General features: G+C 35.3%; 1 pseudogene; it reads right to left on the bottom strand.

Annotated features, from left to right (window-relative positions):
* Positions 1-16,929: 16,929 nt before the first annotated feature.
* On the bottom strand, positions 16,930-96,326 carry LOC114507329 (annotated as a pseudogene).
* Positions 96,327-144,179: the final 47,853 nt, after the last annotated feature.

Consider the following 144,179-nt stretch of genomic DNA (forward strand, 5'->3'; position numbering starts at 1 on the left):
AAATTTTGTTGTAGGGCAAAATTTTTGCACTAAGATGTTTGGTTAGGTACTATATCATACAGAATTTTCCAGAGAAATAGAATTAAAAGGATATTAATGTGTATGTGTATATATACTCATAATATATGATACATATGCATGTAAACATTAATACCCTATGCATATAGAATACATATGTAATATCCTACATATGTAGGATACTACATATATATGTATACACATTAATTTCCTTTTGTGCCTGAGTATAAATAATTATATGCATATCTCTTCATATTTTATAGGTATAGATATACATGTGACTATAGATATGAATATAAATGAACGTTTATTTTAAAGAATTATTTTATACAAAGTGGTAGCTGGCATGTCTGAAATTCATAGGGTTAGAAACTCAGGCAGGAATTGATGTTTTAGTTTTGGGAAAAAATTTCTTCTTCTAGAAACCTCAGTTTTTGCTCTTGAGGCCTTCAATCGATTAGAAGAGGATCATCCACTTATTGAGGGTAATAATCCTTACCAAAATAAACTAATTTCCTTAACATATAATTATATGTTAACCATAGCAACAAATAATCTTCACAACAACGCCTAAATGCATTTGATTAAATCCCTGGATAGTATAGTACAGCCAATTTGATACATAACACTAACTACCACATGCACATGTCTACGAATGTAACTTATCAGGGTCTAATTACATTAGGCATAGATATGTTTGTAATCTCAATACTTTACCTTCATTAGATGCTAATATCTTTTTTCTGCAAGAACACCAATGAAGTACATAGAAGAAAACTTTACACTAGTGGTTAGTGAGTGGCTACTAGCTTTATCAGATGTCAGAACATATTGCATATAAAGAATAGTATTAAAAGCTTGGGATCAGACATGAGTTCAAAGCTCAGGGCTGCCACTTATTAGGTAACTTCGAACAATTTTTATGGTCTCTCTGGACTCAGTATTTTCCGCTGGAAAATAGATACCGTGTCTGGCACATTATTCACACAGCATATTATGAGCACTTCCTGGACAATGTTTTTGATGGGGCAGGAAAGTGTTTCTTTTTTCCAATTGCACTTAAGATAAACAAAAAGATGTTTTTGTTATTTATAATTCATGACCATCAACCTCCTACTTTGTCTTTTCTAAATCAGGTAGGTTTTAATTATCAGAACATCTGTTTCCTAAGCACAAATTATTGGCTTTGAAAGAGCCAGGGCAGAGCTAAGTAAATTTACATGCAAATGAAGGACCGAGGATAAAGAGTTTAAGGAGGCTGCAGGCTAGAGCCAGAGGCTGCAGGCTGGGAAAACTGAAAATCCAAAGGAGAGAGAAGTAGAAGAAAACAATTTTGGTAGAGGAAAAAGTGTTTTATTCAATTTGTGAACCACATTGCCTGACATTTTCCCTTCCTCTGAAACATTCTCAGTAAAATTTATGCTTTTCACTTTGTCTCCTTGAATATATTTTATTTCAGAGTAATAAAGATACTTGTTGAAGTAAGCTCCAGAATTGGCACCATTGTGATAGTGGTGGCTCCTGGAGAATAGCCACGTCGGAATTTTTATGATAATCATTTGGCCCTGGGATGAAAAGGATAAGAATAACTGATAAAAAAAGCTAGTGTCTAGATAAAAACCTGACTGTGTATATAGAAATAGCATGTGAAGGGAGGTATTTCAGATAAGTGGAGGATTGTCTGATACTGTCAGATGAAATAGTGATCTCTCTGAGGTTGGGGAAGGCATTACACTAAATAATTTCAAAATGGATTATAATTTTCAATATTTCTTAAAAGCCATAATTATTACTAGGAAACAATTCAAACACTATAAGGGCACAGGAGGTTTTTTTCTGGTCATATTTACTTATCTACCCCTCATCCCTAGAAAATATCAGGCATATGTTAGTTATTTAGCCAAAATTTATTAAATTAATAAATAAATTAATTTATTAAATTAGTGATAGAAATCTTAAAGTACACTTTTTTAGTTTCTTAGATTATTTATTATAAAACAGATCAAGTCAAAACTAGCCAAAATTTCCTGCAGCAATCTCTTAATAGTTCCAGAAGTAAAGAAAGTGAGTTAAACCATTTCAATAGAGTCTACTTCTACCCCATGTCATACAGAAAAAAAAATGCTTTTCTACTTTTATGGTCAATCTCTAAATAATACTGAAAAAAACCTATAGTCTTTAGTAGAATCTAAAGAAAATTTCCCAAATTTATGGAGTACAGAGGGAAATTTCTGTTAACCCATAGACAATCTGGAAATTTAATGGATATCATACTCCATTACTAGACAATTAGGCTAGCTTTTAGTGTAGAATTAACAAATGTGGTTAAAATTAAAAGATGGACTTGAATGGATGCAAATTTTCAAGGTATATTTCATGGAAGGAGTAAATTGGAGGTCTCAAAGAAAATGATACAGTCATTGGTATAAAGTAGAGAATAGAGCTTTTTCAATAGTGGCAGTGACATAAGAAATAGCTAATGAAAAGATGTATTAACATTACAGTTCGGAGCCATCACTGGGGGCTTCAGGGAAAGTAAATGCGGAGACTTCAAGGCATGACATCACTTCCCAGGAGCCTCAGGGAACCCAGCCAGCACAGAGCAGCAGCAGCGGCAGCGGCCGCAGCAGCGGGCCGCAGGAGTTTGTCCCCTGTCACTGTGAGGTGAAACGGTTTTTGGAGTGTGCCCAGAACCAGGGTAACCTTAGGCTTTGTGAGCATTTCAGGGAGGTGCCGAAACAGTGCAGATTTACAAATGGATTAGCCTAATCAAGAAGTTCAAATTGAAGAAGTGAAAAATCGTCACTCATGGCCAAGTTAATTTACATTAAAATATGATTGGTAGTGAAATTTTAAAGTGTAAAACCATCACTTAAAACTCTGGTCTACCATTACTAGCTTCCTTCCTTAAGAATTACAATGGAAAAAGGTGTTCTTACTGTACAGAAGTTCAATGACATCATATGGAGTTTGGGGTTGGGCTAATGTCTGGGTGGCCTCCTTACAGCACCTTTTGTAATATTATTGCTTGCAATTTAATTAGAATAGGGTGATTTTGTTTAAAACACACACACACACACACACACACACACACAAAGGTGAGTTGGTTTGCTTATCTTAGTGTATGTATATGAGGGATTCTTTTTGTTAATCATGTGAGATATATTATTTATAAATGATTTATACTTATATATTATAAATTAGATATATTCTTAATCATATGTAGTTATGACTTAATTTAATGAAAATTTTGAATATTAAGATAAACTATAATATACCATGGATAGTACATAAGACCCAAAACAACAACTAAAATTCTTCAGATAATTTAAGAGAGTGTTCTGTGTGGTAGGGAGTTGCTCTCCACCACACCAGAGCAGAAGAAATTGCTGGCACATTGCAACAAATAAGCCTAACAATGTTTGTGGTTTTTAATTTACTCATTTGCTGATAGGTAAAAAAGGCTGTAGGACATTTACACAGTGGACTACTACATGATCATAAAAAAAGAAGAAAATCTTACTATTGGAATAGTATGGATGGACCTGGAGAGTATTATGCTAATTGAAATAAGCCAGGCAGAGAAAAATAAATACCATATGATTTCACTTATATGTAGAACCTAATAAACAAAATAAACTAACAAACAAAATAGAAACAGACTCATAAGCAGAGAAAAGACTGACTTCTGTCAGAGCGAGGCAGGACAGGAAGAAGCTAGGAAAATCCCTGGGCCAATGGAAAGGGGAAACTGAAACAAGAAAATTAAACAAGGCCAAACAGTTTGAGCAACGTGCAGCCAGCTGATGAATTACAAGAGTTTATCTCCCCTAACCAAGGTGAATGAGAGTGAACAGTTTATACCTCTCCTCCATGACCAAAGAATACATAGCTTAAATTTCCCTGATCTGGGAAATAGAGAACAGAGACCCAACAATGCCATTTGTGCCAGCTAGCCTAAGGACAGATAGTTGGGAGAATAAATAACAAAAACCCTATTGAAAGCCAGACAAACACAAGATAAAACTAAAATCATATAGCAGACCAAAGAATATACCCAAACCCCACCATGTGATCATTTTGACACATCAGCATATTAAAAATGCACCTACAAAGCTGATGAGTATTCTGCTGAAGCCCTTCACTTAAGATTCTCACCCACAAAAAAGAAATTAAAAGCCCTCAAGATAAAGATGCAGCTCAGTCTTCTCTAGAGCACGCCTGTGCTTAAGCTTTTGCATAAACCTCTTGTGCATAAACTTCTTATGCATAAACTTTTCATTCCATCCTAAATTCTACAAGTCCCCATGAGACTTGCGGCCAGAGGAGCAGTGGGCAGTGGCAGCTTGACCCAGGCTTACCCCCTGCACCTGTCTCCAGGGCCTGCCTTTTTCTTTGACTTCCAGGTGAGTGAGCTAACAGCAGCCCCACCTGAGCTCACTCCTGTCTTATAACTTTCCTAGAGAACCAAAGCAGCCCCGCCTAGGCTCTGTCCTACTATTTCTTCTGCCCTAAGTCTTTCCCCTTTTTCATTGTCCCCAGCTTTAATGAACATACTCTCAAAGGCACCTGGACTTGTGTTGTGAAATTTTTTCTGCAGGCCAGGTAACAAAAGGAGAAGGTAGTTGGAGGGCTGGGTAAAAAAGGTGAAGGAATTAAGAAGAGAAACCTCATAGACATAGACAACAGTATAATGATTACCAGAGGGGAAAAGGAGGTAAAGACAGGTAGAAGAATAAATGGTAATAGAAGGAGACTGAACTTTGGGTAGTAAACACAAAATATAATATACAGATGATGTAGTATAGAATTGTACATTTGAAACCTATATAATTTCACCATCTAAATAAATAATATTTGTGCTACTTCATAAGAAATACATGTATAATGCTTAAAGATATTTATATCATTTTAATAATATAAAATGCCATTTTAAAAATCACTTAAAGAATTATAAAACATTTTGAATTTCAATTTGCATTATTTTCTAAAACCAAAACAGATTTAGATTGCCATATATTCTTTTTAGCCTTCTCTGTTGTACATACACATTTCACACATTTTTATACTAAATTTCTTTGCCTACTCATTCAAGAAACCAAAACTAATCTTTTGTGTCCTCCTGTTTCTGGAAATTATCATCCTATATAAATTAATTATATTGCCTCTAATATCAGTTGATTTACTTCTCTATTGAATTACTTCTCTCATCCCAAGGTAGCATGCTTATTACTGATTTTATTTTCACTTCCCATTATCATATTAAATCCAATAGTTTAGGAGAAATGAGGTAATTTCTAAAATCAAATACTTTTATTCCCATGCAATTGTATACTAGTCATAGTTTTGCCAAGAATATACAGAAATTATAGTAATTAACTCTTTAAATTTTTTGTTTTTATTATAAAAAAGTTTATGAATACAAAAGAAAACACAACATATGTGCTAGCTGTAAATGTTAACAAAGACCCAAACACCAAGTTACCCAATAGCAAGCTTGAGAAATAGAAGATTTCTCATAATTTGAAGGCCCCAGGAGTTATGCTGGGACACCGTTGACCGCCCCCCCAGGGATAAATAATATCTCTGATTTTGAATTTATGGCCCCATTACTTATGTATATTCTCACAATATAGTATCAGCTTTGTCTATGTTTGAATTTTATATTCATGAACACTACTGTGTATGGGTATGGGAAGATATTAAATTAATGTTTGTCTTACTTCTTAACAAATCTGTGTTTTTTATGGAAAATATTTTCTGACAACTTCAGCATTGATCTTAGTTAATGCCAGTGTTTGGAGAAAATATTCCCGTCAGTCCACACAAGCGTCTGCCAAAATACAACTCAACACTTGGTGGTGTGGAGCAGTATCCTGCGTCTATAGTTTAAAAATGTATTGAGTCTTACAGAATTAAATTATTTGGAGTTATACTTTTTAAAAGCACAAGAAAAAGATTCAGTTAATTTAGATGTAAACTGTTACCCACTCTGAGGGGTGAGGGAAAGTAAGAGGTAATGAGAAATATTTGTGCTCAAGTAGAATGAATTGGATTGTGATTGTATATTTTCTAAAATATAAATAAATTAGGTAAAATAAGTTAAATTCTGTGAATATTATCTGACCTAATGTGAAAATTTTTACTACCATTTATTTTATTCTAACATTTAATTTAATTTGAATTTTTATTAAGTATTTTTAATACTTTTGAGTATCTCATCTTCTAGGTCAAACATGAATGTAAGCCAAAAACAGGATTTCATCATAGATCTTGCAACCTAGTATCAGAGAAAGAAATCAGTCAAGCAATTATGTAAATAATTATATGCATGTATGATTGGGTTCTCAAAATCTGATTTGAGGTAGTAATGTAGCATTATAAAGTATATCACTAAAGATGAACACTGAGAGGAGAAAACAAAAATTTATATTCTTTCACTTATAAAATAAAATATAGAAAAGTAAGTTTAGCCTTTGATTCTAATCAGCAGTTTCCTTAGTCACAAAAACAAAAACAAAGCAAAAGACAAATAAAACTCAAACTAGCTATATAGTCTGTAATTTCCTAGTCTTCAAAAACCAAATTAAAGGACATTTAGTAATTATCTAAATAATCCAAAGAAAGAAAGAAAGGAAAACAGTTCTCAAGTGTTTTTTAGCAATTATTATATCACTGAAGATGTAACTAGTTATTCAAATCCTCACTCCTAATAAACTTCCATCTAATAAATTTCTGTTTATGTCTAAGCACTATGTAGTATGCAAAATCAAATAGAAATCTGTACTTTGGAAATAGTGATGATAATAAATAAATTGTGCTTAGTAAGACAGTGTTAATTATAGACTTGCTAGATGCAACTATTTCTTAATATCAGTTGTAAGCTGGACTATAACACTGACATAAACTGAAAACACACTTAATGTACTTATCATGCTGTGATCAACATTCCAGGAATTCTCTTTTCTCCTGATTTCCCATTATTTTCCTGTCCACCCCCTCATTGTTCAAGAATATTCTCTAAGAATTGAACTACACAGGCATCTTTTATAATGATCATAGAATGATTTACACATGAACTATTTCCATTTTTATTACAGTGATTATGAAATCAATAGAACCATGTTCTCTTGGAGATTAAAATGATAATTGGTCAGATGACTTTGGCATCAATGTTACATTTCATCTACTTTCAGAAGGATAAATATAAGATTTCATTTATTTTAACATCCTCCTATTAGATTCACAGTCAAGTCTCATTTTCTATGTTGTACAGCAGCAGTAATATTGCAAAAATATAAATGAAGACAACCACAATTCAAGATTCTGAGGATTTTGAAGTGTATACTTCTGAATATATTAAGTACTGATAAAAATGATACATTAATTCTAGGATGCAAATGAACTGTCTGATTATACTTATGCTAATCAGAACAAGAAAGTTGTCTATGTACTTAATCCTTGCCTTGAAAATGAAAAAGAGGGTTCCTTCAAGATCCATCAGTTGATAATATTCTAAACACACGTACAATATTACAACATAGGAAAACTTGCTTTTGTGTAAACCAATTCAAGAAAAGGTGGTTCTGGGAGTTCTGCATTTTTAAAATTTGAATTTAGTTGACAAAGCATTTACTAACTATCTACTATGTGAACAATACCAAGCCATGAGGGATAAAAAGGAAACCATAAAAATTGAGTGTTTTCCCCTAAATAGCCTGAAACCAGATACATTATACAGAATAAATGAAATTTGGATCTTTGGGTTAAATATAGACAAGATGATCAGAATAAGTGGGTAAAAATTTATCACTGATCAAGATTTTATTCCATGAAGTCAAGTAAAGTTGTCATTACAATGCACTGTATTTATTATCTACATATTTTCTGATTTTATAAACATTAACTACAAATATATAAAATTTTAATATTAAAGAAGTGAAAGAAATGTGATATGATCATATCATGTAATGATAAAAAACAACACTTGGAATAAAAATATTTATTAACTCCTATTATTCATTATTACAAATAATTTTATTATCCAACAAAAGCTATTTTTAAGAAAGGATAAGTATAAACAGCACAATATAGATCTGATAAACTATTCTATGTATGTGAAATTGGGAACAGAGTGTATAGAAGAGGTAAAAACAAATTAACAGCAAGAAATAGAATTGAATTGCTCACACTGGTTGTACTGTATTCAACAAAATTATCCCTAACGATAAATGGATGACAGAATAAGAAACAAAATTAGACAAGAATGGAGATGCAAAGATAAAAGAAATAAATAAATTTAACTAGATAAGTTTTTTAAATGTTTGTTACTTCGACCAATGTCACCCAGTAAATTCAAAAAATCAAACAAAAAGTTTCTTCAAGTTTCAGCTCTGACACATAAAGGGATTGTAAATGATCAACCTCATTCTTTCAATAATAAAAATCTGAACAAACGGAAAATCAATGACTTTCAGTGAGATCACAGGCAAAAATACCATACAAAAATCTGAAACAGATATGTGCACCTAGAGAGATATAGCTAAGATCTGTTTATAGGGTGCAGACACTCCAGAGACATACGTTTGTAAGAACACCTGATGGGTGATTTTAATGAATTCCAGGAGACTAAGGGTTGACTACCATGAGTGTGAAAAAACCCTGGGGGCTATAGTCTAAAAGGAATTCCCACAATTTCATGGATTTTCCTTGCAGGAATTTGACCAAGTTCTCACACTGAAGATCTTAGAAAAATCCTTTCATGGCTCTGATAAGAGTAGGGAGAGAATGAAAAACATAGTAAATTAGTAGTAAAACTTCAAGGAAATAGACTGGGGAAACTTCAGCGGGGAAGGAAAGAAAGGCGTTGATGAAGGTAGTACTAGAGAAACACCTGTGAAAGTTACAGCCTGTGACAAGCATTAAGCCAGCATTAATCTCAAGCCCTAGCCAGATTAAAATACTTCCTCACATCAATGAACTATTTACCTTAGTTCTAGTCCAATAAAACATGCCTGGTTTTCAACAAAAAATTTACAAGGCAGACAAAAAAGACAAGATAAAACACAGTCTAAAGAGACAAAGCAAGCATCAGAACCAGACTCAGATGTTAGAATTATGAGGCAAAAAATTATTGTGTTTTAATGGAAAAATGTATACGGCACACAAAAGCAGATAAACAATGTAAACAGAGAGATGGAAACTCTAAGAAAGAATCAAAAGGAAATGCTAAAAATCAAACACACTAACAGAAAGGAAGAATGCCTTTGATGGATTCATCAATAAACTAGACATGCTTGATGACAGCTCAATAGAAACTTCCCAAGTTGAAATGCAAAGAGAAAAGGAAATTTTTAAAAAGGCAAGAACTCTGGGTCGATATCAAAGGAGTAACATACCCATAATTGAAATACTGTAAGGAGAAGAAAAGAAAATTGAACAGAAGAAATAATGATGTAAAAAGTAGCTGAAAACTTTTCAAAATTAAAAATAATGAACATACCCTGGGAGCTCAGAGAATACCAAGTACAAATGCCCAAAAATAAATAAGTAAATTAATAACGCCTAGGCATATAATATTTAAATTGCAGAAAGGTAAAACCAAAGAGAAAATCTTGGAAGACAAAAAATATATAGAGATATGCTAATTCCATAAAAAATAGATAAGAACATTTATAAGTAATAAGGAAACCCAGTAGAATGATAAAGGTGTTAACTCTCAAAAAAAATCTTAAATGTGTATGTACATAACAAATGACTGTTAAAATATGTAAGGCATAACAGACAAGGAGAAACAGACAAATCTGCTGTTATGGTTGGGGATGTGAACGCCTCTCTGTCAGTAATTGATAGATTGAGTAGGCAGAAAATGTGTAAGGGCATAGATGACTCGAACAGCCCTATCAATCAACGTAATCTAATTGACACCAATACAATACTCATCTAACAATAGGAGAATACATATTTTTCTCAAGCTCACAAGTAGTATTTTCTAAGATACAGAATATTCTTGGCTATAAAGTAAACCTTAACAGATTTAAAATAATAGAATTCTACAAAGTACGTTCTTAAGTGACACTGGAATTAAACTAGAAATCAATCACGAAAGAGCTAGAAAATCCCCAAATATTTGAAAATTAAACAACATCAAAGATGCAGAAAAATGTTACACAATCCAACACCCACTCATGATAAAAACTCATAGTGGATTAAGAATAGACAGGAGCTTGCTCAACTTGCTAAAGAATATCTACGAAAACCCTATTGCTAACAACATGCTTAGTGCTGAGAAATTGGACACTCTCCCTCTCAGATTTAGATTACAAAAATATTTTGAATATAGAGCCAATAATGATTTCCTGATGAATAGAGTACAGAATATGAGAGGAGTCAAAAAAAGAATAATTGATTTTAATTTTAATTAGGTACCATAGCATAGGTACCTCTATAGTAAGGGACACCTCTCCCTGAAACCATCAACAGTCATAACCGTGACCTTCTCTGCCTGCTCCTCCTCTTATCAGGCTCCTCATCTGTGAGTGGCCACCCCTTTCTATTATTTCCTCATTTTAAAATTTATCTTTTGCCCTGGCTGGCGTAGCTCAGTGGATTGAGTGCGGGCTGCGAACCAAAGTGTCGCAGGTTCGATTCCCAGTCAGGGTACATGCCTGGGTTGCAGCCCATAACCCCCAGCAACCGCACATTGATGTTTCTCTCTCTCTTTCTCCCTCCCTTCCCTCTCTAAAAATAAATAAATAAAATCTTTAAAAAGAAAAGACAGAAATTTTAAAAAAATTATCTTTTACGGTTGTGTTAATTTATTGGGGATTCCTAAGAGATGCCAAGTTAATATTCCTACTTATTTTCCATTTTGAATTGGAAACTCAATTGTTTGTTTTTATTGTAATTGTGTTCATAGATAACACAAATATATGAACTTGTCAAAACTCATAAAATTAAATACTTAAGTGGATGCACTTTTTGTAGTTTATTCTTTTTTTTATTACTATGTAGTATTCCATTATTTAAATGTACCACAGTTTATCTATTCTCCTGATGATGGACCTGAGTGCTATTCCTGATTTGAAGCTATTAAATGATGCTGCTATGAACATTTTAAAAAAGTCCTCACCCAAAAACATTTTATAGTATGTGGTTATACTTCAATATGTTTCATTAAAATAATCTGCTAAAATAGAAAACAAACTTAGTAGGATAATTGGTTTCAGCTCTTAAAATAATTCATTAGTATGAATAAACTGGTTGGGAAGTGTTTGATAAAATAATTACCTTTTTCAAATTTCTCAAAAGGATCAGAGTGATGGGTAAAACTGAGCTCTCTCCTTCTCTCGGAATTAATAATTTTCTCCGATTTCTGCACGAGAGTGGTCACTGGCAGTGGAGACGATGTGTGGTCACTCATCTGTCACCAAACTCAACTTTCAAGGCTCTGCCAACATAACTCAGTAGAGCAGCAGTAAAAGCAGTCAACCAGTTTGATTTATTAAAGAAATATAATCCGGCATGCAATGCTCTAACTTCAGATTGCTTATGAGGGTAACTTTGAAATGCTTATCATGAAGCATATTTTATTAAATTAAAAATGGCCACAACATATCAATAGAAAAAAGTGTTTCCTCTTCAAAATGTACCATCTTTTCACAAAAACTGTAAAATCTTTTTTGAGTTTATTTTATAACAGAAACCACTTTTCATTTCATCTGATAACAGAACCTTTCTTTCTAATGTATAACACGTTCAGTACGGTTTGATTGGAGCTGATGCTTTCACCCACCAGGAAGGTACATGACTCAGACCTAACCAGTTATAATGCAGCATCTAAATAACCACCTTTGCCAACAATTGGAAGATATCAGACTGAAGAGCAGACAAAAAGATTTGAAAAAAGAAAAGAGAACAATTTCTTAGGATGTGATTTGAACTTCTCAACCATCAGCACCTGAAAGCCTCCAGAATTTCCAATATGAAAGAGTTAATGCATCTTTGCCTCTTTAACCTGACTTTGACTTGGGTTTCTTCCCATTACCAACATAGTATGTTAGATACAAATGGCTCCTTTGTCTAATAACATTTGATGGCCATGCTAATTGGAACAGTCAGAGAAAACAAGTTAGAACCTGTGTGAGCAATCCAGCTTCATTTTGTTTTATCCTAATATCTTGGACAAAAATGAACCTACCTCTTTTTTTTCCCAAAACACAGCTATTTATATTTTACAGGGATAGTTTTCTACATGACTTCTTTTATATATGATAGCTTTTAAGTGATATTTAAAAATTTGTCCAGTGGTAAGGAAAATATACATAGTAAAAGTAAAGGAAAATATTACTAGTACTTTATTCTAACAGTAATTAATTAATACACTGGAAGGAAAAGTGAGGTGCTCTATCCCACATGTACAACATGGAAGTATTTATGCCTAGAAACTTTAACTACTAAAGACCACATATCAAAGAGAATTAGTCATCCTTTGCAGTAATCCTGAAGGCTACCACAAAATGAGAGGCTAAAATCTGGGGATCATCTGAATCTCCATCCAAGATAACCTGTACATCCTTATGAAAGTAGGACCAAAATAGTTTTTAGTTCAATGTGCTAATATTTTGTTAGGATTTCTCTGTTTATTATCATGAGGGATATTTGTCTGTAGTTTCCTTTTACTTTAATCTTTTCTAAATATTTTGTTTTCTTTTGCATTAAATTACTTTCAATTACATTATACATTCAATATTATTTTGTATTAGTTCAGGAATAATTTTTGTTGTAATCTTTATCTTTTTGGCTCTGTAAGTTAAGTTTGGAAATACCCCCTCTATTTTCTGAAAAAGATATAGCAATTATATTATCTCTTTAAATCTTCTGTACAGTTTTTTTCTTAAACCATGTAAGGACTGGAGATTTCACTTTCAGGAAGTTTTTAACAATGAATTCAATTTCTGTAATAGGTATAAAATTAACCAGGTATTTCTTCCTGACTGGTTTTGGTAGTTTTTCTCAAAGGGCTGGTCCATTTCATCTCACTTGTCAAAGTATTTGACAATAGAATTGTTTACTGCATTCTCTTACTTTCCTTTTCCTGTCTGTGGTGTCTGAAATGATGTCCTGTTTCAATACTGCTACTAGCCATTTTTGTCTAATTCTCTTCTTCACTGGGTCACCTCTTTAGAAGTTTATCAATGTCCATGATCTTTTTTAAGTATCATGGTTTGGTTTTCAGTATCATGTTCCTGTTTTTAAACTTGTTGACTTCTCCTGTTTGGTATTTCTTTAATTTTGATTTTATTGGATTACACTTACTCTTAATATTCTAGCTTCTTAAGGTGAAGCTTAGATTATTGATTTGAGAGTTTTGTACTCTTATAAGAATTTAAAGCTATAAATTTACCTATAAGCACTTGCTTAATTATATCATTGCTTGATCTTCATTCAGTTCAAAAATATTTTAATTTCTCTTGAGAATTCCCCTTTGACCCTTGTGTATTCCAAATTTATTTATTGATTTTAGAAAGAGAGAGAGACACTGATTTGTTGTTTTTGTTGTTTCAGTTATTTATGCATCATTGGTGAATTCTCATATTTGTCCTGACCTGGAGTTGAACCCACAACCTTGGCATATCAGGATGAAGCTCTAATCAGCTGAGCTGCCTGTCTTGAGTCTCTCTGACCCATTTGTTATTTATAAGTATATGATTTAATTTCCCATTATATGCTGATTTTCCAGAGTTTTTCTTATTGATATTTAATTCTATTCTGACATGAGAACATATTTTATATGATTTCTACTCTTAACCTTTTTTTAAAGATTTTATTCATTTATTTTTAGAGAGGGAAGGGAGGGAGAAAGAGAGAGAGAGAGAAACATCAATGTGCGGTTGCTGGGGGCTGTGGCCTGTGGCCTGCAACCCAGGCATGTGCCCTGACTGGGAATCGAACCTGCGGTACTTTGGTTTGCAGCCCGCGCTCAATCCACTGAGCTACACCAGCCAGGGCACTACTCTCAAACTTTTTAAGATTTATTTTATGGCTCAAAATATTTTGGTGAATCTTGTACCTGCACTGAAGAAAAATATTTATTCTCTTGTTTGTGTAGTTTTCTATAAATGCCAATTACATCTAACTGAATGATAATGCTGTTCAAATCATCTGTATACTTAGTGATTTCATGCTTACTTGTTCTATCAGTTATTGAGAGATGATTGTTAAAGTCTCCAAATGTAATTGTAGATGTGTGTATCTGTGCAAAACCATTTTTGTTTCATGTCTGTAAATATTCTATTGTAATATACATACATATTTTACTATTATATCTTGTTAAATAATCGATCTCTTTAATGTTATGTAATGTTCCTCATTCTCTGACAACCTTCCATGATCTGAAGGCTGCTTTGTCTGAACTTAAAATAGCTACTCCAGTTTTGTTTTGATATATTTTTCTCGAGCCCTTTACTTTTACTGGTTATCTATTTGTGTCTTTACATTTCTTTCTTGTAGGCAGCACATACTAGAATCTTGTGTGTATGGGTGTATGACATATATATGTCTATGACTAATTCTGTCATATGATTGGTATACAGGGACTTTTTATTTAAAGTGATTATGTAACAATTGAATTAAAATCAAGCATTTTGCTAGCTACTTTCTGTATGTTCTATTTCTTTTTTTCTATTATTCTTTTCTTCTACATTTTCTTGGGTTAATTTACTATTTTTAAAATTACATTTTATCTTCTATTTTGATTTATTATTGCTACCTTTACATTTTTAAATGTTTGTTCTAAGATTACAGGTAAACACCTTTAATTAATCAGGTGTACATTCAATTACTGTTATACTGATTTGATTCACATGTAGTGTGTTTCTCAAAACTGGATATCCTCAATTCCTTCCCATCCTTTATGCTATTATTGCTATATATTTTAATTGATCGATGCAATAAACCATAATACATTGCTGCTATTTTATTTTAGATAGTTAATTTTAGAGCAAGTAAATAAGAAAATAAATGTTATCTTACCTTCAGTTTTTAAATTTTTATTGTTTTTCATGTGTATGTATGTCTGTGTAGACTCAAGGTTTTATATATATGTTGCAGCCTGTCAAAGCCTGGCAGGTCCACTCTAGAGTCGGGCTGATGGAGGAAAATGTGTGGAGTCGTGGGGATGCTTGACATGCCTTTATTCACATGCAGACAAGCCACCAACACTGCAAGCTGCCTGTGTCCAGTGGGGAGCCCCTTCCCCCTAAAGTACTAGAGACAAACAAAGCTGGCAGACAGCCAACATATTGTTTAACATAGCATGATTCTGTGCATGCCAGCCCACTTCGTGTTATGGGAACCGTTTATCAGACCCAGTCTCAAGGCTATGAGAACACTACTTATCAGGCCCACTCTCAAGCTTATGGGAAACTGCTTCCCTTAGTTACCCAGACACCTGGGTGAGGAAGCCAGACTGCCTCCATTTACCCTACAATGTAGCATATATTTTTTCTGACCTAAAAGTCTTGCTGGCCCTGGCCAGTATGGCTCAGTTGGTTGGAGTGTCATTGCATGCACTGAAGGCTTGCAGTTTCTTTTTTTTTCTAAATATGTAAACAGTTTACTTACTCTAAACGGCAACACAGACAAAATGTCATATAAATGCTAATGGAGATCGGCTCTTCTCACTGAGGCAGTAAAGAATTACATACAGATCAGTGAGACAAAAGCGGATGAGTAAGATATTTATTAGTATGACCTTAAGGGAGAGAATGGGCCTACAGAGAGTGGCAAGAAAGGCTTAGCATAGAAGAACAACAGGAGAGCCTGTACTGGGCTGCCTTAGCTCACTGGGAGGTCAGAGAAAAGGGGCCTTAGGGACAGGGTCAGAGGGTCGCCTGGGACACACTGCCCCCCCCAGGGGAAGAGCACAAGTGCACTGGGTCCTTTGACCCAGGCTTTCTTGAAGATGGACATTTTAGGGCAGGTCTCAGGGGAGGGTTTCGGTAGAGCATTCCTCAGTTCAGTAGAACACCAATTCTTGGATGTGCTCTTTTAGGGTCCTAGTCTCCAGTGATTGGTCAATGACAGGGCAGGTGGTCTATAGTCATTGCAGTTGGTTCTGACACCCCCCACCTGGTTGTGCTGCTTTTCTAGGCCTGGGGCTAAAACACAGCCAAGGCCTACATGTAATCTCCAGGAAGGGAAGGCCAGGGGAGGGGATGCTGGGCCTGGAGCTAAAACACAACTGAGGTCTACGTGTAATCTCCACGGAGGAAAGGCCAGGGGAGGGGATGTTACCCTGAGGGTGAGGTCCTTGTTTACCCTGGGGGTGAAGTCCTTGTCTTCCCTGCCAAGCACCAGGGGACTTTAGGCCTGGTGACCATCTGTACAGCTGTAAATTGCTTGGCCACTGCATTCAGCAATCTGCCTCAGTTTCACTATTCTACTTGCAAAGGAGTTTTCCTAGCTTCTTATTATTTTGTCTCATAAACACAAAGGAAGTGATATGGAAAGAAGAGGATGGCTGACTTTGGATCTGAGGCTTGAAACAACACAACCCGGATCTGCAGAGAGAAGGACAGAGGCTCGAAGGCAGAGAACAGGCAGATTTCATTCTCATACAGCCAGCTGGAGGCTGTGTGTAGCTCTGACAGTGGGCAGCAAGGCTGCACCTGTGAGCAAAGGAAACTAGTTCCTCAGGGACTTGTAGAAGTATAAAAGTTTTTAACTTTACAACAGTGGAAATACTGACATCAATATTAAATTAAAGCAAGTATTTTATTATATAACAATCGAAAATACAAAAGACTGAAAGAAGGGACCCTGTATGAAAAACTGGGCAATTCAACAAGTGCAGAACCAGGTACCTGTGGCAGAAATGGACAGTGGCACCTGCCTGCATCCCATATGTGACTAAACATTATACAGAGCAATGCTGGATCTGCAAACATTGTCAACAAATCCCTGCCAAACCAATCCCTTCATTTCCATGTTGACACAGGTCACTGCTTGTGAGGGTGCAAACTTCTTGGCTTGTGCTAGAGCCCTTTTCTAATATTCCACTCTGTTTTGCAGGTAAATCATGTAGGCCTTTGCCTGAGCTAGATCTTGGATATTTGGTTCATTTAGATGGTCCTGGATTCCTAATAAGATCTGCTTAATGTGATGGCTGGCCTCCAGTCCTCATCTTCCTTGAGGGCAGGCAGGCACACAGGGCCTGAAGGGTACACATTCAAGAGAAATAACAGTGGTTCCAAGTTGCACTTCAGGGTGAGGATGATGGATAGTCATCTCTGAAGAGCACCCGTAGTTTAAACAAGCCTCCTTCCTACAGTTTCTATTCTTTCCCAGAATGGTGCCTCCCACTTCATGAGGTTCATCATGCCCTTGGACTTTTTCTTGGGACAGCCACAAAACCAAAAGAGTGGTCTTTTCTCCAAACTTTCCTCCCCTCCGCAAGTCTGCTGAGGGCAATCCTTGACACATTCAAAGGCCTACAGCACACTTGGCCCAAAAGTAAGGCAGCAGGGAGCTTCCTTTGTCTCCAGACTTACCTCCAGAGCCTGCTCCCCACAGCCCCCCAAATTTCACAGTTTGCTCCTGGTCAGGGCACATAAATGGGTTGCAGTTTCAATCCCTAGTCCCCGGGTGGGGGGCACATATGGGAGGAAATGGGTCAATGTTTCCTTCTCACATCTCTCTCTCTCTCTCAAATTAATAAACATTTTTAAAAGGTCTTTTTTAAAGTTTTATAGGGCAAACCTACTGGAAATTAATTATCTCAATTTTTATTTAGGAAAGTTTATCTTAAAAGTTTATTTTAATATCATAATTTCACTGGGTGGGTAAAGCTCTCTGGTTTAGCAACATTTGAATTCCATCCAGCACTTCAAGTTGTCACTCTAAAGTCTTCTGGCTTGCACGCTTTGTGACAAGAAGTCAGAGCTCTCACCACTTCGCTTTCTGTGAGCACCTGGTAGTCTCTACAGCAAAGCTGGTAGATTGTACAAATTCTGCTTTATCTTGGCCTTCTAAGCCTTCCTTTGTGTTTCCTCAGTTCACAGCTGGCCTCCACCATTTTGTTAACTGTTGTAGCAGAATTTTTCTTCTCAGTGCCCAACTGTGCCTCCTAGTCACGGGTCACATCCTGCCTCTCCCGGCAGGTGACTGTCTAGTATTTTGAGTCAGTTCATTACCCTGCATGTTCTGCTCTCATAAAGTATATACCACCTTGTATTTTATAATGTGGAAAATCTATATAAACATAAGTGGCTTAGTAGTCCATTAAACGTGTTACTAATAGAATTCTCTAACTCTTGTTATGACTAAATCATTGGGATGTGTCATTTAGCTGTAAAATTTTTAGCAAGAAAATCATTAGTTTGATATATACGCCTGAATGAATGGGGGAAGGTGTTTTCTTGTTAGCCAATTAGAAGTATGAATTTTATTTGTCTGGTTTTTCTTGTTGTTATCATGTCATCAAAAATTATTTTGGCATTCTTGTACATTCTAAAGTTAAAGTCCAAATTCCTTTAAAAGGAGGAAACAGGGCTCAAGCCCTGAATTCATTTTTCCTGATTCCTTGAGAAGTATTTTTTTAAATCAATACCACTGGTAAATTTAAAATGAAATAGCTAAAGGACTTGAAGAACCACAGTCACATTCGCAACTAAAATAGCAATTTGATGAATTAATACTAAACAAAATTATCTGAATGCTATATATTTTTAGAATTTTACTTCTTGCGTTTAGAGAGTGTGTTTAGAGAGCCTAACACTCTAAGTGAGGACTTCAACGGTTCTCAGGTATCTGAAGGCTCTGACAGGCTTAGTTCGCTGTCACCTCAGCTTCACAATGAGTAATGTCAGTCAAAACAGAAATTGTTTCTTAAAATTACACATTGCTAATAAAAGGAAAAATTGTAGAAAATGAAGCTTTAGGTAAGAGATATCTTTATTCTTCCTGAAAGAAAGAAATCTTTCCAAATACCTTTTGAAAGAACATTAGGTGTACAGTATCTCTGTTATACATCCCTTTATAGTCTGGGGAAGTTCAAGACAGAAGAACACAACCCGATGGAATGAATCCTTTCAAGACTGCTCAATTAAAACACAATGTATGATACAATGTTATTGTTGAAATTAATTGATCTTTCACATCCAGGGGAAAAATAAGTGAATCACTGGTTAATATTGCATTAGCCTCCTTTGTACTGTTTAGAGACAATGGCCCTCATTTACTTACTGAATTCACAGAGTTTAATGGAGATATGCTCAGTGCTAACCACTACATAAAAAGAATTAAATGATCACAAAAATGAAATACAGTGTTTTAGAAATGGATCTTTTGTCTCTTACATTCCCAAATGAAACAAAAAGTCTTGCTTTAAGTAATTATCCAGATTAAATATGCCAGGAGTGGAGAATTGAAAACAATAAGTGGAGTATTCTCATTAGTTTATTTTTATTCTAATATTTTAAAAGAAATCATATTTGATTATTCTGGATACTGTTCTAGAGTTTAGCATTTTGGAAAAGAAATTAAGCAGTCAAAGTATGGGTAGAATTTTATAATTGTTATCATTTATTAGTTTTTACTTTGCGCTGGGCACTGTTTGAGAGGTTTTGTATGTATTGTTTCATTTATGTAAAAAATGATACATTTTACTTCTCAGTGTGGCCACTAGGGTTCTGGTAAAGGAAACATTCCTATGGCAGTAAGGAGCCAACGTCAATAATAAGTACATTTGAAGACAGATGTTGGAAAGGTCAGCATTCTTTGAAATTTAAATGATGTGATTTTTTTTTCTTTTTATGTAAAAGAGTGATTGTTAGGGGAAATTATCAGCATATAAAAAGAAAAAAGTTCTTCTTTAAAAACAATTGCATAAATGACCTAAGGTAAAACCAATTCTCAAGTATTTTTGAAAAAAAATTAAATGCCTTATTTTAAATAACTACAAACTTAATTTCTAAGCTAGCAGTTTTTTTATAAAAAAGTGAAACAAATCAGGTAGAGAAAATGTTATTTTGCAGTATGTGAAAATATGAAAGTACTATACTCTGAGACAGTATTACTGATACCTTTTTGAGAAGAATTTTGATGAGTTCTGGAGGGTTACAAGTAGTGATCTCAAGAAGTCTGTATTTTAAAAAAGCATACATGCTCAAATAAATGACATCTTGAGAATTTGAAAGGCAAAAAAAATGTGTCTCAATTGAGAGGGTGGAACTTAGAGTTCATGAAGCATCCTATAGCTCTCTAGATATGCCACCAATGAGACTACAAGACACTACTGATTGCAAATGTCTGAGTGGAAAATGCTGTAGGTTCTGTACAGCTAGTGGCTACTTCACAATACAAGGAATGAAAGTAAATTTCAAGGATAGATAAGAGTAGAAAGAAAAAGATTATTCTATTGCAGGGGACTTGGCAAGCACATAGGGTTATAGCCTTGCATTGTGTCTTTCTTAAGGATCTTGTTTGCTGTAAACATATCTAAAAATTTATAACTTAATAAGTGTATTTGAAAATTAAATTGAGTTCCATAAATTTACTGTACATATCAGTTGATTTTAAATAAAATGTTGGAATATTCTCATTATTATATCTGGTAGATTATTTTGTTTTGTAAAAATAATTAGGGAAGAGCTCAATTTAAATTAAAACACTTTTCTTTTTAAAAAGAAATGTGATATTTATATAGAGGGTACAGAGTTTTTCAGTTTGCTTCAGGTTTAATATTTATGATACTTCATGAAATTTCACCTACCATTTTTATTCTATGATTTAATTTGTAAGATTTTCAGCTCTTAACTCTTTTTGCTATTTCCATTTAGTATTCTAGACCTACATAAAGCCCAAAGTTTGAAATAGTGTCTAAAGTATGAAAATTCCTTTAACTATAAACTATACGTATAAAGTGAATAAAACAAAAAGACCTTATTAAGAACATACTCATATTGCTTTATGGGCACAGTGGGCTTATGAGTTCTGTTCAATTAGGAGAGGAAATTGTATATACACTTTTTCTTTTCTCTTTCACAGTCCCTTGGACATCAGAACCAATCTATGTAGTACAAACTACTTTTCTACCTCTTTTCCCCTTTTTCTAATGGAGAATTAATTCACTGAGATTGAGAAAAATGCCTGCATAGTCCATGTCAGCAAAGAGAGAAAGCAAATATATAAAATTATAATTTCCTAGTAAAATGAATCAAATCATATTGGAATGTCAAACAAAATTTCATATTTCTCGATTAGCCAGTAAAATTAAAAAAGTAAAAAAAAGTGAAAATACACAATTTGATTTTAACTTAGTAGAGCTAGAAGCCAGTGCTAATATAATGAAAGAATGTTAGACTTGAAGTCATAACACAGAGTTGAAGACTGGTTTTCTTTTGTCGTTGAATGGCTCTGAGTTTGTTTTCTCATTTGCATTATTTCACAGCTCATCATTTGATACCTTCTTAGTAATTTCATTGTAGACATCACATAATATGTGTAAAGTTAAAACATAAGGAACCCAAATGGAAAGATGCTTCTTGAAAGCATTTGTGTAGATAAGTGAACATTGTCTCCTTCTGAACACCTCCTATTATTAAAATTCATCTTGGATTCCAACGTTCTTCTTATCTCAGCCTTCAGAAATGGCATTATAATATTTCATTGTGTTCATTTTTTCCTCTTATGTTTTATGATATTTATTCATGACTTTGTTCTGCTCTAAGAAAAGTTATAATCTCTGCTAGTAAAAGTTCAGTACAAGTGATACATCTGTAACAATTAATTTTTATACTGAACTGATAAGAAGATGTAACTTAGCGCCTCCTCTAGACAATGATTTAGTATACTTGCACTACTTTCATATTAATTATGGAACTGCTTAGGAAATGAAATAAAAGTAGAGTGGTTAAAAAAACTATATCTGGGATTGGGCTTGAGGATGGGAAGAGATGAGCATGCATTGCTTTAAATTATACAGGATTTTTTATGTTTTTAGAAATATGTTTCCATCTGCATGTGTTGTTACTCTGGCAAAAATAAAATTTAAAAATAATATAAAAAAGAAAAAATGTATTTCTTAATATAAAATATGACACCAATGATCAAGTGACTTACACTCAGCACTTCAAATATTATGTTTGAAGGGGTCAGTACTCCAAGAAACTTGGTGTTTTTATGTGGAGAAGGAAAGCAGTTTTGTTTAGGGCATTTAATTACACAAATACAAAAATTATTGTGAAGCTTCACTATTTGGTCTTACCTGTTCTTATCCTCACCTATTTAGAAGTAGGTAAAGGTGGAAGGATAACTCAGTTCAATTATTTATCTATTACCTACTATACGTTATAAGTTGCATTGAACTAGGCATTAGGGATACAAAGGTGGAGAGTCATGGTCCACGCCCCCGAGAACTTAATAGAGAATATATGGGGAGCTATACATTTGCCATTTCATCCTCTGTATTTCATGCTCTCTTCAGAAACATTTATCTGCTGAATGATAGAAAGAGTAGGCGGAGGGAAACCGTAATAGATGAAGTGGTCACAGAAAGGAGATAACTGACCTCAGGGAGCTGAGTAATACCTGAAAACTGGGAAGCTGAGATTCATGTAAAGGACTAAGAGAAGTATTAAGGGCAGGAAAGCCAGAGGCCCTCCCTGATTCAGTAACAATTTCCCCTTTCAGGGAAAATAGAAAGACCGGAATAGCAAGTAGAGAACCAATGGGCAGTGGTGTGAGAGGAAGTCTGAAACACAGGCAGGCGCCAGGCTTTGCATGGCCATAGAGGTCAGCAAAAGGAGTTTGGATATTTTTTTAGTTGCAATGGCAAGTCAATGGGGAAGGAAGGGCTAAAGTTTAGCATTCTTTCAAATGATGACACTAACTGTAGTGAGGAGAATGGAGTGGTGAGAAGTGTAAAAGCACAGATATCAGTTGAAGACGTGTTGCCTTTGGTCTCATATATTGGTCAGGACAGCACAGCTGATCCTGTGAGGACAAACACCACCAATGTATCAGTGACTCACAGTAACAAAGGCTTATTTTTCACTTACACTTCATTTCTATTGCAGGTTGCTGAGGTCTCTGCTATATGTCCTCACAATCCTCAAGCTAGGATCCAGGCTGATAAAGCATACATTCCCTGGAATATTATCAATGACTACTTCAGAAGTAGAAAAGACTTGCCAAAACATAGTTATCTCTTAAAGCTTCTGCTAGGAAGCTGCAAGTCTCACTCCACTCACATTGCATTTGCTGGAGCAACCATGTGGTCAAACCTGATGTCAGTGGGACAGGGATGTATAATTCTTGCCCAGCCTGGACATAGATATTGGTTAAAAGTAGTACTGGCTATTGCACAACACAAGTAATGGCAGTGACTTTGATTAAGGTATTGGCAATGTGGTGGAAAGAAATAAGTAAACATATTCAATATTTGTTTATTTATTTCAAGGTACATTTGGGGCTAGAGCTAAATAGGACTTGACAATGAATTGAATATGAGAGTGGAAGGGATGAGCTGTCACAAGCATGAGAATTTTGGCTTGAAAACCCATGGAGATGGTAGTAGGTCCATTAAATGGAATGAGGAAATTGAGGGCACCAAGAATCAAGGGAATGCAGAAAGTATGAGTTAGGCTCTAGTACATCCATAAAATATATACCTGAAAAGATATGTAGATGACTATAGATGATATAGATATAGATATAGATAGATGTATCTCCAGTTCTGATCTCTTCCTTAGCTCTACACTTAAGAGAAATGTGTGTCAAAAATAAAGAATAAGCCCACTGAGAGAGAACTCTGCTGTGAGACCCAGGGAGATAAGAACAGAAAATGAGCAGCTGTATTTGGCCACATAGTAGTTGTAGCAACCAGGACAAAGCAACGTCAGTGGTTTGGAGAGAAAGATCTAGGTAATGTGGACATATTAGATGTTAGAGGACATAAGACAACAGGTGACATCTGAATCTACGAGACTGGACTGACTCATCCACAAAAAGTAGTGAGGTCAAATGAAGCCGAGTTTAGAAAGCTAAGAGACACCAATATTACACAGGAAGGAAGAAGCAAATCAAGAAACAAAATGGAAACAGAAGATAGAGAAGAATTAACAAAAATAAAATACTATCAGAAACCAAAAGAGTAGAAAGTTTCAACAAAAAATAAAAGAGAACAAATGAAAGTCAGAAGTGGAGCTCAGATAATCGACGGACCTGATTGTGAGTGAAATCTCACCACAATTGTTAGAGTGGTTTCACTATGAGGCATACGTCTACTTCAGCTGTATCAGAGGGTACAATGAGAGCAAGGTCTCCATAGAGACAAACCAGAAGAAGGAGGCCTGCAATGACTAGGTTAATATTAATGGGTGCTAAGATACCGGGTAGGACTGAGGCTGACTAGTATCAGATGCCAAAACAAGTTCTAAACAAAAACCCACAGCACAGGTAGCAACATTAAATTGAATGTGGGTGGTGACAGATGAGTTTGCTCTGATGCAAGGTTATGGCAAGGCAACTGTGAGATCAGAGCACTTCTTACATACTGATTTACCCTACAAATATGGCCCGGCTACTGCTAAAAACTGACCCCTCTCATAGTACTTCATTCCCTGCTGCATAGTGCTCCCTCTACCACACATCTTTGTATGTTCTAAGATAAATTTTATGTATCTGGCAGATCACTGAATTCCATCTGTACTAGAGCATAGGATTACAAAGGTTGAATTGTAATTACAAATAGTAAATTGAGGCCATATTGTAAAAATCATTGAAGAAATAAGCAAAAAGGCATTCATTTGAGTAATGAGCATGTCTTAGGTAGGTAGGTGAAGGTGTTTCGGGTGCCTCAGGAAAGATTTTAAAATAGAAGTAACAGAGAAATCATTAAATAAAGATAAATATAAGGAGACATAAATGTAAAAGGCATGGATAGAATCTAAAGATTAAAATTTAATCAAAATTTTAATCAATTGAAATTGTGTTTAAATGTCAAGGGTAGATCTTGAAAGATGTACATGTGTGATAGACAAAAAAGCTATATGAAGAAAGGAGAATATAATTACAGAAATACAACAATTACAATAAAAAGATTAACACACATTATGGTATAATTTATAACTAGTATAAAATGTATTAAGACTTTCACAAGCAGAACGATGAGAAAAGTAGCAGAAAAGCAAGCCTCCCCATTAGTTAAAACCCCATACAGTGTATTTGTTTTATCAAATTCACCAAATGGTTATCAAATGGGAAATGATTATGTATAAATGTCTATGTAATAAGTAATATAATATGTTTAAACTGTGATCAAAATACATTCTTAAATTTCAGAAAAATTACAATTTTCTGGCCAGAAATACTTTTCTGATCATAAGACATATCTTAAACACTAAATATGATACAGCATTTTGTTAGTTCCTTCCCCTCTGGGTTCTACCTTGACATTGTATCCCATGTGCTAAAATTCCCTGGTATCAGAATAAAATTAAGCTGACACCAAAACAATATTGAAGTCTTCAGCTAACTTTTCCTGAGATATACATTGCTTTTTGTTGCTGAAGTATTGCTATTTGTGGTACAATATGATCCAATTCCAATTCCAGTACAAGAGGTAGAACTTGACTACATTATCACTGCTACTGTCTACCTTCAGCTGTTTATTATGAAAAATAATTACTTTCAATGGCTAGCTTGTGAACAGTTAAAGACCAGGAAACATAACCAAACAAATTAGCTTCATAGGATGAAACACATTTTTACTTCTCTCTTGGAATATTCTGAGTCACATAATTAAAACCCATCATAAATTATTTAATTAAGTTCTACAGTTAGCTCAGGTTCAAAAACATGAAGCATAACTATGGAAGGGCAATTGATTTGGAATAATTTTTGACCCACTTACATAAAATGCCACAGAAATAATGACAATCTCATGAGTCACTGGAGTATATTAGTTGAGCACACTGGAAAGTCATTAAAGAAGTTATTATATTCTGAAATTTGGTGCACTAAGTTCTGTTAAGGAGAAAGGGGCATATAGTTTCTCAGACCAAATTATTTAATGACTGCAGTATTTTGTTTATATATAAAATTGGTAATTAATACAATTAAAATAGCTTCTATTTAAAAGTAATATATAGGAAAAAGGAAATAGTGAAGAACAAGCACATTTGTTAAACAATAGTAGAATATAAACTTTCAATTGGAAATATTTTATTGGCATTTAGTAGTCAGTCAATAAATATTAGCATATTGAACTCTGCACCCAATTCCAGTTGACAGCGGGCGGGGGTGGGGGGGTTCCCTCTACACCCACCATTAAGAACTGCTCAGGACAGGTATTTCTTGGTGTCCTAAGATTCAGCTCAGTTGTGACACTGCTACCCAGATTTTACAGATAAAGGGCTCAGTCCAGTAAGACCTCCCTTCACTTCAGATGCCCATCAAAAAGCCCAGCTTTTTAGTTTGGCCTCTGACCAGCTGGCCATAAATCAAAGGTTCCCATGACCCCCTTCTTAGGTTCAATTAACTTGTTAGAGGTGTTCACAGAACTTAGGAAACCAGTTTACTCACTAGGTTACAGATACAAATCACTAGCCAGATGAGGAGATACTTAAGTGTAGGTCTTGAACAAAATAGCTTCAGTTCTCCTGGAATTTGAGGCCCAACATGGTGGCACCTAAAAGCTTTCTGGACCCCAACCTGGAGCTCTCAGAAACCCCACCTTTTGGGTTTTTACAGAGGCTTCATTACATAGACACGATTGATTAAATCATTTTCATTGGCGATTGATTCAACCTCTCACCCCTCACCTTTCCCTAAGTACCAGCAGGTAAGACTGAAAAATGTCAAGTCTCTATTCTTGATTGGTTTCCCTGGCAGCCAGCCCCCATCCTGAGGTGCTTTCCAAAAGTAACCTCACTAATATATACCCTGTTGTAGCGAAAAGGGGCTTATTATGAAACAAGAAACCCATTTCACTTTTAGGATCTGAAGTATTTTTAGGAACTGAGGACAAGAGACCCAATATTATTGTTACGGAAAAGACAACTCAGACGGCCCCGAAGTTTGTGAAGTGGGGTTTATTCATGCATGCAGACCCAGAGGAGATAAAAATCCAAATTCTGGGCATTGAGCTTAAGCTGGAGTTTCCTTATATGCTTGTTCCACAGGCAGAAGGAGGAGGGGAAGGAGTGCAGCTTCTAAAGCGGGGATTAGCGGACAACCTTGAGATAACTGCTTTTCTGGGAATGGCTGCTCTGCTGTCTGGGAATGGCTGCTGATCAGCTCCTACCTAAGAATGGATACTGCTCAGCTATGTCCTGTCACATTATAACAAAAGATGCTTCCTTTGGATAACACTGAGTAAATTCCAATGGTTTGGGGAAGTGTGAGCCAGGAACTGTGGCTAAAGGCCAAACATATATGAGAAACATATATGAGAAACATGTATTTTTTAAAATCATAATATTGCACTTAGTAAATAGTTGATTCTTTGTGTTGAATTTAGTTGTATTATATAGAAATACAGTATATACAATATATATGATATATTTATAACATTCCTCAATTAGATTCAGAAGTTAAAGGAGATTCTCATTAAAGTTAAACTATGTTCTCAAATGTTCAATTAATCTATTTATTGCAGATGCACACAACTTCCAGAGCACAGTTTTGGTATTGGATAGGTAACCTGGACTTGGATTTAGGAGACTCCTTGAGCCCCTAAGAGGCAGGCCCTGAGACCTGACCTCTCCTGACACTTGCCTTGTTTCTTGTCCCCAGTTACCCTGACCTGTATGGCCTACACATGTGTTCTAACCTGTGGAGCTTATCTGATACAACTAGGAAAAAAAACCTGATCACATATCTGAAAAATTCTATGATCTCTGCCCATTTGTTTCAGCTATTGTGCTTTATCCGAAGTGGATCCTTAGCCTTCATTATTTTTATACACCTATGGTGCAGAGATAGCTCAGAAGTATAGACTATGATGCTAATAATTAAGCAAAGCTTGTAATATTATTTTGGTGGGACCATGACTTGGGTGTATGGGTTCTAGATTTCAAAATAAATTGATTTCCATATAACACAATACTATTCTCGTGTTATTATTTCATGTGGTCTCCTGTGTTGAAACTGCTGCAATAAAAAATGAGTGCATTATCTGCACAAAAATTCTAATTTTCAAAGAAAGCAAGCTTCACCTAGCTAAAACAAATCCCTTTATTTACCAAAAAAAGGTCAGAGAATAAAAAAATATATATGGAAGGGATGATTTGATATTTTTTAATTGTTTTATTGTTGTTCAAGTACAGTTGTCTGCATTTACCCCCCCACCACTCCCTCCCCATCCTAATTTGATATTTTGACATTCTATTTAAGATCCAACATGACTAAAGATGTAACAGTTAATAAAACAATTTTGAAAAGTTAGATAGGGAAGCAAAATTGAATGAGATGATAACATTTAGAGAAAGGAGCAACTTTTGTGAAAGGCCATTCATCACAATGGATTGACTAAGTTTAGTGAGCAAGTAAAAAAAAATAAAACACCAAAATAGTAAAAATGCACATAAATATAAATCTTATGAGGAAAATAGAGTATGATTACTGAAAATATTTTCCTTTTTAATATAATCTGTATTGTATTTCATTTCCATTACCATTTAGTTCCCTTATATACACCTCCCCCAGTGGTCACCACACTATTTTCCAGGTCCATGAGTCCTTTTTCCTTTTGTGCTCAATCCCTCCACCCCTAACCTCCCTCTCACAGCTATCATCCTGCTCTCCATCTATGAGTCTGTCCCCCTTTTCCTTGTTAGTTCGGTTTGTTCATTAGGTTCCACATATGAGTGAAATCATGTGGTATTTGTCTTTCTCTGACTGGCTCATTTCACTTAGCATGATGTTCTCCAGGTCCACCCATGCTGTCACAAAGAGTACAATTTTCTTCTTTCTTATGGTCCAGTAGTATCATCAACAAAATAAAAATACAACCCAGAGAATGGCAGAACATATTTTCTGATACATCTGATAAGGGGTCAATATCCAATATTTATAAAGAACTTACAAAATTCAACACTAAAAAATAAACAACCCAATTAAAAATGGGCAAAAGATCTGAATAGACACTTCTCCAAAGAGGACATACAGATGGCCAATAGACGTATAAAAAGATGCTCAACATCACTAATCATCAGAGAATGCAAATTGAAACCATAATGAGATATCGTCTCACATCTGTCAGAATGGCTATCATCAATAAATCAATAAACAGCAAGTGTTGGTGAGGATGTAGAGAAAGGGAAACCTTTTGCACTGTTGGTGAGAAGCAGATTGGGGAAGCCACTGTGGAAGCAGTATGGAGGCACCTCGAAATGTTAGAAATGTATCTGCCTTTCAACCCAGTGATCCCACTTCTGGGAATATGTCCAAAGTAATCCAAAACACTAATTTAAAAAAACTTAAGCACCTCCATGTTCATTCAAACATTATTTAAAATTGCCAGATTTGGAAGCAGCCCAAGTGTCCATCAGTAGATGAGTGGATAAAACAACTATGGGACAGTTACACAATATAAATATGTTTCAATACAATTGTCCATTCAGCATTTTGGGATAGGACTACATCAAGAACAAATATCAATGTCAAATAATCAGTGATTATTTTTTTTCTTTTGCTTGCCAGAATCTGAAGATCTTAGAATATATATTATTTTAATTTTAATCTCTACTGTTGGAAATGTAGCCACCTATTCCAAGTTTATAAAACTCACATCTTTAGTCAACAAGTCCTTGTTATACTTGTATAAGCACTGTGTGCCTAACACTGGAGAAACACACACACAAATAATAAAACCTCAGTTAACTAGGATTTTTGTTTCTTCCTTAATAAAAAGATAAGCAATATTTAATTTCTAATAAATGATATTTCTGTGTCACTAAAGGGTGATATCTGGTAATATCAACTTTTACAATTCTAGGAATGTAACTATGTAAGTTGATTTAATAGAACTTACAGTTTTATACTGCTTCTTTCTTTGTTACAAATCAGGAAAAACATACAATAAAATTTGTTAATCCTTGTCCAAATGAAGTTAAGAAAATTAGGGCAGTTACTCAAGAAATGTCTGATTTGTACAGATTTTTAAAAATTCACTGACAGTGGAAAGCTTATATAGAAACAGAAATGGTTTCACAGAAACATGCATGGTGGTTGTTATCCTTGGCTCACTGGGACCTGCTGCAACAGCATCCACTTCCTTTTTCTTGACACGCTTCTCTTTTTTAACCAATTTGGGTTGCTCATATTTTATTCTAAATCACTTTCAGTTGACTATCATATAATGACAACAAAAGGTAAGATGCCTCTAAGTGTGTTTTTATTCAATAAAAAGGCTTCAAAAAGATTGAAAAACTTCAGGAATTGCCAGAATGAAACAAAACTGATGAATGAAAGGAAAGGATAGAAATTTGGAAACAGGGGGTCCTGCTCATGATCTCTTCAAATTACACTTGCATTATGTGTGCTGGTAAGACACATTTCGTTAGGAAGTATTCAGTAGCAAGCTAGAAATAATGTAATAGTTAAATGTGAGGAAAATTTAGAGAATAAATCACTCATGTGTTTACAGTATATAGGAAACACTTTGTAAATACTTGGAATATAAAGAAGGTTCAGGGGTGTCTTCTCAAAAAATCAAAATGATGGCATCCTTGGCTTCTGCTCTGGTGGAGAGTTTGACCTATGACCAAGGCCATGCAGGAGCTTTTTGACAAACTCTATGAGATCTTCTGTGGCATTGGCCTTCACAAGGATCTGATGGGATCTCAATATGCAGACTATTTGCACACCTCTGGTATTAGTGGCAGAAGGCAGAGGCAACTCAACGTGTTAGATAGAACAGAGAACAAGCCCATAAACAGGCTTCACTCTCAAAGCTCTGTTAACCTGAGTCTGCCCCCTCTCCAAATAATTCTGCAGTCTAATAAGCAAGCTATAGAAAAGACTTGGCTCAGGGTCCACAAAAGGCAACGCAAATAAGTTGATACCTTCCACTGTTGTCTTCTGAATCTGTTCACTTTAGGAGCCTTATTTATTTTTAATTATTTTTGTATCAAAGCTATGTCACTAGGTGAAGTCTGGTCCCCACATCTCATCCTTATCTAAGCCAGGATAGTGTTAAGGAATTAAGCAGAAAGAACGTATGTTCACAACCCAGAAGCTTACTATAAAACAAGGGTGTCAAACTAATTTTCACCGGGGGCCACATCATCCTTGCGGTTGCCTTCAAAGGCCCCAAATAATTTTAGGACTGTGTAAATGTAACTACTGTTTAACCGTTGAGGAGGTGAAATTACATTCAGCCATTTGAAAGCAACCGCAAGGTTTATGTGGCCCTCGGTGAAAATGAGTTTGACGTCCCTGCTGTAAAGCAAGAGGCACAGGACAATAAACGAGTAGCAGAACTTCATTACCTATGAAGTACTGCCAACAGATTACAAAGGCTGTGTTCATGCATTTCAAGAATAAGAAGAGCAGAAGGAGGAGAAGGAGAAGAGGAAAGTGCAAAGGATTAGAAACACGAGAGAAAAGAGGAGAAAGAGAAGAAGGGAGACAGGAAGAGAAAGGAGAAGGAGGTAAGAGCTGAGCTGTCAGTGAAATACAAGCATGAGCCATAGAGCACTGTACTGCATACATGGGATCTTAATGATTTTCATAACTGAGAAAGGCAACTCAGGTTGTGAGCAAGTCAAAGGCTATGGCATCCATTCCATTAATGAAGCTGTTCTTTACGATTCCTTAAGTAGGAAGCTATGTGATAAGTGCAAGGAAAAGTCATAAGATACTAGGTTCTTAATGTGAATTGAGAACTGGGAAGTCAACAAATTTAACTTCCTGTTAGATGATGTGTACCTATCAGAGATTAAACTTGCATCTTAGATATTAAAGAAAAGTCTGTGGTTTATTGATATCTTAATGATTAATTCAAGCAAAAGTAGACTGTTCCCTTGTGAGAGATTCACGTTTCATAAATTAGAAATACTGTGGTAAAATGAGAAATATTTGATCAGATTCTGTCTTCTGAATAATCAAGAACACATTCACTATTCATTAGGTTGATTCTTCATGAATTATCTTCATAGAAAATTCACATATCATGACTCCAGCATAACTGATCACTCAGAGAAACCCTTATTCAACATAATATATGAATTAGCAGTGTTTTGGAAAGGAGGTATTACTCAACTGGACTTGGAAACGTGCTTCTGCAATAGAGACTAACTGAAGAAGAATGCCGAGGCTGACAAATCATGCAGTGGCACAGAAGGTAAAGTGACAGATTTAATTCTCAATATTATTAGAAAACCATAGGAGTGGAATTTAAGGTTTGCTGTCAGAATTTAAACTCCACAAAGAACATAATTTTGAACATAATACCACCAAGTGTCTGTTTAAACTTAGTTTAAAGAAGTTACATTGGTGGATAATTTTCTGAAGGAAATAATGCATCCATTCTCCGAAGTGTTATATCTCAGCATTGATTGGCATTCACTTACCACACTGCCTTCTCATTACACCCTAGCCAGGTATACACATTCAAGTGCATGCCCCCCCTACCCCACCCATACAGACATCGACATGCTACAAGCACCAAATTGCTTTTACTGAATTGCTTTTACTGATTGTATGAGAGCACGATACTACATTAAGGGTTAAGGTGGATCTTGCTGCTGGATTTATTGTGAAAAAGCCACTGAAGTTGAAATGTGCATTATAGTACTAACTTTTGGAAGATTCTTGGGAGAGCCTTCTTTATGATCTTAGTATTGTAACATTTGTGCTTTTTCTAAATAATTAGTTTTCTTTCTACTGGGGACACTGTGAATTATAAATCTGATTACCTTTTTCTCTTAGCATTGGCTAAAAGAAAGCTTAAGGTTATCAGGGTATTACTGTTAGTAAATATAAATTATCATGGTTTGCATCAATTATGGCTCCAAGTAGCACCTCTGCCTACATTACTAGTTCCCCACCAAGTCCTTCCCAACCATCTCCACATGTGTGGAATCTAGATTAAACACTTTTGTAAATCCACTTCCATAAAAAATTTTTAGGCCCTGGCTGGCATAGCTCAGTGGATTGAGCACGGGCTGGGAACCAAAGTGTCCCAGGTTCGATTCCCAGCCAGGGTACATTCCTGGGTTGCAGGCCATAACCCCCAGCAACCGCACATTGATGTTTCTCTCTCTCTCTCTCTCTCCCTCCCTTCCCTCTCTAAAATAAATAAGTAAATAAATAAATAAATAAATAAAATCTTAAAAAAATTATCTGTTAAAAAAATTTAACTAAAATCAGAGATGGAATTAAGATAACTTTTCTGAAAACAATTTTTTTTTCAATTGACAAGGTATTTGAGGATGGAGGCCAAGAATAATACTTAACACAATATTGGACTATAGCAGTTATCAATAGGAAAGACTTTCAAAATAGCCAACTATAAAAGTCAATAAAAACATACATAACTAAGATGTTTTCTTCCCTTTGTAAATAAACTAGCTACTTGAATAGGATTTGTCAAAAAATAATTGTATTTTTTAAAATTTATTTATTTATTATTGTTCAGTTACAGTTTTCCCATCTTTTTCCCCATTGCTCACCCCTACCCTATTCCCCCACCCCCACATTCAATCCCCATTTTTGTCTATTCCCATGAGCCCCCTATTTATGTTCCTTTGCCTGCTCTTTCCCCTTATCTCCCTCCCATTATCTTCCTCCTCCCTTCCCCTCTGGTCACTGTCAGTTTTACATTCAATATCTTTTGTTTTAGTTTCAAGTGTACTGCATAGTGATTAGACAATCATATACTTTACAAGAAAAGCATCTTAAAATCTGGTTTGTGTTCAATATAGTTAAACTAGTAGTAAACATATAGACTGAACATAAGGTTAGACCTTTTTAAAATAATTTAGATACAATTTAATAAAAATATATTTTCTTCTTTGTAAAGCCCTGATAAAATCAATGAGTATGGTTCCATTTTCTTAATTTTAAGCACACACAAAGATAAAGACATTACTTTGGCAACTACCTTGATTTTTAAAGAGTAGTGTGTTGAAAAAAATACTAGTATATTAATTTTTGGTGCTATTATTATCACATTACAGTGAAAGGAATAATTTTCAAATGAGTATTAGAGAAAACTTGTGTTTAATCTAGTCATCCTCTGGATATGTTGAGAATACTAGTTTTCTAGTTTCATGAGAACTTCCTCAACAATCACATTTGCTAAAAGGAGTTAAAACATCTTTTTAACAGGATAATTTAAAATATGTACAGTTTAGAGAAGAAAGTATGAGAATGATGATGCATCATATCACTAACTGAGGTACCCATGATTAATCAAAAAGATTTTCTAGATACAGTAGGAAAATGTACTTTATAGTGATAATCCATCAATTGCCCCAAGAGTCAGACAGTGTAATAAATTGTCATTTAGTGGTGTGTTATGCTTCCTCTAGGCCACTAGAGAAACACATACAAATTTTTCTAAAGTAAAAGATATTCTCTGATCTTGTTCATCTTGTATAATCAAATTATTTACTATACACCTATAGGACTTTAATCTTTTTAGTTTGACCCATGTGAAAGTCATTAGCAAATACCTTTCTATCTCACATAGGGAACTGTGGCAATAAGGTTATGAATTTTTACCAAGCAGAAATGAAAGATAAGGTTTATAAATTTACTCACTGTCCACTTCCTGAACCATTAGTCCTATTGACAGACAAAAATTTTTTTAAATGTGCTTTTGTAATTTTTTTCAAGAGAAATTTCTAGATTCAAAGCTTGACCTTTGAGGTTATTCTGCTCACTGCATTTTCCACCCTTCACTGAGTTAAATGATTGTATGGCCCTATGAGAAGATGTATTAAAGACAAAGTATTTCTAAAATATTATTGTATTAGTATATGGCAGCTATGACTTTCTAAAATTACTTTTTCAAATTTTAAATACAAGGGCTTGCAATCTGATTATAAAAAGAAGAAACAACAGATGTGTTCTCTAAGACCAAGATTGAAACATGTTTCATTTACTAAAGAATCTGCCAGTACAACAATCTATGTATTTCATTTTTCTTTTCGGGAATGGCACTGGCTTTTTGTGATTGCCAAATTTAGTTTACATACTTGAAATGTATGTAAATAATTATCTGACCAGTGGGTGAAATTTACACAAAAGAAATATCAAAAAACTCAGAGTTGACGTAATATGAAATTTATAAAAATAAATCTACATGTTGGTGTTAGGATTCCATGTTGAAATAGCATTATAAACTCTTACTCTTAGAATATTGTGAAAATCAACAAAATAAATTAATTCATCTATTAAGAATAATCAAAGCAATCAAACAAGAAAAGGAATATAATCTAAGTAGCATCTCAAAATTCAGAGAAATAAGATAAAAAGTAGAGTTTTGGAATGGAGCAGAGACTGGCCACTCACCTCAATTCCTTGTATCACCTCAGTTTCCAAAAGCCATGCCGATAAGGTGACAACATTCTTAGAATTCTAATACTGCTGTAGTGACTTCACATGGCTGCTGTATTCTAAAATGTATTTTTATTGAAATGTATTTGACATATAACATTGTATAAATTTAAGATATACATGGTAATTTGTTATATTTATACATTGTCATATGATTCCTATTGTAGTGATAACTAGTACTTCTATCACATTGTATAATTATCCTTTTATTCTATTTTATTTTTTAAATATATTTTATTGATTATGCTATTAAAGTTGTCCCCTTTATTCTCTTCCACCCTGCACACTCCCTTCCACCCACATTCCCCCCCTTTAGTTCATGTCCATGGGTCATATATATAAGTTCTTTGGCTTCTACATTTCCTATACTCTTCTTACCCTCCTCCCTGTCTATTTTCTACCTACCATTTATGCTTCTTATTCTCTGTACCTTTTCCCCCCTTTCTCCCCCTCCCAATCCCCCATTGATAACCCTCTATGTGATCTCCATTTCTGTGATTCTGTTCCTGTTCTAGTTGTTTGCTTAGTTTGTTTTGGTTTTTATTTTCATTTTTTAGGTTTGGTTATTAATAGCTGTGAATTTGCTGTCATTTTACTGTTCATATTTTTTATTTTCTTCTATTTCTTAGATAAGTCCCTTTAACATTTCATGTAATAAGGGCTTGGTGATGAGGAACTCCTTTAACTTGACTTTATCTGGGAAGCACCTGCTCTGCCCTTCCATTCTAAATGATAGCTTTGCTGGGTAAAGTAATCTTGGATGTAGGTCCTTGCATTTCATGACTTCAAATATTTCCTTCCAGCCCCTTCTTGCCAGCAAAGTTTCTTTGGAGAAATCAGCTAATAGTCTAGTGGGAAGTCCTTTGTAGGTAACTGTCTCCTTTTCTCTTGCTGCTTTTAGGATTCTCTCCTTGACTTTAATCTCAGCTAATGTAATTATGATGTGCCTTGGTGTGTTCCTCCTTGGGTCCAACATTTTTGGGATTCTCTGAGTTTCCTGGGCTTCCTGGAAGTCTATTTCCTTTGCCAAATTGGGGAAGTTCTCCTTCATTATTTGTTCAAATAAGTTTTCAATTTCTTGCTCTTCCTCTTCTCCTTCTGGCACCTCTATGATTCGGACTTTAAATGTTTAAAGATGTCCTGGAGGTTCCTATGCTTGTGTTCATTTTCTTGAATTCTTGCTTCTCATTCTGTCCTAGTTGAATGTTTCTTTCTTCCTCTGTTCCAAATTGTTGATTTGAGTCTAAGTTTCCTTCCCTTCAGAGTTGATTCCGGTTACACTTTCCTTTATTTCACTTTTCATAACCTTCATTTTTCCCTCTAATTTGTGACCATATTCAACCAATTCTGTGAGCATCCTGATTACCAGTATTTTGAACTCTGTATCTGATAGGTTGGCTCTCTCTTCATCATTTAGTTGAATTTTTTTCACCATAATTATCCTTTAGAAGGAAGCTTTTTAGATGGATATAAAAGAAGCACCACCAAAAAGCTTCATCAGGCTTATTGCTTGTCTTCTCCTGGTAATTTAACTAACATTAATTAAAAGACATTGGCTGAAATTCCATTTTACTGGGCTGGGTAATTGCTGGAATCAGACAATAATTTCAAATACATAATCTCACTAATATTCATAATACATATGTTCACAATACCATAATTTTGATGTAATATCATAATTTAATATAATATTTGCAATATGATGTTCACAATAAATTAGTTTTAATCAATGTATCACAAAAGATTTATATCCAATATATATAAAGAGCTGTTAAATACAAATACTAAGCAGCAAACAATACAAAAAATGAACAAAGTATTTGAAAAGACACTTAAAAGAGCATATAGAATAAAATATAAGCATATCAATTCATGTTACCCTAAATAATCATATGGGAGTTACAATACCAAAACAAGAATGAAGGGTAAAGTTAAACTTATTAGAAAAATTGAATTAAAATGGTAGACATTACCAAGTGTTGATGAAGGTGAGGAGAAAGTAGAAATTTCATACATTTGTGGTAAGAATGCAAAAATGATATAATTATTTTGGAAGTTTGATAGTTCCTTATATACTTACACATATACTTTTCATATGACTCAATTACCCCACTTCTAGATATTTAACTAAGATAAATGAAAACTCACAAGCAGACAATTTTGTATGTGAATATTCATAGCACATATATCCATTATAGTCCCAAACTAGAAAGATGCCAGACGACCACAACATGGGAGTGGATAATCATACCATGAGATGTATACAACACAATACTATTCAGCAACAAAATCAAACTGCAGATACCCATAACAATATGGAAGAACCTCAAGAACATTATAGTGAGCCAAGTCAGCCAGACATAAAAGAGCATATGAATGGTTTTATTCATATGAAACTAGAAGAAAACTTTAAAGTGTCAGAAATCAGATTAGTGGTTGCTTAGGTCGAGGAGTTGGCATGGTGATTGAAAGGGAACACAAGGGAACATTTGGGAGTGATGAAAATGTTTTATATATTTATTACAGTTATAGTTATGCAAGGTGTAAACCTGTCAAAACTCATTGAAATACACCTAAAATGAATGTATTTTATTATATGTAAAATATAAACAAAGTTGACATAAAACAACTTTTATAATAGTATCAAAACCATAAAATCCTTAGGGATAAATGTAACACAAGGATGTATAAGACCCCTACACTGAACACTTGAAAACATTTTTAAAGAAAATTAATGAAGAGCCAAATAAGTGGAAAATTACCATGCTAATGGTTTAGAAATTTAATGTAATTCAAAAAAAAATATCAACATGATTTTTGGTAGAAACTGACAAGATGAGGTTAAAATTAAAATAGAATGCAAAAGACCTAGGATAGTTAAAACACTTGTGAAAAAAAAGAACAATGTTTGAGAACTGCTGCTACCTGTTTTCAAGATGTAGCAGACACAACAATGACATTAATTAAATGAGCTTGATATTGGCCAAATTGAATCCTGAAACAGATATGTCACATGAATAATCAATATGGATATGAAAAGCATTCAACATTAGCCATCAGGAAAATGCAAATCAAAATCACAAGATACATTTATGCTGGCACTAGAATATCAAAAAGTTAAAAAGACAGAGAACCCTAAATTGCCCACAAAAATGTAGAACAATCAAAGTTCTGGCATATTAGTGATAGGAGTGTAGACTGCTTCGACCATTCTGGAAAAATCTTGGCCAATTTCTTTTTTTTAAATATTTTATTTATTTATTTTTAGAGAGGGAAGGGAGGGAGATAGCTAGAGAGAGAGAAACATCAATGTGTGGTTGCTGGGGGTCATGGCCTGCAACCCAGGCATGTACCCTGACTGGGAATCGAACCTGCGACACTTTGGTTTGCAGCCCGCACTCAATCCACTGAGCTACGCCAGCCAGGGCTAAAATCTTGGCCAATTTCTTATCAAGTTAAATATACATTAACGCTATGAGGCAGCCATTACACTCCTCGGGGTTTACCCAGGAAAACTGGAAACATATCACTAAAATATATTTTATCCAAGATTGTCCACAGCAACTTTCATCCCTAGGCCAAAACTGAAAACAACTGAATATTAATTAACAGAAAGAATAATGTAAGCTTGAAAAGGAATACTAGTCACAAATGAATAAAGGAACAAATTACTAATACATGCAGCCAAAGGGATGAATCTCACAGACATCACACTGAGTAAAAGAAATAACATAAATATTATATTGTACTTGTACAATGTATACATCTATTTATATGAATTTTAATAACAAGTATAACTAATCTATGAGGCTAAAAATAGAAAAATGGCTCACTGATGTCAAAGAAACTGGATTTTCTTGGGATAAAGTAATATCCCAAATTTTAACTGGGATATTGTTATATGACTGCATGTATTCATCAGAGTTCACAAAGTCATACTTTTAATGTCTCTCTTTCACTCTCTTTCACCTCTTTTATCTATTTATTTATCCATGTATTTATTTAATTTACTGGGGTGACACTGGTTAGTAGGGTCATATAGGTTCCAAGTGTACATTACTATGATACATGATTTGTATATTGCATTGTGTGTTCACCACCCTTAGTCAAACCATCTTCTCTCCCATATGCAGGGCCCAGCAGAAGTAAGGCATGCTGAGTTTGGTTGGTAGGGTAATAATACTGGTGTAATAATTCAGAGTTTTAATTTGAAAATTTCACCTAAAATGTCATATGATATGCTTGAGTGTGATATTGTTATGATACAGAATTACACACTTATGATTTTGTAATAAAAGCAGGTGTTATTTGTGCCGGACCCTGTATTTGACCCCCTTTACTCTCTACCCCCCAAATTTTTAAGATTTGGTTCCTTTAGATTAGGAGAATTCCTGGGAACTAACAGTAGTGTGGAATTTACAGCATGAAATACAAGTGGTAAGGGGAGCTCAAGCAGCCCCACTGCATGCTGCGATGACGCTGTAACAAAGGCACCCTGGAGAACTACTTCAAAGTTGCTGCAGGACTCACGATTGCCAGGCAATCACATCCCCAGGCAGGGCACCCTGGTGTGCAGTAATGAGAGGCAAGATGGCTCATTTCAAACACAGAGCTGAAAAATAAACCTCAAGAAATTTTTGCTCAATTGAAATAACATTAACAGAATAAGAAGAGAAGAAGTAAAGTGAAGACTTTATAAAAGTCATAGGTATGCATTAAATGAAAACTTTTCTTTAGAAGACACATGAACCTATTTAGCTTTCCACTTACTTATGCTTAGTAATAATCAACTTCAAATACTGATCTAGTTAACACAGGTGGATAAAATTATGCACTGAATCACTAAGAATTAATTACACAGTCACAAGATGGCCTAGTTGAGGGCCAAGATAGTACTCTATATTTTATTTTGTTTGGGTTTATTTAATTCTATCTATCGACTTCTGAAAGTGTGTAAACCTTTTAGAGTGCCCATAGGTAGCTTTTTTGCAGTATTATTGTTATCTAGACTTCACTTTCTTTTCATAGCTGGAATAGAAGTCACTGGCATTGAGATTTATTAAGGGGCAATGTTATTTCTGATACCCTAGCATTGCTTATCCTTACCTCCCCATTCAGTCTCTTTATTTCTGTATTATTTGCTTCTCTTCTTTTAATTTTAGAAAAAAAGCTGCTTTTGTAACACTGACTTAACAATTTTTATTTCATATATGTTCTTCATATGTGAGGAATAAATAGACACATGCTATTTATTGTGTGTCCTCCTAATAAAAAGCATAATCTCTGATACATAGTGATAACTTTAAATAATACTCAAGCTATGCATATATGAATAACTTCAAATGAGAAAGTTCATCCATACAAAAAAGTTTAAATTACACAGTTATTTCTGGAGGAATAGTTTTTCTTTACCTAAGGAAAAGAAAATCTATTTTAACTTACACTCTAAGTAAACTAGTTTTCTCTTATTTTTAGTAAAAGTGGAGAAAATACAATAGTATTGAGTGGAGCAAGTTCCAGAATCATTTACATATTCATTCATTCAGTAAATATTGATTGAGAGCTTAGTGTATGTAAAATACTGTTCATATGATTGGAGAACAACATTGATATGTGTCCTTACCCCTTATGGATTTATATATACAATATTTAAGCAAATCAACAGAAATTTAGCCTTATATTCTGTATAGTCCATTGTCAATATTTATACTAAATTGCAGCCAAAACTACAAGTCAAATGCTAAGTTGATTCAAGAAATTTTATGAAAAATATTCAAATAATGTACCCACAGAATGGAAAAATAAACAAATGCTTGCCAAAATTTATAAACAATAAAAATGAAAACAAATAGGATCTTTTAAGTAAACCAGAAATTTTATGTAAAAATAAATACATTATCTCACATTTTAATTCTTATACTGACACTTTTCTGTTCTGATGAAATAAATTACCATTTAATATTTGGAATTGTTGAACAACAATGAGAATAAAATAAAAGAACAAAAAATACTATGAAAATTTGTCATCAAACCATAATGTACACATTAAGAAAGTTAGTATACACAAAGTTTCCTGCTCTGTCAGCAAGGGGGTCCAGAAATAACAATATTCCGGTATCAATGAACAAACTTACCATCCAGATCTTGACTGCAAATATCATCATCCAATAAAAATAATCAAAGCTTTTTGGAGAAAAGACTAAGCATGGGGCAGGAACTACTATGAACCTGAAACCTCTTCTAGTGCCAAAATAAGGAATTCCTTTAAAAAAATCCCATAATGAGGAAGATATGTCAAATGGACACAAGAACCAACTGCAAGAACTTCTAGTCACCACAGCTTGAACAATTGGAGCAACAAAGTGAATTAAGTAATATTGGATTATAACCTGAAGTATGAAAAAAGATCCATGAGAGTTCATGCTGATATAAATAAACCATTGAATAAAAAATAGACAAATTTCTATAAAGAATTTCAAATTATGTAAATACTCTTGCCCTCAGAAAGAAGGAGCATATCTCTCCACTCCTTAAGTATGGCCTGCAGGTAGAGGCTTCCCTCCAAAGGTGTAGGGGAGGGAAATGGAGAAAAGTAACTTTACAGCGAAGAAAGATAACAATCACTGCTTCAGTCAGGTGGTCAAGTTTAACATCAACATTGATGGGTCGTGTTGATAGTATGGACCCTTGATATAATGTGATGAAATGGGCCCTTGACTGCTGTGGTCATCCTCTCAAGAAAACATAACCTCAGTCTAATTAAAAATCAATAATAAAGGAGACAAATCCCAATTAAAAACAGTCCACAATATGACTGACCAGTCAGTACTCACTGAAATTGCTATGGTCTTAGAAAAAAGGAAAAAAAAAAGTCTGAGAAATTATCACAGCCAAGAGAAAAGGAACCTAAGTACATATGAAAACTAAAACTAAATATATTGTGGGATCCTGGGTGGGATTATGGAAAGTAAGAAGAATATTAGTTAAAAAACAAAGGAAATCTGAATAAAGTATAAACTTTAATAATAATATGGTTCATTAGTAACAACTGTGCCTTTCTAATGTAAAATAACGGGAGAAACTGGGTATGGAGCATATGGAGTACATCTGCACTGTCTTTGCAATTTGTGAATCTAAAACTGTTTTATAATAAAAAAGTTTATTTCAGAATAAAGATCTCAGAATGCTGCTTTACTTGGGAAGCTGCCCTATACAGCTTGTCATTTTTCAACATTCTTTCTTGATTTTTCAGTGGGTTTGTTTGCTTGTTTGTTTCAGCAGGTGTCGTTCAATTGTAATTGCTCAAGATCAGGTTTTACACCTCAAAATTTATTGCAGCTTATTGCTTTTCTCAAAAGCTGAAACTGCCTTTAATCAGAATAGTTTATTTAGAATAAACAAATAACTCCTTAACTGTGCCTGAGTATCAGAATCCTCTCTGCACTTCCTAAATTTGCCAATGCCTGAGCCCCACCAAAGGTCAATCAGAATCTCAGATTGGGCCCTAGCTGGTGTGGCACAGTGGATTGAGTGCTGGCCTGTGAACTAAAGGGTCACTGGTTCAATTCCCAGTCAGGGCACATGCCTGAGTTGCAGGCCAGGTCCCCAGTAAGGGGCTTGAGAGAGGCAACCATACATTGATGTTTCTGTCCCTCTTTTTCTCCCTCTGTTCTCTTCTCTCTAAAAATAAATAAATAAAATATTTAAAAAAATAAAAGAATCTTAGATTGGGTGGAGGGGGGACAAGAATCAGGAGTTGTTTAAATCACCTAGGTAAAGTGCATGCAAGATTGAGAGCCATTGTGGTAAAAAAAAGCTTTAAACCCTTATGAACTTCATCTTTGTGGGAATAAAGCTGACTATATGGGAAATGCGGATAGGATTTGGTCTAATCCTAATGTTAAGCTTTGGCAACTCTCAATTAGAAAAATAAAATGGAAACAAAAAAGTCCACAAGCACAAATGATTACCAGAGAAAATGCTCTGGATCGTTTTCACATCTTAATGAAGAGTGACCTAAAAAAATGCTTATTTTAAACCTAACTCACTTTCTCTCTCCCTCCCTCTCTCTCTCTCTCTCTCTCTCTCCTCTCTCTCTCTCTCTCTTATTTCTTGACATAATTAGAAAGAGGTGTATGTCTGACTTCTAAAAGAGCAAAAAATCAATCAAGGCTCAAATTACTGAGCCAAGAAGAGAACTCAGGAAAGGAGAAGGGAGCGCATACTTTGTTCTTTAAATCATGCCGACCAGAGCACATCCCTCAGGAGCTCTGCGTGTTCAGTAACCCCAACATCCCCGGCAGCATTGTGTTCCTAAATGTAGAAATTACGGGTCCATTATGAAGATAATAAAGAAAGCTTCAGATACAGAACGCCAGGAATCACTCAGCAGTACTGAGCAAAATGAAACCTTAAGCTAAGACAAATTAGCATTAAAGCAGAAAGAGAGGTGATTAATGATGACATTACATTAAGCAAAATGAGTATTTTGAAATATTTTGATAAATCTTTTTAAGTGTGACAGTTTTTTCCACACATTTTATTTCTCTGTTTTAATCCAGGGATGACTTGTTTCAGTGATCTTTTTTTTTAGAGAAACCAGGATCACTGACTAAGAAGTGAATAGAGATACCAAATGAACCTATTCTTAAAAGTTACTTATAGATGAGAACAGAGTTTATAAATATGTATGTCTTAGTATACACCCTGCTTTTTAAGACAAATAGAGTTATCATAAACTGTATGTGATTCTTTTAGCTTAATAGTTTCCAGAACTCACAAAATTGAGTACAATATAGCAAAAAGATAATTTATCAAAATTATCTAGTACTATGGAAGATTCACTGGCTCTTTAAACACAGACTAAGAGAATAGCCAAGAAGGGAGTCACTTACAGAATAGACCCACAGGTTACAGGGTCCTTCTGTCACTGTGGATTCTTTGCCTGCCACTAGGGAATTGGAATTGTAGCTCTCAATGCCAGAGTCTGGTAAAAAGGAAAGCAGCTATTTATTCAAAATTTATACAGGTTTAGAGTAATGGCAGAATGTCACTGTTAAATACTTGAAATCCCTTAAAACACCCAAAAAAACACATAGTCCTTCCACCCCCCTTTGCCCAGTCAGACCAGTCAGGGGTACCATATCTCAGGAAAAAAATAGAAGTCTGTGGCTCAGCTAGTTCCGTGTTCTTCCCAGTAATCCATGCTCAGCTGGCAGGGCTCCCATGGTTCCCGGCACCATCAGCTGCGGCACCATGATCTCCAGTTCTCACTCTAAAGCCACATGGCACCTTCTCATGGCCCACCAGTGAGAATCTTTTCACCCCTTTACTTCCCAGAACATCTCTCCTGCATTCTTCAGAACTGCTGAGAGCTCTGCATAGCTGCTACATTTGCTTTCCTGCGTCCTAAGCCACATGGTTAATGAAGCCCCAAAACCTCATGGTTAGCCCCCCAAAACCACATGGTTAGAACCCACATGGCTGCAGCACCTGGGTTTAAATCCCTGTGCAAATCTTCCTCTACAACCCCATTTCCAGCTCCTCCCACAATCCACTACACCTGCCAGCATTCCCATATTTTTCCAGCCTTTCTGGGCTGCCATAGTTAGTTTGGGCAGGCGTGGCTCTGGGGTGTGGAGTGAACCATCTCCAAGCTCTCATGCAAGCACTGCAACCAGGGGGCGCTGCCTCCCAGTTATGTCATAAGAAGTCACTCCCATCTCCCTGGCTCAGAGCATAGCCACAACTACTGAACATATCTATGAAGCTAGCCAGCTGTTATAGATATGTAAAATAACCATTTTGCATATCAGATGTGAAGCTGGCCAACTGTTGATATGCAAAATGACTCTCAATAGATAGCTCTGCTCCTTGTGTCCCATCCTCTAGTCCAGACTTGTAGGGGTAAGGATATCCTATACTTTTATATTTCTTGAGTTCTGTACCCAATTCCAAACCTCCCTTTGGGAGGCTCTGGCTGTACCCTGTTATAGAATCACTAATTATTTGTAAACTCACAATGGTCTTTGAACTTTTAAAGCAAATGGTTCTCAGGGGGACACTTGCCCTTTTAGCTCTCATTGCTCAAAACAGAACAAACTAAAAGTGGTCAGGTGACTCCTGAGAAATATGCTAAATTGGAGTTAACATGAGTTTAAGATAACTTTCACTGAAGATATCTTCTCTCCTTTCTACTAGGTTTAGATGATACTTAGTCATAAAATGTCTAGAAAAATAAGATATCTTTCTCTCTCCTTAGTATGTTAGATTGTGACTTTTCTGCCCCAAAATATACCAGACCCATTGCCTACCATATACCCATTGTCTAGGTCTCAATAAATATTTGATGAATTAATCAATGACTGCAGAAATGAATATAGTGCTCTCCCTATCTCAAATACTCTTAATCGAAACTCAACAGTTTAAACAGTTAAAAAATATCTGCTACATGCCAGGCACTGTTCTAGGTTCTAAGGACAGAGAATCAAATAAGAGTTTTATAAATACAATTCAGAAAAGAAACTGCTTGCCATAACATATTTATAATAATTCATAATCCCTAACAGCTGATGACAAATGAATATTTCATATCTCTCCACCTCAGAAATGGACAACTGAAAAGTATTAGAACTGCTCATGAGTGATCTATTGCCACTGTCACGACAATGCACTGGTTACCAGTAAGCATCTGAGTTCAAATCATGACTACTTTGCTAGTTCTGAGGTTTTGATCGAGGATATCAGTATTTCTAGTTGCAATTTCCTAATCTGTGAAGTGGTATAATAATGATAGTACATGTTTCCTAGGGTCATGGTGACAGTGAAATGGGATCATGGATACTTAAAACAAATTAAACCCTCAGTAAAAGCTAATAGTAATATATTCAATGACAGAGCCAGGTTTTAAAAAAAGGTAGATGCCAGAATGTTGATTTTTTTGCAGTTAGATAAAACTAGCTTGAGGCTGTGTTTGCAGAGAAATTTACATAAGGTTGAGAAAACATTTCTCACCTCAAAGAATGAGGGAGAAAACTTGAGGAAGCATATGGGGTATCTAACTGCTGGGTGTCGCCACCATTATTTATTACTTTGTTACCATCTCATGAGTGAGGAAAATATGTCATGCTAAGTTTTATTAGTTGCCAAATTTTCCAACTTTTAATATTGTAAAAAGAGAACTGATGATGAACATAAAAATATCTCCCCTCACAGTCCTGACTAATTTAAATGAAAATTCTAAGCAGCCCTGGCTGGCGTAGCTCAGTGGATTGAGCGCGGGCTGCAAACCAAAGTGTCGCAGGTTCGATTCCCAGCCAGGGTACATGCCTAGGTTGCAGGCCATGACCCCCAGCAACCGCACATTGATGTTTCTCTCTCTCTATCTCCCTCCCTTCCCACTCTAAAAATAAATAAATAATTTTTAAAAATCTTTAAAAAAAATTCTAAGCAGTCTGAAAGCCTCAGCAGGAAATATCATTGTCAGCACTCATTCATTCATTCATTCATCCATTCACCCATTTGTTCACTCATATATAAAGGAATAGTAATAATGTCTATGAGCAACATTCATTAAGAAACACACATTTCTCCCTGGCTGGCATAGCTCAGTGGATTGAGCGCGGGCTGCAAACCAAAGAATCGCAGGTTTGATTCCCAGTCAGGGCACATGTCTGGGTTGCAGGCCACGGCCCCCAGCAACTGCACATTGATGTTTCTCTCTCTCTCTCTCTCTCTCTCTCTCTCTCTCTCTGTCTCTCTCTCTCCCCCCCTTCCCTCCCTAAAAATAACTAAATAAAATCTTAAAAAAACACACACACATTTCTATCTCACATTAGTTCCATTATAATGACCGAATTAAAACCTAACTGATGAAAAACCAAGTTCTCTTTAAGCCTCCCACTAGGATAAGATAGAAAGGCAAACGGATGAGTAAGTTGTTTCTTGAAAAATAAAAAAAAAGATGATACGTCTGTCAGTCAAGGGCAGCTCCACCAATGACTGTGTGATTGCATACAGTAGGGAGAAGGGCCAGGATAGAATGTTAAGGTAAACATAGGTTGAGTTTCTTGAATATTTTTAGAACATTTGGATAATTAAATATAAATGATGAGGAGAGTGGGAAGGGCAAAGATTGCCAGAAACTGCAAACCGCAATTTAAAATTAATAACTGTATTGTTGACTCAAACGAGGTTCGGGTAAGTGTCGTGTAGCACAAGAATGTCTCTAGTCACATCACATCATTGAGGCAATACCTCTCTCTTCACTCTACAGTTGTAGAATTGTCGTTTTGCCACAGTGTCATATACATGAGTGTGTATATATAAAATTTATGTTTTTATATATAAATATATTTAATGTTATAGTAAATATATACTTTTAACATTTTAAGCTGTCAGATTGCTTAGTCATTCATTTCTGAGCCCTGTCACTCAGGCGATGAATTATTGAGAATTGCCTTCTTGGCCACCACCCCCACCACCCAAGTAAACCTCGAGTTTCCCAACCACACTAAACTCACTGTGCTCTTCTAAGGACACATTAGCACTTTCGCCATCTTGCTTTTAAATGGCAAGATCTGAGCACAGTTGGAGAAGCATCTGTAAACCTCTGCATTCTTCTGTGACTTATATTTCCCCCTATCTGTTGCCTGCATGTTGTTAGTGCTGTGCTGGAACCCACACTAGTAAGGCAGTTAACACAGCTGCTGTCATTCTGGGTTATCCCCGGCTCCTACTAAGCCAGATAAACTCTGACAAAACGCCTATGCCCCCATTTTATGACCCAGAAACAAACTTGAAAACATGCAACCAATTATTTGAAGTCTTCCTAAGGCTCATAGGCAAGGGCTCATTGCCCTTCCAAACTCAGAAAAAGTGCATAACTAAGGAGGATAGGACAGCTCGGGACTGATCCAAACCAACATGCAGCCAGGGAGGACCAACTGAGATGCCATTGGAAGGGAATGCAAGATACCAGAGAAGCAGACTTTTTGTTTTTATTTTTTAATTTGAGAGAACTGTAAGTAAAATTGCCATTGTAATCTACAACTTAGTTTTTAAACATATAGCTAAACATACAGCTCCTATATCATTTCAGGCAACAAAATAAAGATTGTTTAATTTCCTGGCTGGTGTAGCTCAGTGGATTGAGCTCGGTCTGTGAACCAAAGTGTTGCAGGTTGGATTCCCAGCCAGGGTACATGCCTGGGTTGTAGGCCACAATCCCCAGCAACCGCACATTGATGTTTCTCTCTCTCTCTTTCTCCCTCCCTTCCCTCTCTAAAAATAAATAAATAAAATCTTTAAAAAAAAAAAGGTTGTTTAATTGGCATGCAATAAATTAGTGTGATAAAAATTTCTTTAAATTAGCAAAGAAAGATGGAAACATCTTTTATGGATTTAAATACACTTTTGATGATAAGAATTTTAACTATTTTGGAGGTTTGTTTGTTTTTTCTATCACTTCAGTTTTGAGATTAAATAAAGATAATTTGAATGTTTAATTAAATTTAAGAATAAAAGAATTTTACCTTGACAAGTAAAGGTACTTCACCTTTTGAAGGCACTTTACCTTTTTTCTTCCACTTTTATTTTGTATTGGTTTCAGGTTAATAGTATGCCATTATGAGAATAGAAAAATTATCAATTAAGTTATCACTCATCATAAATTATAAGATGTACCCCCAAATCAGTGAGATCAAACATGAAAAAAGTGGGCCTAGAAGGAATAACTGTAATGTTGACTTTCAAAGTTAGCAGCCAGGGAAATGATCTAATCAAACTCCTCCCAGCACAGGGCAAACACCTCGAGAGACACTGACAGCATCCCACGACATACAGGGCCTGGCACAAATAACACCCCTTTTTTCTTTTTACAAAATCTTTATTGCAAAATCATAAGCATGTAATACTGTAACATAACGATATCACGCTCAAGCATATCACATGACATTTTAGGTGAAATTTTCAAATTAAAACTATAAATTATGACATTCATATTATTACCCTACCAGCCACCCTCAAGCAGGCCTTACTTCTGCCGGACCCTGTATGTACTGTACTGTCGGTACACATCTTTTCTGTCACCAGTTCATCCCACCTGTTGACCCAGTTATTTCTCCATTAAAGACAGTATCTGTACTATACAAAAACAAAAACTATTATGTGTAAACTGAAGGTATTTACTTATGTACATAGTATACACATATATTCAATTGTTTATCCAAATCCATTCTAATAATTTAAATGTTGCAAGGAAAAATAAAATGTTTATTTTAAAATTTCTGTGGACGTAGAAGACTTTCACAAGTAGGAATTCATGCTTTTGTGTATTACATACTTAATATATACTAGGTATCATAGTAAATGCTATGTCTACAGCAATGAAGAGAAAACTAATTCCCAATTCTCAAGTTTTCTTGATCCTATATCTCACATAGTTAAGCAAAGTGTGTATCCTTATTTTTATCTGTTAATAACAGAACACCCCACTCAAACTGATTTAAACAGAAGGGAAATGAATTTGCTCCCAAGACTAGAGATCCAGAGGTATTGCAGGTGTCCCCCAGATACATCCTGTGGCTTCAGCTTGAGTTGCTTCTTCTTTCTGTCCTCCTTCATGTGTGATTATAGCAACTCCGGGCCTTCTGTCAGTGATAGAAAAGTGCAGAGAGAAAGACAGAAAGTTGCTTCTGGAATCATTCCCAGAGCATGTCAAAGAACTTTCTCAAACAATTGCTCTTCACATCTCAATGTGACAAAATGGGTCCATTCTTTAGCCAATCACTAGTAGAGTGGGCATGATTAGTGTAAGATCAATCACATGCACTCAGGCCATGAATATAGGCACCTTTACCTGAGACAGAGGTGCTCATAGGAGAGGAGTGGATTCCTGAACATAACTGTGATTCTCTTAGGAAGGCAGACTGGAGAATGGATGGTGAGTGGAAAAAAACAATGTTCACTACAAGGAACAATCATGGAAAAAATAAATTACAAACAACTTACATGCCATTCAGAGGAGGTTTTAAAAAGTATTTTTTGTCTATGTAGATAAACTATCTGTACTAATATGAAAAATGACCACTAGATGCTCATAAAGAGAAACATTGTTTTTATGTTCTATTTATATTTTTAAGATTATATTTATTTATTTTTAGACAGAGGGGAAGGGAGGGAGAAAGAGAGGGAAACATCAGTGGGTGGTTGCCTTTCACATGCCTCCTACTAGGGACCTGGCCCACAATCCAGACATGTGCCCTGACTAGAAATCGAACCAGTGACCCTTTGGTTCACAGGCCAGCACTCCATCCACTGGCCCACACCAGCCAGGGTTGTTTTTATATTTTATACAAAATATGTAGAGATGTATGCATAACTATATCAAAGTGCATATGTATGATATCTACATAAACACCTATAAAAATAGAGATATATTGGTATTTAGGGATGTACCAATAAATCTTATTTTTAAATACAAGTTATACTGTGGACTGCCTTAGAGTGAAAAAATTCTCTAGGTAATTTACATATTAAAATATATTAGGAAAATTAACTTTAATTGTACATTAATATTGAAAAAGCAAGATATTACAATACTTAAGTATAAAAGCTTTTAATTTGTGTAAAGTGATTATTAAAACTAAAATAGTTAAATAGAAAAATAGGTTGACTGCCTATAAAAATATTAACAAAACACCTTTACTAGATAACTTTAGAAAGAACACAATATCCCCTTCCAGTCAATAAATCTATTGAAACTATTTAAATAATAATATAATACTGAAAATTAGGTAGATAAAATTCTATTTGATTAAAGTGTTACATATTTATATGACTTATAATATTAAACATGACACAAACATTTAATATCTAGCTAATTTCATTTAACATATTAGTTATAAGGAAGAAAACCTGCAAAACCATGAATAACATTGTAATAAACATAATAACAACAATATGAAGATGTTTAAGAAAACAAGTATTAGGAAAAAATGGAATTAACCTCACCCTTATTAAATCTTTCACTTGTATTTACTGATATCTGGTAAACTGAGATTTTACATAGTTTTTTGTAAATGAAAAATATCAGGACAACAGGGTCACTCTTGCATGGAATGGCACTGAGAATCTATTGTTCCAGCATTATAATTCCAAAGGTTTACATGTGTATAACTAAAAAATTTAGTAATAAAGTCAGAATAATGATTTTAAGTAAAATATCACATTTATGCTTATACTGTAGTTCACTCCACAGTAATATTATTTGGCTTTAATCTTGGTTTTGTATGCATATTATGCTAATACTTGACCATCACACATGGGACCTAATGATACTCTATTATGTGTGTATGTTTCTGTATGTATGCATATACACATATTTATATTTACACATGTGTATATCTTTGCATATGGTATGTGTTTGTATGTGCTATTTATACATAAGTAGCTAGCCAGATAGATAGATAAGAAATTCTGAAAAGCTTTATAAACCTGGAATTGTCAATACCTCTGCAGGGTGTCATCAGTGAAATTTTTATTTCCAGCAGGTATTCAATATCTTTCTATTTTGAATGTTTTATTTTTAACCTGTATTGCATGAGGAAAATTCAGTGAAGGGAAAGCCCAGTAGACTTTGATTTTGGAACGTAAAGGCTAAGTTTTCTTAGGGATCTTATTAGAGCATGTTCACACTGGAGCACTCATCTAATTAAGACTCAGAGTAAGGTTAAATACCTTTCGGGCAATTCAGTTAATTACTCTGGTGTGAGCACAGCCTTTGTTTAAGAAACACAGGACATGAGCCTGCATCTAAAGGGGAAGGAGGTCAGGACTATCTCCCCAGCAAACCAATTTAGAAGATTTAAGTGAGCTGTTTCATAAGCTAAGAAAGAATCAGTTTTTGAAAAATTAGCATTTAAGAGGAGAGAACGCTTAATTAATACGGGACACAAACCCCAGACTCAGACTTTAATAACCAGAGACAAATGTCAAAATGGAGTATTTTTACAGGAGGAGGGCCTTTGGAGCAATTCAGCATCCTTATCATGCCAAGCGCAGATGATTTATTACTCAAACTATTCATTCATTTATTCATTTCTTTATTCACTATCTAAATATTTATTGAGTGCCTAATAGAGCAGATAAAAAATTTATCTGCCGCCACCAATACACACACTTAATGTGCTGGCCAGGTGTAGGGGAAAAGTCAGAGAAACCAAGAGATGGAATATGTGCTTTCTGCAGCAATGTGAACTGTAAGGGTCCAAAGTACTGTTTGGAGTCCTGGATTCACACCAATCGATTAATGACCACAATCTCCTCCTTCATTCTAAGGACTTTTACTATGCCTGTATCATCTTAGCTGTTAAATGGCATCTCTGTGATGCCCACCTCTGGTCTTTTATAATGCAAAAAACCCCACAAAGCCTTACTCAATTATGATGCAAAAATCCAGATACTCTCTTATATACCACAAGTAGGACTATATAGCTAAGCTCCAGAAATATTCACTTTGCCCCCATGATGACATTAAAATTCAAAACGAGCCAAAGATACAAAGAATGCAGATACTCCCATTTTTTTCCCCTCCTTCCCTCCCCAACTTCTACCTTGTTAGTCTGGCATTGGATTTGCTAGGATAAGCAGATAAAGCCTTCTTATCATTTTTCTGCATCACTGCAAAGTTCATGAAATGAAATAGATCTGTTTTCCAAAAAGGGAAAATCAGAACTCTGTTTCCTCCACTTGCAAAGCTGCTCAAGCATGAGGCTCTTATTGACTGTGCATCTTTCATGTAAACAGTAACTCTGGATATATTCTGGCTTCTTGGATACAGAACAAAAGGAGAAATATGCTGACTCTTAACTACATTGGTGATTTATTTTTTAATCACTGTAATCATTGTCTTTATACATGAAAATTAACTTCATTTCCAAATTTATATAATTTATAAGAATAGTTTTGTAAAGTAATAATTACAAATTTTAAGTTCATTATGTTTAGCTAAAAGGTACTACTATACCAAAGTTTTATTACTATACTACTTTCTAAAGTGCTGAAAGCAGTTTAAGTCATTCCTGGGACTCTGCAAAAAGAAATTAGTTGTGAATTGGCAGGATCTGTATGGATATACTTAGCTCCATGCCTCTGAATCCTGTAGAGTATTTAATCTATCCCAGAATTTTGGCCCTGCCCCCGATGCTGGAAGCAATCCTGTTCCTAGACAGGAAGGGTAATAAAAGCCTTTCATCAGTAATCCACGAGATTAGAGGTAAATCAGAATTGTTCCTCCTGCTCTGATGTTTTAACTTCTTTCTAGTAAATGAGATCCTGCATCATTCACATGGGTCAAAGGAAGTTATTTAAACCTCTCTTCCAATAATATACTTATCTTTCTTATTTCTTTTTATCTCAGTAGAGTAGAACATCATATTATTTAATTAGTTCATGTAATTTTGATTGTGTAAGTGATGTTAAAAATCCTAACTTTTTCCATGTCATTTTCATGTAGTATATACTATATATAATGTATATGCAGTATACTGTTTTACATATTAAGTATTTATAGATAAAGATTAATGCACAACATCATACAAATCAGATCATGTTCATTATACGTTATAGGTTGCGTAAGATAGTATCAAAGTCAATGTTGACTAATTGAAGTTTGTCTTATGTGCTAAATTTAACAACCAACTTTTAAAATTTTTAAATTATTTTTAATCTTTATTGTATTTTGTCCATTATCACTCAGTCCCTTTATACCCTCTTCCCCCCAGCAATCATAACACTGTTGTCCATGTCCTTGAGTCCTTTGTCCTATTTGCTCAACCCTCTACCCACTACACTACCCCAGCAACTAGCTGTCATACTACTCCATCTATGAGTCTGTCCACATTTTTCTTGTTAGTTCAATTTGTTCATTGAGTTCCTCATAAGAGTGAAATCATGTGGTATTGTCTTTCTCTGACAGGTGTATTTCACTTAGCATAACACTCTTCAGATCTGTCCATGTTGTCGCAATGTAAAATTTTCTTCTTTTTTATGGTCAGTTAGTTCTATTGCATAAATGTCCCATAATTGTTTTTTAAGTGTATTTTATTGATTATGCTATTACAGTTGTCCCGATTTTTTCTCTCCTCTATACCCCCTCCTCCCTGCATCCCCCTACCCTCCAGTATCCCCCCCCGCCCCAATTAGCTCATGCCCATGGATTATACATATAAATTCATTGGCTTCTCTATTTCCTATGCTATTCTTAACCTCCCCCTGTCTATTTTATGCCTACCAATTATGCTTCTTATTCAGTGTACCTTTTCTCCCCTATCTCCCCCTCCCCCTTCCCACTGATATGATAGCCCTCCATGCTATCTCCTTTTGTGTGATTCTGTTCCTGTTCCAGTTGTTTGCTTAGTCTGGTCTTTTGTTTTCTAGGTTCAGTTGTTGATAGTTCTGAGTTTGTTTTCACTTCATTGTTCATAGTTTTTGATCTTATATTTCTTAGATAAGTCCCTTTAACTTTTCATATAATACAGGCTTGGCAATGATGAACTCCTGTAACTTTACCTTATCTAGGAAGCACTTTATCTTCCCTTCCATTCTAAATGATAGCTTTGCTGGATAGAGTAATCTTGGATGTAGATCTTTGCCTCTCATGACTTCAAATATCTCTTTCTAGTCCCTTCTTGCCTGTAAGGTTTTTTTTTGAGAAATCAGCGGACAGTCTTATAGGCACTCCTTTGTAGGTAACTCTCTCCTTTCCTCTTGCTGCTTTTAAGATTCTTAATCTTATCTTTAATCTTGGGTAACTTAATTTTAATGTGCCTTGTTGTGTTCCTCCATGGGTCCTACTTCTTTGGGACTCTCTGGGTTTCCTGGGCTTCCTAGAAGTCTATTTCCTTTGCCAAATTAGGGAAGTTTTCCTTCATTATTTTTTCAAATAAGTTTTCATTTTCTTGCTCCTCCTCTTCTCCTTCTGGCAACCCTATAATCTGGATGTTGGAGCACTTAAAATTGTCACAGAGGTTCCTAAGCCTTTCCTCATTTTTTTGAATTCTTGTTTCTTCATTCTGTTCCAGATGGATGTGAATTTCTTCATTTTGTTCCAAACATTGATTTGAGTCCCAATTCCCTTCCCATCACTGTTGGTTCCCTGTATATTTTGCTTTATTTCACTTTGGGTAGCCTCCATTTCTTCCTTCATTTTGTGATCAAGTTCAACATATTCTGTGAGCATCCCAATTACCAGTGTTTTGAACTCTGTACCAGATAGGTTGTCTATCTCCTTGTCGCTTAGCTCTTTTTCTGGAGTTTTGGTCTCTTCTATCATTTGGAATATATTTCTTTGTCTCAGTGCACCTGTTAGGTTTTAAGAGGGCAGAGCCTTTGCTATTTTGCAGGGCAGTGCAACCTTCTTTGTTGTATTGTGGTGCTGTCTGTTGCGGAGGGATCAGAGAGGGAACATGCTACTTGCTTCCTCCACTCTAGCCCCACTTTCCAGTAAACTGTCCTGTGAGACTGGGAGTTTCTCCCCACTTTCACAACATCCCCAGTATTTTGCATCTAGGGGTTTTGAGACTAGTTTCATGGTCTGCCAGCCCCTCCTTGCCCACATGGTCCACTACCTTGCCATGGGTCCTATCTACCTGCCCAGCTGTCATCTCCACCCCTACTACCAATTTGGATGGCTATTTCTTAACTCCTTCATTGTCAGAGTTCCATGCAGTTTGCTCTTCTGGTAGTTTTAGTTGCATATTGTTTTTAAATTGGTTGTTATCCTTCTTTTGGATTTGAGAGGAAGGGAAGTATTTCTTCCTACACATCCATCTTGCCCAGAACTCTCCTGTACCATAATCCACTTATCTATTGATGGACACTTGGACTGCTTCTATATCATGATGACTGTAAATAATGCTTCAATGAACATAGGGGTACTTATGTTCTTTTGAATTAGTGGTTTGGGTTCCTTTGGATATATTCCCTGAAGTAGTATCACTAGATCAAAAGGAAGATCATTTTTAAGTGTTTGAGGTATCTCCACAATGCCTTCCATAGTGACTGCACCAGTCTGCTTTCACACTAGCAGTGCAAAAGGGTTTCCCCTTTCTCCACATCCTGGCCAGCACTTGTTTGTTAATTTATCGATGATAGCCATTTGGACAGGTATGAAATTGTGTCTCATTGTGTTTTTAATTTGCATTTCTCTGATAATTAGTGATGTTGAGCATCTTTTCATATGTCAATTGGCCATCTGTAGGTCCTCTTTGGAGAAGTATCTATTCAGATCTTTTGCCCATTTTTTAACCTGGTTGTTTGTGGGTTGTTTTTGTTTTGTTTTGGTTTTTTTTTTGCTGTTGAGTTTTGTAAGTACTTTCTAAATTTTGGATATTAACCCCTTATCAGATTTATCTGCAAATATATTCCCCCATTCTTTTTATTTTGGGTTTTCTTTTTATTTTGTTGATGATTTCCTTCACTGTACAAAAACTTTTTAGTTTGATATAGTCCCATTTATTTTTTAATTTTGTTTCCCTTGCCTGGGGAGATACATTTGATAAAAAATTGCTACTTGCAATGTCTGAAATTTTGCTGCCTGCGTTTTCTTCTAGGATTTTTATGGTTTTAGGTCTAACACTTAAGTCTTTGATCCATTTTGAATTTATTCTTGTTTGTGGTGTAAGAAGGTAGTCATTTTTCTGCATGACTAACACTTAAGTCTTTGATCCATTTTGAATTTATTCTTGTTTGTGGTGTAAGAAGGTAGTCATTTTTCTGCATGTATCTGTCCAATTTTCTCAACAACCATTTATTGAATAAACTATTTTTAGCCTATTGTATGTGCTTACTTCCTTTTGTCAAATATTAACTGACTATAAAGTAGTTGCTTTATTTCTAGGCTCTTTATTCTGTCCCCTTGTTGTACGTGCCTGTTTTTATGCTAATACTAAGCTGTTTTGATTACTATGGCCTTGTAGAATAGTTTAATATTAGGTAGCAGTTCCTCCACTTTGTTCTTCTTTCTCAGGATTACTGTTGCTATGTGAGGCCTCTTGTGGTTCCATACAAATTTTTGAAATATTTGTTCTAGTTTTGTGAAATATGTCATTGGAATCTTGATAGGAATTGCATTGATCCTATAGAATGCTTTGGGTATTATGGACATGTTAATGATGTTAATTCTTCTTATCCATGAACACAGTATGTGCTTCCACTTATTTGCATCTTCTTCAATTTCTTTTTTCAGTGTCTTATAATTTTCTAAGTACAAGTCTTTTACACCCTTGGTTAGGTTTATTCCTAGGTATTTTATTCTTTTTGAAGCAATTGTGAATGGGTTGTTTTTCCATTCCCCTTTCTGCTAGTTTGTTATTGGCATATAAAAATGCAATGGATTTCTAGATATTAATTTTATATCCTGATATTTTCCTGAATACATTTATCAGTTCTAGTAGTTTCTTGGTGGAATCTTTGGGGTTCTCTATTCACAGTATCATGTCATCTGCAGATAAGACAGTTTGCTTCTTCCTTTCCAATTTGGATGCCTTTTATTTCTTCTTGCTGTCTGATTATTGTGGCTGGGACGTTCAGTTGAATACAAGAGGTGAAAGTGGACATCCCTGCCTTGTTCCCAAAGTTAAGAGAAATGCTTGTAATTTTTTCCTATTGAGTATGATGCTGGAAGTGGGTTTTTCATATTTGGCCTTTATTATGTTTAGGTATTTGCCCTCTATTCCCACTCTGCTGAGAGTTTTGGTCATAAATGGATGTTGGATTTTATCAAAAGCTTTTTCTGTATCTATTGAAGAGATCATATGGTTTTATCCTTCTTGTTGTTTATATGATGGATCACATTTATTGATTTGTGACTGTGGTACCAAACTTGGGTTCCCAGAATTAATACTACTCGATCATGGTGTATGATCTTTTTGATGCATTGCTGTATCAGTTTGCTAATATTTTGTTGAGGATCTTAGCATCTATGTTCATCAGGGGTATTGGCTTATAATTTCCTTTCTTTGTAGTATCTTTATCTGGTTTGGGAATTAGGATGATGCTGACCTTATAAAATGGCTTTGGGAGCCTCATCTTGAATTTTATGAAATAGTTTGAGAAGGAGAGGTGTTAGTTCCTCTCAAGTGTTTGGTAAAATTTCCTTGTGAAGCCATCTGGTCCAGGGTTTCTGTTTGTTGGGAGTTTTTATTATTACTGCTTCAATTTCAAGAGATGTAATTTGTCTATTCAGACTCTCTGGTTTTTCCTGATTTAGTTTTGGAAGATTATATATTTCTAGGAATTTACCAATTACATCCAGGTTGTCCAGTTTGTTGGCATATAGTTGTTCATAATATTTTCTTACAATCTTTTGTACTTCTTTGGTGTCCATTGTTATTTCTCCTTTTTCATTTATGATTTTATTTACTTAGGCCCTTTTTCTTTCTTTCTCTTTCTTTCTTCTTTCTTTCTTCTTTCTTTCTTTCTTCTTCTTCTTTCCCTTTTTTTTTTTTTTTTATGAGGCTGGCTAAATGTTTGTCAATCTTGTTTACCTTTTCAAAGAACCAGCCTTTGGATTCATTGATCTTTTGTATTCTTTTTTTTAGATCCTATTTTGTTTATTCCTGCTCTGATCTTTATATTTTCTTCTTGCTATTTACTTGGAGCTTTGTTTGTTGTTCTTTTTTCAAGATCCTTTAAGTATAAAGTTAGATTGTTTATTTGAACATTTTTTTAGATAGGCCTGTAATGCTATGAATTTCCCTCTTAGGATCACTTGCCCTGTGTCCTGCAGATCTTAGATTATTGTGTCCTCATTTTATTTGTTTCGAGGTATCTTTTGATTTCTTCCTTATCTTGTTGTTGACCCATTTATTGTTTAATAACATGTATTTAGCTGCATGTTTGTCAGTGTTCCTCTTGTGATAGATTTCTAGTTTCACAGCATTGTGGTCAGAGAAGATGCTTGATTTGATTTCAATCTTCTTAAATTTAAGAGACCTCTTTTGTGTCCTACCATGTGATCTAGCCTAGAAAGCATTCCATGTGCCTTGAAACGTATGTATATTCTGCTGCCTTATGATGCATGTTCTGAAGATACCAATTAAATCCTTTTGATGCAGCATGTCATTTAAGGCCGTTGTCTCCTTGTTGAATTTCTGCCTGGAAGATCTATCTATTGAAGTGGTGTTAAAATCCTTGACTATGACTGTATTTCCGTCAATCTTTCCTTTTATGGCCTAAAGAGATGCTTTAAATATTCTGGTGCTCTTATGTTTAGTGCATAAAAGTTTACTAGGGTTATATCCTCATGTTGGTTTGTTCCCTGATCACTTTGTGGTGTCCTTCTTTGACTCTTACTATAGCTTGGTTTTAAAGTCTAGTTGGTAGGATATAATAAGTACTACTATCCTAACTTTTTTTTTTCTTTTCCATTTGCATGAAATATATTTTTCCCTTCCTTTACTTTCAGTCTGTGTGTATCTTTCAATCTGAGATGGGTCTCTTGGAGGCAGCATATATATGGGTCTTCTTTTCTTATCCATTCAGCTACCCTATGTCTTTTCATCTGGGTATTTAAGCTATCTATATTTAAGCTGATTATTGATAGATACATATGCAGTGCCATTTTATTGTTAGAGTGTTTTCCTCTGTTTTTTTTTTCTTTCTCTTGTCTTCCTCTTCTTAAAAGAAGTCCTTTAACATTTGTTGCAGTAGTGGTTTGGTGTTAACAAACTCATTTAGCGTTTTCTTGTCTAAGAAGCTCCTTACTTTCTCCTTCAATTTTAAATGGCAGCCTTGCTGGGTAAAGTAGCCTTGGTTGTAGGTCCTTTCTTTTCCTCACCTTGAATATTTCATGCCACTCCCTTCTGGTCTGAAATGTTTCTGTTGAGTAATCAGATGACAGGCTAATTGGTGCTTTCTTTTAGGTGACTACCCACTTTTCTCTTGTGTCTTTTAGGATTCTCTTCTTGTCTTTAAGCCTTTTCATTTTAATTATAATGTGTCTTGGTGTAGGCCTTTTTAGGTCCAACTTGTTTGGGATTCTCTGAGCTTCCTGGACTTATGAGTCTTTTTCCTTCACCAGATTAAGGAAATTTTAGGTCATTATTTCTTCAAATAGGTTCTCAATCCCTTAGTTGCTTGCTCTCTCATTCTTCTGGTATTTCTGTGATATAGATATTATGCTTCACATTGTCCAAAATATTTCTTAATCTCTCCTCATTTTTTAAATTATTTTTTTCTTTTTGCTGCTCTGCCCAGGTGTGTTTTTCTACTTTGTTTTCCAAATCACTGATTTGATCCTCAGTTTCAACTAACCTACTGTGTGTTATTTATTTCAGATATTGCATTCTTTATTTTTGACTGGCCCTTTTAATGGTTTCTATGTCTTTTTTCATGCTTTTGGGTATCCTTATAATCATTACTCTAAACTCTCTATCTGATAAATTGCTTGCCTCCATTTCATCTAGTTTCTCTTGTGGAGAATCATCTTGTTCTTTCATTTTGGGTCTGTTCTTTGTCTTCACATTTTGGCTGCTTCTTTGTATTTTCTGCCTTAGTTGTTAAACTTATCAGTTGTTAAAACCTAACTTCTAACATATCTTCTGTTTCTTCTGTATTAATTTCCTATTGTTTCTGTAATGACTTACTATATATGTAATGGCTTAAAACAACACAAATTTTCTGTCTTAAAATTCTGTAAGTCAGAAGTATGACAAGGGTCTCATCAGGCTAAAATAAAAGTGTCTGGGACAGCACCACTAATCCTGTAGACCAGCAGGACTGGAGACTCTCCAGCATGACAAACAACCTTTGCTGCACCTCAGTTCTCTGGACTCTTCCATAATCTGTATTATATCCAACAAGTTTTCTGATTATCATATTCCAAACCTAATCCATGAAGTTCAAACCTGCATTCTTATCACCTCCGTCATGTTCATTGCGATATGCTCCAGTTCTTTTTTTCACTGTAGGCCTGTAGCCCAGCTTCTTGGAGTGTGGTCAGCCACCACCATCTAGATGCCAGTCCCTAATTCACCTATCTTTTATAAATGGATAGACCCCTCTTATAGTCATTTGACACTCAGGCAAATGACTGATTGACATGAGGGATATAAAGGCTTGGTCATCTCACCCTAACTCAGAGCAATTCTCAAAGTCCATGTTAGTTCCAGAGCTCCCCATGAAATAGGCCAAAGCTATATTTGCACCTCCATCTTGGATTTCACCCTGTACTCTATTCTGCCACCTGGTTTTGCTTCACAGGGTTTGATCCCAAGAGCACCTCTTTAATAAACATTCTAGAAGCTACTCTGTTCTAGAGCTGGCTTTACAGAGAAGTCAAATAGCAAAACCCTCTCAGAAAATGAGTTGCCTTTCATATTAACTAATATATATTTCTCGTTGTCTTCTTGAGTTTCACCCCAAATATTCCTTTCTCTTAAGATATTTTATAACCCCTCCAGGCAAACTGAGTTCATCTTCCCAAGCTCCTTCATATCCTAGAGCATAAGACTTTATCATAAGAGGTTAACTACTAAATTGACAAATATTATTATTCCTCTTTACCTACTACAATGTGCATTCTCTGCTTCCACTGAAATCCCAATTTAATTAGGGTTCATCATATTACTATTTACACAGAGTGGCACAGCATATCAAATCTTCTTGGAGTAATACATACTCCACCCATGGCCTACCCTATCCAATAACGCTTTCAAAGTGGTATAACTCCCAGAAGTAGAGCTGTGGTATCTTCAGGTATCCCCATCTTTACAAATTCTCTGTGGATGAAATTAAAAAGAAAACACACTTCTAACAGAGACTGGTTGTCCCAATACTCACAGGAGGAGATTATTCCTTTTCAGTCATTTCTTTTCTTCTACACAATTTGTAACAAAAGAAGGCAAAGGAAGTGGCTGATCTCTGGCACTCAGTTTGCCCTTGTGGGGGCTCTTTCTTGTCTTATTGTTTTTCAAATCTGTTGCTCTGAGTCAATCCTCTTCCCCCTCCACTGTTTCCTTGGTCTTCACTGAGCAGTGATCAAATAACATGAAAAGATCATTTATTTATTCACTTAATCACTACTTTTGTAAGTCATATAATTAGATGAAGACAAACAAAAGCCTGAACAAGCTACTCAGACTAGAGCTCTGAATGTAATTATGATTTCTTGATTATGGCTATTCTTTTCCCATATGTATCTCTCCTTTTCTATTGGCCTGACACACAAAGAAATTAAATTACATTTCAGATAATTGATACCTCTACTTATGTTGGCAAAAGAAAAAGGACATTTTATGTATCTCATTACAATGTGAAAATAATGTAATATGATTGAGGATGTGGAAACTCTCTCAGCTTGGCTTTCTGTAACTATTTTGATGGTCTGAAAGCCTGCTATTAAGAGCATTCACTCATCCAAAATACACATATACACACAGTACATTGTTGTTATTACTTATCAGAATAATTCAATTTCTAATGGAAAAACTAAGCCATCAATGCTAAGTAGTACTTATGGGACAGATTTTGAGGTCTTATGAAATATAAATCCTAGCATAAGATATTTATGCTATAGAGGAGAGGGTAACTGCATACTTTGTTAACTTTATGTGTTTCCCCTGACCTAATAGTATCACATCAGGAATTTGTTCTTTTATCAACATCAGATGTCTTCTGGTTATATCCAAGTTTATGTGCAGGAAGCATTGAATGCCTGTTTTTGATAAATTCTGGTTTTTACATGGAGATTTAAAAGAATAAAAAAATAAGTCTTCCTACAGTTCCTAGAATTTCTATCATATCAGATTCTTGCCTTAGGATTAGAGCTTTCTATAAATATAGAGCTAAAAACATGGATAAAATAATGGATTGGGGCAAAGGAGAAGTGCTTTCAAATTTCACCTTTTCTAGGGCAGCTCACCTTAAGTTTTAATGCTTTAGGCAAGCCACTTAAACAGTCACCCACATCAATGCCAAGTATCTTTTGAACACACTTCAGATATTTTGTTGATTTTCCTTTCTGTAAGTCCCACCACACCAAGGCAGAAAACAGAATTTGCCTCTCCAGCTTTGTTTTAAGATACAATATGGGCTTGTGACTTACAATCTTGAAAGAATCACACACACACACACACACACACACACACACAAAAGAAAGAAAGAAAAGAAAGAAAGACAGTGGCATTTAGCAGATTTAGTATTGCTGGAGAAGGTAGTGGTGTGTTGTAAAAAAACGAGACCTCCACGTGGTGCTAGAAGCCAGTGGACACCACTGGGTCTCTTGACACAGCGGTGCTGTGGAGCCTGTACGGGCAGCTCCGGGGGTTGGTACACAGGCAGCCGTGTTATCTGCCTGGTTATCTCAGTGGCACAGCTTCAGAGCCAGGTTTTTGCTCCTCCTCCAGTTTCTGTAAACTGTGTCCTGCCTTTATCAAATCGCTATTGCCACATTTGTGAGACCGGGTTCTGATATTTATAAATAAGAACCCTAACTGAAATACATATTAAGGAACTTGCAGTTTCGCATGCCTGCAAGCTAACATTCAAATCTCAAATGCCAAAGAGAAAAATCTTTTAAGCAAGATGAACCTGGTATAATCCGTTAGTGAGTGGCAGGGAATTTAAACACCGGGACTTACTCTGCCCCCTCTAGCTAAACACAGCTCAAGTTACTGGGTCACACTAAATACGTTGGCTCCAGGGCACTCAGTCTTTTAATTATGAAAGAAATGAAAATATATTTATTACTAAATATCTCCCAACTCTAAATATTGTCAATTAATAAAAATGCTTTAAATCATGATGGGGCAGAGAAAAGATCTATATTCTGGCCTTCCAATTTATGAACCAAAAATGATTTCTCGTGCTGCCCGCTCTCTCTGTGATACTAAGCTGAAATGACCCCTTCCCTAAGAACTGTTTCCCATCTGCCCCCCATCCATTAGCAACATGCAGTGGGCAGGGAGATGTGACCAGAAGCCAGAGAATCAGGCACAGGGCAAGGGGAAGGTGTGGCAGGATTAGCATTATGTTGGAAGAGAAACTGTAATTCTTATTCGGATAACACTAGGCTTTTCAAACATGAAAATGAAAAGTCTGGGTCATACTAAACTTTTTTATAAACATGAAAACATAGAGGTATCATGAAAAAAAACCCTGGAATTTTACATGTATATACATACACTCATGCTAGGGGTAGGAAGCAGAATTTATTTTTCTAGGGTTAAACATAGACATTGAAATAAAAGCAAATTGACTACCTATTACCCCTCAGAGGGTACATTAATAAAGAAATGGAGTCCATATTTCTTGTTGACCACTGCTTCCCTAATGCTTCCACTGAGTGGAAATTCAATAGTTGTTAAATCAATTATCACTTATTTATGAGTACACTTCAGAATAAATGTGCACACTCCACTGGAAGAACTATTTGTTTAGGTAGAATTATTGAACAATAGCCATTCAGAACCAGAGAAATATTTAGACATGATCCAGTAGAGTTATATCCACTTACCTGTAAGAAACAGAGACATGATGAAATAAATTAACTGCCAAAGTCATAAATGTTTCTACAGCAAAATAGATCACGGCCTTGACATGGCTACAGAGCTGGAGTTTGTGTTATATCTAATAAAAATAAGTTATTTCTAAAAAGCATGTATTTGTATTATGAACTTAATGGCTTTTAATGGATAATATAAAATTCAGGCACTTTACATATATGTAATACATCGAAATATACACATGCATTGTGACTCATATTTGGGCTAGCTCCATTTAACTTTTCAAAATTCTTGGAATTTAAATTTATTTATTTATTTATTTAAAGATTTTTATATATTTATGTTTTAGAAGTAGGAAGGGAGGGAGAAAGAGAGGGAGAGAAACATCAATGTGTGGTTGCCTCTCTTGTGCCCCCCCCACTAGGGACCTAACCTGCAACTCAGGCACGTGCCCTGACTGGGAATCGAACCGGCAACACTTTGGCTTGCAGGCCAGCACTCAATGCACTGAGCCACACCAACCCAGGCTGTTTATTCATTTTTATTGTATTTTTTCTATTGCCATTTAGTTCTCCTATGCTCCTCTCCACCCCCCAACCCCCACAACACCACACTGTTGTCCATGTCCATGCGTCCTTTTTCCTTTTTGCTCAACCCCTCCAGCCCCTCTCCTCCCCTGTAACTGCCAGCCTGCTCTCCATCTATGAGTCTGTCTCTGTTTTACTTCTTAGTTCAGTTTGTTCATTAGATTTCACATGAGTGAAATCATGTGGTATTCCTCTTTCTCTGATTTTACAGTTATTCTATATATGACATTAAAAATATTAGTTTGTCTACATCAATTTTATAAATATATTTTTGACAGAAAAATATCTTTTTGGTAGGAATGCTTCAGAGATTTTCTAGAATGTTCATTAATCATGTCTTCATGTCTCCATTTTCGTGTCTGTACTCTCCTGTTGATTGCTCCTCTTCCACAAGAGGGAAACAATTTCCAGCCACTCTCATGCTACTCGCTTGTACAGGAGATGCCATTGCACACAGCCAAGGGCCTGAGGCTACAACGTGGCTGATTTTATTATAGAAAGTCCCCCTATTCATATTCCTCAGTCTCTCCAGGGACTGTAACACCATCTCTACTATCTATTATTTTCACAAAAATTTTACAATTTTATCTTAAATTGTATATTTTATATTTCTTCCCACATTGTTAAAATCAGGGGTGTCCAAAGCACAGCTCAAAAGCTGCATGTGGCCCAGGATGGTTATGAATGCGGCCAACACAAAACTGTAAATTTACTTAAAACCTTTCTTTTGCTCATTAGTTTTTGTTAGTGTTTGTGAATTTAATGTGTGGCCCAGGATAACTCTTTTTCTTCCAGTGTGGCCCAGAGATGCAAAAAGGCTGAACACCCCTGAACGCTTTAATATAAAAATAAAACAGATTACTTATTTAAGAAGTTTGTTAAAAAGAAATCATCCTATGACTACTTGTTGTTAAAAGTGGTGAAGTAACATGATCCACAGAATAAGTATAGGATTTACAGTTTAAAGGTGTTTTAAAATCCCAATGCCTCTAACCTTCAGCAAATTAATTAATTCTATTCAATAAGCTTCAGTATTCCCATTTGTAAAATATTGATAAAGATACCAGTATTGCTAGGTTGCTGATTAGATAAAAAGGAATTCATTTTAAAGGTTTAATAAATGCTATTGAATTTGTATTCCTTTTTCCTTTCTTTACCATCAGCTGCATGACAATTACACTCCTGTAGCACACCAGTTACCTTCAACCTACAGTGGCTTGTATCCCCAACATCTGCGACACACTGTCCCCATCACACAGCAGCTTTACAGTGAGTGTAGAAGTATTGATCTGTCCTCAGCTCCTGGGATTCTGATCCCATCCTTCCCTGACTCAATAGACTAGTTGAGAAAGACACAGGTTGAATTGTCCTAATTAAACCCCTAAACTTTCATTAACAGTAAAAGGAAGACTCTCCAAGGATGAAGTCAGAGAAAGACAAATTTTGTATCATATGATTTCACTCATATGTGGAATCTAATGAACAAACTGCACTAACAAGCAAGATCGAGACAGACTCAGAGATAGAGAGCGGACTGACAGCTCTGCGTGTGCGGGTGGCGAGTTAGAGGGTGGAGAAATCAAGCAGAAAAAAAAAAGGACTCATGGACATAAACAACAGTGTAGTGATTGCTGGGGAAAGGGGGTGTAAGGGCATAAATGGAAATGGAAAACATCCAATAAAAGATAAATTTAAAAAATAGTTAGCAGCCCCCCCAAAACATGGAAAAGAACCTATGCCAGAAAAGCATAGAGCAATGATTCAAAAAAAAAAATACTGTTGGTAAACATTTTAAATCAATGCATACCATTGAATTGAGGCAACAAACCACAAATTGTTTAGCATATTTATGTTATTCAGCACTTACACTATTTTCTAATTTTTACGCTTCAAAAACATTTTGAAATGCATGGGTTTGGGCTCTATTCTTTTTTTTCCTTATTGTTTCCTTGAGATTATGTCCCGGGAGTAGAATCATTGGGCCAAACAATATGAATGTGTTTATAGTCTTGTAACGTATTTCCATGCTGCTTTCCCAAACTGTTGTAACCATTTATGTTCCTTCTTTTTTTGAGTGTGTGAGAAAGCTTGTTTCTCTGGATTTTGTTCAGTTAGGAATTATCATTACAAATTGTTTTTAAAATTGATAGGCAAGAAATATTCTAAATCATATATTAGTTCACAATTCCTTAAGTGTTGATTAGTCAAGATTTTTTAAAATATGCTTAATAGCCCTGGGTGGCATAGCTCAGTGGATTGAGCATGGGCTGCAAACCAAAGCATTGCAGGTTCAATTCCCAGTCAGGGCACATGCCTGGGTTGCAGGCCATGGCCCCCAGCAACCACACACTGATGTTTCTCTCTCTCTCTCTCTCTCTCTCTCTCTCTCTCCCTCCCTTCCCTCTCTAAAAATAAATAAATAAAATCTTAAAAAAATATGCTTAACAATCATGGCTCACTTCTTGTCTTATAAAAGGTCTTTTCCAGATTTGACACTAGAATTTTTATACAATAATAAATTAAAAGGCAAAATAAAAATATGTACCTCATATAACTGCAACTATGTAAATAAAGAACAGCTGGTTATAAGAAAAAAGGTTAGAAGCAACCAGAATTGAGTTCTGGTTTTTATTTTGTTTCTTACATTGATGTTTGTTGTAGCTTCCTTAAACTAACTATATTTTATTCATATAAGGTTTTCATTTAAATAAAATTAAGTGAAACTTTAAAAAATAAATGTTAATAAATATTGAATTTTATAGTTTTCACAGGGCAATTGTGAAAATTTTTTAAACCACAACTGCTCTAGCAATGCCAGCTTTTATATCATTATTAGTACTAATATTAATAGTGTTCTGATGATAGAACAATTGCTAAATGTTAGGATAATTTTTTTTAAAAAGTGAGATTGAAAACTGCCAAATACCTCACACAATTTCACTAATTCCCATTACCAAACTCTGCACAGCTGGGAGATGGGGAGATTTCCAGCAGGAGGCCTAGTAGAGATTCTGAGAAGGAAGGGTAATTAGTAGAATTTTGTTAATGATTGTGCATGGATTGTTGATCTCAGAGCTAAAGATACAGCAATTGTTTCAAGCAAACCTGCACAGAGCTAGTTAGGACTATAATTTCAACAGTTACTTTAGAAAAATCACCTAACTCTGCATACTTACCTGCTACCATGGCTCCCCCACTATACCACAGGTTAGCACACTGCGTGCCCTATCGCCAGTTGGGTAGAACAACGGCCCCCAACATTTTTGGCACCAGGGACTGGTTTTATGGAAGATGTTTTTTTTTGGGGGGGAGGTTTGTTTTTTTTATGGACAGGGTGGGGGTTTAGGGGATGGTTTTAGGATGATTCAAGTGCATTACATTCACGCTCACTTCCTGCTGTGTAGCCTGGTTCCTAATAGGCTTGGACCAGTACCAGTCAGCAGTCAGAGGCTGGGGGCCCCTGGGTTAGAGTATGTCCTGATAGGCCAAGGTTGCCGATTCGATCTCTGGTCGGGGTACACACAGGAAGCAACCAATGAATGCATAAATAGTGGAACAACAAATCCATGTTTCTCTCTCTTTAAAATCAATAACTTTTTTAAAAAAAAGAACAAGAGATAACTGCTGGTAGAACATGTTGTCACATACCCACTGGGAGACCTTAGTTTTTCAGTTATCCCACTAAACTCAAGAAGGCTATGTGTTCTGAACAAGAACATAATGGAAACCCAAACAAAATTAAAATATTCCACAATTCGCACCCTTGTTCTAAACATAACATATCCCTTGAGCAAGTTTACACTTTTTAAATAATTGTAATAGAGCCAGTCCAGTTCTAATTAGTAACATAAAGCTCTGCTAAGGTTTTATTTAATGGATTGTTTCTAATCTTTTATATGATGCATTTCCTAGGTAACATTAAGGAGAAACCTTTATTAAGGAATGCACTATTTTTTATTCTGGTGAATTAAATGATTAAACAACTTATAGACACAGGTCCAAAATTCACAGACATCTTTTTAATAAAAATAAAATAAATTTTGCGTAGGACTAGCTTAATCAGAACCAAATAATAAGCATAAACTACACACATTTGCTTTTTCTTTATCTATGCAGTACAAGAATAAGGTATACGTATTATGACTTCAAAATAAATGTGTGTCATCATGCGAGGAGAAAAGAAATTAGTCTGAAAGATAAAACAAACAAGAAACACCAAAGAAAATAAATCTAGTTCAATTTGCTAAGTCTATAGCAAATTACCAGTGGTGAATAGATATAGAAGAAGATAGAAAAGAGAAAGAAACATCAAGGAAATTGCTCAAGTTGCAATCTGAAAAATGAAACAGGCATATTCTGTCTCGTGTTTAGTAGCCTCACTCAAATTGGATGAAAAACTTCATATACATAATCCTGTATATATGTGGTTAAGTTTGTTTTATTTTCTCCCTACGTGTCTCTTACATTTGACATGAACATTTTGAAGTGTACTTTATTAGTGTAGAATACTACTAATTCTGTGATAACATCTTCTGTCTACTTTGTCAAGAATTATATAGCCTACCAAATAAAAACAGACACAAAGAGAATTGGTATAAGGTTAAAATTTCTCAGCCTAAAATCCTCCCTTTAAGAATTTTCATTCAACTTTTATTTTCTCTTAGACCTTGTCACCTTCTACAACACTGACAACTCTGATAATTACAATCAATTACCATAGAAAGACATTCTTTAGAGGCCCTGGAGTTTTAAGACTATTATTTTCAATAAACCTCCAGTTGAGTTGATCATTAAAATTAAAAATTCACCTAGGTCTTATATTATATGTGACCCTACTTCTTCACCAGAGTAACAGCAGAAGAGACTTATTTTTTATATATCATTAAACACAAACACTAACCCACTTAGAACACATAGTGTTATGGTATCTTTAATATTTTGATCAAAATCTAAAAACGTAGTTAATTATTTTTTAGTCTTAGGAAATCTCTAAATGACTGTTTAATCTCAGTGGACTGTGAAAGTACTGGATTTACCAATTCTAATAATTTAATAAATATCATTGTATTTTAGCTAGATCAGCTTTTCATTTTAAATCCATTTACTTAAAAAACTAAAAAAACTAAATGGCTACTTTAATTACACAGAAGAATCCTCGTGACTTGTTTTTGTTGAAGTTAAGAGGGGATTATTAAAACACCTCTTTTATATCTGGATTCAACAGGTGGGTGCAATCAAATTACGAGTCCTTAGAAGCAGAGACCTTTCCTTAGCTGTGGAAAGAGATGCAGTAATAGAAGGGTCTGATTAACGCAACATGAAGAGGACTTGACTCACTGCTGTTGGCTCTGAAGATGGAAGAAAGGGGCCTTGAATATGACCATGTTGTAGAACAGGGGTGTCAAATTCATTTTCACTGGGGGTCTCCTTGCCCCTAGTTAAAGAGTAGTTACATTTATACAGTTCTAAGAGTACTTTCAGCCCTTTGAAGGCAACCGCAAGGCTGATGTGGCCCCCGGTGAAAATGAGTTTGACACCCCTGCTCTAGAAGCTGGAAAAGGCAAAGAAACAAATTATTCCCTAAAGAATCCAGAAATGAACATAGCCTTGAAGATACTGTCATGTTAGCCCAATAAGACCTATGCTAGACTTCTGATTTACAGAACTGTAAGATAATAAATGTGTGTTAATAATTCACTAAGATGTGGTAATTTCCTATAGTAGCAAAATGAAATTAATGCACTGAAGATACTGCAGCTTCATAAATCCATATGGCAAAAGTGATAATAAAAGGCATGCAGACAAAACAGGTTAAATTATTTAACACGAAGCCAAATTATAGACTTTCATATCATACCTTACAATGACAGAGTCCATGTCAATCATGAAATTAAATAAAAACAAGAAACCATACTAATTAGAAGATGATGTAAAGACCAATTTATTTTCTCTTAGGTTGAGTGGGTCCTTTTAAAGCACAGCAATGATTTTAAAAATGATAAAAGAATAAAGCAGTAGTCCATGAAAGTTATATTGACTGAAAGTTATATCACCAAGAAACGCTGTGAGAAGTACGAAAACATTAGGGAGGAAATAAATAAAAAAATATACATAACAAAAGGTTAGCTTTCTTAACAGGCAATGAGCTTCTATAAATGAATAACATCCTAATTTAACATGATCAGATCCATAAATAAGTAATTTGAAAAATAAGAAAAATATTGTGAAAAAGAGATAAACCTCATTGCTTATCAATCCCATATTTGTGAGCTCACCTACTTCTTAAAATTTGTTTATAGCCATAAATCAAACTTTGTGGCACTTTTGCAGTAACTCGTGGACATACAAAGAGCAGCAAAAAATTTAAGTGACCCTATGCACGTTTATTGCTGCGGTCAAACCAAGTGAAGCTCTACCTTCTTGTGGGCAGCTGTCACTCTGTAGACAAGTGCCTTTTTTGTTCTCAATTTAGTGCCACATTTTTCACATTCAGGTTTGATCCCAATGGGGGCACATTTGAGAAGGGGACCGATCAATGTTTCTCTCTTGCATCACTTTCTCTGTCAGTCTCTCTCAATCTCTCTCTCTCTTTTACTCTCTTCCCCTTGTCCCTCCCTCTCACTCTCAAAGACAATAGGAAAAAAAGTCCTCAGGTGAGGATTAAAAAAACGGGAAATGGCCCCTAAACATGGTATAGCCCCCAAAGGCTGAACTACTGTCTAGTGTTCCTATGTGCAAGAAGACTTACGTGTCTCACAGAGAAAATATGTGTGATAAATAAGCTTCATTCAGGAAATAATCAGTTATAGTGCTGTTGGCCATTTGACTTCAATATCAATGAATCCTCAAAGTATATTTTAAATGATGTCTTTAAACAAAAACTTCTATTAAAAAGATTATGCAATTATCAGATGATGAAAATGATTTCACCACAGGCTTGCAGGAACTTAATTCCACATTTCCCCGGGGCCAATGGTTCAGGGTCCACTAGTTCAGTGTTTGCAAGAACCTTATAGAATTAACTACGATAACTGGAATTGAGTATAATAAACACTAAAGAAAATATTCACTCTCACTAGTAAAAAAACATAAGTAAAATATATTTTAAATTTTCAAAATGGATGGTTATCTTTTTTAAAAAAAGGTTTTAATTATTTATTCTTAGAGAGAGGAGATGGGAGGGAGAAGGAAAGGGAGAGCAATGCCAATGTGGGGTTGCCTCTTATGTGCCCCCAACTGGGGTCCTGGCCCACAAGCCAGGCATATACCCTGATTAAGAACCGAACCAGCAGTCCTTTGGTTCACAGGCCAGCACTCAATCCACTGAGCCACACCAGCAAGGGCTAAATTATCTTTTCTTAAGTGCTTAAACTTAATGTAAAAATGGGCAGATAAGGTATGTAGATATATATATTGGAAATTGGAAAAATCATTTCATTAAAAGTGATGACCTTAAAATTTCTGTGCACTTTTTTTCAGAGAGAAAGAGAGAGATGAAAAGATCAAAAGAGAGAGAAATATCAATTTGTTCTTCTACTTATTCATACATTTCCTGGTTGCTTCTTGTGTGTGCCCTGACCAGGGACCAAACCCACAACCTTGGTATACCAGGAAGACACTCTAACCAACTGAGCTATCTGGCCAGGGCTCTATGCACCTGGATATATACTAAAGATATAATCAAAAGATGCAGATTAATATAAAGTTCTTTTTATCCCAGGAATATTTATAAAAGTAAAAACTGCAACTTAACTAAATGTATCACAGTAGGGTGGTATGGTACACCTATACATGATTAATTTTAGATATCAATTGAAAGTGTCCATTTTACCATTGTATTAGAAAAGCAAAATACAGAACTGTATATATAACATTATCTAATTTTCTTAAAAAACATATGCAATGTGTATGTTTTATACATGTTATATACATATTGAATAATAACCTAAAAAAAGGAAAATACCACAAATAGTGATTCTTTAAAACTTAACGGTGTTGCCTTGGCTGGTGTGGCTCAGTGGATTGAGCGCAGGCCAGCTAGCTGAGGGGTCGCTGGTTGGATTCCCAGTCAGGGCATGTGCCTCAGTTGCAGGCCAGGTCCCCGCTTGGGGGGTGTGGGAAGCAACCACACATTGGTGTTTCTTTCCTTCTCTTTCTCCCTCCCTTCCCCTCTCTCTAAAAACAAATTAATAAAAATCTTTAAAAAATAAAAAATAATTAATAGTATTTATGACTAGCTAAAGTGGTTGTGAGTGATTTTATATTATTTTTAAATGCCTCTATTTTCTAAATTTCCTTCACTATGAATATACTTTGGAAGACATTCCAAGGACCTATCCAGTCCTTAATGAGCTGAAGAGTCTGCTGTCATAATGTTAGAGTAGGCAGGTAAGAATTAACAAAAGAAAGGAAAGCTAGACTGGCTGGGACTGATTAAGTCAGGAAGTTTCGGCTCAGACACCCTAGGTAGCCTAGTCCCCACCAAGGAGATTAACATCCCTCTGTCCCCAGGAGGGATGAAGGAGTGGCTTTCCAGTTTCCCCTGGGGATTCACCAGTTTACTCATCCAGACTGGAGGAGGGGAGGGGTGGGAGAGGAATAAACAATACAGGGGAAATTCCTTTGTTAAATTCATGCACAATAGGAGTCAATATGGTACAGGGAGAAGTAAGCCCATGCACAACGGAAACCAGAGGATGAGGTAAAATTGAGACACACATAGTAGGAGCCAAAATGACAACATGAAGTGGCTGCGTCTGGCCTGGAAAACCTGAGGAAAAGACCAGATTGGACAGGGAGAGGACCCAGCACAAGTCAGGGAAGGATTAGGAATGTGACTGTTTAATTTCAAGGAAAGTCTGCTCTCCCCCAAGCCCAAGGTAATATAATCAAAGCTTAACAAAAGCTTGTCTGGGTCACAGGCATTCCTTCTTTCCTTAGCCCACTCAATGGCATGCTACTCTCCATAGCAGCTGTGTGGGTCCAAGCACCCGTCCTAGTACAGGCGTGAGTGTGGCAGCCCAGTGTTGGATGGAGCACAGCTGGGAACCCAAGTGCCGCCCGCACCAGTCTGGGGAGCAGTCAGACCTTGGCAGCAGGCATGCAGATGGGAAAGTAAGACACAAAGACGTTCTGGATCTCTGGGTCCTGTTCCTCCTGGGCTTGGTGAGGACAAGTGCAGGCTTGCAACCCCAAAGACTGGACTTAATCCTTAACAAACTGGAGCTAAGTCATCTGTTCGTGGATGAGACACCAGGCACCTGGGAGCAGTGCTTAGTTTTTGTTCCAGTAAATCTTAGTGTTACCCTAGATAGTCAAGGAGCTCCAGAGAGTTTCCCCATTGGCCACAATGTTGCAGGGGGAGGTTCTTACACTGAGGGAGTGCACCAAAAGCTAGAAAGATGAATAGATAGGGCCCAGTGCCCTATCTTAATTTTCTTAATTTATGTTATATTTTCTTAAAGTTTTGTTTTCACACATTTTCATGTTTACAAGAAACTTTGTGTTTTTTAGTGGGTGCTCTGATGTACTGAGTCCTTTGCTATTAAACAGTATCTATTCCTTGCCTATTGTACAAATAATAATTGAATTAATTTGCCTTTTCCTTCCCTTCTCCCTTCTACACATCCTAATTAATCATAGTATTTTTATACCTACCTTTGTATTGTTAATGTGCTTATATCTCTACAACTAGATTTATGAGCTTTCACATGTGAGGCAATCAGCAAGATTATTCTTCTCACCTCCTTCTTCCCCCAGCTCCACACACCAGCCTTACTGTTATCAGTTACACTATTTTTATACTTACTGGATTTATAGCACCTACATTATATTCAGTTACCCTTATGTGCCCCTTTGTTTTGTGTTATATTTGTAGTAAAATATGTTTGGACCTTTTGCTGAGATTTCCTTCAGTGACTTTTTGTTTGGTAAAGTTTATCATGTAGGTGTTGTCTAAAGAGGAGCTCGTGCAATCAACATCCCATGAGGTCTTACATATTCAAGACTTCAGTTGTAGCTTTCATAATGTAAACATTAATTGACTTGATACAAAATGCACAGCTCACACATCCTTTCCTTGAGTATGTTATAACTGTTGTCTTCTGTTTTGATTACTTATTCTTAAGCATAAGGGAGAGATTAATCTCTATTTCCTATAGGTTCATTACAAGCTCTGTATAGAAAGTTTTAATTTTAATAAACTTTATTCTCAAAATAAGAAAGTATCTCTGATAGGAGAAAAGTCACAAAGAATTGCCTCTGACAAGATAATTTTCCTTAAGCCTATTCTCTGAGGAATGGCTTCACTCCATGCTAACAAAAATGGTGTATTAGAAGCATTAGAGAATGGTAGCTAAAATCATGCCTGACTTTCCTCTATTCAGATATTTGCATGAAATAGCATTGTCAAAACAATCATGGTTGTAAAATATGACTATAACATGAAAGATTCTGGCTGTATTGTCCCTTGAAATATGTCTTTAAATAAAATACACCTGCAACAAATATTTCCTCTCAACAAGTTAAGTTATATTTTGTGGCATCGTATATTCCAGTAAAAAAATTAAAGTTTTTTGTTAAGAACATCTGTTTATGTTGATAAATTGACAGGCCAATTGACACCTAAAAATTTTTTTTAGATAACTTGAAGGGTAAAATTAGGAAACCACTGGACCAAATGCATAAATTACAATTATAAACAACTATATTATTGGGGAGCTGGAACATTTTTAATATGATTTTTCATACACAGCAAGGATGAAATAACCACTCAGCATTGCAGTGACTTTCTTCCTTGTCATCCTTCCTCCAGATGACTTTCCTATAATTCAGCCCGTACTCAACCACCAGAATTATATTCCCCAAATGTTATCGTGCATGTCAACGCCTGACTCAGCAGCCACTTATTAAATAAAAGTAAGGCTCCTCAGTGTATAGTACTCTATTCAGTGTGATACTAATCTATTCCTCTTATTGTATCTCTCATTCTTTTTCTCTTAGAGTAGACAGACCTCTTCTAAAGGTCTCATCGTTTCTAATAGAACATATAGTACACAGTTCTGTGTTTGCTTTTATTCTTTCTTATTTTCTATCTCTAAATTATTCTTTAGGGTTTTGTGTCATCTCCTCCCCCTTCTCTCTGTGAATATCCATCACATAAATGAACAGCCAGTACTAATCTCGTAACTTCCGTGAAATTTTGTCTGTTTTGCCATACTTCCTTGAAATTCTCTAAATCCTGTTGAAATGACAAATAGACACTAGGCTCGGGAGACAATTAGTAAAAGTATAGAAACTTAATACTCATATATCACATTTTTTAATTTTAGAAGAAAATAAAGTATGGACATTTTACAAATAGTAAAATTTCCAAGATTCTACACTTTTATTTAGCACCATTTTAATCAAATAATGACCAAATATGGTTTATTTAAAGAACCAAAAGATGTTTAAATGAAGAAATCTGTTATTATACTTTACCATGCCAGTAGGTCAAAAGATAAATTAGTTGTGTTTAGAGATACTAAAACAGTTTATAAACATATAATTCTTTTAAAAACTTTAAATTTATTGGGGTGACATTGATTAATGGAAGCATATATGTTTCATGCATACATTTCTATGATACATTATTTGTATACTGCATGTGTGTGCCCACCACCCAAAGTCAAACCATCTTCTGTCACCATATGTCAGGTAATTATATAAACATACAGTTGTTATAATAACTCTTACTAATCTAGAAATAGAGAGATGCTTTATCGGCATTCATCTCAGAGCAACTGTAGATAACTGTCACCAAAGATACTGATATTTTCCTAAAAGTGTTTCTGTTAATTAGGGACAAGATGAGAATGCTGCTAAGACAACATTTAAAAATATTTTTTCTGGAAACCTAGACAATACTTTTACAAGAATAAAAATGGGAAATTAATGTACTCTAAAGGAGATGATATATATAACTATTTGCAAGTGAGAAAATTTTCTGCCCAGAATCCCAAAAATATTACTAAAAATATAATACATATTAAAGATGGATAAGCAAAATATAATAGCTCTCCTTTGCATCAGTGAAAAAAATAGTTGCCAAATATAGGTGAAAATGATAATATAATAGCAATTTAGTACAATAGAAGTATAAATCAATAAGAAAAGTGTATAATAGAAAAGAATATAATGTCATGAGAAAATACTCATTCACTCTCAAAGAAAAAAATGTCAGCTTAATCAAAGAAATATCATTATTTTTTGTTTAAAGGGTAAAAGTGAAAGTAATTATACCCAGTGTGGAAGTAAACAAAGATCGCCCACATGACAACAGCAAAGGCTGTGTACAGTATTCCGAGCTTGCTTTAAGCAGAAAGTCAGCTACTGTCACTTGATGTGTACAAGTTAATGATGCTGGGTCATGTCCATAAAACAGACTTGTAATGGACCATTCATGAAGATGATTGTTGTTGTACAAAGATGATCAAGTGAAAATAGTGTTATTACAGTATGATTTATTTTTTGTAATATTCATATATCTGTAAGTGTGCATAGAAATAAACAGAAAAGCTATATACCCAAATATCACTGGTTGTGATCTCAGAATGATAGAATCACAAGTGATTTATTGTATACTTTCTAGTACTATGGGCAACTTACAAAGAAAATATATTACTTTCATAATGATAGAAATACCTATGAAACTGGTTAATAAAAATTTAATTTAGAGAAACCCCTAAGTCTACAGAAAAACATCATGGGGTAGAACTGTTAGACAATAGAAAGACACTAAAAAATATGGCTTTATATGTACTACAGCTTTTTTTATTTCCCTAGCCAAATGGTCTTTGTTATGGACAGAACAACCTAATAGAATTTCAATCAAGTAGGCTCTTTGGTCTATACCTGGAATAGAATTGTGGAGTTTTTTGTTTTGTCCTCTCTCTACTACCTGTACACTCAGGAAGTTTATTTCAGTTGCTGCTTCTTCAATCTGGCTGCTAGGTATGATTTGGAATTCAATGAAATAAAAGAAAGGTAAGGGGAGGGGAGGGGAGGGGAGTCAGCTACTATCACTTGAATTTGGCAGAGTCTCCAAGGCAGTCAGAGAAATGGGAAAGCTTCATAGTGGACAAAAAGGGAAGGCATCACATATTCCCTGTCAGAAGCTGTTGTCTCGGAAAAGTTGTAGGCAGGCTAACTACAAGTGGAGCTTCTTATCTCATTGGTTAGGGTGAGTATTTCACTACCTCTAGTTGATTCTAAGTTTGGAAGCAGGGGCAAAAATTAGGGAAGCTCTCAGCTATATCAATCAAGTCCTAGTGATTAGGGCCCAAAGTTATTGTTTGGCTTCTTAGCCAAACAATATGTTTTTCAGACATAGAGATCTGAATTCCTTCATGTCTGACTTACAGATAGTAGGTTGGCTTCCTGGGATAGCTCCTAAGGACTGGGGGTCGGAATTCTATTTTTATATACTTCCTGGCCATTGTCTGATTGTATATGCAGTGTCTCACCAATGCCACAATATTTGACTGTGAATAGGACACTTGTATCAGCAGGTATGCAAATCAATAAGGAAGACAATTTGATATGTTACACTGAAAACCTCAAAACCATGTGCGGCTTTTGAAATGGTAATTCCATATAAGAATTATGCTACAGAAGTGATTGATGATGCACACACAGGCACGCTTTTTACAGCATTATTGAAAGTAACTACAAATTAAGAGGAAAAAGCTTACATCAACAATAAAGAGGAGAAGGATGAGTTGAATAAATTAAGTTAATCTATAACAAATATAGTATTCATTTACTGCAAAATATTTTAAATTATTTATCGGCAAGAAGTTTTTTAATGTAAAGTTTATAAGAAGTTTAAAAAGCAAACTGTAAAATGTCATCACAGACAACAGAAGAAAAGAGAAAGATTGAGAGGGAGAAGGTGAAGGAAGGAAAGGAGGGAGGATGGGAGGGAGAAAGGACCAAGATTAAGATAAATTATAGGAAGAAAGTAAAAATCTTTGGATTTTAATAGCTAAAATAGCTTTACTATTGACTAGGTGCTCTTCTAAGCATTTTACTTATATTAACTCATTTCAATTTTATCTCAGCCTTATAAAGAAAATTCCTATGTTACAGATGAGGAATCTTGGGCCCAGAAAATGTTTAAAACTTATCAAAATCACAGAACAAATAAATAATACAGTTGAAGTTTGAGTTGTTATTATCTGACTCTAGAGCCCAACATGTAATTTTTTCCTTTATGCTTTTGGGTGTTGACCAAATGTTTTACAGCTGTCTTTTGGTCTCACCCTTCTTTAGAGGATGTTTTTTAACTGAACATAAAGCTTTTTTCATTTCAAATATACGGTGCTCATACACCTCCCCCATTTATTTCCAATGAATAAGGATCACTCTAGAAATATGATTTTTTGTATTTCTATAGTGCCTTTAGTATAAAAAATAGTAGTAGAAATGAGACAATTTATAGAAATTAAACTTACAATCATACACATGGTTAAAATTAAAGGGCATTGTCCCCAGCACATATAAGTAATAAAATTGTAATAAATGACAGATAATGAATAAATGATAAATAAGTTGAAGTATCCATTAATCAATGAGTTAACTAATAAACTGATATTTATGGGAGGCCTGTCACATTAACATAGCATGACATTGATATTTATAGTTTCTGGTGATATTTTAAAATATAAATTATTATAATATACAATTGTCTATACTTAAAATTTTTAAAAATAAAAGCACATTAGCCACTTTTCCTTGACTTTTACATTTTTTTGCCAGTATATAAGGCAAACGGGAGATGACAAGCAATGATCTTTTCTTTATGCTAATTTTATTTAAACATAGATATTTTGTGGTATTTTCTAAAGGTATAAAATTATCTTTTTTCTCAGTTTTGTGATTAATATCAATGCTAACATTCTAGAGAAATATTACTACATGCTCTGGGGATCATATAAAGGTTAGGAAAATATAGCACATGAAAAAATAATTATTCTCCAAAATGATAGCATTTTGGGAAGAGGAAAAACATGCATTCTCAAATACACTTATAACCATATTTTTAAGTTTTGTGGTTTGAATAGTTTACTAATTTTAATATGATACAAACATTTTATGAACTGACAAAATTTCTTACTTTCTCTTAGTAATCAAAATAGTTTTACTTTCTCTTATGTTACCTAAAGAATGTTGAGGGGATGAAATATTTAATTTTAAGTGTTTATTCTAGATAACTTATTCTAGATAATATGAAAGTAGAATTTAATAATCTAACACTAATTGAAAGAGTTCTAAAAGATAATATAAAAATATCTAATAAAAGTGAACCATTGTATTATAAATCAAAGTGAAATAACATTTTATTTGAAATATTTATCTTACTAGAGTCATTTAACTCTTAATTTATTTAATTTATTTTTCTAAAGAGTTTATTTATTTATTTTTAGATAGAAGGGAAGAGAGGGAGAAAGAGAGGGAAAGAAACCTCAGTGTATGGTTGCTTCTCATATGGCCCCCACTGGGGACCTGGCCCACAACCCAGGCATGTGCCCTGACTGGGAATCAAACTGGCGACCCTTTGGTTCGCATCCCATGCTCAATCCACTGAGCTACACCAGCCAAGGCAATTTATTTAATTTTTTCTAATATAATAAAAATTCTGCATACATCTCACCTATGAAATGAATGTGACCTACTACAATTTCATGATCCGTAGTTTGAAAATTGTTGCCAAAATGCACATTTCCCCCATTGCTCTCTCCAACATCTTACCTACAGTGGTCCCTTGACATCCTATGGTGGTGTGTTCCCTTCACTTCTATTAGGTAAAGGGGTATCTGTTGAGGTTTAAGCACCCAAGATAAATCATATAACTAATGTACCTGACTTCCAAATGCCTAATTTCTCAGACACTTTTTTTTTTCATTTTCCTCAGCAGGCCAGAGGAAGTTCCTTTCCCTTTCCTATTTCTCACAAAATCACCCTCTGCCAGTTTTTACAGAACTTTGTAACAGACTCTCATCCTGGGGGTCAGCTTTTATATAACATGCAAAGCATGCAAAAGTCCTAAGGTAAGTCATTATAAAGTAGCTTACGTTCTGGAACAGGGGTGACAGGGAAATATGTGAGTGATTAAATTGGAGATATAAATCATAATATGAGCAATTCAGTCATTTAAATTTTCTTAGATTTAGTCTACAGTTTTATTAATGAGATTCTCAAATTATTTAATAATCCAATTTTGTATAATTCCTTTATTCTAAGTAACTCAAGACCACATATATAGATGTATATAAGAATATATGAACAATTGTTGGGAACTGCCCTGCCTGGTTTCAGAAGCTGTAACCCCCCATGGCTAAGGCAGAGTAAAAAGACCCTGAGACCCTAAGCCACTAAGGAGACAAAACTTATCTCCCAGGCAGGAGCACTGTCTCTGTCCACTTTACTTCACCCTGCCTGGCCCCAGTGTATGACCAGTTAGTCAATGACAGGTAAGATTTCTCAAGGAAGGGACAACCCAAGACAGGCATGATCATGAAGGGGCACTCGGGGAGGGACCTGGGGGGCTATGAAAAAATATGTATTCTCCATAAAGAAAGAGGGTGATGGACCCTTGCCCCTCTGCTTTGACATAGCCTGACTCCTCATTCTGTCTGCAAGAAGTCTCCTAATCTCTTGGCTGCCTTATTTCCCCTGCCTGACTTAAGCCTGAAATAATGCCAGAGGTGGGTGTGGCCCTGTCTGGAAAGAGCGGGTTCCCTAGGGTGAGCAGGCCTAAGGAAGAATGCATAAAATCTTATGAAACCTACTTTGCTAATACCCTCAATTTAAATGATAAGGGTCTAAGCATGAAGTGAGTTTGTTCCCCAAAGTTTTATGGCCCTTTAACTAATGGACCCTGACTTAGAATAAGCCCTCAGAGTTCTTTGAGTGTAATCTATTGTTTAATCATTACTGCCTGACAAAGACTGATGAGCTTTCATCTATACCCTGTATTCGTATGCAAATAAACCCCATAAAAGCTCACTAAGGAACAGACTCCTGGCCCTTCTCCTTTGAGAGATCGGCCACCTTTCTTCCCCAATCAGATCAAGTCTTGGTAGACTTATTCTCATACATGGTGGCCAGGGGAGCCCTGTGGGTGGAACTCCCCCACAAATAATGACTAAATAGCAGCTAAAAATACAAATTGTAGAATTAGATACATGAAATCTTATTACTGTCTATGTAACTTTGAGCAGTTAATTAGCATATTGGTGCTTCGTGTTTGTATATGTAAGTTGGGAAAATATACTTATGCTAAGTAGGTAGTGATTTGGAAGACTAAAAACATATTATATAAAATTCCAACTTCAGTATTTGTAAACTACATGAACGATAGCTTCCACCTCCTGCTCATCATGCTAGTTATCATTATTCTCATCATAAGCATAAACATTACTGTTTATTAACGTACATTTATTTTTTTCATAATACATCAGGAGTGGTACTGAATTAATATTTTTGGTTAAGGTGTGACTAGAATTATATACAAAAGTCAAATCTACAATCACAAGACAAAATATCAGTCTATCCAAGAAAAATTAGACTAGACTTCAGAATGCCTAAATAAAACACTAATGCTTAAATTAATTATTAAAATAATTTTAGAAAAAAGTGGAACAACTGTAATAGCATAATCAATAAAATATATTTTAAAAAATTATTCACTTTTAGGATCTAACTTCTCTTTGAAGATCTGTCCAGTTCACTGAATCTCCATTTTCTGAATTGTGTTCAAAAGAACTCTGGTCACATAAGATGTTCCTGATAATGTACTGATTAATTGTATTAAGTACTGTTTAATATCCCCATAGTATTAAAAACTGTTTGACATGGGAAATCTTTTTAAATTATAACTTTTTACATCCTTTAGAGCTAGTGGCATGTCAAGGTACTTCATACATTACTGGTAAATTAAACCATCCAAAAAAGAAATACATAAATCTTAAAAATTCAAGTTACTAGAGAAAGTTTACAAATATAGGTAATACCTGTGTGCATTTTTACATGCACGTTCATTTTTAAATTTGGATATCAGTTATATCAGTGAATCACTGGTGGTTTTATTTTTTAAATATTTCAGTAATTTAAATTTCTATGTGAATAAACACTTTTCAAATAAATAATCAGGAAAGGTAACAGATAAATATGGAATTATAATTTATCTGACTTACAAATTAAAATCTAATCTTAGTATTATTCATGTGCTAACATGAGGGTTGTTAGATAACAAAGTGAATTTTATGAGGGAGTAATAATTGTCTAAATATTTACTATTTGTATAAAGAGATTAGTAATTTTCTAATGATCCCCACATTCTGAACAATAGAAAATTTGAAGCCAATTTAAAGTATTAACCCATGGGTTTCTGATAGTTACTATTTAACTATGACACAACCATGATGTATACATATGGCAATAATAAAACACATAGATTCTAATGATTGCTGAAATTTAAGCATATATAACTTTTTGTGTGCAAAAAACAAACAGAAATCATTCACTCTCATATTATCTAAGATTTAACTCATTAAAAATCCATTTGACCCAATTTTATTTTAATTGGTTTTATAGTATTACTTATCTTTAGTAGAAATTAAATAGAGCTGGGTGTTTTTCCCTGGAAAAGAAAATTTACAGCAAATCTGTAGGGCTTAAAGAGAGAAAAACATCAACTATAATAAGAAAAGATTTAAATATAATCTCTCTACTTATATAGCTCAGTAAATCAAATGAGATGGACTGTGTTGTCAATCATTGATAGAAATCCAGTGTCTATTCCTAGTCGACGATATTTATGGAATGCCCTAAATTCTGCAGTTCCCAGCAGTATATAGGACAATAACAATGTTTATATTTATTTGCCTGCACTTCTTTTACATCTTGTTTTTTTAAGGCATGTATATAATCACTCTAGGAAGAATATGAGATTTTTTAAAATGTTCAATTCACACACACACACACAATATCTAGAAACAACATTCAATCCATCCAAACAGACATAAAAAATACCTCTTACATATTTTAGGTCATCAAGACCTTGTACTGAAATTCTTAATCAGTGAGTACCTCTTACCTCAGCAGTCTGTCAGCTCTTTTCATCACTGCCTTGGAACTGAGGGAAAAATCAAAGGGAAAAATGGCACTGTGCTCCTCTGATAATTTTTAGAATTGCCATTAATGCAGAAGATGTTTGAGAAAGGTGTCCTCCATGACTCTTCTTTTCTCAGTATTAAGGTTAAGTGAGTCCGAGTGTGTGTGTGTCACCATCAGAAAAAAAAGTCAAGATGCATAATTTCTACAACACAAGAATTAAAATCACTCTTCTCTGTGAAGGATTTGAACTTTGGAGTTAAGTGTAAATCAACATTGGTCAAAAATAATTAAAATCCAAGGAGTAATTTTGCAACACCACTTCCCTGCTCAAGACCACTGCTGAAAGCAATGTTCTCCAGGGCATTGTGATAACACACACATGAAGAGATGTCAGTTACTCTGAAGAAATCACAAACTTTCACAAGAATAGAGCCAGAGAAATTTTTAATTACAAGAAGAATAAAAAGATGTGTTTTAAAAACAACAAGCCAATGAGAGTTAGTGCTGGTTTTTATAAGATTTAAAAAAAAAATTTATTGAGGTAGAAACACTGAACCTGAGTTCTACCTCTTAACAAATTTTGACATGCATAGTACAGTAAAGTTAATGATACACAGTGTTGGACAGCAGATCTCTAGAACACATTCATCCTGCATAGTTGAAACTAAGATATTAAAATGGATTAGTAAAACAATAGGCTGTGAGCACTTGGGAAGCAGTAGAATTTATGAAGACCAAAATCATATTCATTAAGAGCAAAGTAAGTTCTGAAGAGGCTTCTTACCTTTCCCATCCCCCGCAAGGTTTCTAGATTAATGGATCAAAAAACTGTGGTAAAAACAATTTATCTGAATTTTAGCAAAGAATTTCTTATGATTCTTTTTTTATAGGTAACTACTGTATTTATTTTTAAAAGATTTTATTTATTTATTTTTAGAGAGGGATGGGAGGGAGGGAGGGAGAGAGAGAGAGAGAGAGATACATCAATGTGCAGTTGCTGGGGGCCATGGCCTGCAACCCAGGTATGTGGCCTGACTGGAAATCGAACCTGCGACACTTTGGTTCACAGCCCGCACTCAATCCACTGAGCTACGCCAGTCAGGGCTGAATTTCTTATGATTCTTTAAATGAGAGGGAAAGTTTAGTTGAATACCTTTAGTTATCCACCTTTAGAGAGGTGAATAACAGACTGCTTTACTTAGAAAAGAGGCATCTTTGGCATTATGTAAGTGCCCAGCTTAAGCCCTTGCTTGAGTCATTAACAAACATGTATCATGTGACTGCTCTATGTCAAACAATATGCTGAACACCTGGAGAAAGGAGACTTAACATGAACGGAGGGGGACTCACACATAATTGGGAAATGACGATGTTGGGGGTGACTACAAATGAAAGTGCAGGGGACTCAAGGAAAAAGCCACAGAAAGTCAGCTTCTGAGTCGTTGAATGAGAGCAAAGACAGACTACCTGGAAACTAAGGAGAGTGTCACAGAGCGGGAAATTAGCAAGGACAAGTGAAACAGGATGAGAGGACACACAGTTCACTCAGGAAATTGCCAGTAAGGCATAAAGCACGGGAGAAAGTGATAAAGAAAATGAGCCTAGTAGTATAATAAGAATCCAGAAGGGAAAAAAAAATGTGCAACATAAATCATGCTAAGAAGTTTACACTTGATCTTGAAAGCTCTAGGGAAAGATGGTATCTGTCAATTTGAAAGATTAATTGGATAGATGGAGACTGAAGATGGGAAGCTGGAAACACAGTAGTTACTGCAATCATTCAAATTGGAGAAAGACTTTGAGGATGAAAAGAAAGAGATATATTTTTAAAAGACAGGTTAATGGTTCATTCAACAAATATGTGTCGAGCATTTGCTACCTGTCCTGGGCTACGTGTTGGGACTCTGATGCTGACTCTCACTGCTTCAGTGTTTCAGTCTTTGCTCCGTGGGGCACCATCTGCCAGGTAGTGCATTCTTGCCAGGTGCCAGACCTGTGCTAAAGGCATACCACATATTATCTATTTTCATTGAATCCTCATACTGACCTGGGAGGTAGATATTATCATTCCTGGACACTAAGGTGAGTTTAAAACAGATCAGCAAATTGTAACAGATTTGTTCAAGAGCCCTAATAATTAGAGGCAAGACATATGTGGCTCCAAGGCTCCATGTTCCCTAAGGTAAATTTCAAAGATGCCAGCGTAAAGATTTTATCAAGCAGGTTTCGGTCAGTGACAGAGAATTCATTCCAGTTAGTTAAATGGAGAGATGACAAATTGGGTAAAAAGGTGACTGAGGAGCCGAGAGGATAGAAAATGAATGGGAGGTAGTTCAGAGACTAGTCACTGCAAGAAATCATCATCACTCCTAGGGCTGGAGGTATTACAAAGACAGGGGGGACCCTTGCCATAGCTGACTCAGGGCTATCCCACTGGTAGCTGGAACCATAAAGGAGTTGCAGCCATTTTTTAAAAAACAAAGGAGGAGGGAAAAAAAAAGCCTCCTGCTGACTTTTCACCCTCAAGTGAGTTCTGCTGGTCTTCTTGGATGCTGTAGGCAGAGGGGGATGGGGCTTCACTTTTCTCACTTCCTATGGTTTTGAGAGGTTGGGAGCCAGGTCTGGGCCACAGTCTGCACAGTTGCCCAGCCTCCCAGCCCAGCTGCAGCTGCCCAGCCATCAGAGAGGCGCAAATCAAAACCACAATGAGATACCACTTCACACCCATCAGAATGGCCATCATAAACAAATCAACAAACAAGTGTTGGAGAGGATGTGGAGAAAAGGGAACTCCGGTGCAACTGTTGGTAGGAATGCAGACTGGTGTGGCCACTGTGGAAAACAGTATGGAATTTCCTCAGAAAACTAAAAATGGAAATGCCTTTCAACCTGACAGTTCCACTGCTAGGATTATACCCTAAGAATCCTGAAACACCAATAGAAAAGAACCTATGCACCCCAATGTTCATAGCAGCAAAATTTACAAAAGCCACGTGCTGGAAGCAACCTAAGTGCTCATCAGTAAATGAATGGATCAAAAAACTGTGGTACATTTACACAATGGAATTCTATGCAGCAGAAAGAAGAAGGAGCTCCTACCCTTTGTGACAGCATGGATGGAACTGGAGAGCACTATGCTAAGTGAAATAAGCCAAGCGGTAAAAGACAAATACCATGTGATTGCACCTATAAGTGGAACCTAATCAACAAAACAAACAAGCAAGCAAAATATAACCAGAGACATTGAAATAAAGAACAAACTGAGAGTAACCAGAGGCAAGGTGGGAGAGGACAAAGGGGGAAAAGGGAGAGTGGTTTTCAGAAACATCTATAAAGGATACATGGGTAACACCAAAGAGGAGTACCATTGAGGGTGTGAGGTGGGGATGGCTGGGATGTGGGGGAGTGATGGAGTGGAAGTGGAGACAACTGTACTTGAACAACAATAAAAAAATTAATAGAAAAATAAAATAGAAAAATAATAAAAATAAAGACAAAGGAGGAGGTATTTCTCTCTTGGCTTTCCTTCTTCTTCTCATTTTCCTCCATATTTGCCCCATCCAACCAGTGTCTCTCTCAACAGCTGACCCTAGCCAGAAGCAGAAATATGTGGTTTGGCCTTTACCTATAGATGCTTGAGAATACATTAATAATTTTCTTATAATAATGAACAGTAGGTTAAGATTAGTGTTTCAGATAGAGCACATTCCAATGAACAAAGCAAGACTGGAACCAGGGAAGCCAGCGGGAAAACTTCCGCAATAGTTCCCAACAAACAGACGACTCAAGTGCCATGGGATACCACGAACCCAGGAGGGAACAGAGGCACAGGCACGGATTTAGTTGAGAAGAGGAAAACATGGGTTGGGAAAATAACTGAATTTAAGGTGAATTTATGGTATTCTAAAGGAGGACTGCAGAGCAGTAGTTTCAGAGTTGTCTGATGAGAACATTTATATTTGAAAACTTTTGGTTAAGATAAATAGTAGTTAAAGTCGTGAATATGGTTGAGACCATTTAGAGTGAGAAAAGAAATATCATGTCAAGATGTACCCAGAATTATGTCATCAATTCTAACTAGTGTAAGGAAAATCAAGTAATAAACCTCTGCGTGACATTTTGTAAAAATACAGCTTACGTGGATCAATGGGCACAGAGCAATGGAGGTGAGCTAAGTAGCCTGTGTAGAGCCCTCTTTTGTCCATTTAGTGCCACTAATGTGCAGTGAACTAAGAAAAGCAGGAAGCTCAAAGAAAGTTCATAGAATCTCAACCTTAAACAGAGACAGGACAGCTATCAAATATGAAAAGTATGTTGCATATCTATCTAAAAAATAATAGATACCTTTCCAAAATGTCATATTTGAATAGGATTCAACAGATTTATATTTCTGTAGATAGCTAGATAATGCCTATATTTTGTCATATAGATAATGAATATATTCTATAGATATAGAATATTTTTTTATTCATATCTTGATAGAGTCAGTTAATACAAATCAAGATTTTTATCTATCAAAGGGATGATTATATATAAAACAGGTGTTAATATATGTGCATATGGATATATACCATTAAAGAAATTTGCTTAGAATAATAACAGGTACTGATTTGAAATGCTGTACAATAATCTGAGGCAGATATATATGCAAAAAAGTTATAAAGGGAACATTTCTCAATTCAAAACATTTTACACATCCCATACAAGTAACACCTGAAAATTACTGGAAAAAAATGTAGAAAGCTATACATTTGTAATCATAATAGTGAAAACCCAGATTTTGTCTATCTGATTACTTGATGAATCACAGAACATTTTAAAAATAACTGGGAAATCATTGGCCAAAGAAAATATCCTTCCCAGCAAAGCAGTTTTAAAATGCACTAATATGCAAGTTATTTATACACACTCAGCCATACATATATTTTAAGAACTGCTCAATATCTTAAAAGCAATCACAAAATCAGTCTTCAGCTTAATCCTCATCTGCATTTTAATGATTTCAAAATACAGCCACATTATAGGGCTTGAGGTTGCATATTGCTACATTACTAGTTTCATAGGATTGTGCCTTTCCACCTTGGTAGCAATAAATTCTAGTGAACAAAGCCATAAACAGCATGTTTATGGGGTCAAATGGAGCTGTGGCACTAGAAGTGTGGTGCTAAGTAAAATTTGAAGGCTACTGTATTGCATTCAAGTATTTATTAAGGCATTAAATTCGGGTCTTCCCAGGGATGCTGGAATGTTTTTCATGATCTTTTCTCCCCTTGACAGTTCCAGTCTTTATGGGGCAGTTTGGAAAAAAATGGTTACCTAAGGTTTCACAAAGTTTCAAGTTATTAAAATATGAGCTTTATAAAAGAATACAGTAGTCTAAATAAAAGTAATTAAAACTACATGGTAACTAAAAATATTCCTGATCAAATTTACAAATTATCTGTGCTATGCTAATAATTTGAATAAACATAATTATGATTTTGAACATTCATAATACAAACTAGTATATTCTCTAGTTTCCCAAGAATGTGTCAAAGATGAGCTTTGTCTTAATAAAATGCAATACCAATAAATATTACACTATAAAACCATTCTTTATCTGAGAAAATTGTTTTTGATTCACCTTGACATTTTTTAAGTTATAAAAAATATAGTACAATAAGTTGCATTACATATATGGAATTTTCATCTATGAGGATAAAAAATGAAAAACCTGTATTAACTTAAATATTCTATTTTGATTCTTTGAGCATATAAAAAGAACATACTCTTTGAAATAATAAAGTACATAATTATATCCTAAATATCTTATAATTTCAATTAGTTTTTAACCTAATCTGGAAAAACACTATGGGAAATTATTTTATAGTTTGCTCAAAAGCAAACTTGTTTTAAAAGACAAAATGTGTTTAATACAAATTAGATATAAGTCAAATATTATGCACATGAATTCATAGCCACTATTACAAGGGATGAGAATAAGGTTAAAGTGTAAGTTTTAAAAACTGAGTGGATAAAATAATATTTGCTAAGTAATAGCAAAAGTGAAACATGGATATGATAAAAATCTTGAAGGTAATATGTTAACAACTGATACAGGAAAACAACTATAGTCCACTCTCTCTGCATTATTATGAAAGACACTGAGGTCCAAAGAGATTAAACGTTTTGCACAATATGACAAAACTCTTAAGTCCAAAAGCAAACCAGAATACCTGCCTCCTAGTCTAAGTGCCTCCGTCTGTGGGAGGATAAACCATCTTCCTCGACTATCTCCTTCACAATTACACTAACTGGAAGAGAATTGAATGTATACATTATGACAGTACAGTCATAATAATTTTTAAAGAAAATTTTAGATGGTGTTTAAAGCATTCAACTCAAAACAAACAAAATTACTCATAGATACATAGATGCATATACCCTTGCACTTTCTAGAAACAAAAGTGGTGCATTGTCTTAAATAACCTATTCAGGCAGGGGGGTATAAGGGGACTAAACAGTCATAGAAAAAATACAATTAAAAATTAAAAATACAAAAAAAAACCCTGTGTAGTTTTTAGCAATGAAACTGAATGCTAATTTTTTACTAAATTTTGTAAATTTCTTTTTGTATTAATTTTCTTACTAAATCAAACTTTTAAATAAACATTTGTTTAAAGTCTGACCTTCCATCTTCTTACCTGTTTTATTCAATATCTTTATTTAGCACTCAAAACATAAGCATTTCTAATAATGGTCAACCTGAATATAATTTACATACACTTATTCTTTAAATGCATTACTTAAACATAATGATTTTGGTTGTGCTTACATTATTGATATGTATTCTCTCTGAAGCAAATGCAAGACTAAAAATTCAACATGTGGCTGGTAGTATTTGTCCTGCATTTTCTATAAAAAAATTTCCCCCATGGATCCCAGAGATATTCTTTATAAAATAATTTTAAAGGATTTTGTTATTTGCATTCTCTTCTGCAGGATTTATAATAAGTAATGCTTTCATTAACGTGTCTCTCAGGATATAGTAGCTTTCTACATAATCATAAATTTTGATAATTCATTCCCATATAGTTGAATTTAGTAGATTTTTAATGTAAATAAAATGTTTTCCTTTTTAAAGTGCATGAAAATCAAAACATTTTATGAATGCTCTGATATGTGTTTATCCATGAAATCCGTTCTAAAATCTGTTCCCCTACATACGTCTGTACCCTCATTGTCAGGGGAAATATTTCTATTTGAACAAGTTATATTTATATGTGTCATGTATACAAAGAAAATCTTCAACTTACTTGCCAATTTCCCAAATATTCCAAATCACTTTATAAAAGCTGTTTGTTATGAAAGCCCTACGATTTTTCCCACCTCCTTCAGTACTGTAATCATTTTGTGTACAATGCGCCCATGGCAAAGGCAAAGGAGAAGAGAGATGGGCACTTACGGGAGGCAACCAATCGGTTTCCCTCTGTCCCTTACTCCCTCTCTAAAATCAATATACATAGCCTCAGGTGAGAATTTTTTTAAAAATCATATTATTTAATCACTGACTAACGTAGCATTTAACTAAACTTTCCAAAATTAAGATGAAGTATTCAATATAAGATTGTCCTATTATCCACAGCCTCTTTCAGGAGGACAATTAAAATTTTAACTAATTAAAATCACGAGATACTACCACACACCGTTTAGAATGGTTTTAAAAACAGAGTGCCCGCACCAAGTGCTGATGCAGAGTAGAGGACTCGTGGACATCGCTGATGGGAACACAAAGCGGGACGGCCACTTCGAACAACAGTTTTTCAGTCTGTTGTGAAGTTAGTCGTGCACTTACCATATGACTCAGAAATTCCTGTCCTGCATGTTTACTCAAGCAGGAAGAAACATCTATTGCTTCACACAAAAACATTATGTGAATGTTTATAGCTCAGCAGCTCAACTTAGAAAAGGCAAACCATATGGGTAAGTGCTTCGTGATGGAATACGACTCAGCAATGACAAGGATGACACTAACATTATAGCAACCAAGTGGTTGAATATCATGTGTACCATGTTAATGAAAGAGCCATCCTCAAGAGGCTATATATTATATGCTTCTTGTGTATGACATTATAGAAAAGGTAAAACCGTAAGGACTGAAATAGACCAGTGATTGCCATGGACTGGAAATGGAGAACCAGACTGTCTAAAAAGGGCAGAGGGAAATCTGGGGCCATGAAACTGGTCTGTATGTTGATTATGATCCTGGGTACTTAAATGAATGTGTCAGTCAAAACTTGAAGCACTGTATATACTAAAATAAAGGTGAATTTTTCTGTGTGTAAATTATACTTGACTAAAAACTGGAAAATTTCTCAGTGCAAGTCTTAGAAGTCGTATAGTAGAAGAAGCATACTTAAAATAAGAAGCTCTGGCTTTGATACTATCATTTGATTCACAGTCTCAGCAGGTAACTTCAACTTTTTGAGTCTCAGTTTTCTCGTTTATATAAGGATAAGTTTTAATATATTTCATAACTTCAATACACCACTTACTATGAGGACAAAAATGGCCTCACAGATGTGAAAGTGTGAACAACGAAGCAGGCACTAGATCCATTGGATTTACTAAAATAATTTTAGGGTGAAGAATGTCTTCATTGTCTAGATCCATTAAACACAAAGAACTATAATGTTTAAATAAAAATCACCGTCTCATAATACATGGCAACTAATAAAAAGGTTTTGGTGAAATCACTTACGTTTTATTCAATGGCACCAACTGTGTGGCCACTGAGTAGAACTGGAAAAGAAAATGAGGACTGGTGATATTCCTTAGGCTTAGACTAAAACTAACTTACAAGCTTTAAATTTTTATTGCAGAAAATGGGCATGCTTTGTGTCCCCACAGAATCTGACACATAAGTGAGTCATCATTAAGTAAATGAGTTGCACATTAATCTAAATTTTTAACTGTGCTGTGTGGTGACCTTTAAGTCTCCCTTGTTACATCAGTGTTTACATTTGGGAAGTCATTGAGTTCATCCTGCCAGGCTTAAAAGGATACAAAGCCGCCTTGGAGTTCATTGCTTTGAACTTGATACAAAGCATTGTTTGTGTTTTCTTGTACAAATTGTAGCTATCCTGAAGCAGGACAGTGCATTTCACAGCACACCCTGTAGTCTTCCACTGGTTTGTAAATACCATGTGATCCTTATATTGAATTTAATCAAGTGAGTGAAACATTTCATAGCTGAAATATCAAGTGAGATAATATAGCCAAGGCAATATCCAGGTTTTCTGAATTCTTTAAAGTTAGCTTAAATCCCACAGTAAGATTGTTTTACAACTGGAAGTCTTTTCATTATTGTTCCAAACCAGTATGGCCATGCGCCTAAAAATGTATGTTGCAATTTCATAAGATACAAGTTCAGTGTATAAAATCTTTTGTATTTTTATATTCTAGCAACAACAATTCATAAAGTGAAGTTTAAAATACATGTGATACCATGTAAATAGAATTAAAATAAAAATTTTAAAGTGACAACTTTAGCAAAATATGTGTAAGACTTGCTCAATAAAATATACAAAATATATTTCTGAGAAGAATTTTTAAAAGCATAAATAAAGGGAGAGATGTTACAAAAACAGGGATAAAAAATTCAATATTGTTAAGATGATAATCTTTGCCAAAATTAACTATAGATTTAACAAATTCCAGTTAAAATCTCTTTTTGTATAAATTCACAGACTAAGACTTTATATGTCAGTGCTTTAAATCTAAAATAGACCAAATAATTCTGAAAATCAGCAACAAAATTGGAATATTTATACTATATAACTTTAAGACTTACTATAAAGTTATAATAATAAGATAATATGTTTGATGAAAGGATACACACATATATGTATACACACATATATGTATATATAGTTCACATATATATACACATACACACATGCACACACATATGTATATAAGAATAATTGATTTTTCAACAGAAGTGCTAAGGCAATTAATTGATTAGAAAAAGAATTGTCTTGTCAAAAACCAGCAGTGAAACAACTGGTTACCGGTATGCAAAACTATGAGCCCTGACCCTTACCACATAGTATTAAAAAATTAATTCCAAATAGATTAAACACCTAAAAGTAACATGGAAAACCATACAATTTCTGGAAGATAATATTGAAGTAAATGTAAGTAGCTTTGAGTGAGTAAAGATCTTTCTTAATGTTAAATAGATGATAGAGAAATAAATGATAGATGATAGAGATATTTCCTCTTTATTGAATTTACTGAGGTGACCTGGGTTAACAAAATTAAACAGGTTTCAGAGGCACAATTCTGTAACCCATCATCTGTGCACTGTACTGTATGTTCACCACCTCAAGTTAACTCTCTGTCCATCACCATTTATCGGCCCACACTCTCCTCTCCTTTCCCCTACTGCAGTCCCCACACTGTCATTTCTGTCCACGAGTTTTTTCCTTTTTTTTCCTTTTTCATTCAATCCGTTCACCCCCTAGCTGTCAGCCTGCTCTCTATCTACATGAATTTGTAATTATTTCACTTGTTAGTTCATTCTGTTCATTAGATTCCACATATAAATGAAATCATATGACACTTGTCTTTCTCTGACTGGCATATTTCACTTAAGTAGGATGCAAAAAGTAAACTAGAATTCATCAAAATTTAGAAACTGTATTCTTCTAAGACACTGCTAAGAAGGAAACAGCAAGCCACAGACTGAGAGTAATGCAAACTGTATAGGTAGTAGAGAACTTACACCCAAAATATATAGTAACCTTCACAACTCAATAATAGGAATTCAATATAAATATTTGATTTATAAAGATATTTAATTAAAGAATATACAGATAAACACATAAACACATAAAAAGATACTCAGCATCCTTAGTTATCAAGGATATGCAAATTTAAAATAAAAATTTCACAATGCTCACATTACAATGGTTGAAATTAAAAAGAATGAAAAAGTCAAGTTTGGAGAAGAATGTGTTGCAATTAAAATTCTCATGCATTGCTGGTGATGAAGTAAATGGTACAGTCATTTTTTAAAACATTTGGGGAGTTTCTTATTATGGGCTAGACTCAGAGGAAGGAGGAGTGAAAATGATGGAAGACATTTCAATGACATAATATATGCAAACAAGACCACCTTATTGGCAAAAGTAGTAACACTTTAAAATGACTTCTGAAGACAGTGGAAGAAGAAAGTGCCAAAGCTGGACTGCATTTGAATATAAAGAAGGCAAAAATTATGACAACAGAGGAAATAAATAAACAACTTTAATAGAGACAATGAAGACATTGAAATTGATAAATATTTTGCTTACCTTGGTTCAGTCATCAATTCCAACAGACGCAGGAGCCAAGAAATCGCAAGAAGGCTGAGACTTGGGAAGGCAACAATGTAAGAATTAGAAAAGGTCATCAGGTGCAAAGACCTGTCATTAGAGATCAAGGCTAAGATCATCCACATGTTTGCATTTCCAGTAACTATGAATGGACATGAAAGTTGGATAGTGAAAGAAGCTGATTGGGGAAAAATGATTTATTTGAAGTGTGGTGTGGAAGGAGAGCTCTAAGGACACTCTGAATTGCCAGGAAGACAAACAAGTGGGTCCTAGAACAAACTAATCCTGAAACACTGCCAGAGGCAAAAAATGACAAAACTGCAGCTGTTCTATTTTGGGCACATCATGAAAAGGCAGGGGTCTTGGGAAAAGACAACAATGCTGGGAAAAATGGAAAGCAGGAAGAAAAAAAAGGAAGACCCAATATAAGATGGAGTGACTCCATAAAAGAATCCATGGGCGGGAGCCTGTGGGAGCCAAGCAGGGCTGTTGAGGGCGGGACATTGTGGATGTCACTCATTCATAGGGTCACCAGGAGTCAGAGCCAACTCAAGAACACATAACCCACCAACCCACCGCATGTTCCAGAAATTCCACTGTTAGCTTTTTAACCCAAAAGGAAAACACATTTTTATACAAAGAATAAAATCTTTAGAGAAGCACTGGTCTTAATAGCTGAAAACTTAAAAAAAAATCAAATGCCCATCATCTGATGTATAATCAAGTTAGGGTATGTCTAAGAAAATAGAACATTACTCAGCAATAAAAAGGACAAACTATTGATAGATCCAACAACATGGATGAATTTCCAAAGCATTCTAAGTAGAAGGAGACAGATGTGAAAATTGTGAACTATATGATTTCATTTATAAGAAAATTTACAAAAGGCAAAAGTATAGTGATACAGAGCTAATTAGTGTTGGTAAGGTGGGTTTGATAAGATTCGTGTTTGATGGGAGGAGGTGCCAGTGCAGAGTGACTGGGGAACTTCTGGGGTGATGGAAATGTTCTGTCAAGATCGTGGTCGTGGTCACACAACAGACAGTACATGGTTGGCAAAATCATTGAGTTTTGTGGTTAACATTGATAAATTTTTGTTTTGCAAATTACACCTTAATGAAGCTGACAAAAACAAGGCAAAAAATGATCAAGGACCCAAAATGGCTTTTTTTAAGATTTTATTTATTTACTTGTAGAGAGAGGGGAAGGGACTGGTTGCCTCTCCTAGGCCCCTAACTGGGGACCTGGCTAGCAGCCCAAGCATGTGCCCTGACTGGAAATCAAACCTGTGATCTTTTGGTTCACAGACTACTGCTCATTCCACTAAGCCAGACCAGCCAGGGCAGCTTTTGTTTTTATAGATCATATCTATTGATATTTGGTATGATATCAATTAGTACCTAAAAATTTTAAATATGTGTATTAATTTATTAAAAAAAATTTTCAGTAAACTTAAAATACTCTAAAATAGTCTGCTATAATATATAAAATACACATATATTATAAAAATAGATAAAAGCATATTTTGTTATCTTTAAAAATAAGTCCATTACACTTTACCATATATATATATATTTTGTGGCAAAAACTATATTTTTCAAAACAAAATTAATTCCAAGAGAACAGCATCGGTCTTGTATTTTTGCAAATCTCTTTAATGACTGGCTCAGTAAAAAGGGGACAGCCGGAGTCTCATATCTTCTTCTGTGTTTAATTTATTGTGATATGCTTATTAAGAAAATCTAGTTACACACAGATATATTTGAATAGGGAGGAATATTTCATAGCTTTTTCAGGTCATAGATTCTTAAAAGTGAATCTCAATGTGTAATATGAAACCCTATAAATCAACATTTTTGTATTGTTGCATTGCTGTTTAAATGAATCTCTTACCCATGCATGCAATAACAAACACTGGTTAAGATGGGGAGCAACAAGAGCTAGTAGGCATTGCAGGTGGGAGAAATAAAATTATAACCACACCTTGAAAACAATCTCATGTTTTATTTTGAAGCTGAAATGTGTAGAACTTAGGAAAATGGCCACGCCTATGCCCAGCACAGGAATGACGACAGTGACAGCAGTATTGTTTGCTATACCAGGAAACTGAAAACCTTTCAAATGCCCATAAAAGGATAACATATAAATTATAGCATAGTCACACAGTGAAAAATAATTATATAGCACTAACCAAGACTGAACGAAAGCTACAATCAACAGGAGGTAATGTTTTATTTCTACAGTTGGTATTAGTTTTATTATTATTATGGTTACGATTAATAACTTACACATAAGCAGCATGTCTGCCACGTGTCTTCTCTGTGTCCATGATTATTTTAATAGGATTCTTTAACACTGAGCTGGGCCTGAAATACCACATTGACTGCTGCCATGATTATGGTTTTCCAAAGACTGTTTGAGCAGAGGACTTTAAATCACTTTTTATATCCTGCAAGGGACTTCATCTATGACACCTATTTAAGCGGCATGGTGAGTGCTTAACATAACGTAGTATTATACAGGGGTTGGCAAATGTAGGTTTACAGATGTGAGTACATGAAACACAACTTAGTCTTGTGTTATTATTTATTAATTATTGTATTATTTTCCATATGAACTACTGTAAACTGACTTTTGCCTACCACCATATGATACAATTTTCCTAATAGTATGATCAGGGAAAAATCCATATTGAAACCATGTAGGTGAATTTTTTCAGAATTCACAATATGCACCCATGTAAATATAAACCACACTATTATCTTAATGATTCTTAATACAGTTGAACCTGAATCATTGAACCCATGTCCTTTTTTTAAAACTTTTTTCCCTTTATATTGAATTTACTGGGGTGACGCTGGTTAACAATATTATACAGGGTTCGGGTGCACAATTCTACAACACATCCTCTGTACACTGTATTCACCACCCCAAGTCTAGCTCCATCCATCACCATTGATCTCCCCATACCCTCCTCCACCTCACCCACACCCCTCTTTCCCTGGCAAAATCACAGTGTTGTTTGTGCCATGCATTATTTCTCTTTTTTTCTTTTTTGCTCAATCTTTCCACACTCCACATCCACTCCTGGCCCCAATGGCTGTCACCCTACTCTCTGAGTCTGTCTCTATTTTGCTTTTAGTTCAGTTTGTTCATTAGATTCCACATATGAGTGAAATTTTATGGTATCTGTTTTTCTTTGAGTGGCTTATTTCACTTAGCATAATGCTCTCCAGGTCCATCCATGCTTTCACAAATTGTAAAATGGCTTTCTTTTTTACAGCTGAGTAATATTCCATTGTATAAATGTCCCATAGCTGTTTTATCTACTCATCTACTGATGGACACTGGGGCTGCTTCCAAATCTTGGCTATTGTAAATAATGCTGTTCATATATTCTTTCCAATTAATGTTTTGAGTTTCATGGGATAAATCCCCAGAAATGAAATTGCTGGGTTATAACCATTTCCACTTTTAATTTTTTCAGGAACCTCCACACCGCTTTCCGCAGTGGCTGCACCAGTCTGCATTCCCACCAACAGTACATAAGGGTTCCCTTTTCTCCACATCCTCTCCAGCATTTGTTGTTTGTTGATTTATTGACAATAGCCATTCTTACAGGTGTGAGGTGATATCTCCTTGTGGTTTTAATTTGCATTCTTCAATGACTAGTGACATTGAACATCTTTTCATATGCCCATGGGCCACCTGTATCTCCCGTTTCAAGAAGTATCTATTCAGGTTTTGCCCATTTTAATTGAATTATTTGCTTTGTACTGTTGAATTTTATGTTATTTATAAATTTTGGATATTAACTCCTTATCAGATGTATCATTGGCAAATATGTTCTCCTATTCAGTGGACTGTCTTTTCATTTTATTGATGGTTTCCAGTGCTGTGCAAAAATGTCTTTCTATTGTTCCATTAATTCCTATTCTAAGCAAACACAAGCTGTTCCTTGTTTGAAATATGCTCAGAGATTATACCACAAACATCCATTATTGTGAAAACAAATAAAAACCAGAAGCAAACTAATAAAATTATTCATTCTACTCATACTTTTCTCATTTTGGCTTCAAAGTGGTGCTTTTTAGATCCATGCAGATTCATCTAGGTGCTGGTGATGCAACACAGCATTTATTTTCATTACTGCCTTATCAAATTTAACAATCAGGCAGTAACAAGAGACTATATATTTTCATGGCATTCTCTCAGGTAATTGAAATATAATAACTTTGAATTCCAACCTTTTTTCAAGGTCAGATATACAGTTCATAAAAATAGCATATTTACAGTTCTATAATAGACTATTTATTGTTATGCAGGAAAAAAAGCTACCTGTAGGATTTTATAAGGAACTGCAATGGATATGTTTTATTTAATGAGATCCATTGTTGGGTGTGGCATGATGTAAAGAAGACTATTATTATATGATCCGCAGCCTCGGTGAAATGATCACAATTGCTATTCAGGCGACATTAGTGGTGTTATTTTTTTTCTTGATTATCTATTCCTTAATTTTATTTTGTGTTGACTTTAATGTCTTTCAGGCTTAAGACAGCTTTGTAAAAGGGTTAATGAACTCAACCTTCATGATAAAGGTGTTTGAGAAGTCATACATTTTGATTGTAGAAAGTATGCTGTATTATGTCAAGGATATATTAATATTTTTGGAATAAGCCAGGAAAGAAGCAGTAATTTTATATAAAGTACTCTAAAACCAGTGCTCTAAAAGGAAAAGAATATATGCTTTTTAATGGATGGTACAACTTTTGTAAGGTTGTGTTTTTTGCCATCAATAAGATATACTACCTATGATAAACTTACTGTTATTGCTCTTCATTTTTATAATCAAAACAAAGAAGGTGTATGTAAACTATCACTTTTATACCAAAACACTATTATTCAAACACTATATGATTAAGAAGAATATTTCCTAATTACAGAATATCTTCATTTTTTTATCTTTGATGAATACAGGTAGTAATAACAAATGATAAATTGCCTTTATGGTGTCCATACTCAAAATAATTACCCAAATATATAAAATTTCCAACACTAATTATTGAAGACTTATTGAACTTGTGACTCTTTTGGACTTGATACTTATTGGCCATAAACTAGCAGAGTGGGGTTCCTAAAGGTCAAGGATGAGAGACCGTATCGTATAATTCAGGTTCAAGGGAAAAGTTATCATAAAAATAATTCATCCACAGATATTGTTGTTACCTCAAATATGGAAAAATAAGAAGCAACCACACTTAGATGCTAAAAATTCTAAAATTTCAAAGAATAATTCATTTCCTTGTTACTAACACAACCAATAATCTCAGTGCTTTCAAGTTAGGAACACTTGTTTCATGTTCCCTGGTTCTTCCATGATGTTTCTGCAGTTCTTCCTGAAAAATGACTTGCCATTCCCGAGCTTGTTGGGATAATAGACTTAACCCACTCACTAGTGTTCACATAGATGACAACTTGGGAATTAGGCTGCAGAAGCTATATCCCAAAGTTCCATCAACTAAAAGGAAATGGAATAAGATTGGAGACAAGATTGGAAGAGACAATGACCTATCACTACAAGTTTCAAACATGAGCTTATTGAGTTACACACTCTATTCTAGGTTAAAGTGAAAAAAAAAGGTAACTTTCTCACTGGTGTCTCAAAAATGCTATCCATAAAATATAGTTTCATCTAGCAACAAATATCACACAATTCAAAATGAACAGTTTAGTGTTCTGTTTTTCTAATTTGTATTTCTTACATGAATCAGATAAGTACAATGGTTTTACCTAAGCACAATTTTTAAAAAACGTTTTAGAAAAAAAGGCAAAGAAAAACATTTCCCTGGACTTTTAACACCTTAATTATAACTTTTTTATTCCTTGCCTTTCCTCTCCACTCTAACTTTCCACACTTGCCAGGTGATAGAACAGCCAAATATAAACTTCCAGATTTTCTTACGCATGTACAATGGGGTGTATAAAAGGCACATGAGGCTACAGAAGGAGCCATCATCTCTGGCTTAAAGTGAATCTTAATGGCCAAAAGAACAAGCTCAGCATCAGGCATCAGTCCCAATGCATGCAGAAAATTATTTGCCAAATAGCCTAGACTTATTCCTCACTAAACTTCACAAACTTGAAACGGGAATAAATAGTCTCTGAAAGGCACAATATAAAATGTCTTAAATGAAGAATATGGCAAAGGAAAAAAAACTTAGGTCCAATTTCTCTCTCATTTTTTTTATTTTTTTGATTAAAAAAATAATACAGTTCAAAAATTATACTTAAAAAAGAAATTAGAATTTTAAACAATGTCAAAAGGTATCTGTTTTATTAATGATTTCCTAGATTTGTGGACTTGTATGATGTTATTTCATCTACCCATTTTAGTACTTTTCTAAAAGTACACACTAGAAAAAATTAAATGCATCTTGTGATAAAAGTAAGTAGATTACATTTAGATTTTATAATAAAAATATAATTTTGAAGAAAAGAGTAAGGTCATAGGATAAATAACCATATATTTAAGAGGCTTGTTGTTGGAAAAGTAATGACAATTGCTAAAAGTTAGATAACAACAACTTGGATTTTGTTAGATAACAAAAAAAAAAAAACTTGGATCTGCTTGTCTTTTGCGCATGAGTTAATCAAATTCATAATTTACCACACCGGAGTAAGTTTTTCTGGAAGAGTATATATAAAATTTGGCACATAGGCTTTCTTCATCCTAAAATACATTAAAATAAAGTTTAATACATCAGTAGAACATAATTTCCATTGTACTCACTCTGTCTCCCTTAAGACATGGAACATTTTGGGAGCTTAAATCCAAAGGCTGGGATCAGGTCCAAGATAGGAGGACAGAGAGCAACATTCAGGATGAATGTATTTATAGGTTAATATCATGCCAAAATCATACAGGACTGTCTCATGGGGTTTTAGTTCATCAGAGCCAGGTCTCCAGAAGATGTCAGAAGTCTCTGTGTCTCTAATTTTTATATAATTGTAGAGGAATATCACCCTGCTTTCATTTAGCAAATGGAATCTTTCCCAGCAAACTCTATATCAAGGCTCAGTTGAAACAGCTGTGCAGCTCTTGGATGAACCTAACAAAGGCAAACCTTTAAAGCACAGACAAAATTCTGTGCTTTCTAAGCTCCTTTGAAATGGCAAAGAAGCACTTTCATCCAAATATGAATAATGTGATATCCTCACAAGGTCATTCTCAATAGAACCAAAAATTAGGTTATAATCCAATTTTCCACTTTTTTTATGGTGATCAAAATATGTGTCTAAAACAGAGCAGAAAGCAATGCTCATCTCCAGCATTAAACCGTACTTGTTCTTCCTGTAATGGTTCTTGTATTATCCGTTTATAAAGTCCTCAGTTACATCACAGACCCTGGTATACAGGAAGCCCTCAGAATGTACGTGTTAAATTATTCTTGGACTTTTTAAAAATCATGTGTTGAACTAACTTTTAGCATAAGTAAAAATTATTTAACTACTTTCTAATTTTTTAATTTTGAGAATATATATTTCCCTATTTATATTTTAACTATATTTTATTGATTATGCTATTACAGTTGTCCTGATATTTCCACTTTTACTTCCCTCCACCCAGCACCATCCACTCCCCGAAGTGATCCCCCCATAATTGTTCATGCCTTTGGTTACTACATTTCCTATATGGTACTTTACAACTCCATAGCTAATCTGCAACTGCCTATTTGTATTTCTTAATCCCCCTCCTCTTTGAATCCATTGCCCCACAACCCCCTCCCATCTGTCAACCATCAATATGCTCTCTGTATCCATGATTCTGTCTCTCTTCTTCTTGTTTTCTTAGTTTGCTTTTTAGATTCAATTGTTGATAGATATGTATTTTTTGCCATCTTATTGTTCATAGATTTGATCTTCTTTTTCTTAAATCCTTCCCTTTAACATTTTATATAATAATTGTTTCATGATGAACTCCTTAAGTGTTTCCTTGTCTGGGAAACTCTTTATCTGCCCTTCAATTCTATATGAAAGCTTTGCTAGGTAGAACAGTCTAGGCTGTAGGTCCCTGCTTTTTATGACTTTGAATATTTCTTGCCAACCTCTTCTAACCTGCAAAGTTTCCTTTGAGAAATCAGTTGACAGTCTTATGGGAACTTGCATGAAGGTAACTAACTTTTTTTCTCTTGCTGCTTTTAAGATTTTCTCTTTATCTTTAACCTTTGACATTTTAATTTTGATGTGACTTGGAGTGGGCCTGTTTGCACCCATCTTGTTTGGAACTGCCTGTGCATCCTGGACTTTCATGTCTATTTCCCTCACCAAATTAGGGAATTTTTTTTTCATTATTTTTTCAGGTAGATTTCCAATTTCTTGCTCTTTCTCTTTTCCTGGCACACCTAAGATGTAAATATTTGATTTCTTGAAGTTTTCCTACAGGCTCTTACACTATCCTCATTTTGGGGGGGATTCTTTTTTCTTCTTGTTCTTCTGCATGGCTGTTTTTTTGCTTCCTTATGTTCCAAATCATTGACTTGATTTTTGGCTTCATCCACTCTACTGTTTTTTCCATATAAATTGTTCTTTACTTCAATTAGTGAATCCTTCATTTCTGATAAGATATGTTTTTATGTTGCTAAGGTCCTCACTAAGTTCCTTGAGCATCCTTATAACCACTGTTTTGAACTCTGCATCTGATAGATTGCTTAGCTCCATCTAGTTTAGCACTTTTTCTGGAGTTTTGATCAGTTCTTTCATTTGGCCCATATTTCTTTGTCTCCTCATTCTGGCAGCCTTCCTGTGATTGATTCTATGTATTAAGTAAAGCTGCTTTGACTCTGTGTCTTGGTAGTATGGCCTAATATAGTAGGTGTCCTGTAGGGTCTAGTGGCACAGCCTCTCCTATCACCCAAGCTGGATATTCAAGGTGCACCCTTTGTGTGAACTGAGTACACCCTCCTCTTGTAGTTGAGGCTTGGCTGCTGTTGGTGATCAATGGGAGGGATCTACCCAGGCCAATCAACTGAAAGAAGTAGTTTGACCACTTATCCCCAACCTCAGCCCTCCAAGGAGGATTAGCTGTGTAGGGACAGGGTGGTGGTGCTCCAGTGTGGTCTGTAGCTATCCACTGTGTGTGCTGGCCCTTGAGCTACACCACCTCAAAGTCAGCTCCCCCTGTGTGTTCTTCCCAGGGCCAGTCTGCCTGACCTATAAAGCAATATGAGATGGCTGCTATGTGTGCTGGCCTGGGGATTCCTAGGTGAAGCCAAGCTATGAGTTTAGGCTGATTGCTGCTAGTGCCAGGCCTGGGGCTCACTGAGGCCAGTTGTTGCTTATTTTAGAGGATTTAAGAAGTTATGTAGCATGCACCAAGACCTGCCATCCATATGGGAAAGCAGCTTGGGAGGGCAGTAAGTTGGGGGCTGGAATCTCCAAGGTGGGTCAAACTGTTTTAGCCATTGATAGAGTCTCAGATATGGCACCAACTTGCCAGCTCTGTGAGGGAAGGGTTTAAAAAGGACAATGGCCTCTGCTTGCCTTGATGCCAGACATTTCAGTTCCTCCTTTTATTCCACTGGTGCCTTTTAAGCTGCTACCCCAATGCTGAAGCTCAGAGTGAGTCTGAGTTGATGAGCCTGTGTGTGTGTTCTTTAAGAGGAACTGCTTGGGGCTCTGGCATTTCTTCCACTGAGACAATCCCTGCTGGTTTTGCAGCCAGAAGTTATGGGGACTTACCTTCCTGGCATTGGAGCCCTTGGCTATGGGGTCTAGGGCTTCTCGCTCCTGAGATATCCCTCCTGAATTTTACCCACCACATGTGAGCAAGGGATAGCCTGATCTGTGCTTGGACCTCTCCTACCAGTGTGAATTGATTCAGTTTCTTTAGTTCTGTAGTTGTCAGACCACATTCAACTTGATTTCTGATTGTTCTGAGTGATTGTTGTTCTATATTTTAGTTGTAATTTTGATGTAGTTGTGCAAAGAGGTGAGCCAGGTCTACCTATGCTGCCATCTTCATGGGAAGTTTTCTTAAAATTTTGAACATTATTTCATGACTCCTGATATAAAAGATGGAAGCAATTAATACTCATGTGCCCTATCCAGCATCTCCAAGCTTCCTGACTTTTTATTATACTTTTTATTGTGTTATTAAAATTATATTTTCATTAAATAATAACTCAATTAAGCCACAAGTTATATACTTTTCAGGCTTACAAAAAATGGATATAATACAGAACTTAATCTCAAAAAACTGACTTCAGGAGAGAATAAGTAGATCACAAGGTACAGTAGATGCCAAGAGCTGGATGAGGCAGGGCAGGCATGGTCTGCTTGCTGCATGTGTAAGACTTTCTACCCAGAGGTACAGAATGCCACGCCGTATCCATAACCCTAATTATTGCTATGCACTGAGAATATGTCAATACTAATCTAGAGTCCTTTTGAGCTCTTAACTCCTAACTTTAGAATTGTCATCCTCTCTATGAATCTTTTCAAGAAAAAATGTAAAGACCTTGGAAACTAATACAGCAATGTTCAACTGGAGACTAAATTTAAATCAGTCAGGTCTACAAATTTGGAAATTATCTTGAAACTTCCACGTGCATGCAATTCTTTGTATAGTCAGAAGGGCACCTGGTAGGAGGAAGTTTTCTTTATGTAGCTGGGAGACAGGGAGTTATAGTGTACTATATAATGGGCAATTTTTCCACTTACATGTAGAATAGAGAGCTCTGTAGAATTAAAAGCATCAGTGGAAGTACTGGAAGTACAGCAATGGTGAGCCTGGGGAGAAGGAATGCCCACTGTAAAGCCGGAGCTCTCTTTTATTGAACATCAAACATTTCTATAAAAAGTGACCTTGTTCAAAAGAATGGGTGAGAGCACTGAGACTTACTTGCGAGTGAGGATGGCAAAACTTTTCTCGTGGCCCAGGACCTAGAGTTGAGCTTTGGGAAGAACAGCCAAGAAAATAGTCTAAAAGGAAATGTAACCTCATGTATACCTGCAAGACAGTGGTGGCTGGGGAAATTCATGTTACTTTAGAAAGATTCAAGCAAAACTTCATATTTTTCATTAATTTATGTAGGGACTTAATTAGACAACTAAAAATGCAGTTGTTAAAATGATATCAAAATACCAAAAGGAGTACAAGTGCTCTCATTTCACTAACTTGAACAGCTAAGGGAATGATTTTCAGAAATAAACATGTATGGAAGTATCAGCATAAGAAATAATAAAATACCTGGAAAGTTAATTTTTACACTTTCTGCCATAAGGTGTACAAAAAAACTTCCATAATTCCTTCAGTTGGTGAATTTTAACTTTGCCATTAAAAGTAATTTTATCTGTTTTATCTCTTTGAGTTTTAGGTACAAGAGGTATGAGATTTTCATAGAACAGCTGTCTTTTGAGGTTTAGTTTAAAAAAAAGACTTCAGAGTCATAAAGAATATTGTACAAATTAGGACAACCTGAAAGGTTTTTATTTTACTCAAGAGATATGCTTTTGTGACTAACAAGACTCAAAATGTTCTTATGGAACTCAAATTATTACATATGTATAGAAAGGAGAGTTAAGACAAATTATGATGTAGTATATTTCTGAATAGCATGCCAGTCACATAGAGTAATAGGCACAGAAGTATTTGCACAGAACCCATGGCCACAACTCTGAACATCCTGACATTTGAGCATCTCTTTGATAGCTTGTATGAGCTATCCTTATCCTATGTGAGCAGCTCAGGCAGTAATGTCAGTTCACATACACTCTCCTCTACCTTTCTACTGCCTGCAGCCTGAAAGCACCCTTTGATAACTCCTCCCAACAGGCTGCAAGGACCACCAGAGATAACATGCTGCCAGAAAAACCATTCACAGGAGAACAATTCAACTTTGTTAGCTCCAAGGTATTGCCTTTACAGTTATACCCAAAGGGTGTTTTTTGGAGAAAAATACAAAAAGGTAGAACATGTACACCATTCTTACTCATTCCCCCATAGTCAAAGAAACGGTATACTAAGAAAGAAGTGGAATATATGGAAGCTTAAGAAAAATAAAGACATAGAAACACATCTTGCAAAGGTGGAAATCCCTTTTTTCCTAACAAGTGATGAGTGTGTTATACATATCACATGTGAGAAGAGATACAACAAGAAAAGCTTCCATATCCATAAGATTCATTAATATCTTCTCTACTCCCATCTTTCATGAAAGGAACCTCAAATCTATTTACCTTATGGAGATGGCTACCTCAGAACATCTTTGGAGTAGTAAAAGAAAATCTTTTTAGGGTATGAAAAATAATAAGTATTGGCAAACATTTTTGTTGTTTTTTGTTAATGATCACTCCTCCTCAAGGAAGAAAGAGGATCAACATTTATTTAAAACAATTGGAAACAACACATAGCAAAATATTAGAATGCTTTTAGTAGCAACGTTATGAAGAGAAAATGTTCTAGTGTAGTAAAAAGCCAATAAAGATCAATGCAATTTGCCTTTAGGAAAAATGATCACACATAAAGCCTCCTTTTTTCTGCTCTTTCCTGAAGATTTTTATGAGTATTTCATTGAATTTAAACAAGAGGATTTGTGCTTATGGGAGATAGCATTGCTTAACAACTGTCTTTGTGTATTTACAAAAGAGAAATTGATGACAGTTTTTAAAATGATTTCAGTATCAGGGAGGGAAGACTAAGAAAGAATATTTGCTTACATTGCTTGTATATAATGTAATAATTGGGAGCAGTTTCGAAAGAACAGACTTTCCTTATTAATGGATGACTATGGTCTAATAACATTATTGGAGTCATAATATGCATAGCTGCCAAAAACGTGTAAGCAATAAGGTCCTGGAAGAGATAGCTTTGAAAGTAACTGAGCACTGGATGGAGATGGTGTCTATCATGGGAGGAGATAATTACTCCCTCCCTGGCCTCAATACCTCTGCCAAAATGTTCCTGCAAATGAACACCTCACAAGATGCATACCTCTTTCAGGAAACAGAAATGTCATGAGCTGTAATAGAGATCATCATCATCATTACCTTCCTCTTCTTCCTCCTTTTCCTGATCACAAGGACTACATTTATTGATTTTTCAAGTGAGCTAGCACCATACTAAAGAGTTTTCATTTTTGTTTTAGTTCATTTTCACACTATGCCAATACCAACATCATCACATTTCTTTTCCTTAATTACCTCCAAAGATAATGGTGCCGATCATTGTGGTAACATGACTTCTATGAGGGTGTACTTATTGATGGCCTTAGAATAATAGATGAATATCCTGAGTTCTATAAACAGGCCAACTCTGACTAACAATGGTAGCTCAATATATTTAAAGTTAGCCAAACAAGACATTGCATTCCCAATTAATATTTAGAGTGTTTATGTATATAGTTAGGTAATAATCCCAAGATCAGAGTGCCTGATACATATTGGTGACCTCCATTGTTTTGACTTGAAAAAAGTTTTATTATTCTCAAGTATAAAAACATATTGTTTATACAGGGAGTGTGGAAAACAAAGACTATGCCAGATTCCAGAGGCAGAACCTGGAAGATCAGAAATCTAGTGTGTTCTCTTGATTATATGGTCAACACTAGCCACAAACAACTATTGAGCTATTGAAATGTGGCCAACCTAAACTGAGATACTGAGGAAGTATGAAATGTACACCATAGCTTAAAAATTTATTATAAAAATAAAGTAAATTATCTTAATAATTTTATATTGATTACATGTTAAATGCTAATATTTTAGATGTACACTAGGTTTAATAAAATATATTAAAATTAATCTCATCTATCTCTTCTTACTTTTTAATGTGGCTAATAAAATATTTAGAATTGTATATGCCATTTCGCATTTGTGGCTTGCATCATTTGTCTTGGGCAGAGCTGTATAAACTGGGACTAAGAAATATCTTAATTGTTCTGGGGAACACATTAGGATCAGACTGCCTAGTTCAAATGACAATATGAAACTTGATATACAAAGTCAGAACTATTTGAATAAATCCTACTTAAGAGTATGTAAATAGTGAGTCTTTATTTAGTTTGTACATTTTGGGGGTGGTATTACCAACAACTGTTACGACTGGTCTTCATTCTCTGATCCCCTGCACATTGTAGCCCATCCTCAACCAGCACTTACACAGACATAGGTCTCATGAAAGAGTGCAAAAGGGAAAAACTGAAAAGGCAAAATGTGGTGTAGAAATATGTGTGTATACACATATAATTTATTAAATATATATGTATTATTTATTCAGTATATTATGCACATGTTAAATGTGGTACATGCATATATTTATTTTTATATTGTTTATTTGTTTGTTTGTTTACAGTATTTGTTGGCACAAATTATAAGAATGTTCTGTACTTTATGAAAGAGCTTTGATTTTAACTGCTTGACTACCCTGCAGAATTTTAAGCCCAGCTATTGACTCTCTCTTACTACCTCAGATTCAAATTTTGCAAATACCTATGTGTAGAGAAGTGTGTATCTGAGGCACTCCCCTTGTTCTAGAAGAACTTGGTTTCCTAAGAACAACATAGCTTTAAGAGATTTAAGTCTGCCTTTCGAGAGCTATGGGCTCTTATATCCCAGTCTCTCATAAATAGCTCCAAACATAAAAAAAAAAAAATCCCACAGAAAAAGTGGCTTTGTGTTTGAGTCTCTCAAAGTTTCAAACCTGTCATTCCAGTTCTGCGTAACCACCAAAAGCTTTGACAAATTGTTTTTCTTGTGGAGACTCCCCTCCATATATGTCAAACCTGAGGTTTAGGACTAAAAACAAAAGGCCAGTGGTTGTCAGCTCATCTTAAAAGGATTTCCCTCCCTAGAATTTCAACTCCTCTTGTGGTTACTGTTTCCATAACTCTTTTCTGTCTTTAAAAGGATGGTCTTTGCAGTTCATCAAGCAGAAGTTGTAGCCATCTTTTATTTGAACACATGCTATCAAAGCATGTTAAGTTGACTTCATCATCCCTGAAATCAGAGACTATGTCTTTGAGTTTAACATTTAGAAGACATTTACTAAGGTAGATAAATTAATGAATGATTATATGAACAAATAAAGCAATGGGTAACCTATTTGGTCAGAACACGGATTTTACTCCAGGATGGAACTGATTTGAATTCTGTATCCTCCAAAAGTAGGGTTGAACTTTGGACTTTAAGCACTAATATATCCTCAAAATTTTCAGCGGTATTATTAATACATTAAAGTAGAACTTGTGTGGAGTGCATGGTAAAGATTTGGCAAAGGTTTGACATATCGTAGGTGCTCATTATTTGGTTCTCACTCTTATTGTTAAGATATGTGCCACTCACTCAACTTCCCCAAAAAACATTACACTATAGACAGCATTTTTCAGATGAGTCACCTACCTAACCAAATAATTCTGTAAAATAATTTTTGAACCTGAGACTTAACAAAGACGACAAATGAGGTTAATACAAAATGATAAAAGCTATGCTACTAAATACAACACTAATTAAATAGTTAATCTAGCCAATTATTTTATGCAATGAATCATAAATAATACACGTTGTGATGCTAATATGATTCACCTCATTTCCTCATTTACCACATCACCAATCCCACATTGTAAGGCAGAGGAAAATGTACCCAAGCATGAGGAAGGAAACTATTCTCTTCTGCTCTAGTTTTTGTTTACTTCTTCCTTCATTACTCATTACTCTTTTTATTCACATACTGTGATTTGTATACTCTGACAACAGATTATCCCTGTTCCTCAGAGTTTTAGTATCAGTTGAGGTGAACTCAATCTCTCTACTGTTCTCTATTTTCATATTTCCAGTGCAGACTGCATATCAGTTAGCTACTTGCCCCTATTTATTCTTACATGGAAATCTTCTTTTTTTCAATATACCTGTAATGGCTAGCTGCAGAGTATTTGCTTAGAAATTCAAGAACAGGAAGCAGAATGTGGATTTTAAGATCCTCTCTAAACTGTGTGGCTTTTCACAAGTTGCATAACCTCTTTGTTGCTTAGTTTCAATATCCGAAAAATGAGGTTAAAAGTAGTAGCAAAAAATGCAAATCAAAACCACAATGAGACACCATCTCATACCCACAAGGATGGCTACTATTAAACACACACACAGAAAATAAAATGCATTGGTGAGGGTGTGGAGAAATTGGAACCCTGTGTTCTCTTGATGGAAATGTAAAATGGTATAGCAGCTATGGAAAACAATATGGCGGCTCCTTAAAACACTCAGAATAAAATTCCATATGGTCTAGCAATTCCATTTATGGGTATATATCCAAAATAATTGAAAGCAAAATCTCAAAGAGATGTTTGACCACTCATATTCCTTACAACACTATTGACAATAGCCAAGAGGTGGAAGTAAACTGGGTGTTCATCCGCTGATGAATGAATAAACAAAATGTGGTATATCCAATATATGCATTTGAATGTTGCCTTAAAGGGAAAGAAATTCTGACATATATTACAACATGGATGAATACTGACGACATTACACTAAGTGAAATAAGCCAGTTACAAAAAAGGCAAATACTGTACAATTCCACTTATATGAGGTATCTAGAGAAGCTAAATTCCTAGAAACAGAAAATAGAATGGTGGTTTCTAGGGGCTGGGGGAAGGAGGAAATGAAGAGTTATTGTTTAATAGGCATAGAATTTCTGTTTGGCAAGTTGAGAGAGTTTTGGAGATTGGATGCACAACAATGTGAATATATTTAACTATTAAAATGCACACACATAAGTGATTAAGATGGTAAATTTTATGTTATTCAGTTTTTAACTACAATAAAAATAATTTTTTTAAAATAGTATCCAATTTACGGAGCAACTATGCATGTTAAATAAGTTAAATGTAAAGTGCTAAGTTGAAGAATAATGCCTGAAACATTGTAAGTCCTCAATAACTGTCAACTGTTGTTACTAGTTTAGAACTGAATTTCAGCTCTGTCTACCATTTCTCTTTTGGCAATGTCATGGCTTATAGCACTGCTGAGAGAATGTATAAATTTTATACAAATTCGCCTCTATAGTGCAAAAGTGCTTCCAGGTTAACTTCATCCAAAAAGTAAACCCATGCCAGGAATAATTTATGGCTTAATTCCCACTATCAGGAATTTCTTCTGGCACTCCCACACTTAGATTATTTCGCCTTTGAGAAAATACTTTATTGTCTTAAATGTATTTCCCCAGGTGTCCGGGGGCAACATGGATGGATCTTGAGAGTATTATGCTAACTAAAATAAGTCAGAAAAATGAGAATCATATGATTTCACTCACATGTGGCTTATGAAACAAAAAACAGCAAATAAGCAAACAAACAAAAATAAACTCACAGATACAGAGTGGTGGTTTCCATAGGGGAAGAAAAGTGGGGGAGGACACAGAGTGTGAATGGGGTCAAATACAAGGCTACAGAGGAGACTAGGCTTCAGGTAATGAGCACACATTTAAGTATACCGATGTCATAAAGTTGCACACACTTAATTTTTTCTAAATAATCATTTCATTTTTATTATATGTTTGTTATAAAAATACATCTAAACTACATACAAATATGAGGTCTTTCCAGAAAAAGTCCAGCCATTGTTAATATAATGAGAACAATTTGCATGTCATCAATGTAACTTGGTGGCCAAGGAGAGTGGACTGGAATATGCATGTGTGAATGATGATGGCTTCACTGTACTAGTCAGTGGGGGCTGGTAGACACCACTGAGTGAGCATGTGTACTGTGTGGCTGTCACATTCAAAATGACTGAGTGAACAGAGCAATGAATCTGCATCAAATTTTGCATTAAGCTTAAGTATTCCTCCACAGAAACTATTTAGATGATTCAGAAGGCTTTCAGGGGTGATGCAATGAGTGTAGCACAAATAAAAGTGGCACAAATGCCTCAAAGATGATTGAGAATCTGTTGAAAGTGATCCATGTTCTGGAAGGACTACAACAAAAGCAGAGCACCTGAGAATGTTGAACATGTACGGGCTGCAATCAAAGATCAGTGGCTGACAGCACAAGAACCAGAAGCTGATCTGGGGATTCCAAAAATTACTGTGTCTGAGATTTTGACTCAGGATTTTGGCATGAATCATGTTGAGACAAAACTTGCTCCCTGGTTTTTGCTTCCACAGCAGAAGGAACATCATGCTGCAGTTACTAATGACTCAATTCAAACTGTGCTACTAATGAACCGGATTTCCTCAAGAAAGCCATAACTGGAGGTGAATGGTGGGTCTACAGCTATGATCTAGAAACAAAGGCCCAATTGTCCAAATGAAAGTTACCTGGTTCTTGATGACAAAAGACGGTGCAACAAAATTGCAGCAAGATGAAAACCATATAAACTGTGTTTTTTTTTTAATTGGGAAGGTGTTGTCAATCATGAGGATGCTCCTTCAAGCCAAACAACTAATAAGGAGTGCTACCTCAATATTCCTTGTCAGTTGAGAGATGCAATACAACAAAAATGGCCACAGCTGTGAGCAACTGGTGATTGGCCGCTTCATCCTGACAACACGCCCATGCATGCATCACATCTTGTTCAGTTTTTTGACAAAACATCAAATCACCCAGGTGTCTCAGCCCCTCTCAGCCCAGATTTGGTGCTCTGTGACTTCTGGCTTTTCCCAAAACTAAAATCACCTTTGAAAGGGAAGAGATTTCAGACCATCAATGAGATTCAGGAAAATATGACAGGGCAGCTGATGGCAATTCCAACAAAGGATTTCACAGAGTGTTTTGAACATTGGAAGAGGTGCTGAGAGAACTGTGTGAGGTCCCAAAGTACCCACTTTGAAGGGTACTGAGGTGTCATTGTCCTATGTATAATGTTTCTTATATCTTGTATCTTTAGTAAATGTCTCTGTTTTTCATAGTACATGGCTGGAGACCTCATACAACTCACTTATTTTCTGTATGATATTTTTCAAAATCACACAGTTCAAAGTAGAAATTAAATGGTCAGTTCCAAACATTCATCTGAATATTATTATTATTATTTACAACAGTATATGGACAAAAAGTGTTTATTTACTTATTATTTTATAACCCAAAGATATGTTTATTGATTTTAGAGATTGAAGAAAAGAGAGATTGAGAGAGAGAGAGAGAGAGAGAGAGAGAGAGAGAGAGAGGAAGAGAGAGTACATCAATGTGAGAGAGAAATACTGCTCAGTTGCCTCCTGCACATGCCCTGATCGATGATTGAATCCACATCTTAGGTATGTGCTTTGCCCAGGAATTGAACTTACAAACTTTCTGGTTTCGGGATGATGCTCCAACCAACTGAGCCATCTAATTATGGGCAAGATGTGTTTATCTTGATTTTAATATCTACTGAGATATATTATTCTTGACTCCTTTGTCTCTTATAATTTGTGAAAAACATTTATAAAATCAAGGTTAAGGTATTTTTCATGTTTCTCTAGATTTAAGAAAAATGGGAACCATCAAACATATCTGTGATTTCTCTCATGGTCTATAATTTTAATCCATATAGCAGAATTTGTAGTTTTGTCTTATCTGCAAGCCTACAAGACTGCTTTTTACATATGATTGAGAATTGCTTTGCAATCCTTCCCTGTAATATCATTTCCATAAAAGTGTGTACTAGCCTGCTGTTACTCTCTAGTCTGTTGTCATAAAATATGTACATTGCTCTGAGATATAAATTTTCATCGTCAGGGGTATAATGGGATATAAATGGGTAATCTAAATTTTTAAGATGAAAAAGCCAGTATAAATGTATTCCACAAAATGTCATAACATGCTGTATACCTGAAAAGGAATTCTTATGGAACCCCTTCATCATTGTAGCAGCTGTGATTGTAATCATTTTTAAATGATGTATTCTACCAAAAGGAGTTGATCGCATACTTTATGGAAAGGTAGGGGTCCCAAATATATTTCCTTGTCTTGTTTTGTCACCAGGTGAATGAAAGCTTAACAGATGCTCTTTACAATGTCTAAAAAAATTTCCACACACTTCATCAATGTAAAACAGTTTCTACCTTCAAAACCTAGCCCTGAATCACTCAGCTATGATCCATATGGTTAATATGTTTCTTCCAGTAACAAGCTATAAATACATACAATTGGCATGTAACTTTTAAAAATATATAGTAACTCTAAAACACCTTCATTGAGTATGGAAATATCCTATTGTTAATAAATTTAATTCAATGTGAGAATGTGGTGTTATTTCCTGTTTAAATGTTCCAGGGAACTACTAGATTTTTCTCTATCTCTTTATCCATAAACTGGAAAGAATGTAATTATTCCTACTGGGTTGAGGACACTACTCTTTTTTTTTTCATTTTGAAAAATATAATGAAACAGTGCAGGTGATGTGTCTACTACACGTCTAGTCTACATAGCTGGAGCGCTTCAGCAGAGAATGTTCCTGCTGTGTCCACAGAATCAAATTTATTCTGAAAGTGTCCGTGCACTTAACTATGAACACAAGATTCACCCCTGTAAGAATGGCCCACACCTTTGCCTAGAGAAAGTCAAGAGTGCTTTTTCCTGTGTGTTAGCACTCCAACACTCAATCTTCTTTTGGCATGAACCACATAGGCTGTATAGCGTCTATCTTAACCACGTTTCACAGGATGTGTAATTCTCCTAGAAATAACAAAATACCCTCCTCAAGGACCCATGGCTTTCTTCTTTGTCATCTACCATAGAGTATTTGATTGGAACCCAACATCACCGCTAACTTCTTCCATTTTCCTTCTCTATGATTTGGATTTGGATTTAAATTTGCTTTCCATCCACCCCTGACTTTGACTCTCTATTAGCAGAGTAATCCTGGTGGGAAAGCCCATGTAAGACAACTATCACCCACAAACTTTCAACCATTACCGCTAAACCCTGATTACCTGTTTTGCATATCACAGCTCCCTGTGTGCTGAATGGCCTAGTTCCACTCCTCTTTTACCATGCTTCTGAATTTGGGTCAGTTATTTTAGATCTGTTCCTAGAGGCAGGTTTCCACCTTGGTTTCTGATCTTCCTTCCCTTCCTGGTGGAGTTACAGGGATATGAATTCTCTCCATACTTCATGCATACCCCTGTCTGATGGCGTGGACCATAGGAACAACACACTGGGACTGGACCTGAAATGAGTGGTTTTAACATATATTTTATGCACAGAGACAACTGGATTTTGCTAAACATAAATCACTTGTATTTATCATATACTGTATTATTTTAAAATAATAATTGCAAAAAATAATAAATGGATGAATAAATTTCCAACTAGTAATAGGGATATTTACTATTTTCTTTACAACAACATGATAAAATTATTATGGCTAATCTTATGTTACTAATAATGAAATTTTTAAGTCTGTTAGACACTAAATTGGGGCTTTCAGCAAGGCCTAATTTAGCCTAATTTAGATACAGACCCCATGTTGTCCTCTTCAAAAGTATCTGCTTTCTATCATCTCTAACTTCTCTTAATATATTTTATTGTTTTGTATAATGCTACATTGCCTATTATTAGAATCATAACATAGCTATCATTTATTAAATATAAGGTTGGTAATACCATAGTCTTATTTAATTTTCATAGCATTAGGGGATAAGTATTTTAAATGTCATTATGTAACATGAAGAAGCTATAAAATTAGAGAGTTAAATTCCTCATCCTCTGTCACTGGGTCACACGGCAAGGATCATGCTCTTTCTCTCTCCTACACCTCTTCTAATGAACCCAGCCACTTTGTCCTTTCTTTGAGCCTGTTTTACACCTATTACATTTATTCACAGGGAGACAAGTATTTCAAATCTATTCAATCTATTCTATTTCAATCTATTGAAATCTATTTCAAATCTAAGTGCTAGTTATCTACACGTGAGAAAATGAGGGTGGTGATACACCACAAGTAGAGCCAGACAACACGCAAAGAAAGGTCCACTCCACGCTCCCCATTCTGTCACTCACTGTTAGTGCTGGAGCCTCTTTCAAACAGGAGCATGGTGTGGGGCCTTTGTATGTGCCAACACCTCCAAAATTTACATTAAGGAAGCGTATGGCTAAAGCCCAATAGATATTTCATTACACCTTTCATGTTTTTATTGCATTAATCTAACTGGGACAGCATACTCTAAAAGCTCATATATAGTAATATTTAAGTTATGTAATAGACACTATTATTATATACATTAGAAATGTATATCACAAATATATTATTATACATGCTGTACATGTATATATGTAAGCATATATAACATAAATTACATATAATTAATAGGCAGAAGTATATATTAACATGTATATATATTAAAATAGTATTTTTTATTCTGTTGCCAATGGTGAATTTGCATGGTATTGTCCTTTCCTGTCTTCCACAGGCCCACCTCACTCACTCACACACACACACACACACACACACACACACATACACACACACACACACACAGCAAGGGCAAGACAAAAGTATGTTTTCTCTGAGGATTAACCACTTGGTTATGTTGTAGGTGTATTTTTTTCTTTTTATTGTTTTTCAAGTACAGTTTTCTGCCTTCCCCCCACCCCTTCCCAACACCCCAACCCTCCCTACCTCCCTCCCCTGTTTCCACCCACCCCCTTGTTATCATCCATGTGTCCTTTATAATTGTTCCTGCAAACTCTTCACCCCTTTCCCCTGAAATCCCTTCCCCTCTCCCCTCTGGCCACTGTCAGCCTATTCTTTATTTCAGAGTTTTTGGTTATATTTTGCTTGCTTGTTTGTTTTGTTGATAAGGTTCCTGTTAAAGGTGAGTTCATAGGGTATTTGTCTTTCACTGTCTGATTTATTTTGCTTAGCATGTTTTCCAGTTCCATCCAAGCTGTTGCAAAGGGTAGGAGCTCCTTCTTTTTTTCTGCTCCGTAGAATTCCACTGTGTAAATGTACCATAGTTTTTTGATCCACTCATTTACTAATGGGCACCTAGGTTGCTTCCAACACTTGGCTATTGTAAATTGTGCTGCTATGAACATTGGAGAGCATAGGTTCTTTTGATTGGTATTTCAGGGTTCTTAGGATATAATCCTAGCCGTGGAATTGCTGGGTCAAAAGGCAGATCCATTTTTACTTTTCTGAAAAAATTTCATGCTGTTTTCCATAATGGTTATACTGGTCTGCAATCCCACCAACAGTGCTCTAGGGTTGCCTTTTCTCCACAACCTCTCCAACACTTGTTTGTTGCTTTGTTTGTGATGGCTGCTCTCAATGGTGTGAGATGGTATCTCATTGTGGTTTTAATTTGCATCTCTCTGATAGCTAATGATACTGAACATTTTTTCATGTGTCTCTGGACCCTCTGTGTGTCCTCCTTGGAGAAGTGTCTGTTCAAGTCCTTTGCCCATTTTTTATTGGGTTGTTTATCTTCTTAGAGTGGAGTCATATGAGTTTTTTATACATTTTCGAGATTGAACCTTTGTCTGAGGTATCATTGGCAAATATGTTTTCCCATATGGTTGTTTCCCTTTTCATTTTAATACTGTGTTCTTTAGCCATGCAGAAGCTTTTTATTTTGATGAGATCCCATGTGTTTATTCTTTCCTTTATGTCCCTTGCTCTAGGGGACATATCAGTGAAAATGTTGCTGTGTGAAATATCTGAGCTTTTCCTGCCTATGTTCCCCTCTTGGACTTGAATAGTGTCACAACTTATATTTAAATTTTTTATCCACCTTGAATTTATTTTTGTGTATGGTGTAAGTTGATGCTCGAGTTTCCTTTTTTTTTTTTTTTTTTTGAGTAGCTGTCCAGCTCTCCCAACACCATCTGTTAAAAAGGCTATTTTTGCTACACTTTATGCTGCTGTCCCCTTTGTCGAATATTAATTGACCATAGAGACTTGGGTTTATTTCTGGGCTCTCTATTCTGTTCCATTGGTCTATGTGTCTGTTTTTATGCCACTACCAGGCTGTTTTGATTGCAGTGGCCTTATAATACAGTTTGATATCAGGTATTGTGATCCTTCCTACTTTGCTCTTTTTTCTCAAAATTGCAGCAGCTATTTGGGGTCCTTTATAGTTCCTGCAGGTGTATTTTTTTAATGAGTCACATGTTAGGCTCATTATCTATGCACATGTGCATATGGGTTTTCCGGGGCCAGGCAGGGAGGCCAAATGCAGAAGGACCGGAAGAAACTTGGGTGAGGGGTTTGATCTACATCTTGATTATAATGGTTACTGTGTGAGTCTATAGAATTACCAACTCAACTTAAAGTAAGTGGATTTTATTATAAATGTATTTAATACTTAAATTTGAAAATAACCAAATGTAAATAAAAGTGTAAATAAGGTAAACAGATATGATATAGTTAAAGAACAAAATTCAATTGAATAAATTTAAATAACTAATTGGCTTTTTATTAGGAGGTTCATGCATCTGGCATGAAGTAAGAGGAGTGGTGTCTTAGTCTGCTCAGGCTGCCATAACAAAAATCACAGTCTGAGTGGCTTAAACAACAGAAATTTATTTCTCACAGTTCTGGAGGCTGGGCAGAAACTAGAGACCAGCAAGCTAGGTTTTATTCTGAGTTCTCACCTCTGGGCTTGCAAGTGACCCCCATTTCCTAGTGTACTCACATGACCTCTTCTTTTGCACAGGTGGTGAGAGAGACATATCAGGTTCTCTGGTGTCTCTTCTTGTGAGGACACTAATCCCATTAAAGTGGGGCCCCACCCTTATGACATTCTTTAACTGTAATTAGCTCTTTTGGGGCTCTAATTCCAAGTACAGTCTCACTGGGCATTAGGATTTTGACATATGGATTTGGGGAGGACACATTTTAGTACACAGCACATGTGTGAAAGTAATTTTTCCTGCCATTGTTTGAATTTTCTATCACTATTTTTCTTTTATCTCTTTTTCTTACAGAATGTTTAAATGATAAAACACAAAACTCTTAAGTTTAAAAACTTATATGGCATCATCTAACACAGAATATAGAACAATTCCATACTCTAGAGATTTCACCCATATCTCATTCTGGGAAATGTGTCCTGTCCTGGAGACAACCACTTTCTGACTTCAATAGTGTACTGTTTCTGAGATACAGCTGTGTTAGTGCATGTGTACTCATCTACTATTCCTTTTCATTCAACATAGTCCTGCTGAGGTTCATCCATGTTGCTATGTACATCAGTAATACATCCCTTTTCATTGTTAAGTATCATTTAATTGTATGGATATAACACAATTGTTTGTTTTCTAACTTATGGATATTTTTGTTGTGCCCAATTTTTGGTTACCATAAGTAAGGCTAGTATTACCATTTTGGTACAAGACTTTTTGAAAGCATTTATATGATCATTTCTCTTGGTTAAATACATAGGATTTGTGTTATATCATACAAATGTGTTTCATTTACAAGAAATTGGCAGTTTTCCAAAATGGTGTACGTTTTGGGAAAGTGGCAGTGTATTGGCATTCCAGCTGTTTCATTTTTTGTTGATATTGGCTATTGGCAGTCTCTGAGTTTAGTCATACTTGTGTATTTTCATTTGCTTTCCCTGATTAATAATGATTAATATCCTTTCATGTGCCTATTGGTTTTTGTATATCTTGTTTTTTGAAACACTAAAAAATCTTATGCCTTTTTGGAGGAGTGTTTTTCCTTTTTAATGTTGACCCATAAGAATTCAAGCCCTGGCTGGCGTAGCTCAGTGGATTGAGCGCGGGCTGCGAACCAAAGTATCACAGGTTCGATTCCCAGTCGGGGCACATGCCTGGTTTGCAGGCCATGGCCCCCAGCAACCACACATTGATGTTTCTCTCTCTCTCTCTCTCTCTCTCTCTCTCTCTCTCTCTTTCTTTCTCCCTGCCTTCCCTCTCTAAAAATAAATAAATAAAATCTTTAAAAAAGAGAGATACTTACCTTAAAAAAAAAGAATTCATTATACAGACTACATACAAATCCTTTGTCAGCTAAATATGACATGAATGTTTCTTCAGACTGGGTCTTATCTATTTTTTTAATGGTGTGTTTTAATTCAATTACTTGCTTTATCTTTGAGAGCCTGGTTTAGATTTTTGCTGTAGAGTATTACGCAGTGCAAAGGTCTTGACAATTTCTCAGGAAAAGGAAGGAGAGGAGTGAAAAAATTGACCAGAGATGGTTGATCCAGAGATGTAGCATCACTTCCGTCCAAGCTGCCATGGCCTTGAAGTAAGTGCTGACCTTCTAGGACTGCCTAAGAGACCCCAGCATCACGAACAGACACATGCCATACCTTCTTATACTCTGAGTTACTAAAATGAACTTACTAGCTTTAAAGCAGTGATTATAAAATTGCAGGTTTAATATTAATTGATTCTTATAAGCATATACCATAAATTAAAAAAATGATCTGGAGGTTTATTTTTCAGTAAGCTTATTCCTTTCTGTCAAGGAACCACAAAAAATAAAAGAATGTGAGTTATTTACTAGGAGTAGGTCTTTGGGTTTTCTAGGATTAGCCTTAGCCATAGAATGACTTTTTCTTATGTATAGCTTTGGTCACAGCTGAATTTTCCCTTTGTGTCCTCCAGGTTGGACTACTGTGAGAAATTCTAATTAAGGGTTTCTTTGAGAGCTCCTCCTCAGTCTTCCAAGTTGGAACCGGAGGACTACACAGCAGAGAGCTCGTTAACTGCTTCTGATTGCCAGCAGTGGGTGCCATGAGGGAGCAGGGAGTGCACCCCTGAACATCGCCTCCAGCTATGCAAACCTCCCAAGCTGCTTCATTTGATATTAATGGCTGATTCAAAACTATTATTTACTGAAAATCCTCTTTCAGGCACTGTAAGATAGAGAATTTCAAAACATTTTAAAGAAGCCCTTATGGTTTCTAGGGCTTTTCCATTGCCCATCTTTTATCCATTTCAATTTGAAAGTCACGGTCAGGTAAGCCTGAGAAGATAAGCCTACATTTCTCTCTCTCATGACTCTCTAAAGTCGCATTGATTACTAAGTATTTGTGTTGCTCTTAAGACAAAACATACTATTAGAACAATTAACCTCAAATATCCATCTCTTTGAAATACATACATATAAAGTATATATGTACTTATGTTTACATAATATATGAATACATATATATTATCCTATGTACATATAAATGATAAATATTTAATAGTTAAAATTATAGCCTAAAGTAGCAGAAATTAATTGTCTTGGTTATAACACAATTTGGCCCAGCTAGCCCTTTGAAACTATTTGAAGTCCAAGTACACAGACCATAAAGTTAAGCATTTATAGTCTATGCCTTGCTAACAAGGGAATTCAATCTCAGCTTACAATCCCCCTTTGCACTCACAGCCTGATGCTAATGAGCACTGCAGTGGCCAAAATGTCAGTAGCAAGAGCCAAGAGAGTAAAGAATTAAGGTCTTGATGATGGAAAAAAATGAGTTAATGGTCCTTGAACACTAATATTGTTACTTTAGGTTATTGTGTATCAGTATACCCATATTCTATTTGTAACCAAGAATGTAGCTTAAGTTATCAAAGTAGTTCATTAATCCAACTTCACAAGGTTATTCATCTTATTCTTGCTTTTGTAGTAAACAAAGAATTTTAGCCCACTTATATAACACTAACTACATAGGACATTTTTGATGTTTTATATTTTAAAACATCTCACATAGAATGTCATTTAATCTGTTTACAATAGTTTTTTGATTGAGAAAAATGAGGCTTAGAAAAATGTTATAGTTCTAAATTTTAAAAAACTAGTATCAGTTATTAATTCAAATATACTTTTTAATCTGTATGTATAATTATTTATATAAATAAGCTATACTGTATAATAATTGTAGTTAAAGTTATGTCTTCAATAGTAAAGATACTGGAAAGGGAAAACATAAAAGATCAGTGGGCTGGGGGTTAAGAGAACTGCTCACATAATTGCACTGACAGGCATGACAAGTGGACTTAAATTCCCGGACCTGCTCCGGCAGATAACACCAGTACTGGTATTTCTCAGGCATGTTCATTGTTCAAGTATAGTGGACAGCAGCATCCCGGAGCACAGCTAGACCCTTCAGTGAAGCCTGTGGAGGAGCGGAGAGAATAGCTGAGGGTCTGGGCCCGACAAGGTATTTTTGGGCTCAGGAGAGTTTTCAGCCTAAATCATTATTAAATTTTTTTAAAAAAAGGCAATTTGTATGAAAGCTGACCATGGATCATGGAGAGTTAGAAAAGAGGAGGTATTCCACATATCTATGTATTAACAGTTGTAAAATGAGAGAGGATAGAGCTTCAGATCTATTAATGTGGTAGAAATACATCACAGAGACATTGTCTTCTTAATTTTTGACTCCTGAAAAGGCCATCAGAAAAGCGTGATCTAACTTAAGTTTATTAGATTTACTATAGTACAGGAGAACACAACATTGAGTTTTAATGGTCTGAAAATGGGAATTTGTGGAGTTTTAGGGACTGAACTGGCTGATTTTAAGGGGGTCATGCAAGACCAGAAATTCCTCAGAATTTGGTAGCATTTAAGGCCTCCTGTCTGTGGGTTGGTGGGCACATAGAGCCAAGGGTCTTGAAGCAGATCTGCATCAGCAAGCTGCTAGCCTTGATAAGTAGTTCGTTTAGTTGGTTCATACTCTTATCTTCTAGGAGCAGGTATTTTCTGAGCAAGCAGCTAAATTAATTTTGCTTGGTTCCAGCATAATTTAACACAAGGGCAAGGAATTATCTTGAGTTCAGTTGAGTTCAGTCCCCATAGCCTAGAAGAACTGAATTCCTGTGTGTGTGTGTGTGTGTGTGTGTGAGAGAGAGAGAGAGAAGATGGGTTCTCCAAGCCTCCAGAGAGGCTGAAAATCATAATTTAATACGTGTAGATAGTCATCATTCCCCTAATTGTTCATGAAAGTTACTGAGATACAAACATAATTCTGATATTCCTCTAGTTATCTCACTACTGTATGCTGAGAATATGATTCACATATCTAAAATATTTTTCATAAATTACAATGTATATGCATAAATAAATTATTTGATGCTCAAATGAAGAAATACATGTATTTTTTAAACCTAGAAGGTTTAGGGAATTTTCAAAGATCAATTTGCTATTAGTGATTTTCATCTAGTACATTGACCATAGAAGCTGTCCTTCCACTAGACTTCGTCCACTCCACTAAAGCACGCGACACTGGGCCTCCATGTGCTGCCTGCTGTGGGCAAGGGAAGCCCAGGAATGAAGCCAAGTGAGCTTGTAGGTCTCTGTCCCTAGGGACTCCACCTAATTAGAAATGGAGAAGGGGGAGCTGTCACCTTAATATTTACAGTCATATAAGTTTTTGCAAAGAGACAGAAAAAAGAATTATTCATAGATAGGCAAATTTAACTGCATTTAAAACAGAGGTTTCAAGCACATTAAAACAGCAGCATTCTTTAATAGCCTCATACTTTTCTCTAGATGCCTTTGTTTGTTTTCTAAAAATACATGGAAAATTTTTCTTTTTTCTTATGGCTTAGTAGTATTCCATTGTATACAATATATATTACATGTTTATCTAATCATCTGTCATTTATGACAACATGGATGGACCTTGAGAATATTACACTAAGTGAAATAAACCAGCAGAAGAAGCTAAGAACCATATGATTTCACTCATAGGTGGGATACAAAACTAAAACTCACAGACACAGACAGCAGTGTGGTGGTTGCCAGAGGGGCAGAGGAATGGGGAGGAGGCCAGTGGAGGAGGCCAAGTGTATGGTTGGTGACTTTGAGTGGTGGACACATGATACATTGTTAAGATTATGCATGATAGAAATGTGCACTTGAAACCTAACCTATGCAATCTTATTAACCAATGTCACTCCCCCCAAAAAATTAAAAATTAAAATATGTGAAGGAAATTTATTGGAAAGTTGAACAAACATCAGGAAAGTACTTTCTTTACTGATGACTGTGATGATTTAATATTTCTATCAAGTTATTTTGACACTCTGTGCCAATTGTCTGGTTTCATATATTGTCTATCCAAAGCCTGGGGAAAATAATGAAGTATTTTAAACATTATAAGAGGTTTTTATTTTAATTCACAGAAATAAGCTTTCCATATGCTCTTAAATTAAGAAAACTAGTAACTGGTAAAATGTTACTTTCATTCTGAAAATAGAAACCTGGTTTGCTTAACTATATTATTTTTTGCATAATTTCCCATGAAATTGTCAGCCTAGAAGGTCCTAGTCAGAAGCCTTTGTATTATAATTAGAAAACAATTCTGAAGTATTTTTTTAAACTAAAACTGAGCAAAGGTAGAATAGCTGCTTTGTGAGATAATGACTTTTTGTCAGTAGAATTGATAAAGAATTGTGTGAATGAATGACTCAGTCAACCAAGACGAAATTCCTATACTGGGAGAAAGGTTGGAGGAGATGACATTTCAAATCTTTACTTTCCGAAATAGGGTTTAATATAATAAGTACTAGCTCTAAAACCTTTCTATATAACTCGGTATGACATTGAGACAATATAGGAACTTGGGTCCCAAATGGAAAAATACCAGGTGGCCAGGAAGCCAAGATACAACCAGGTGGCCAGAAGGATAAGCTGACAGAAAGAATGTCACCACCCCTGGATTCCCTGCTCAAACAAATGCAGAATTTTATCTCCCTTCTCCCACTTGTTTTTTCTATCCTGACACAGAAAATTATGCAATCCCGTCATTTTCAAAGCCAGTATTTTCGTGCACACCTGCTTTGTCCCCAGCTTGGGAAGGCAGCCAAGCCAAGCCAGCCAGGGCCGAGACCTTCTCTTCTTCTGCGCTGCCTCCCCTGTGCTCCAGCATAATCTTTATGTTATAACATCTGGGAATTTCTCTGGGGTTTCCTCTCGATTTTTATATTGGGGAATCCAAGAACCTCAACACTGGTAATAATTCTAAATACCATTTCACACAGATCAAGGAAGTCTTAACATTTCCTTAACATTGGCTAACCTTTAGACAGGCTTTTTCCTGCTTCTGGGCCCCTACTCTCCCTTTCCTTAGTGCATTTACTTTAGAAAACTTATGCTTCTAAATTCTGCCACTTTGAGATAATTTTTTTAAACTGCTTTTACTTTTACAAGACAGGACTGTCTTTCTCAAGTATTTGGGAGCCACCCCTTTGAAAGGTAATCATCAAGGAAGAGAATGCCCCTATCGCCCTGTCTCTGTAGGAGGATAGGAACCTAACCTCAATAGGAGCCTAACTTCAAGAGGCACCTTTTTCTAAGCTGTGACACTATTCCCTGTCATAAAGATTCAAATCTTTGGGTCTGCAAACACAAATGGTTTAAGATGTCCTCTATCCCATTTCTGAAACCCCTCTAACAGTTTGTTTCTTTTTTTCAAAAGTAAAAATTAAAAAAAAGATAACATTTTCATCACCTATTCACTCATTTATTCATTCAACAAATATTTAATTAAGGCTCCTTTGAAAAAAGCACTAAGGGAATACAAAGATGAATAAAAGTGTTGTCTTTTCTAAATGAGATCACAGATAACCAGGGCATATCAACACATAAATAAGAATAATGCCAGAAAAAAATTTATAAAGATAAATAAAAAGAAAGAAAGTACTCTGAAAAATTAAAAGAAGTGAGATGATTTCTACATGTTAAAACACAGGCACAGCACCAGGGAGAGACCACAAATCCCCTCATTGTGTTACTGTTACCATGTTAACTATCCTATACCACCTGTGTCAAAGTATGGGTCTATCATTTTACCTTTTATCCAATCCCAGAGGTTTCTCCCACTTAGTTTCCTCCCTAATCTATCACCAATGGGTTTTATGTAACCCCCTTATGTCTCCTACTTTGATTGTAACATGTTAAAATACAGTGTTAAACTGCCATTCTCTGGAGCATTTCTTAATCTGTTAAGATTTTGCCTCCCAGCAATCATCATCAGTTTGGGTCCAATAAACTCACCAACATTCTCTACAGTTTCCAATGTCTTTTACACTGACACAGGTATTTCTTGGCAAAGTTTGACCCATCCCATCAATATGGATGCAGCATTTAGAAGACTGCTGAGGGACAACTCAATCAAGAATATGAAGACTGAACACAGAAAGATCAATAGAATATTATATTAGACCAGGCAAAAATAATTTCATGTAGAAAATCAGGCATTTGATGTGGGCATTAGCTGTTGCTGTGTAAAAATTCACTCAAAACTTATTGGATTAAATAATGGCCACTTGTAGTTGCTAATGAATTAGGTGAAGTGGACAGTATTGACTGTGGCTTGACTCACTTACACATCTGTGATGTGCTGGCAGGTAGGCTGGGGCCTCCCTGGTCTAGGATGGCCCATTCACATATTTGACTGCTTGGTGGTCAGAGAGATGGGGGTAACTGGACCACGTGTGTTTCCTTATTCATCAGACTAGTCCAGGTTTGATCACATAGACGTGGCAGAGTTCCAAGAGAGTGCAGGAATGAACAAGGTACCTGGAAGCTAGAAATTGGTGCAGTATCATGCCCGCTGCATTCTATAAACACACACATGTCACAGGACCAGCCCAGAATAGAGGGGACATGCAGGAGACTCTAACCTCTTGATGAGAATTGGGGTAAAGTGATATGTCAAGATGCATGAATACAGAGAAGGGAAGAGCTGTGGTCAATTCTGCAATCAGTCACAGTGGTGGTACAGAAGGTCTCTCTGAGATTTTTACAGTAGGAACAATTTTAAAAGAATTGTCTAGCAAAAGAAAGTAGATTGTGTCAATGGAAAGAGAGTCTAGAGCGTAGAAAGTATTGACATTTTGTTGGTCTAGTGTGGTAAAATAGACTTAGTAAGGAAAGAGTAGAAAGAAAGAAAGAGTAAAAGAAGAAACAAATATAAAAAATTGAGTAAATTATTTGTTTTTGAAAGAATAAAGTACTTACTAAAATTCATTGTATTTTGTTAAAATTTACTAAATTTTACTTAAAGATGGATTTTTAAAATCCATTTTAATTGAAACTTTTTTGGTCAATTAATTTATATTTAAATTTAGTCAACTTTATCATGGATTTAGAGAAACGTTGAATATTATTCTTTGAAACAGTCTTCAAGGCCATCTAATCCAGTCCCCTCACTTAAGAGATGAGAAAATTGAATGTATCATTCAATAATACATAGAATTGGTATTATTTAACCCATAAATAAAGAGCAGTTGGCATAACTCAGCTGAATCTAGAACCAGTGATAATAGAGACCAGGTAATTCTCAATTATGTGTTCTCAGAAGTACTGTCATAGTATGACTAATCGATATCTACAGGTAATGTAAAATTCAATTTTTATCATTGACTTCAACTACTTTTCAAGTTTTTAAAAACCGATCTCTGTGTTACCCTACAGTATAATATTTTGAAATGGAAGAAACCATAGAAAAAGCCTGGTGCAGTTGTTTGAAAACTATGTTTTTCAGGCTTCTCGGATGCACCCTATGTGATATGGGGCTGGCAGGACTCCAGAATTACTCTGGAGCCCAGAGCACTGTTCTGGTTCTCTAGCATACATCCGGGCTTAGGGCAAGGTGTTTTTTTTTTTAAGATTTTATTTATTTATTTTTAGAGAGGGAAGGGAGGGAGATAGAGAGAGAGAGAGAAACATCAATGTGCCGTTGCTGGGGGTCATGGCCTGCAACCCAGGCATGTACCCTGGCTGGGAATTGAACCTGGGACACTTTGGTTCCCAGCCCGCACTCAATCCACTGAGCTATGCCAGCCAGGGCAGGGTAAGGTTTTTAGCTAAGGTCTTTGAAGGGTAAAACTGCTTTCTAAAAAGTAAATCACACAGTGGTCCAGTCCAACACACTATTATGTGAGGATATTAAACGGAGCTATAAGTCACTTGCTGCAGGTAAAAGAGCTAATTGTTGGCAAAACTAGGGCAATGATCTTTTTGCCCAAATTCCCCAAGTCTTGGCTCTCCCTTCTTCTACTTTGAGACAGGCAGGGGAGCAAGAGCAGAGAAAGGAAAAGAGTAATGACTGGTACTCAAAAGCAGAACACAAGTTTCAGATGGGTGCCTCACAAATACAAAAATGACTGCAGAAGAACACACATTTGTAATATAAATAGAATATAAACAGATAGATGCAGTTATAAGCACCAACCATGTGTGTGTGTGTGAATGTCACTCATCATTGTGAGTACTCTCACTTTCTTATTACAAGAGGCAGAGCTTAGGACTCAGATCCATGAAAAGAATCCATCTATGAATCTTGTATCCTATCCATTTTTGCCTTATTCTCTTCATCAGATGCGATCAGAGGATGGCTAATCAGTGTTCTGCTTAATCAAGTATCCTGATTAATTATGCCTGTACATATTTGCATATAATTAAATTTTCAAACATTAAAATTCAAGTAAATACCTTCAACATTAAGCCTATATCAAACAAAATATAATTTTTCTCTGTTGAGTCAACAACTCACAATAGTTCAGGGTTATTATGATGAGCATTATCATCTCATTGCTGAATTGTGAAAGGGCCTCTTCCCTGTGTTCCTCAACCTCCAGAATACACACAATGGGCAGATTGTGCCTAAAAGAAAAAGAGAGAGGAAGAAATTTCCCTTTCTGCACATCCTGCTTAGAATTTCCTGTTTCTGTGTGTAAATTTTATACACTTACAAATGTTCATTTTGGGTTGTAAATGAAGAGTGAGGCAGAAGCAGCTATACCATCTAAGTGATTACACAGATGGCATTAACCATGTGAGAAAGTTTACAGTACAGAAAAATAAATTGTTACATAGTGAGGGCTCTCTCTAATATGAAAGCTTGGTATAATGAAAGTCAATTAATTCTTGTAGTATTTTAAAACAGCGTCTGTTAAAATTTTTACTTACTGCCCTGGCTGGTGTGGCTCAGTGGATTGAGCATGGGCCTGCAAACCAAAGCACTGCCAGTTTGATTCCCAGTCAGGGTACATGCCTGAGTTGTAGGGCAGGTTCCCAGTAGGGGGCACAGAGAGGCAACCACACATTGATGTTTCTCTCCCTCTCCTTTTCTCTCCCTTCCCCTCTCTCTAAAATATAAATAAATAAAATCTTAAAAAATAAAAATAAAAAATAAAATTTTTAGTTACTAAGAATTAGAGAATAGAACAAAATTAAATCATAAGCAAATTAAATTATTTCTCCAGATGTAAACAAAATAATAGAGTTTAGTAATTCTCAGTCTTTAAATATTTTTGAAGCTAAATTTGAAAAAGCAATGTGGTCTCCAAAGCAGATAAGTTTTATTAAAACTATGATTTATTCAAAAAAGCAAAATTTCCCTATGATTAGGCTATAAGTGTTAGGAAAACCTCAAGGCAAAAATATTTTGCAAAACCAGTTTCTCCTATGAGGTAGATATGGAAATGATAGGAAGAAGGTTGAAAGGTTGAAAGAAATAGCTATATGTTATTTTTCAAAAATTAAACAGAAAATTCTGATGGGGTCTCTACAAATTGCAAAATAAGCTTATGTCCAACAGTACATACATATTTCTGTGCTCACGCACAAATTCTTGTGTATGTCTCACGATGGGGAAAAGATTGAAAGTGGGGGCTCCTTTTTTCAGTACCTTAAAAATTGTGCAGAATTACTTATTCATTTGAAGAGTGTTTATTACATGCCCATACTGTGTCAAACGCTGTACTCAGCACTGGTATATAACTGGACTTCACCCATAGGTCAGCGTTGAGAATCAGGTATCGGGGGCACTGGATTGCCTTGTGATTGTTGAGAACAAGTGTCTCCATAAGTCCTGTTTTATCCACCAGTCATTGTTACAGTTAAATATTTAAAATCAGAATAAAAGTGTAATGGTTCTAGAAACAGATTACCCAGATTAAACCCTTTGTCTGTCGTCCTCCAGGTAAAGTGCCAACAGAAACACCAAATCTTTTCTATATAGAAACACAACTTACAAATTCCTTAACTGGAGCCTGAGGCCTTGCTAGTCATTTAGGTCTGGACCATTGGTTTTCAAAACTGTGCTCATATGTCTTCTTCAAAAGATTTTTAAACCTACATATCCCCAAATAAATTTAATTTTAAATCTCAAATTTTCTTTTCTTTCTTTCTGTTTTTTTTTTTTTTTTTTGAGCTTTTGCTTTTACACCAAAAACTGTCTCCCAAGCTTTGTGGAGAATCCCAAAATTTTATCACAGGTTTATATAGTTGCAAAAATGCAATTTCTGTGCAATTGTAAATGCATATGCCTGATGGCCCTGATCTACTACCCCCACTAGCTAGCATTTTAAAATATACATGATCAAGTGTCCTCTAAATGGCTGCAAACTTTACATCATTTCTTTTTTCCTGTAACTCGTATTTCCATTTTACTTTCTTTACAGACTTAATATAACATTAATGCAATACATTTTTATTCTTGATATTTTTGATCAACTGTATCATGCTGCTGTGTTGCCTATCTCTAGGGGGCATTATTCATGTAATATATATTTTTAAAATTCTCTTAAAGTATGTTACTTGAAATTTATTTTCTTTAAATTTCTCAATTTTCCATGACAATAAAGCCCTAATACTTTTCCAAAAATTCTTTGGAAGTTGAGTTATAATTATAGTGATGATTAATAAAACATAATTATATCATATTATATTATTATAAAATAAAAACAAAAACTGTATTGAAAATCAATTCATAATAACTGAGCTTATTTTGTAATTAATGTGCCATTAATTAATAGTATTAATTGCTAGAATATAAGAGTTCAGTAGCTATTTTATCCCTCCCTAATTTTCACCTTTAGCTGTGAAAAATCTTATTTGCATAAATAAGTTGATGCATCTGAAGAGAGTTTTGCAACTAAATTCTCTGAATTATATGCCCAATTTCACCTAGTTATTTTCCATCAGACTTTATTTTAATGATCTATTAGTGCACAGGTGGCAAACACAGGTTCCCTGCCGAATCCAGTCCTCCACCTGTTTTATCTGGCCAGGCACCTCATTTCTACCTGGCGGCAGTGCTGAGCTCCTTTCCCATAGTTAAGGAGTAGTTACATTTATCCAGCCCTAAAATTACATTCGGCCCTTTGAAGGCAACTGTGAGGCTGATGTGGCCCCCAGTGAAAATGAGTTTGACACCCCTGTATTAGTGTACAGTTTGATTTATTTCTGTAGGAAAGAATGAAGTAAAAATACCTGATTTGGAACATGATTGTTACAGATTATTAGACTCATTCGCTTTATTAAAACTAACTTACTTCAGTGCTTCTAAGGTTTTTTATGCCTTCAGAGACACTGCTCCCTTTTGGGCAATATGAGATGATAACCCCAGTTTGAAGACCAATAGACTTTTCTATCTCACTGTTTTCACTCTTTCTGGATATGCTGAGAATATACTACTGTATAGGCACCATTAACCCCATCCCTTTAAATATGTGAAAAAGCAGTGAGAATATGATTATCATGGAAATGTAGAAGAGACAGTAGGAGGAATAAGTGTTTTCAAAGCATGGTGGACAGTGTATGAGATAAACAGGACAAATCATTCCACAATAAGAACAGTCCAAAAGGCAAAGTACAAACCACTAAAGAAAATGACTGTACCTCATTTTAAAATATCCAAGGACAAATGTTCAAATGTTTTAGTGATTTGGAACTTATAAACAGTCATTTAGAACCTGTATCAATAGATAGTAGAAAAGCTTCTATATCACCAAAGAGGCAAGAGGAAAATAAGGAACTCTTCATTAATAACTAGTGCCCATTACTTCCAAGATAAGGGTCTAGTAAACTGAATTGGAACAAACAGCTTAGACAATGGTTAATGGGCTCTTGCTATTTCTCAAACTTAAATATTAATGCTCACCAGTGCTGGTCACTCCCAAGCACCTAGCAACTTGTATGAGAGAGTGAAGAAAATAAGCTGGCTCAAGCTATGCCTGATGAGATTGATTTGGGCTCAGCTGTCCCCAGCTGCCATGTGAGTCTAGAGTCATCATTCTCATCTTTGGCATCATTTGCTGCAGAATAATCCTGCCAATGTAAAGTTGGTCGAACAAGTGTTCAGAATATGACTAAATCAGGTGAATATTTCATTCCAATAAGTAGAAGTGAGATTCTGTAGACAGCATCCTCCCATCCATAATGTCAGACAGTAAGTAGGTTGATGTAGTGCAAAGAATGACCGACCCCATCCATTCCAGGAATGAGGTCTGGCTGTACAATGTGGAAACTAGTAGTCACATGCTGCTATTGAAATTTAAATTAATTAAAATTAAGTAGACCTAAATGTTCAGTTCTTCATTCACATTATCCTCATTTCAAGTGTGTCATAGCTGCATGTAGCTGGTGGGCATCCCCTTGGACAGTGCGGATACAGACCATGTCGATGAAGTCAGGAGTGTTTCATTAGGCCATCATCAAACACATGGAAAGCCAGTTTCTAATTTTTGTGTAAGAGACACGTGGGTTCTTTGTGATATAAGCATTATATGAGTAATATTATTATATGACTCATTCCTAATAGAAAGGAATAAACAATTTATTTTAATGGTACTAACATCATAAAAATCACATGAATATCTTTGAGGTATGGAAAGATGGGATTTTGTAATTATATCCTAGTGGCCTGTCAGTTAATAAACTTCTTAAATTGAACAATTTACAGCTGTACAAATAAGAAAAGGTCAGGTCTCTCATGTTTAAACCAATCTCATTATGTAAAAATAATCTGTACAAAGGCATTCCTCTAATATTGAAAAATAAACAATTAAAATAGATCTTAGTATAAATAATAATGTTAATCTTGACTTTAAGGCTTTAAAACAGATACATCATGATTATTATATTGTGATATATATATAGATTTTTTAGAACTCAAATTGTATGCTTGACATGTGCATATATTTAAAATGAATATTTTGATAAATTTTTTAAATACTTGGCTATGTAACCATAACACAATCAGGTTACAAAATAGTTCTGTCATCCCAAAGGTTCCAACAAATACCTTTGCAGCCAAGTCCCACTCAGCATCAGGCCCTGGAGATCGTTGCTCTGTTTTACATCACTACAGATTAAATTTGGGTTTTTTTTGGTTTTTTTTTTTTCAAAGATTTTATTTATTTATTTTTAGGGAGGGAAGGGAGGGAGAGGGGGAGAGGTAGAGGTAGAGGGAGAGAGGGAGAGAGGGAGAAACATCAATGTGCGGTTGCTGGGGGTTATGGCCTGCAATCCAGGAATGTACCCTGGCTGGGAATTGAACCTGGGACACTTTGGTTCCCAGCCCGTGCTCAATCCACTAAGCTATGCCAGCCAGGGCTAGATTAAATTTGTTTTATATGAAGTTCCATGTAAATGAAATCATAAAGTATGCACTGTTTTGCATCTGGCTTTTTTCATTCAGCGTATTTTAAAAAACAATCCATGTTGTCCATGTGTTAATAGCCATGGCTGTTGATACTGAGTAGTATTGCGTTGTATACCATAATTTTGTTTAATTAAGGACAAGATGATTGACAGATGATTGTTTCCAGTTCTGACTCTCACGAATAAAGCTGTTATGAAGATTTGTACACAAGTTTTTAAGTGGGTATATGTTTTCATAACTCTTAGGTAAATAAGAGTGGTCTCAGAATTACAGGATGTTTAAACTTAAAAAAATTACTTCAAGCTATTTTAAAAATTGGTGCTATTGGTTCATTTTCAACAACAATATATGATGAGATTTCTGTGCAGTGGTATCTCTTCCAGTTTTAGACTGCATTTTCCTCATGCCAAAAGAAGACTCTTTTCAAGTGCTTATTGGTCATTTGTATACCTTCTGTGAAAGGTGAACATTTTTACTGGGTTGTTTGTTTTATTCAGTCATAAATGTCTTTTATATACTCTTTAGATATTCTGGATTCAAATGCGATATATTCATTGTGAAGATATCCTCTCCCAGTCCGTGGTCTGTTTGTTCATTTGCTCAAGGGTGTCTTTCAAAAAGCAGACTGCAGAGTGTCAAGTACTCATCCTGGCACCGCCTTCTTCCTCCTGATGCTGGGTGGAGGTGGCTCTCTAGTAATTATTGGAATCAATTCTGAGTAAATTGTATCTACTCTACATAAATATTTTCTATATCTATTAAGATGAAATTATAGCAAATGTCTAAGTAATTTTCTCTAAAACAAAATAAGACTATAAATTATTACATACCAATTTCCTGAAATTTGGTACTTAACTGGAATTCTCTATATACTTTTAAACCATGACATCCTCACAATTATGTCATTTTCATAGTTTTTCATCACAAAAGAATTGTGAGTGACTTATACTCCTAAGTTCACCATGAAGGACAATTATACTTTCATGGAAGGTTACAATAGGTTACACCAGACACTAGCTTTTAGACATCCTTTAATTCACATCATATTAAACCACAATAACAACTTACAAAAAATAGCTATTCTTAGAACTTGTTAAAATTCAAGCCTTATTAAAACTACTTGTTTGTAAATATTTGCAGTGCATCAGTTTTTAAAGATGGAAAAAACTCTACAACCATTCAGCTGCATTAAGAAGATATTAAGGTCTCCTTTATAGAAGTAATTAAATTCAGTTCTCAGTTACATACACTTCTTTTGCAAGATTAATTAAGATTTGTTAACAGGATGCTGTTTGGATAGGTTTAACCAAGTCTATACATCACCAAGAGACAAGGCCCTGAGCACCCATGAACAAAATCAGTAGTGTCCTGTCTGGTGTGATCCGAAATGTGTGGAGAAGCCCAAACAGACCCCTCCCCCACTGACTCTACCAACGGTTGCAGTCCCGATTCTATTCACATGAAGGATGGGGCAAAATCAGCTTTACAGTTGTGAGCACACGAAACAGTGTTTATTACTATAATCTTAATTAGAAATTATTCTTGACTATTATTTATTAATTATTCAAATAGGACATATTAATGAAGAACAATAAGTGTACGTTTGCCCCATCTTGTCTCTTCATTCTCTTAAAGAATTTATCCCTTTGTGTGAGATATAAATGTTATCTGAGAAGTTATTACTTTAAGTCCTTTTTTATCCACCTAATTTTTAAATTGATTAATTAAACACTTGTCAAGACCCCTGAGACTTGCTGTTAGCAGTGGTAAGTTTCAAAAGGGGTGGATGTGCAGAGTCCAGTGGAACAAGCATTTGTGGACAATGTAGCCATAAAGGCTTAGCATTTTGGGGCACCTTCAGCAGATTTATCCAACAAAAATGACAGAAAAGAGGATACAGAAAGATGCAAATAGTGACTTAAAAGTAAATTCCATACGCTTCAAAACTGGGACATATTTTGCCATTGCAGAGATGTTACAGAATTATTTTAGGAGTGTTTATGGATTCGTATCTTCAGTCTACTTATATGTAAGTCAATAACAATTAAGCAGTTTGATGTAGTGTTTCCATGCTTACATTTCATTTGATGTAGGCTTTATCCCATGTCTGAAATGATGAAATTGCCAGATCACAGGAGAGATGTCAGTTTGCCATTTCGCACAGCAAACTGGCTGCCCAGACTCTGCTGTATACGAGAGCCTCCTGATTCAACTATTTCTATTGTGCAGGTATTCTTTCATGCTTGAAGTCGATTAACACAAACGTTTATGACTGTTTGGAGCTCATCTTTTCTCATGGTGTGTGTGTGTGTGTGTGTGTGTGTGTGTGTGAGTATCTGAATGAAGAAAAATGAGAAATTGAGTCCAAAATTTGTTTTTAGTATCATTTATTTTTTCAACTAAGTAACTTTTTCCCCTTCATGCTCTGCAGAAAGTTAGAAATGTGACCTTTGACCAAAGGAAAGGCAAAGAAATGCTAGTATGTCTGTCTCATTTCCTTCCTCACAGGGTGGCTAAGAAGTGACTCAAACCATACCAACTGCTGTCGGGACTTTCCTGGGCAAAATAATTTCATTTAAAACATTAGCATGCATAAGCTGAATGCTCAGCACTCATTTGTGGCCGTGTCCTTCTCTATACATAGTAAAATCAAAGCAATTAAAGTCGCTATGCCATAGTCATACTATGTGCTGTATGGGGTGGATGAGGAACGGCAGCACTGGAAATATATAAAGCCATGAGTTTTTTTTTAGAGGGGAGAATGCTTAGTATGATTCAATAATAATATCGATAATTCTTATAAGTTCATGTAAATTACAAAGCTTTTTACTATTTGAATCACATCATACAGTCAGAAGGTAAAAGAAGAATGTCTGCCCTGACCAGTGTGGCTTAGTTGGTTGGAATATTGTCCCATGACTGAAGAGTAGTGGGTTTGATTCCCGGTCAGGACACATGCCGAGGTTGCAGGTTCAATCCCTAGTCTGGATGCATATGGGAGGCAACCAATCGATGCTTCTCTCTTGCATCAATGTTTCTCTTTTCCATCCTTTCTTTCTAAAAGCAATGAAAAAAAATTCTTGAGTAAGAATAAAAAAAAAAAGATAGTTTCCCATCTTCTGTTCCTGAAGACAGGCTCTTATTATCTGCAAAGTAGATACTGGAGAATAAGATGCTCGGAATCACTGGAAGAGAACAGATAACTCTGAAGAAACTCGTTGATCCGTGGACACTTTCCAAAGTACCCATGTAACTACTGCTGTTTACAAACTTAAAACAAAAATGTCTAAAATGCACTCTGCTCAGCCTGGGTATGCAATTTCCAGAATCAGTGGGAGTTTTCTTTCAGGGAAGGGGGTCTAGATCAACAGATGAAATGTTATTCATAGAACAATAAGGACAACAAAAGGCTGTCGGCTGTACAAGCAAAACTTCACACCAATAAAGGTTGCCGGGCAACCTGACAAGGAATATTTATTTAGAAGGTACCTTCTCAAAACTCTTATTAAGTGTGTATAATTCTCAAGATGCTGCGACCTTATAAACACTGTCCCTCGTACCCAAACCTGGTCCCATAGGCTCTGCTACTCCATCAAGACATGAAGTTATCGGCCCGCTTTCATGAGTCCATCCAAAGATAAACGTCTTCCATCCACTCATTTCTCTTCTTTTCTATGGCACTCCTGGCTGCTCAGAGAGCTGTGCCAAATTTTATTGTTAACAGTTTTTACTTTGTATTTACTATGTAATGTATTGCTCAAAAGCATTCACACTCATTACTTGATTGTCATAACAAATTTTTAGACTAATATGGTCATATGGTCACTAAGCTCATTTTATAACAGAGGAAGATGAACGGTGGACTGAATAATTTTGCAAAAGTCACACACATATGTATATGAATCAGTCTGGGTAAAGAGCCAAGGGTTCTCTGATCTAAATTGCCATGCGTTGCTGCCTGTTTAGTACCAGCCCATGATGGATCAAAGACTAGTGAAAAGTTGAAATATTAGTGTAATATATTCTAAGACACTTACTAAATATGAATGTTATTTATTCATTTGATAGCAGACTCAAAAGATATGTCTAATAGAGACTCTGCCTGAGAAGGAGTAAATATTGTGCTTCTTAGGGATAAAGACATTGCAACATGTTTTCTCAGTAAGGATGAAAATAGAATAGTTCTCAAAAAATATTTTCAATGAAAAATGAAAGAATATGTTTCCAGTTCAGCATGTAAGAATCTTGGAAGTCAACACTCCATCCTAATAAGTAAAAGGCTGAGCAAACTGAAAAATCGGCAATCCTTCTTAGATGTATAAAAGTAAAATCACAGAACAAACTGCTACTCCCAAAATTGGAACAACCCACAGGTGGATACAGAGAATCACAACTTACTGGAGCAGAAACCTATGAGCAGGAACCTGGGAAGCCTGAGCTGTAATTAATGAATTGCTGGAGGCTCAGCACAGACATCTCTGAGATTTAAAACTTCAGAGGACACAAGCATAGGAGCCCTGCCCCCACTTATGTTAGTTTTATCTCCAGGATCTCTCTTAGGTCCTCACAGGGAATACAGAGAAAAATCTCCTTGTACTTCTGGCAAGAAGAGTGAGAAAAACAACTTTAAATATGCCAGAACATTCTGTTCTTTTTCACAAGGTCTGACCCCCCGGGAGAAACTATTTAACCAGAGCCTAAACTACTGGGGTACTATCAGAGCCTAACTAAGGTGGGAGAAGGTAAATACCCAACTCAGCCAGCTCTAGCTTCCTGCCCCACCTAAGCCTGAGGGGCAGTGCACTGATAAACACCAGTGAAGTTCAAAGTCTTGAGGCACAATCTCACTAAAAGGTTGAGACCTAATCATAGGACTGTAGAATAATTTCCCTTCCCCACATGATTAAATTATTTACTTACAGTTGTTCCTTTTATTAGGCGCTCATGCCCAGCTATCAAGAAAAAATTTACAAGGCAGATTTAAAAGCAAGCATAAAGTTTGAAGAGACAGCATAGTTATCAAGACCAAACTCATATACAGCTACAATATTGGAATTTTTCGACCAGGATTTTAAATCAACTATGATTAACATGCTGAGGCTCTAATGAATAAAGTTGACAAAGTGTAAGAAAGTGTTGACAGATGATCTAAGCATAAAGGTAGAAATTCTAAGAAAGAACTAAAAGGAAAGGCTAGAGACAAAAAAAATGTTTGTAACAGAAATAATGACTTTAATTAGATTATTAGACTGCACATGCCTGAGGAAAACAATGTCTGAGTTTGACGATATCTGAATAGATATCTCCCAAGCTGAAAAGCAAACAAACAAACAAAAAAGGCTAAAAAAACAGAATATTCGAGAAATGTGGGACAACTACAAAAGGTGTAACTCACATGTGATGAAAATATCAGATGGAGAAGAAACGAGGAAACAAAAAAAACTGGAAAAATTATGACTGTGTATTTGTTTCCTCAAATTAATGTCAAACACCAAACCACAGATCCAGAAAGCCTAGAAAAAACTAAGCAGGATGAATACCAGACAAAAATAATAAAGAATCACTACATGTAGGCATACCATTTTCAAACAAACCAGAGGGTTAAAACACCTTACTTATAAGAGAGCTAAGAAGATGAAAGTTACACCTGACTTCTCCTCAGAAACCATGCGCACAGAAACAGAGTTGAGTGAAATATTTTAAGTGTTGAAACAAACAAAAAAACAACCTGGAATTATCTGCCCTATGAAATTATATTTCAAAAGTGAACATTTTTCCAGACAAGCAAAAATTGAAGGAATTTTTTTGCCAGTAGGCCTGCCTTGCAAGAAGTGTTAACGGATCTTTAGGGAGAAGGTAAATCTTAGTAAGAAACTCAGATCTTCATGAAGAAAAGAACATCAAAAAGGGAATAAGGAAGATAAAAAGACAAATATAAAACTTATTTTCCTATGTTTGATCAGTCTAACAGGATACCAGTTAAGGCCATGGAGAAGTACATGGAGGTTAAAAATATTAATTGACAATAATAGAGACACTAAATAATTAATATTCAACTTATGCATAACAGGTGTCCTTACAGAAGAAAGCTAAATGAAAGAAAAAGATTTCAAGGGTACAATTAGATAAAACTTTTCTCAACTCATATTTAGAAAATTAAAAGAATGCACCATGTCCGAAGGGGGAAAAAACCTGATCCAGTCAAATTAAACCAAGGTGAAAATTAATGAAGCCCTGACAGGTGTGGGTCAGGGGGTTAGGCATCGTCCCGCAGACCAAGAGGTTGCCAGTTCAATTTCTGCTCAGGGCACACGCCTGGGCTGTGGGCCAGGCCCCCATTTGGGGGTGTAAAAGGCAACAGATGCATGTTTCCTTCTTGGTCTCTCCCCTTCCCCCTCTCTCTAAAAATAAGTAAATAAATAAATTATTTTTTAATTTGATAATGATCGGGAGTTACAGAGATTTAAATAAACCTTTGGCCATCTAGAAAAAATATCAAGTCTAACCTAAAGGGAAAATCATCATATTTTAGTAAAAAATGGAAAATGGTAGGATGACTACTATGAATTCCTCAAAGAGAGACAATATGAGCCCCTCAGGATTTTACATTATGGCAATAAGGAGAAAGGCTAACAGACGATATTTTTACTCATTTAAGATGCCATGAAATATAGTGATCACACACCCTTCTTGAAAAGACCTACTGGGAACAAACCAGCAAAATTAGGGATGAATGAAAAAGCTGTGCCAAAGAACTTATAGCGAGCACTGAATGAACTCAAATATAGGGCTAAATAAAAATATCAGTGGGAATTTGCGTGTGTGTGTATATATATATGATAAAATTTTATCACTTATGAGTTTGTAACATTTTATTGTTTATACTCTAAAATTATAAAAGGGTAAAAGAGACAAAGTGTAAGATGAGCAAAAATGTGACATTTAGAATTAGTAGGATAATCATTATAAATATAAATAATATCATAAATATAAAGGAAACCTGTAGTAGGTTACAAATGTAACAACCCTAGAATATAACAAATTAGCCTCAGAAAAGGGAGAAAAGAGGTGAAAGGTAGTGGAAGTATACTAATTGTATCATTATGTAGAGTGAAGAATCAATGCATATTCTTGAAAAGTAAAATATACTCACTATAATATTGCTGCTATAGAGCTAACCACGAAAAGGACAAACCAACATTTTCTGAAAGAGCACATAAACACATAACAAAGGAAAGCAAACATGATCCTACAGTAAAAGAAAGAGAAGAGAAAGAAGAAGAGTAAGAGGAGAAAAACAACAAAAGCAAAACCAAGCATTAAAAAAACAAAAAGAAAGGTAATATCTATCAGTGATAAAAATAAATTTATCTAAATTTATTATCATAATATATAAATGCCCAGAATTAGCTTAGCTCAGACAGCAAAGCCACATTATGTATTTGTGAAAGACAGAGTCATAAAATGTGGGCATGAACACTGTAATGTCATTCTGTAAATAAAACATGAATTGTCAGGAAATCTCACAGGCGGAGAGGAAACCAAGTGTATTGAAACTTATGTTCTTGCCATACTGTGTCAAGGTATATGTTTGGCTTGGATGCTCCAGGCAAAGTGTTTCAGAAAAACAAACTTGCTCCATAACACTTTCATGTTTGTAAAGACAGGAGGTGAGGAGCAATAGGGAGCTTCCAGTCAAAGAATTTGGTGTTCAGTCAGGGGACCTGCAGAATTCTATCCTGACACCACCTTGCTTGTCCAATCAGATAAATTATACGTTAGGAAATGCAAGGACATATTTTAATTCATATTAAACTAATCCAAATCTGTGAGACACATCGTTGCTTAGCTACCTAAACGTGGAAAGGCATGAGCTTCCAGGACATTTTCTTTTGTTTCCACTAAAATATATCTAATGAAAAATTAATCAAAATAGTTAAAAATCAAAGGATAAGCCTAATAAATAGTTAATGGAGGCAATGTCAAATACTGCAAACTTTGGTACAAACTAAGGTTCAAATTCAGGGCAAAACGCATTTAGGAAATAGTTTATAAAATTTATGTAGAAAAGTATAGTCCACAGTAAATTCCTAACACTTATGTTCAAGTGTCTTAAAACATTCACAAAAAATCAACTTCCTATTCAGGCATAAATAAATCACCAATCAGGTTATCAAAGCAGAAATATTATAGGTGACATTATGTCCTCATCATGCGAGGAAACTAGAAACTAATAATTACAGTTCAAAAGAAATGAACAAAGATTTAAAAACCCTACTGTTTGGAAATAGCAATGAATTGCAGTGATGATAATGATTATGGTGATGATAAGTTATTTAAAAATTACAGAATATTTAGAAACTTTTTGTCTTAGTTGGGTTTTTAAATTTTATGTGAGAAAATAAAGGTAAACACTCAAAAATGTCTGTCATTTAGTAATTGCTCTATACATGTTAGATTTTATTATAAATTGATGATGATATTGATGATTTTCAGTAACAGAGAGTTGCCTATCTTATCATACTTTTTGACTGGCAGCTCTTTTTTTCAACTTTTCATCATTGTTAAGGGATCAGAAGTATTTTGATAATTTTTCCAGAATCTTGAATGTGCCCCCAAAAAGAATCCCAGAGGG

This window comes from Phyllostomus discolor, chromosome 10, assembly GCF_004126475.2.
Source record: "Phyllostomus discolor isolate MPI-MPIP mPhyDis1 chromosome 10, mPhyDis1.pri.v3, whole genome shotgun sequence".
NCBI classification, from domain to species: domain Eukaryota; kingdom Metazoa; phylum Chordata; class Mammalia; order Chiroptera; family Phyllostomidae; genus Phyllostomus; species Phyllostomus discolor.